This window comes from Harpia harpyja, chromosome 6 (assembly GCF_026419915.1).
Source record: "Harpia harpyja isolate bHarHar1 chromosome 6, bHarHar1 primary haplotype, whole genome shotgun sequence".
NCBI classification, from domain to species: domain Eukaryota; kingdom Metazoa; phylum Chordata; class Aves; order Accipitriformes; family Accipitridae; genus Harpia; species Harpia harpyja.
The window spans coordinates 24,580,228-24,702,123 of NC_068945.1; the positions used below are offsets into that span (position 1 = coordinate 24,580,228).

The following is a 121,896-nucleotide window of genomic DNA, read 5'->3' on the forward strand; positions in this document are numbered from 1 at the left end:
ACAACAGCATCAAGAAGGCTGTCCCTCAGTTAGGTGTTTACTCTGGAGCTTAATGATGAGCGTTCGGCTGTCTATACTATTAATGTTTGCAATCTTTTGAACAGAAATAGCTAGTAAATATGCCCTGAGGCCCAGCCTGCTTCCCCAACACCATAAACCATATTTGTTTAAACCATAAACTGTACAAGCCAGTACTACCTCCTTTGATAATGTCCTTATGCTGCTGTGTCCAGACCCTGAGAAGGGGACTTCAAAAAGGAAAGGCTTGCTCAGTATGGGAAGATCTGTTAGCTATTAGGTATTCTGGTAAACAGCTCTGATGCACTCAAAAGAAAGGAGAGGCTTTTCTGGAGCTTTAGGTACTGGAAATCATTGCTGGGTATATTACACATTTTCTGTGTGGCTTTGGGCAAAGTGCTTTGGCCCTTGATTTTTGTACCAGGGAAGGAAAAGGGGATCAGGACCCTTGTCGCTCCATAATTTCTAAGTTTCCCATCTGGTTAGAAATTTTCTTTTAAGACCTGACTGTTTTCAATTTACAATTTGAACACTCCTCAGTGGTCGTCCAAGCGAGGCTTCCCAGGCTACACGGCTCGGAGGTAGCCTGCTGCCCTCCCCGGGTCTCTGGCTCCCAGGCAGACCACCTTGCAGGTTGGATCCTGCTCCCTTGTGCAGAGCACTTTGAGTTTCCAGGGCAGGGAAGTACCTGGCAGAAAGGTTTTTTAGCCTGAGTGACACCGAAGTGTGAACCACCCAAACACACTCTGGGAACTGCAATGTTTTGGGTTTACCTGCCACTAACAACAATGTCAACTCATTTGTTTAGATCCTGTCTCTTGCAGTGCTCTCTCTAAAGAAGTGGCTCTGCAGTGGCTGTCATCTCAAGCCCTGTTTTTGTTTGTGTCTTCAAATTATTACTGTAAAGCAAATAATATTTAAGCATCATATTCTGCATCCCCCTGACATGCAGATATTGATGGGAAATTTGGTAAAAAGGAACAAAGGAGGGGAAAAGAAAACATTATCAGAACTTTGTTCGCAAGTCAGAGCACTAAAAAAAATTGAAAGTTTCAAGGTAACCCTGATTCTTTCTCCACTTGTTGTTTTCCATCCTCACTCATAACTCTAGGAGTCCATCCCAACCTAAAGCAGTATTGACAGGAAAGGATTATCTGCAGGAATTTGACGTATTTACATCTAGAAAGGAATGCCAAAGGAAAATCTTTCTGAGTGAAACAAAGCCGGCCTTATTTGAACTAGCTTCCCCCCTCTAGAAATGTGGATGGACACCAGGGTGGGGCACAGGAGTTAACTGCGTAATAAGTATTTCATCGAAATTATTTTTCTCTAAACAGGACATGTAGTAAAATGAGAAAGTGCTTCTTTGGCTTTTATTCCTCTCACAGTGAAATTGGAATTGCCTGAGACAAGAATTGTGCCCCAATGCTAAGCTGAGCATCTAGATAGCATTGTCTTGGAAAAGATTTTGAGATGTATTATTTGTATATCTGTAGCAGCCAAAGGAACACCTGCTCTGTAAGCTCCGATATTAAAAAAAACAGAGTTCTGGGATCTCTTTGTCTGAGGTCTAGCAGGCTACAACTGTGATGCTGCATTAACTCTGAATAGCTGTGGGGTTTAGTATTTGCATTATAAATGCAGGAATCATCAAGCTCTGCTCTCATAGATTTCTGAGTTCCCTTTCTCAGTGCATGAGCAAGCATTGACTGCTGAGAAGATACTTTATACTGGGAGCTTGCAACATATGGTGTCCTAGAGATTCTGAGAGGTTTTGTTATGTGAGCAAGCAGAAAATACACTTTTTGGTTTGGTGTCCAAGGCAGAATTGGTCTTTGAGCATCCTTGGTCAGTGTTAGACCAAATGGCTTCTTGGGAAAAGGAATTGCTTTGTATGCTGTTTGACCATCTCGTGCCAGGGTTTACAAGCAAGTGTCGATAAAGTTCCGCGTGTAAATATTCTGACTCTGCATCTCTGACACCGGTGAGTATCTGCTCGTGGTTGGCGGAGGATGGCGATGACTAAAACGCACGCAGGAGGGGCAGGGTAGCAGCAATGTACGAGCCCTCAGAGGACCAACAGGGATGAGCATCTCACGGTGCTAAATATTGGATACAGCTGATAATAAAACCAAAACAGCCGCAGCTTCCCCCTCCCTAAACGTCTATGAAAACTAAGCAGATGATGACACAACAAATGGGCCAGGGACCAGTTATTAGCAAAATGGCAGAATAAGTAGCAGCTGCTTCTCGAATCAGCCCAGCGCTGGATGAAGGGTTTTTTCGGGGGGGGGGGGGGGGGGGAATGATACCACAGGTGAAGAGTCCTAAATGGGGCACATGAGCGAGAGCCGAAGTGAGATGGGGCGGAGGGGGGGGGGAAGCTGGCGCCCGACCTTTGCGAGCAGGCGGCGCCGAGCCGGGCACCTTCCCGGCCCGTGCCCCGGGAAGGAATTCCAGTGGGTCGGGCAGACGGACCGACGGACCGACGGACGAGCGGGCGCCCAGCCCTTCCCCGCCGCCGCCACCGGGGGGCGCCCGCTGCCGCCGCCGCCACCCTGCGCCGCTACCGGCGGGCGCAGCGCGCCTCGCGCCCCTGCCCTTCTCCTCAGAGGAATTCCCGCCCTGCGCGGCGGCCGGAGCGGCGGGCCCTTCTGTCTGTGGGACCCGCTCAGCCCCGCCGCCGCCATCACGCCATCCTCGCCGCTCACCTGTAACGAGCGAATGGGTTCGTCCTCTTCACCCAGCAGCCTCCGAGGTAGTTGAAGGCTGCTTGTTATTTCTTTCATTCCTCTTTTCCCTTCCATCCTCCCTCCAATTCTTTTAAGTCTGAACAGGCCCTATTGTTCAATCTCTTCTTCCTAGAACGTTTCACCTCTGACCATCACCATTTTCCTCTTCAAGAGTCTCTCCGGCTCAGCCACGCCTTTCCTGAAGTGCCCCAAACTGCAGAGACTGCCCTTGGCAGTGCCGAGTAGAACGGAGGGCCCGCGCTGGGCATTTTTAGGCTATCATGCTGTTTGTACATCCCAGAAAGCCTTTTTCCTGTAGTCATTTAACTTCTCTGCAGCTTTCTTTACACTACCAGCCGAGTTATGTCAAATAAGATGGTAAAAAGACTAAATCACTAATCCATGTTTTAATAAAACCTCTAACATATGCATTTAGGCCACCAGAAACTCTTCTTGCTGTTCCAGGTTATTTCACTTGAGGCAGCGGTTGAAGCCTTACTGGGAGAAGTCCCTGCAGCAGCGCAAGATTTATCTCCATCACAGTTACCAGCGTAGCTATTTGGGCAAGCCCTTTCAAGAGTGAACAAGCCCACAGTGCCTCAGCCTAATGGCTTCTCCATTTATAAGATGAGAGCTGAAAATGATGTAAGTGAACTGGCTCGATCAATACCTCATCAATCAGGTGGACAGTTTCAGTTGAAATTTGTTACTGTAACAGCGCGTTATTGATCTACTACTAATAATGTAAAAGAACATTGGCAACAGACTAGGTCTGGTTTGAGACCTCCTTAATTGCAAAGTGTAAGAACAATGGTAAAGAGCAGCACTAGGACTGGATGTGCTCTGTGAGCGTTTATGACGGAATTAGGAAGTGTTTGTGTTTGATGAAACTGGCAAGCCAAATGTAAAAGCTGAACCTCCAGCCCACCAAGGGATCCTTGCCGCTGTGCAAGATCTGTATTACTTATGGAGAATTATTATTATTATTTAGTGAAATAGATCATTTCAATAGTTTGCCATAGAATTTAAGTTACTAGAAGTGTAACTAGTAATTTTTCATTTAATCTTTGAGATCCAATTTGGCCCAGCTGCACTGCTGGCTTTACAGCAGCTTTAAGTTCCCTCATCATGCTGCTACTGCTCTTTAAAGCTACCGTGTGCTCATCGCCAGCTTCAGGTCAACCTGGTCAACAGGTTATGTCAAATCTCTTTTAGATGGAAGGGCTTGTGCGCTCACCTGTTTTGTTGAACGTACAGGTAATCTAGTAACAGATATTACCTATCTCTATGAATTTGGCCTCGGGAACTGCCAGGACATGATGATGCCCACGCTCCTTTATGAACACTAAAAGCAGTACAGGGGAAACAAGATTTGGTTCTCACCATTCCAAAGCTGCTTATATGGCAAGCTTGGGGTCATCTTTGCGGGCAATCAAAATGAAATCACCCTTTCCCGAAGTTTTGAAAGCCCAGCATCCTTCATGAAGATGATATCAGTATATGGGCCTTGTAATCCAGCATCCAAAGCTATACAAAAGGAGCAGCCACTTTGGAAAGATTATGTAGGTCCTTTCTGTATGTTATTTCTGTTCTACATGCTTCAGGCATTCAGAAAGTCTTACCAAGGCATTGCTGGCGGTGTCTGACATGGCGGTCATTCATTGCATAAATCACCTATTTCAAACCTCACATCTCAGACCTCTGTGCACTCTGGTCAATGCCACTGCATTGAACTGGCTCAAATCCTGTTTAAGAGTTCCTCTGTAACCACAACAGATAGGACTGCCTCCAGGTTCACCTATGAAAGCTGAGAACAAGTATAGAGCTACATCACATATGGCGCTTCCCCCAAGCCCTTTCCTGTACCCCACTGGAAGCATCCTGGGACACGCAACATTAAGTAAGCAGCAACCAAAAAAAGGTGCAAAGAATATTCCAAATGTTTATTATGTATTAAAAATACCGCAAATAAGCCATACAGTTCATTTCACAGTAACCTAAACATTGTTCAAGAACTTGAGAAGTCAACAAAGAACAGTGCAGTTCCAACAGTGACAAGTTACCTTAATGCCGTGGGTCCCTCCTTCTTTGACAGCAATTCTTTCCCATTTACAGTGGGAACACCACCAGGTATGGTTCAGTATCTTATTTACCAAGGAGAACTCCTTTTCACCTGTGCTGTTCCCACAAGCACACCACTTCTGGGAGCTGCTGTTTCTAGGAATTCTTCTAATGTAGCCACGGATCTGGCTAGTGGAGGCTGCGGTGGGCATGATGCGCACGACCTATTTCCAAAGTATCAGTGTGCAGAGCCCTTTACCAAGTATCAGTGTGCAGAGCCCTTTACCAAATCTTTGGATAAAGTTCAAAAGTAAACTTGAAAAGGAGAGATATTAGAAATCCTTTCCAAAAAGACAGAAAACCAAGCAAGTTCCATGAAGAAGTAATTTTTAAATGAACATCTAGAGAATTATGACACTTTTTTCTCACTCTCAACCAGTTCCTAGAAGGATCCTTTGCTACCAATGCCCCAGGCAGGCACCCGGTGACAACAATGGTGACAAGAGTCAGGCACCAAGTCCTGAATACGTAACAAGAGTTCAGGTCACTGTCAGCTGTGTGAAAACTTGAAATGTATACGCCTTAGAAGCAATTCTGCTGATTTCATGGTGATTTTCCCCCTTGTGTGTTTTGGAGTGTACTATTATCATGAGCATGCTTGCTATACATGGAATAAAAGAGGTGCAATCTTAGTCTTCTTTCCTTATTCAAATTCATGATCATTTTTACAGAAAATCCTTTATCACAGACAAACTGGGTCTTTCCAGGAAAGACACAGCCTCATCATGTAAATAGACCCCAAAATGATAAAAATATTACTGTACCCTCTTGAAACTAATCACATCCTTCAGATGTCCCTTCCGAGCACTGGTCCTTTACACCAGCAGCTGAAGATACTGGGAAGGAAGCCTATGATCACGAAGAACAAATCTCTCCAGCCACATGGTGGAACACCTCTCTTAGGTCTTAGCCCCAAGCAATGCCACTTACCTCAAACCTTCCCTTCGGGGGGTTCAGCTAACCCTTTGTTAGCTCCCTGGCACAGATTAAGGACTCACAGAAATACACTACAGCTCAGCTGACACCTGGTAAACTGACCACATGGCTGAGTCCCAAACTGCAGAAACAGATGAGTTGCTTCAAACCTGGTCCACACTTAAGTTTACCGGTCTAAACAGTTTAAGATAGGGATGTAGTTTTGTTCATTTGTTTCTTAAACCAAAACATACCAGTAAAATTATCAGTGTGTACAGCAGTATGCTTTTCATACCAGAACAGCTGTAGCCCTTCTGTGTGGGATATCTAGTGTCATAGTGTGAAACACCTTCATGCCATTAAATATGTGCCCATGCTAACGAGGCTATAGTGCCTTAGTTACACCACTACAGTTACAGCGGTACAACTTGATAGAGAAGATGAGCCCTTCGAAACTCAACCCCCAACTAAACTCATGTTTTCTTAAAACAAAATTTAACAAAAAAGAAAACCAAACCAAAAACACTATACAAAAGAGAAATAAAGGAAATAAGCAGAACTGTCTCTATTATTATTCTTATTCTCTTTGGAGGTATCAAATTGCTTTTAAAAAGAGTAAAAAACTGGGCATACAAAAGCTATTCTCCTTAATCCATTATTTGCACAAGGAGCACCGCTGCCTAAACTTTTTCATGTATTTTTTCAACTTTGACAAACAACCTTTCCAGATCGTTCCTCAGGTCATCTATTGAGCTCTTCACAGACTCCAAGTTGTTCTCATTATTTTCAATTTTCACTGAGTAGGAGACTAAACTATCCACTGCAGTTCTTATCATTTTCAAATCAGAATCAACCTGGCTGACAGAAGATCTCAGTTCATCTACAGAACCTTCCACAGAAGAAAATTTTTCAAGATAGCCTTGAGAATGTGCTTGACCCATCTGAAGATTTCCTTGATCCAACAAAGTACTAATTTGCTTCTGGACATCCTGAAGAGCACCAGAGGATGGCAGGTCACTGATGCTTCTCCTCAAGTCTTCCACGTCATTGTACAGTGAGGTCTGTGATTCACCAAGATTTTTCAGAATGTCTGTGACTGAAGTTACGTCCATATCTGAGATTCCCTGAAGAGCAGTAATGCTTTGTTCCAGGGTACTGAGCTTATTCTCGTATTCTGTCTCCTTAGAAAGGAAAGATTGCAACTTTTCACTGTTTTGAGCAGCAACGGAAGTTAGAGACTCCAGGCTGTCTTCTATGTGCCTCAGTCGAGACTCCAGTCCTTCACTGTTCTTCCCAAAAGTTTCTAGTGCTTTTCTGAAGAGTTCATTTTCTTCCCATTTGTTAAGGTCAGCTTTAACTTGCAGTAAATCTTCATCGAGTCTTTTAATGTCACCAGGGAGCTGCCTAATAGAATCCTCAGCACTCAGGACTTTCTCTTGTAAAGCTTTTAATGAAAGGTGTTCAGTGTCTGCAGCCTCTTTGAATTTCTCATGTTGTTGTTTGAGGTTGACTAGCTCTTTCACTTCAGTATACACATCAGACTCCATGGAGTCTATTGTACTCTTCAAGGTCTCTATGTCCTTTTCTTTGGTTTTCATGGATGCTTGCATCTCATCAAAAGCATCTTTTAGCACCTTAATTTCATGTTTATACACATCTGCTTCTTCTAGTGAATCAACCTTTGCTTTCATATTGTTGATTTCATCTTGGCTCCTTTGCTGGACTTCAGTGAATACAGCAATGTTATCATTTATAGACTTGGTTAGCTCTGTTAGTCTCTCTTCCACTGTGTTCTCCAGAGATGTGAAGTCTCTTTCCCTTGCATCCTTCACCATGTGGATGCCGTCAGACAAGTCTTTCAAAATTTCATTTTGCAGCTTCTGAAGCACTTCACTGATCCGGTTTATTTCACTCTCCCCTTGTTTAACAGCCTTCTCGGTAACCTCCTGCTTCTGCTGAGCAATTTTCATCATAGATTCAAATTCTCCAAATGTGGCTTGAAGGGAATGCACCTAAAACAGAAATCAACATGGTTAATATTTACAATTTCATCCTTACCTACATCCTTACCCTTTGTGTCTAAGACCTTTATGGCCCTTGTTACTATATGAAATGATCACCTTGCAATCCTTCATGCTCCCTACCTGAGGTGACCCTATGGCATACAGATATGGGAAGCACAAAAAGCCCAGCATCTAGACCCTTACAGCTCTATAGATACATACAGCTCCTGCTGAGGCTCCTTGGCCTCACTGACCTGCCACAGATGATCCAGGGAATCTGTGGCAGCGCAAATCAAACTCAAGTCTCCAGAGTTTGCATCTGGACCAATTCCTGAACATGAAATTTCAAAGCAGGCAAGAAAAGAGTAACAGGAAAAATTAGGGTGAAAGGGGAACTGGGAATGGCTGGGGAATGGGAATAGTACTTATGATATTTTGCTGCTCCTAGACACCAATGGAGACACAGATTTTTCTTGTTAACTATTTTTTAAGATAAGAAACATAGAAAGGCTTTAATGTTCTAAATACTTAGTACCTCATTATTCGCACACATGCATACACCCACATGCTCTTAGTGAACAGGGGCACATGTATGTACACAGGCAGAGAACAAAGCCATAGCAGCTGCCAAGGGGACTGACTTGCACCTATCTCAGGTTAATATTCACAGAAAGTTGTTACCACTGGATCAGGTATGCTATTAAGCTTCCTAATTACAAAAACTACAGTTGGTTTTAGTAGCAGCAACAAGGAAAAGGTCAAGGGGTGAGTGGCCTCCACATTCATTTACTCTCACATTTGAAGGTAAGATCCAGGCACACCAACGGGGAAGCACGTTACTTAATTTTGAGGCCAAGCACAGTATCGGTCTCAAGATGTGGAGAAATCTTCTTGTGCATGTGTGGGTTGTATTTTTTTAAACTTTGTAAAGCAGTGTAAGAACTCCCACTGGCTGCAACAGGAATCCATCACATAGCAAATACCTCAAGGCTTTGGCAGGATGGCAAGTGCTGAGTAATGTGTGTTGCCTTGCCTCATACTACTCCCTATGTCTGAGGGGTATATTAATCAGTCATGCCACATGGGCTGCCATGTTTACTGATTAGATACACAGCTGGAGGGGTAGTTTTATTTTACAAATAAAAGGAAGTATATTTTATATGTTCTTAGACAGAAATATACAGAGCTGCTATTTTTTTTCTTTTTAACTGAAGGAGGCTCCAGCAGTTCCCAGTCAAACTCTGAACCTAGAAATTATTGTCAAAATACCTAACAGATTTACTAATTAAGTTATTCATATGTATTTTTGCAAGACTAAATCCCTGGCCAAATCCTCCTTGGTTTTCATGAAAGTCTACACTGTGTAAGGATTGTACAGTTTGGCCATGAGACTTGTCCTTGCTCCAGAAGATCCCTGCAGTTTGAAGAAGACCCATAAAGATGAGTTCTTTTTTTCCCTTCTTCTGTAAAAAGGTTTGTAATGACTTTACATTCCCTACTTGTATTCTCTAGTGCTCAATACGAAACTAGAAATGAGCTAAGGAGTGGGGTGGGGGGATGGGAGGGAAGCAGGTTATACTGCCGTACGTATTGCAGCAGGGCACCAGCCATTACACTGACTTACCAACCTCATTTTCATTACATCTTAGCTGTCATTCATTCTGATTTTTTCCACATAGAGAGCTTTTTCTGTATCACTATAAATGGATTTCAGAAATCTAAAAGGAGGGCACAGGAAAGTTCTCCTCGCCCTCTTATGACAGAATTTATTTTCTTTGACACATTCCAAGCAAATCACCTAATTTGTATTTGCAATTAACTATCTTCAATTGTTAGTCTAAGAAAAGGCATCAGAAATGGCCAGAACTCTCCAGAGGGCCACGAGGTCTCTGCTGCCATACGTTTGACAGAGATGGATCCCACCCCTCTGCAGCGGAAGGATTTTATACCTGCTCCTCCACTGCATTCGGGCAATGCTCCTCGTGTAACTTGAAGCTGTTCTCCTATACTTACAGCTGGGTCAGCCACTTGAAGATCAGACAGCTCTGACATAATAAAATGGACTGGGGTCTTCAAATTAGACCAGCTTCTAATCTATCTGTCCTAACCAAGAGCCAACAGGGCCCAAAGCAAACCCCTTGCATGACACGGGTAAAACTCACAACTTCGAAGTAGTAGTTCATATTCACTATACAGTTGGTTTGTGTGTGCACCTATGTGCGAGTTTGCCTGTTTGGTGTTCATGGCTGGTAAGGTTTGAAACCATAGCCCTTGAAAGGTTTAACATCATAAATAGCACATAAAAATGCATCTATAGCTAACAACTATGTCTTCTCTAACTGCTCATACTATCTTGTGTTTAAACACCAAAAGACCTTGGCCTCTGAAAATTGTGCTACATTAAAGACTAAACTTCCACATGATTTCCTTTCTCCTCCTACTGCCGATGTGTAAAGCAGATGAGTTTATATAACGCTTACTCCTGACAGGAGCTCTCTGCAGTAAAAGACTCAAGGGCAAAGCCAGTTCCACACAGCAGCCTGCGCTGACAGCACTGGGCAAGTACAATGCAGGACCCTGCACTTTTGTAAAGCGATGAAATACAGCCCGGTCTCCTCTCCCTCAAGTACATTCTTCTATAAAGACAACACCAAACCAAACCACAGCAAGCAAAGCTTTCGAGGGTTACATCGAAACTGTGTGACCTCTTTCCCCCGTCTTTTATTCTTGCCCTACTGTATGTATGTCTAACATCAGCCATCTGCTATACAGAGGCAACTAAAGTTTCAGTTCTCTCTGAAACCAACTATTTATAAACTTCTCTCTCCTAGAATATGTAACATACACCTAGGATCTTCTGCAACAATGTGGAGATGGAGGCAGCAAACTGTACCCATTCTTACGCTTGAAAGGGCTTATATATTGCACATACATCTGGGTTCTATACTCATGTATTGTAATTTTACGTCCTGCATGCCCTGCCATTGCAATGTCTTCCTTCCTACAAAGAGTCTGTAAAAATGCCTTAAAAACTAGGAAAAAACAACAACCCTTCCTAGTTCAAATAACAGCCCAGTCATCAGCGAGTAAAAAGCGCAAGATTTTCAATTAGATTCAGAAACGACGCTATAGCCCTGTGTTTTACAACCCTTTTCCCCCCTCATATGAGTTTTCCTCTTCCTCCTTCTTGTAAGGGAGAGGAGACACCAAGACTGACCCTACAAACTCCACGTGTGCAGGCCACTGCACTTCTGGGAGTGCCACGGAACGGCCAGAGGATCTCTCCCAGCGCCCGTCCTACCACCATGTCCCCCCACTGCCGGCGCAGGCCCAAGCTCACAGGGAATACAGGGAATCTGCACGGCTCGCTGTGCAGAAGGCAGTCAAGCTGAGACAAGAATTTCCTTTTCTTTGATCTGACTCGGTCATAACTTTACATACTGCCTTCCAACCAATTTACCTACTCCCTAGACAGGAGCTTGATTGTATGTTGATGATATGCCTTCACAGATGCCATTTTTCAAAGGTTTTAGGCACCCTAAGACATATCCAGATGGACAGTGCCACTTGTGAAACTCTGGCTCAGGGGCTAATAAGGCGTGAGTGAAAAAAATGAGGAGGTAAATGAGCATTTCTTTCGCTTCGCTTGAGCCACACCCTTTGCCAACAACTTCACAGCTCTTCCGCAGCCCTGGACTGCCACAGACACAGCGAGTCTCGCTCCCTCGGCCGGAGGTGGCGGCAGGAACGTGGAAGGCTGGGAACAGCGGCGTTTCTGGCACGGCCTCTGCTCTTCGGTGAAGCTGGCACAGGTTTTGTTTTCTGGAATGTGCGGGGACGTCGAGGCAGGACCCTGCCACGTCCGACCGCGCTGCCACACTGTCTCCCTTGGCACGCACACCTGCCAGCTCGACGCATCGATGAAGAGCAGCCCACCTGCCACGCTCGGTTTTAAATGATTTGCCAGAGTCGAAGATATAAAATTACCGCCAGCAGGCTCTCCAAACTGCACGTCCCCGCTTCTGCCAACACGTAAGCGTGCTGACTGCATTACATAAAATGGCTTCACGCCCCAGCCCTGGAAGAGCAAGCTGGGGGAAGAGCCGGCTGCGGCCGCCGCTCCGGGCTGTCCCGGGGGCCGCCCACCCGCCCGCCGCGGGCTCCCGCCCCGCCCCGGTCCCGCCCCGCTCTGCGCTGCCTGCCAGGGATTCCTCGCTTTACCGAGGCCACGTTTGCAGGCGCGGGGAAAAACTCGGCCCAGACTCGATTTGTCCCTCAAATGCCATGAAAGCATCTTTACGGAGGGAGCACGGAAGGGGAGAGGCGCGGGGCGGGGGTGTGAATGGGACACGTTTGCTTTCCCGCAAGCCGGGCTATCCGAGAGCTGCGCGGCTGCTTATTTAAGGGGTGACCCCCCCCGTCCCCCCGCCTGCAGGGGCGGCTGCCGTCCCCCTCCCCGCCGAGCAATGCCGAGGGCCCCGGCGGTCCCCCGGCCCGCCCTCCCGCCTCCGCCACCGCGGAGCGTCCCCGCGGGGCATCCCGCCCGCCCCGTCGTTCCCCCCCCCCCCCCCGCCGGCTCCCGGCGCCGCGCTACCTTCAGCACCACCGCGTCCAGGGTGGCGGCCAGCTCCTGCCGCTGCCGGCCGGAGGCCTCCCTCTCCCGCGCGCTCCGCCCGACCTCCTCCCGCAGCTGCCGCACGTACCAGCCGGCGGGCAGCGCGGCGCTCAGGACCACCGCGGCGCCCAGCAGCAGCGCCCAGCCGCGGCGGGGGACAGCGCCGGAGCGGCCCCCTCCGGCCCCCGCGGCGGCCCTGCCGCCCCGGCCGTGCGCCGCCGCCGGCGGCTTCTTCGCCGCCGCCTCCTCGGCGCCGCCGGGCTGCGAGCCCCGTTCGTTGGCGGCGGCGGCGGCGGCGGGCGGGCTGCTCCCCTTAGGGCCCCGGTGCTTGGCGGCCGACATGGCGGGACGCCGCCGCCGTCGTCGTGCGCGGAGCGGGAGCAGCGGGAGCGGGCGAGGGAGGGATGGAGGGAGGGCGGGGGCGCCGGCCCGGGCAGCGCCGCGCTCCGCTCCCCGCCCCGCCCCGGCCCCCGCCCCGGGGAGCCGCCACGCACACGGGGACGGCCCCGGTCCCTGCCGGGGGGGAGCCGCCACGCACACGGGCTCGGCCCCGTACCGAGGGAGGCAACGGGACGGGGGAGCGGCGGGCAGGGCGGAGGGACAGCCCCCGCCCAGCCCCGGGGGCGGCGGACCGGGGCTCCCGGAGACCCTCTCGGCCACGCCTGCCCGCGGGACCCGGCCCGAGGGTGTCAGAGCGGGGTGCGCCGGGCCTCCCCGCCCTGTAGCCCCCGGCCCCCTGGTGTCCCCAAGCCCAGCCCGGTCCCGCTGCCGGTTTTGAGTCTTGCGTGTGGTTTTGGTGGCAGAGCGCGGCGGGCTCCCGCCCCATGCAACTTCTCTTTTGCTCGGTTGTGATTTCGGCTGAAACCACTGCAGCAAGCTCCGAGAGCAAGGCGTGGAGAAAAAGTTGTTTTCTCCGTAGGCAACACCCCCCCCCCCCCCCCCCCCCCCGTTCTAGTGCCTCTAGGCTGGTCCTTCGGGCCCACGACAGCTGCCTTGACTGGTAGGGGTGCTGCTGGCCCGCCGCAAGCTCCCATCGGTTTCACGCACTGCTTGCTTTGAGCGCACTCGGTAGAGGCCGGGAGCTCCGCGGAAATTCCCCGCGGAGCCTTTGCATTCCGAGCATGCTCTTTTGCCTCACCACGTCGGCATGAGCCCGCTGCGTTCATCTTCCCAACAGAGCATGTCCCGGCACAGGACAGGAAAGGCTGAGCAGGCCTTCCCCTGCACCGCTGGCTCCAGCTAGGGCCTGCCAGGGTGCAGAGCGCAGACCCGCCATTAGATCTTCTTCCTGCTCCCAGTTTTTCTCCTGCTAGTGAGGAATCAGAGTAGATGGAGGTGTGAGCTGACTGATTTGGATGTGCCAGCAAGAAAAGGAGAGCGGGGAAGGAGAGAGCCAGGCAGAGCAGAGGGATAAGGCGCTGGTGGAGGAAGCAGCCTGCTGTGCATCGAATTAATTAGCAGTTGGGGGAAAAAAATTGCATCTGATTGTGTGTTAGAGGATCCTTATGCAAGGGAACTGGGTGGGCTTGACGCTGCAATTTTAGGGCACTGGTAACAGGGCTGGGGGGTGGGTACTCTTTTACGTGGTGGGTACTCTTTTACGTGGTGGAAAGGGGAGGAGAACGTGCTCTATACCTGTGTTTGGGTGGAAGGGAGATATCATATGGGAATAACTCTAGAACTTCTTTTGAAAATTCCTCAAATTTTCCAGCATCACAAAGAGCTGCTTAAACCCTTTTCAGAAAACGAGTAGTTATATCTTAAGTTGTTATCATATACTTGCTTGATTGTAGGAACTTGGAAAAAATACAACATAAGTCCCCTTCTGCTGTCTGCCTACTGCTTTGGGCCAGACTATGGGACAGATGATAGCACAGAAAAACCTAACTGTTTAAAAAACACACCTTGAATTCATCAGTATTGTACCTCTTTTTATGTCCTTTAGCCCTAACTGAACAGGTTAACATAGTGACTGTTACCTGATAGACATCAAACTGTTCTGCCAGGTCACTAAATTTTACGATGTTTTGGGTCTAGACCCTTAATAACTGATGGCTTACAGGGATGGATTTTTTGTGACCTTTTATGTAAAGCTGTTGCCACATGCACAGTGCAAGGCCAAGGTGTGTTACTGCATCTGATTTTTGTGACTATGGGTTACAATTCTGGAAGCGAGTCCTAATTTTGACAAGAAAGGACTGGGGCATATTTTCTTTTAATCTCAACAGGCACATTGCAGGCAACACCAATACCGACTTTTTCATATACTAGCTGATGGAGTACATTGCACTTGTATTTGCTTGGCCTTCTTCAGTTCTTGAGGCCCCTGTGCTGATGTCCTGCTCACTGCTCCCTTTCAAATTGGAAGCAAGGCTTGCTCTCCTGTCCAGAAACTCTGTTTCATGAGTTGCCTGGAGATTCAAAGCCAGATGCAGATTGGAAGATGCTATTTCAGAGTTAGTAGAAGAGAGCTTGCAGTCAGATGCAGTCTGCATGTTGCTGGCAGCTTCCATGAGGCACTTGGACCCAGGATTCTGGACCTAGGACAGCATTGTAACAAGTCCAATGTGACAGAGCCTGTACTGGAGAATCCTGAAAATAAAAACATGCTAAAAAATCTTCTCCACTGCTTCGTCCCCACACTTACCCCATTTCAGACAGAAATAGAATAGAATAGAATAGAACAGAACAGAACAGTTCCAGTTGGAAAGGACCTACAATGATCATCTAGTCCAACTGCCTGACCAATGAGGCTACTCAGTTTCTAACACCTCCATCCTCCTATCCGATAGACATGCTGAGTAGCTAGGGTATCAGGATGGACTTTCAAGTATTTTTGAAAACTAGGATCATGCAAAGCAATAATGGATTTAGACCTGGGCTAAAAGCAAACAACTGCTAGACAACCAGTAGTAACGGTGGTAGTTTCAAAATGATTTGTTGTTTGGTTTTTGAAGAACAACACAATGAAAAGTTCTTGGCAGTTGGTTTCTCCCTCAGACATGTTACTACTCTTCTGTATTTTAATGTGTATCTTTCTATCTAAAGCTAACTTTTAAAAAGTCTGTATTCATGTTTGTATCTGTTAATATTTGCCTGTATTAAAGATCTGTGTGGGATGAAAGAAAATTCTGTTCAAGACACAGAGTCAATGAATGAAAATAATGCTTTAAAGCTCTACTGGGGCTTATGGGCAAAGATCTTACACATGTAGCTTCAGTGTCTCTAAGACAAAAAAATGTTAGTAGCAACAAGCTCTTTCCAGTTCTACACCTAGGCTGCTGAACTGCCAGTGCAAATTTGATGTATTTCCTTCTTGTGCTTTTATGTTATACTGAAATGCATTGCTTGCCAAAAGTCATTCCATGAGTGGAAGTTCATTATATTAATGTGTAAGCCATAACTCATTGCAAGATAAAATCTTGACGTGGTAATATATCTGTTTCTCTATTTGATTACAGCAAGAAATCCGATCCAGTTTTGTCTTGGAAGACATTTTCTATTCTTGGTCTTTACTTTGATTCCTAGTAGATTCTTTTTCTTTTTTTTTTTAAATAAATTTTAGGTTGAGTATTCTTCAGAGGCAGTGACTCCTAAACCTAGGCAGGATCACAGGCCCTGATTTCAGCCCAGCAAATCCAGTTCCATTCAATACTTCTGCCAAGTTTTAGGATAAACTGAACTGTTTGGTCTGTACATGGTGTTCTAGTCAGTAACTACTAGCATGGGTGATAGAAGGAGAATTTATAGTTGATTGTCTCAGGCATTTTGTCAGCACAATTCTGTCAAATGCACAGACTTGAGGCCAAAAGTCACTAGCTGGAGAGGATGCTGGAGTGACTGCAGGTTATGGACACCACGACAGAACTTGGTTGCCCTGACCCTAACAAGTAGTGGAGAGCTTGCACGGAGTCAGGAGGTTGTCTTTAATACATCCTAGAGGTGGCTGGAGCTGATACGGGGTGGGGCTTGCACTGAAATGGATGGGGAACCCTCAGAATACTCTGTCTTCCTCAATACTGTGGGAGTAGAAATCTTCAGCAGTAAACAAAGCACCCTGGGAAGGCCAGAATAGCAGAGTTTCCACAGTGAACACCTAGCCACAGCCTTAGCTGTCTTACTTTATGATAAGGGGGATCTCAGATTTGTATTTAGGAAGGGCCTAGAAAGGCCAGGATTTGTAGCAGTACCCTAAGACGCAGCATAGGGGATGTAAGCATCAAGGGATGTAAATCTGTTTCAGGTAGTAAGGCAGCATAGGTAACTGTCATACCATTTCTCCTTCTCCAGCTTGGCAGTGACAAGGAAAATGTTAGTGATGTACTAGCTAAGGCTTTTTCTCACCAAGGAACCAATAGAAACTATTTCTGACCAAGAATACCACTCTATGAACAGCTTCTCATTGTATTTGACGCAGTGGGTCAAACTCTTTATTTCTTATGTACAGAAAGACCACAAGTGCTGAGGGGAGTGTGCATTAGGAATTTGCTGAGGTGGTAAAGTAGCTAGACACTGCGGACTAGTGTGGTTGGAGAGTTGACTGATGTACCATTTTCTCTGAGAAGTTTCAATATTCTGTTTTGCCTGCCTTGTAGACTTTTTGTCTCACCCTTGAGCCTATTATCAAATCTGGGCCTGATGGTCTCAGTCAACCCAGAGTCTTAACTTCCATCTGTTAGCGCTAAAGCCAGTCTGCCTGGCTCAGTTATTAGGATTAGGGCAAAATATCTTGTGACTTCAAGTTATGTTCTCAACTTAGTCGTCATGGGCCCTGGTGTAAACAGTAACATGCCTTGCCCTTTCCCTCTCCTCCCACTCTAACCGTCAGTTAGGCACATACTGGGATATTTCTGACCTGCGGGGCCAAATGCAGCTGCATGTCTTACCGACTTCGTAGCTGCGTTGCTGTTTGCTGGATAAAGCAGTGCATTAATTGTAGGCTTTATTGTCTTTGCCAGTTTTACTGGTAACAGTAAGGAAAGGTTATGAACTAACTTGCTGCAAAGGCTGAGCACAAACTAGTCCTTCATTTCAGTTAACAGTGCTGCACTATAGTGAAAGGCCAAGAATTAAGGCCAACTTAAGACACTAGTCAAAATTCCAAATTTGTACCTTGTTGTGGTTTAACCCCAGCCAGCAACTAAGCACCACACAGCCACTTGCTCACTCCCCACAGCAGGATGGGGGAGAGAATCAGAAGGGTAAAAGTGAGAAAACTTGTGGGTTGAGATAAAAACAGTTTAATAATTGAAATAAAATAATAATAAATTGTAATGAAAAGGAAAATAACAAAGAGAGAGAAATAAAACCCAAGACAGACAAGCAATGCAAATGAAAACAATTGCTCACCACCAACTGACCGATGCCCAGCCAGTCCCCAAGCCATGTCCCCCCCCTCTCCCTGCCAACCTCCCCCCTAGTTTTATTGCTGAGCACGATGTCATATGGTGTGGAATATCCCTTGGGTCAGTTGGGGTCAGCTGTCCCGGCTGTGTCCCCTCCCAACTCCTTGTGCCCCCCCAGCCTGCTCGCTGGTGGGGTGAGAAGCAGAAAAGCCCTTGGCTCTGTGTAAGCACTGCTCAGCAGAAACGAAAACATCCCTGTGTTATCAACACTATTTTCAGCACAAATCCAAAACATAGCCCCATACTAGCTACTATGAAGAAAATTAACTTGATCCTAGCCAAAACCAGCACATACCTGCATGTCCTATATAAGACACAAAGACATTGATCTTAATTGAGCAGAACAAATTTAAAGGCTGTACAATTATTTTCCTGGATGACATTGCGGAAGACACAGACAACAAGAAATGAGTGATGTCTCTCTGTGGAGAAAATCTCCACAGTAGGTAATCTACTTCAAGATCCAGATAATGGCCTATAGCTTCAGTGCCTCTGGATCAGGAAGGAATTGAAACCAAAAATGAGGTTAAGTGCTGAGTACTGCAGTGTCTAACTTATTCTTGACCTTTGGACTGGAATCTTGAAGCATGTCTTTGGTGCCTCAGCTATATGTACAGATGCACATTTGAGATTAAGACAGACAGGTAGAGCGAGCTAAATACTTACGAATGGGCTCCAAAACAGCTGGCATGCCATGGGAGAAGGGCACTGCTACAGCTGAAAAAAAAAAAAAAGTTGTTTTAAAGCCATCCCTTTCTGGAATTCCATCTCTTACTCTGTGATGTAGGGTGAGACCCCGAGATACTTTTCCCTTTAAAGTTGTTCTTTCATATAAATATTTAGAAGCTAGTTTATTTGGTGAGGCTGGGGCATCCCTTTCCCTCCCTGTGCAAGCTAGGCCACCGAACACCAGAGGTTTCCACAACTGCTGGTCCACACAGACAGCACACAAAGTGGACCCTGAGTCACTGGCCCTGATGTTTGCTGCAAGTACTCTTTGTGCAGTTTTAGATGATATAGCTGGTTAATTAATAAAAGGTGTCAGCAGCCATCACAGTGAAGACTGGAACTCGGGTTTCCCCCATCTTTCAGATGGCATTTAAGCCAATATGGGTGGAAAAAATAATAATGAATAATGTCCTTGGAAGTGAGAAGTCCTGTACAAGGCAGTCCATCTGTACACCATCAGTCAGTCTTCTCCAAAGCTCTTTTGAGCTTCTCTCAGACTGTCGTTGCCTTGTGACATGCACAAACTGGGGCAAAGTAGTGCAAACAGTTATTTAAAACATCGTCTTCTTTATGGAAGCTATCGGATTAGACTGTTGGACTTAATCCCATTTAATGTCTTTAAAGGCTGGGCTCAGAGCGGCAGGGCTGACAGGTGCCCTGCATCGCTGGGAGCAAGCACCCCCACTCGAGCAGGGCACTTGGCACTTGGTGTAGCCAAACTCCGTTCCCAGCTTTGAGCCCTTGATTTTATAGCAGACGCTATATTATAATAGGACCTACAGTGGGCATTAGTCTATGTGACTACAACATCTATCCCATATAGTTCATCATGCAAGCTAAAGATGACATAATGATTTGCAGGAAGGGGAGCTCTGTGTCTTCATGATGAGCGAGGCTTGGTTTAGTTACCTCCTGCCTCAGACATGACTGCCAGCGTTTTGCCCTCCGCGCTTCCTGGTGAGTGAGGCAATGGTGGCACGTAGCTCCTGTGACAGGAAGAGATGATGACCCTGACAGGTCCTGCTGGCCCACGGGGTGTGTGAAGCTGGCCAGTGCAATGAGGGCAGTACAGCAATAAGCAAAGCATTTATAATAATAGTGCTGTACTGCTTCACACTGCGTTCCTCAAGGGGCGCTCAGCAGGCCTCCTAACACCACAGCCACGAGCACGGCGGGTGACTAAACCCGCCACGGTCCCGAGTGGCTCCCCTGAGGCTAAGATGGCGGGGGAGTGGCAGTGGGGGGGCCAAGATGGCGGAGGGAAGGGAGGGCCTCACCCCTCCGTCGAGAGGCTAAGGAAACCAGGGCAGGAAGGCTCGTGGGGGCATATTTAAAGTTTCCCTGGCAGCGCAGTGAACAGAGACGGGCAAATACGCCCTGAGGTACCGCCACTTCCCCCAACGAGAACGGGCGCTCTCGCCGCTCCCCCCCGCCAGCTTCTGTGGGGCCGGTGTGTCGCCCCATCCCCTGAGGAGGCTCCGGGGCGGGGCTATGGCAGAGACCCCGCCCCTTCCCCAGGGCGGGGCGGGGTCGGTCCGGATCGACGCTACTCTTCCGTAAACACCACCCAGCCCTTCCCCCGGCCTTCCCCCGCGGGCAGGGCCCATTCAGCGCGGGGGAGTCCGCGGAACCGTCTTCCTTTGTCATTTCGTATTTCTCCCCGCTTAGAGCTGGGACCCGGGCAGAATGAGGAGACAAGAACGGTTTCTGCGGGGATAGGCGCAAGTTGACCCAAGACCCTCGGGCTACCTCGCCGTTGGCAGGCAGGAAAATGATGCGGGCTCCCCCGTCACCGGAAGAGATGGACGCGCCCAAGGAAGACACTAATAGTCCGGGCTGGGTCTATAAATCCGGAGGGGGGGCTGGTTAAAGCCCCGGCGAGCGTCGCGCTGGAGGGTGAACCGCTGCTGCCGGGCCGCGGTGAGTGACCGGGGTGAGCAGGGGCAGGGCTGCAACTGTGCCGTCCGACGGCGGTACCGTACGGCACGTACAGGCCATGAGCTGCGGGGTGAGGCCGGGTCAGAGCCGGCCCGGGGGCTGCTGCCTTCCCGGGGAGGAGTGGAAGAGTGGCGGGCTGGCGCTCCGCTCTGGTTTGCTGCCCCAGTGGGGCTCCCGCTGCAGCAGGAGGGTTTCGCAGCCACTGCTCTGGGTCTGTAGTACACCCCTTGTCCCGTGTCTCCTGGGCTGTCGCCGTCACTTAACGCCCGGTGTCCGCCAGGACGATCCGTCCCGACGGGCACAGCCGCGGCGGTCCGCCCACCCGCAGCCCCGCTGCGGCAGCGCAGAGCAAGGGCACCCCCGCTCCCTCCCCGGGGCATGCGGGGTCGGGACACTTGGAGGCTGGCAGCCTTCTCCGGGGTTGGCAGGGAGAGGGTTCCCCCTTCTCTTCTCCTCCTCCCTTCCTCCCCCCGGGCCTGTCCTTGGAAACGCTGTTTGTTTTGGTCGGCGAGTGCCAAGCTCCTGCCTCTGGTAACTGTTAAAAACATGGGGCCGGGGGAGGAGACAAGGCAGCGAAACAGATGGAGGAAGAGGAGGAGCGGCCGGCGGCGGTGCCGCTCCCCCCGCGCCCCGCTGAGGGGAGCCGCCGGGGGAGGAGGGCGGGAAAAGCGTCCCCGGCCTCCCCTCAGGGGGGTTGCGGCCCCTCATCACGGCCCGGGGCGGTCGCGTTGCCTCAGCGCCTGAGGTGAGGGTAGCTCCCGTCCGCGCACAGACCTTGGGGGACACGTACTCATCTCGCTCTTGCGTATTTTTAAGCCTTCGTCAAGAGAAGTCCGCGTGTAGAGGGAAGAGCTGCGGAACGAGGAAGCTAAAGGAGAGCCGTGTCGGCTATAAGTCACAGGGAACAGAGGCAGCGCGGGAGACGCGGGGCAAGGGGTGCGCGGCAGTCAGCTAAATGTCAAAAATGAGGCATGAGGGAATTCTGTAACTCTTAACAGAGGCTCTTTCCTGCTCCTGTGCCGCGAGTGCTGGCAAAGGTGGAGTCAGTGAAAGGGAAACTCGAGTCCAAACGAGATTCAGTCGGTGCCAGCTTGAAGGTAGTAAGAATGTAAGCCTAGGAGAATAAACGAAGTTAAGATATTCATAGTGGTAAAACTGGACAGAGCACTTAAAAGGTGTGCATGGATGGAGGGGCTTACTGGAACAAAGCAGGGCTGTGGAAAAACTTTTCTTGAAGATGGTATCTGAAGGAAAAAAAAAACCTTCCAAACCATCCTTTTTTTTTTTCCGCAGGTGCTTCATAAAATAACTTCTAAAGGAAGCCTTCAGGAATAAAAGGCATGTTTGTGTTCTCTAAAACTAATCTGATCTTGCAGTCTTGATCCGTTCTAAGTGAATGATCGGGTTGGGTGATGTGACCCTAGAAAAATAAGATGCCTGTAGGCATCTACAGTGTTGCATTCATTACATTGTTACTAAAAAGAATAATCCCAAACTGTCTAAATAGCAGAAACCATGGCAATGTGGTTCTTAAATTAACTGGAATCTTGGGGTTTGTATGTTTAGAAGATACTTTTTAGCTCGGTGTCCCATTTAGAGTTTATCCTTAAAAAAACTGCAGAATAGTACTGATCAGAAGAAAGCAAACAATGTAATGAAGCCTACTGTGAAGGTATCCAACCTAATATAAAAGTAGACATCAGATTTTTTTAATGCAGGAACAGTAAAGCGGGTTGTAACCACAGGCTGACCCTTTAATAGAATAGGTAGGATATTAACTGTGTATTAAGACAACAGCCTAATATGTAATACCTCATGAACAACTCAAAAAATGAGATGGTATTGTCTATTCAAGATGGTGAGTTACAAAGAGATCTTGAAAGGCTAAAGGGCTTCTGAAATATTTTTACTTCAGAATTATATTAATCTAAACTTACAATTACATGTGAACTTGGTCCTTAGTAATTTATGAGAAGCTCTACGCTGTCTACAAAAGCATAAGGAAAAGCAGCTCTTCCAGTCTATGCTACAAAGAAGGGACTAACTTGGTTGTTTATTGTTGTAACTAATTAGAAAAGCCTTTTTTTGGTTTGTGCTTCCCTTTGATATGCTCAGTGAATGTACTTTTCTCTAAGCCTTTTAGCTGTTGGGCAGCATATTTAAAAACTGTAGATAGCATGTCCAGATTCTGCTTGTGTATTCACGTATATTTACTTTGATGTGCTTGCTGCCTTGTTTATCTTCTAAACTTAGAATTTAGCAATAATGTTCTGAATCTGCAGAATACACCCATTCTTCCTTACCATTCCTTTTGAGGCATCCTACTAGGAAATACATATACTGTGGCAAAGATTGCAGTGTTTTTTCAGTGTATCATTTCCTGTTGTATTATTGAAAATTCTTATTTAAATTAAGCCTTCTGAAACACTCTACTGACAAGTCTGCTATCTGTACGTGTGCATGTATTGTAGGAATAGGCATGGTCTTGGTACATCAAAATGTCATGGGCCTCTTTGAAATGCAGGTATTTGTTGCTGAAAGATCCTGGGACTAGTATGTAAAGACTTAATGTATACAGAAATTAAAATTCTACCTTAAAGATTTGGTCTTGGGAATCAAGATTGGGGTACAAAATGGCAATGCTGACTTGTCTCCATGGCTGGTTTAGTACCTCTGTGAGGAGCACCTTGCAAATTTGAATATTTATTAGAATTATACTGACAGTTAAGAGGAGGTTATTGAAATGATGATGTGTAAATTGTGTGAGAATTTGGGGGGTTTTAATGTAATTTAATTTCTTCCATGTTCTTAACACCTAGACTCGAGCAGCAGACACATCTTGAAGCGCTCATACTAGGCGGGTGATTTACAAGATCTTTTGGGTCAGTGCACTGCTAACAACATTAATCAATTCTTTCAATGGACCACATGCAACATTAACCTTTCAGAGGTTAGTTATATATGAATAAAGGGGTTTTAGACATGATTAAAGCCTGGAAATACGGTGTTCTGATGCTGATCCAGAAACAATAGCGGGAGCATAATATAAGCTTTGCAGGCTCTGTAGGGTTACTGTATTTAAGTGAGCGGTTCCACATCAAGAACCTGGAGCACATTATACAGTTAGGTTACTCATCACAACTAGTTTCTAGTCAGTGCTAGCTTTGAGATCTGTAACACTGATCTTAATCAAAGAAATAGTTTTAGTCTCTTCTGTAACATTAACTAGTGACTCATTTCTAATTGTAACTTAAACAAATACAATTTCCAGGTAAAAAATATCTCAGCCTCCTGGTTTTCTAGGTTGTCTTGCAACTCTCAGTCTTGTTTAGTCAATACTATTTTAAATACCTGCTTCTTTTCAGTTGCTTGTTAGAAATTATAAAATTGCTGTTCTAATAAGAGTTACGATGTTAAGGATCACAACTAATGCTTTAAGTCTTGAACCTGTGACCTCTATGTCCTGATCAAAAGTCTCTCTTACTGGCTTCTCCAGTAAGGTAATAAACTGTCAGCTGTGCTCTTGCTGATGTGATTAATTCTTTTCACAAAACCCAGCATAAAACATTACATAAATAAGGACTCAAATACATTCTCTTTCCTCTTGGGAGAGGAGGAGGAGTAAACATACACTTAACAAATGTTAATCATCTCAGTTAACAGGGGAGTACTCATCAGTGTAATACCTCACCAAGTTATAAAGGCTTATTCAGGATGAGCTGGTACCCAAAAAATCAAATGCTCAAAGCTGTAACTAGGCGCTAGTATAAAGAAATCTTCATTCTTATTCCCTTTTGTCTATCTCTTGACCCCACGATATGTTGATTCACATAAGTACCCACAAAGATCATCCTTTTGCTGCCAAAAGTGGCTTTTTCAAAGTTCAACAGTTGCCAAGTGTAGTATTCCTTGCCTGCCGAAGTTGATGCAATTTAATCATAAATGAGGTTTTATTACTTAAATTTGCTGATGGAAAGCATTGTTGGCTATGTCTTTTCGTAAAGTCTACTACAGAATGCTTCGTGGCCATAATCAAAGATGGGCAGCTACTTTTGGTATTTGGGCCAAATTCCTTTGGTGGTAAATATGGCTGACTTCCAGTTTCTCATTTTAATATGATTATGAACATATTTTTCACTTCCTGTCATACAACTATTAATCATCTCTATCGCACTATGCAGCTGTCCAAATTCTCTGCAGTTGCAGATTATCTACCTGGGAGGCAGTTTCTTTATGTAGACAGAAGCACTGTGAAGCATGACACTTCTCAGTGTTATTTGTCCTGTATGCTGAATGTAATGTTAGAGGCTCCGAGTTACCATTTGACTTAAAACAGAAAACCCATCCACCCTCACCCCTAGGAGGAGTATTTTTTGGGTCTATGCCATTGTTGATCTGATTCCGAGTAAAGACCCACCTAAAGCAGCAGGCCAGACTTTCAGCTACACCCTGTCAGAAATGTAGTTTTCTGAATTATTTGCCTGTTCTCCCCCAGCACTTCTGTGTTTGCTTAAGAGTTGTTACACTCAGTGCAGTCTGTTTGTGGAAGGAAGCTAATTGCTAAACATCACTTGTTGGTGAAGTCAGGTGGGGGATGGTAACATCATGAGGTGCCTTTATGGATGTTGAGAGCTTCCAAAATTCTGACAACAAGCAACTTTAGGGGTTACTGTGGGTAGTCTTATTTTTAAATATAACCAATTTACAGACTGTCTCCAACATAACCATTAAGGAATGAAACAGCAGAAGGTACAAAACTTTCTTGCAGAACAGGTGTAGTTTGTTAATAACTATGATTTACATGTCAAGCTAGATCCTTTCTGTAACACCTTTTTAAGAAAGGCAACTATTGTTCTTCATTCACAATATAATGATTGGTATCTGACTTTTGAGAAACAAATGAGCAAGAAAATAGTAAGTGCTTGTTTTACAGGAAGTGTATTTGTCTTTCGAGGTTGTTTACTCTAGCAGCTGAAGTGAATCAGAATGCCTCTCAATGATGACCAGAACAGTGATTCAGATTCGTCACGCCTCTCTGAAAGCACAGCTTCTTCTAGCGACTCTGAATATTCAAGACAGAGCTTTAACAGTGATTCTTCAAGCAAACCCAGTTCCCCAGCATGTAAGCCTACTTCAACCTTACCTGCATTGTGCATAAACAGATAAGACTAACTTATCTTCTTTCTTTTTGCTGTCATGGGTAGAACCTGGGATTCTGAATCTCTGTTTAAGAGTATTAAGAGAAAGGCATGACTTTCTCTCTGTTGTGAAGCAGTGTGTCTCCTTGTGTGTGGAATGCCACCAGCAGCTGTATCCATGGGGGTCTCCCTGGGCACTCCTTCCCTTCAGAAACTGTAAGAAAAGTGTGCCACCGTGGACGTCCTAATCTTGAGCTAATCTTGATGTTGGTAGCAGTCTCCCACTCAACCAGATGCAGCTTTGTGCAAAGGGTGGGTTTCTTCTGTTTGCTCCATACACTTAAAAATTAAATCTGTAACTTACAGATTTATAGTATTTACATCAAGTTATGTGAAATTAATCTCAAATTCACATTTTCTCTTTCATAAATATTAGGATCAAACAGAAAACACACATTTGCACAAGGAAGGTATTTTGAGTAATGATAAATAAAACCTTGGTTAAGATGTGCTTCATGTTCACATCTGTAAGCATTCTCAGACCATGCATATTTTTTAGTGTCTATGTAAGTGAAGTCTTACATTAAAACAAGCTTGTTAGTGGAGCTGCAATTGGCAGCTGGCTCTTTGTCTTTCTTTCTTACCAGTCTTCAAAGGCTTAATTCCAAATACTAAATTAAATGACAGAATTTGGGTGTTTAGAAACCTTGGGAATTTACCCTTGCTTTCCAGTGTAGAGTTTCTGTTATGTTATTAATACTTATTTGTAAAAAGGGAGTGTAACTTATGGTGCATCTGCTATGGAATACAAGTGGGAGGTTCTCAAGTCAGTAACTTCAGAACCTTCTCTACAGGCAGTAAAACCACAATATAGCCATTGTGTGCTCAGAATTATAATGGACATCTGGTATCTGTTATTGCCCATGCTTTTGGTCTGGTGGATCTTGCAGAACAGTCAATAGGAAATCTGTGGAATGCAAGATCCTGTTTCAAAGGAAAAGAAGATACCTTAGTTATGATGCAGAAATATGAAATTGCTCCTCAAAATGTTATGAGGCTTGTGTGGTATTACCCCCCCACCCCTGATAATCTGGGAGTTCCCTGAGATGGTGTTTTAAGAAGATATAAAGACCTGGTAATCCTAGGTTGTTTCTTCTAGAGTACTAGAGTCCAATTAGCAAGCAGTAAAATTTCTAAATTTTAATATTTTCAATTGCACTTATCAACTATAGGTATTTGTCTTGAATTGATCTTGTTTGTTCCAGCAGCAAGCCCTCCCAAGACTGTTATTACATTTGATGAACTGATGGCAGCTGCAAGAAATCTGACAGACTTGACTCTAGCTCATGAAATTGCTGTAAATGCAAATTTTTGCATGAAACATGAAGACTTCCCACAGAACAGGTAAGAGCCTGAATTTTGCAAAAAGCAGCACTGGGGCTGGGAAGAGAGAAGTAAATGAAGCAGCAAATTAAACCAACCAAACAAAAAACCCCAACCCAAAACATCCTGGAAGGCTACAGATTTTTATCCTGCACCTCCAGGAGTCACTGTCAAAGCTGTCTTGCTTGGAACAAGGGTTGCAGTCCAGCTGAGCTGATACACTGTCCTGGAGTATATTGCTCTGTCTTGAATGTCATGTGGAAGATAGAAGGCTAATGTAATATGAATGCCCATAGTGAAGATGAGTATCAGTCTGTTCTGTGCAGTTCCAAGCCCTGTGGAAAAGATGAAATGGTGGCCACCTATGCAGTTGTATGTAGCAGTGCATTGGTACCATTAGTGCTAAAAAGACAGAGCTCATCATGAACATAACTCTAATATTAGGCCCAGAAGAGATGCAGAAATACCTGGAGATCCAGAGGAAGTGAGAAGTAACTTCCCTAATGTAGGTAGCTAAAATGTTCTTGCTTACAGACATGTCTATTTTAAAAATGACCCTGGTCTTTACTTTGAGAAAACTTAGGTTAAAAAAACCACAGGTTTTTAATTGCTTAAGTCCCTTAACTGATAATTGGTTATATGACAGAATAGTTTTTGGGAAAGCTTAGTACACAACATGCCAGGTTAGGACAATGAATATAAATTCAGTAAGGAAAAGGGAAAGGTAGTATCCCTTTACCTACATCTGAATTGCCAGCACCACTTTATAAAATACAGGTGTTTTAGGAAAGACTTGTCAGTCTAGACCACATTTTGGGAGCTGATGATCCACAGCCAAAGAAAGATACGGTTGCAGGGCACAATAGCTGGTGAGGTGCGTGTTTCCAACAAGCAATCGGCCTAATCTAAAACACTTCTACCGAGGATGAAAGCTAGCTGGGAGTCTTTTCTGTATCTAATTGACTTATTCCACAGCTTTGCAGGCACAGTGAAACAAATTGTACACAAGGCGTTTTGGGATCATTTGGAATCGGAACTGAATGAAGATCCTCCAGAATACGAACATGCTATCAAGCTCTTTGAGGAAATTAAGGAGGTAATGTTCCTCCTCCCCTAGGCCCCAGTATTTTTTTGTGTCAGCTTAGGTCTGAGTGTCTCTTACTTCACTGAAGGGTCTGCTAACTCAGTCAAGCCAACACCTTCAAGTTTGTTCTTTCAAGATGAAACTGTGATTATTCAGAACTGCAAATAGGTGTCTTATAGTATATTTATATTAACTGTGAATATGGCCACGAATGCACAGTGTCATGTCCACTCAGCTTTCATTGCATGACGGCTAGTTACAAGACCTCTCTCTTCTCAAAGCTGAACAGCTCTACTAGCATCTTTCTAGCAACATACTGTGAGCTTAGGGCATGAACAGGAGTATAAATGTGACTGCACCTGCCCATGTAGACTTTGATTGTCGCACAAGGGAGCGTACAGACCTTCAGTCCTGGCACAATACTAAGTCTTTCAAAAAAATTTAAGTTAGTAAATGTTTGTTTTACAGGGCAGCTTCCCAGTTTTTGGAAGAGTTTCATTGTTGACATGCTTTCTGGCTTGCTGGCTTTGAGCATTTTTGCAGAACTGTGCTGTGATCCTTTTAACAGTCCTTTTTTCCTGCTACCTTAGATAATGTTCAGTCTTAACATGTCTTGTTATAGCTGGTCAGCTAAATACACTTGACGTTAATACTAAAATCTTACTTCAGGGTGTTCGCTAAGTGGTTTGGTTTTTATTGATAAGCTTTTCCTTTTTTTTTTTTTTCCACATTCTATTTTAGATTCTTCTTTCCTTCCTGACTCCTGGAGCAAACAGGATTCACAATCAAATTTGTGAAGTTCTAGATACAGATCTTATAAGACAGCAGGCAGAACATAATGCTGTTGATATTCATGGGCTAGCTAACTATATCATCAACACTATGGGAAAGTTATGTGCTCCAGTAAGAGACAACGATATAAAACAGTTAAAAGCAACTGACAATATCGTAGAATTACTGAGGTTGGTATTTGGGTGTTTTTTAGAGGGAAAAACCTCTTTTCTGAAAGAGTACTAGGTAGTGGAAGAGGGAAGTAAAGTCTTGGAAGTCTTAAATTGTGTCAGTTTACATAACAGCTGTTTTCAAATTATAGGAAAACTTATTTTTATATAGAAGCACTAAAAGGGAGGAGCTATGACACACTGTGACCAGAATATTATGTGTATCTTTTGAATGAAATGGGTAAAATGCCTACATCAAGCACTGCCATCTGTGAATATCTAAGGCACTGAACAACAAAATAAAGCACTCTTGCAATAATCTGTGTTTCGGAGACTGCTTTTTCAGTCTTGTTCATCCTTACAAAATTTAAGCAGCACATTTGTACTGTTCCTTCTCGAACTGTTTATTGCATGCTTCCTCTAGGAGGCCAAACTTTGGATTTTAAATCTCTTTAGTTAAGGTCTTATTACTTGAACTTGAATAAAACATTTGCATAGAAGGGCAGAAACCAGTTTACTGCTCCTCAGGTGCACTGAAATAGTAAGAGTAAATGGTAGTTGTTCTGCTGTTGTATTGCAGTTTGGATCATATACAGGGACCAAAGCAACTGGGTCAGAAGAATTGTTTCTCTTGGTGCAATTGGAGTGACTAAAAAATTAAAATCTGTTCATTTAGGCTGAAATGTACCAATTGATATAGTTCTTGAAAACCCTTATCTTTCTGTTACGGGGTTGTAGCATTTAGTGATGCTACATATTTATCCTGTTCTCTGTAACTTACACTAAGCCTTATAAACAATACTCCTTCAGGTATCCTGGAAGACAGGTAATATACCTGTTACACTGAAATACCAATGAAGGAGTTTACTTCTCCTAGAATTGAAATTAAAGTGCTGATATAGGTGTGCCTCGCATGTGCTGGTTAAAATCAATGGACTATTGTAATTGTTGAATTTTAAACTCCTCCTTTCAGACAAATATTCCGTGTTTTGGACCTGATGAAAGTGGATATGGCTAATTACACAATTCAAAACCTTAGGCCATACCTTCAGCGTAATTTGGTGGACTATGAAAGAACAAAATTTCAGGAAATCCTTGAAGAAACACCAAGTAGGTATCATGCTATATTTAATTTAAACCTTTCTTTAGAAAGTGGACTATTTAAAGATGTGCTCTAAAATCTATCAGTGGCAGGTAATTTGGAGAAAAACTTCAATTTCTTGTCTGGATCTAATGCAAAAATTATTTGACAAACAAGCTACCAATGGGCAATTGCTTAACTTGCTATGAAGTATGTTTCTCTGTAATCTGGGGTGCTTTCAGACAAATCTGTATTTTCTAAATTGGTTGGTATCTGAAAAACAAACAAACAATGGCTCTTACCATCTCGAAGCAGAAGCCCTACATACTGAAAGATGAGACTTTATCTCTTTTGTACGCAGTGAGTCTGTTTTTAGTCTGAAGTAAACATGTAAAACCAGTTAGTGTGCCTGAAAGCTGGTAAGGGACAGGATTGATTTTTTTTTTTTTTTTTTTTAAATAAAGAAAAGGCAGGCTCTGAGGAGAACTTAGGTGATGCAAAGTCAACTTGATCCACTCTTACAGGTTTTGTATTATATGGCTAAACAGTGCTCAGGAGAGTATATTTTCCAAGAAGAAAAAGTAAACTTACTAACATCTGGAACAGGGGCTTCTAAAATGGGAATCCTGAGCCACTGATTTGGCCTGCAATGTTTATATATGCAGCCTGAGAAAGAACTCTTTAAAAGCATTTCATTTGCTGTCAATACAGTTTATCTCCCTTCACCTCCACTTTTCAGTCCTGTGCCCCAACTATTAAGTGGCCTCCCTGAAAAAGGGGAAAAAAATGCTTTGCAAACTTGGACTTTGAAGCTTTTTTTACCCCAAAATCTTGGCTGAAGTCTAACAATTTGTTGTTAGGTTTGTACAAGCTAGCTAGAATATTAAGGTGACCAATGGAAGATGCTCAGTGGAAAAAAGTGAGGGAGAGAATTTACGTGTGTGAAGACTCAGCTGTCCACTATGTTTGTTGAGTCTTCAGAAGTTCAATACTCTTGTTTGTGCACAAATCTTTCCCTCAAGCTAGTGCTCATTTTGATGGAAGCGTGCAGTAAATTTCTGCTGATTTGCAATGCTTAGGTGCCCTAGATCTCACAACAGAATGGATAAAGGAATCAATAGAAGATGAATTGTCATCTATTTCTGATGAATCTTCATCATCCCCTGGTGCTGATAGTAGTTCTAAACCAATTATTAGTCCTACACTGGTGCTAAACAACGGCTACTTGAAACTGTTACAATGGGATTATCGCAAAACAATTCCAGAGGTAAGAAGTGTATTTCAGTGTCTTCAGATCTCTAGCTATATAAAAACATTGGTGTAGTATAATAATCCTGCTACTGATGACAATAGGTGAAGTATTCTCTTGCACTGCTTAAACTTCTGAATAGCAAATTTGGAATTTGGAGAGTATATGCTAGTCTAGTTTCTGAAATATGAGATGGGCAAGCGAACAGCTAGAAAAGACCGACATAAAGGTTGTTTTCCCTCTATCCAATCATAGCTCACCAGCTCCACCCTAAGAGCAGTCTTGGCCATGGTCAAAGGCTGGGCCTTGTACTGACAGCACTTGGCTGTCTGTAACTTTGAGAGAACTGACTACAGCATCCTGTTTTCCTAAAAGCAGCAGGAATTGGTGGGATCACTCTTGTGTTAGGAAAGGATCAGTAAAAACTTGAAGCCGTCAAAGCAGATATTCACCCTTTCTCAGTGCATGTAAACTATTGCTTCAAGAATCAGTGTTCAGTTTTTTCCCTCCAACTCCTGATTACTGACCGCTGCAACTTTCCATAAAGCAAACTTGAAATTGGCTGTCAGTCAGCGCTAAAATTAGCATCCGCAGTGGGTGCCTTAGCTATACTTAGGGTGGCCTGGCAGAGAATTTGCTAAATACATGGGGATGCTTTAGTGCTCTTGGTCAGTGGATGGAAGGGAAACCACCTTATTCTTACCTTCCTTCAAACAGATTTGAATAGGAGTTACACACAGGTACCCTCTGGTGGATCTAGTTTGTCATGCTATGAAATTACTACCAAACAGCTGAATGTTAATGGCCCTGTGCTTCTTAGTGGAGGGATGTGGTTAGGATGAACTCTTTCTAACCTAAAATAAGTCACTCCAGCTACACCTTGCTGTGGGAATTACTTAGATTCTTGGTATGATCAACTGGCTTTTTGCCTGTAGCAGGTTACGTATCACTTGCAGAACCTGCTCTGGTGGTTGAACTGGTGGTTGTCAGGCACAGTTGTTCATCACTGTCCATCAGTTACAGATTATGGCATTTTTCAAAGGACAGCTGAATCCAGAAGACTATTCTGCCTGTAACCTTGATCACGACAATGTCCTCCAGATCCCCTGAGCGTTCCACATCACGGGCTGAATTGTTGGTTGCAGATTTGTCAGCAGTGATGAGGAATAAGGTGCAATGTCCTCAATTTCCTCTGCACTGAAGGCATTACCTTTCTTGCTGCCACAGGCTTCTGGTACTCATACATAGTGCCACTTTGTGCAATACTACATATTCAGGGTACTTCAGCTGCTGTCCCTTCTGACTTTGCATATTTGTGATTGAAATATTAATGCTTCATGACTACATCCCATATATGCCCTTTTACCTGCCTCTCTCCCTCCATATTCCTAAATTAGTATTATTGTTTCAATTCTAGACTCTAATAACAGATGAAGTTCGTCTTCAGGAGTTGAGAGAGAAGCTCAATCAATTAAAAATCATAGCTTGTGTTTGTCTCATAACAAACAATATGGTGGGTGCAGCAATTGTAGATGTGCCTGATTTTGCTGACCAACTGAAAAGGATCTCTGTTCCTCTTCTTGAAGGCATGAACAAGAAGTAAGGCCTTGTTTTTATCACTTTTCGTAATTTTTTTTTAACAGGGAGTACCAGATGGATCTGAAAACCCTTGGAAACAATTCAAATATCATAGCCAGTGCTTGTTAATAGTAGGAAGATAACAAATTTTAATAATCTATATTCCCTTTACAGTATAAGTCTACTGTATGTTAGGCACATGTTTTCAAAGTTATATTTTAATGAAATCTTAATCTTGATGTTAGTCTACAGAATTTGGGGCCTAGTACTAAAGTTCATTCATACACTCCTAATATTGGAGAGCCTGTGGCAATACATTCACTAAATTGTCTTGCCAGTTGCTTCAAACTTGTGATAGGTAGGTTCTGCTGCCACTTGTACTACAAGCAAGTCTGATGGGATCCGACAGGTGTCTCATAAAATAGTTTTCCACTCTGCTTTTTCTAATGAAATGCTATGCATGTGGCCCAGGAAAACACCTAAGTATATGAGCAAAATGAACTGGTGTCACTACTGCACTCTTGAAATGATTTTTCCTGTTTGAATCACAATTGGGTCGTTATTTTATCTTCCATGTGGAGATTTGTCCTGTATCTGGAGATGTACATGAATCTCCAAAAGCAAAAGATAACTTTTCTGAACTCTCTCATTACAGAGAGCAGGTTGAAAATAAAAGGGAAAGGAGACAAGTGAGGTCGCCTTACAACCTATGCTACAGAAACTGCAAAAGTTAATGCTTTTCTATTTCTTTCTTCCAGAACTTTTGATTTGAAGGAGGCTCTGAATGCTATTGGTGTCCAGATTTGCAGCAAAGTGAACAGGTCTCTAACTGAAAGAGGTCTTCCCACTCTTAATGAAGAAATGCAGAGTAATTTAATGGGTCAAATCGCTCATATTGTTGAGGAGAATAACCCTGTCAGTTCCTTGATTGGTTAGTAAGATAATATATGATTATCTTATTGTATGTGTCTGTATATAAACTTAACCCCAGCAAGCTTAATCAGCTGACTAAATTATTTTTAAACACTTCCTTACTGCAGTAAAACACTGGGTCAGCTAAGAGTAAGGAAATGTTTTTTACCTATAGATGGTGTTCTTGGTATGCTGCAGAGCATGGTTAGTCATAGCTAGAAATAATTTTAAAAGTGTCTGTACAAACAAGCCTAGATGTGCTAGTATTTTGGAGAAGAATTTGGAAAAATGAGTACTATTCAGTCTCCCTTCTGTCAGTTCTGTGTTTAAACCTAGTGGTTTTTATTTTTCTTTGAGTCTTACTTCATATTAGGTAATGTAACTTGTTGCAGCAGGCTTATGCTGTGTCCATCTTGCAGGAACCAACTTTAAGAAGCTTTCAGTATTGTTTCCCACTGTAACATGGGATTGGGAAAGAGTAGTTACCTGCATTGTTGGATTTTTTTTTTTTTTTTTTTTGCTGTGCTGATGTGCAGGGTGCTTACAAAGCAAGTATGGCTTCATCCTGGGTTTACATTTGTTCTGACCATACTTCATATTCCATTTCAGACAAACGAATCCAGTTCTTCATGAGAAGTTTGCTTGCTCTTCCAAGTTTTCAGAAGTGTATGCCTACTATGCCAGGAGGCCTCTCTGTGATTCAGACGGAGATGGAGTTCATTGGATCTCAGTATGCAAGCATTGTAAACTTTAACAAACAGGTGTATGGACCATTCTATGCAAACATACTTAGAAAACTACTTTTTCCTGAGGCACCAATGGGGAAAGCAGAAACAGAAACACCTACCACTTAAAAACTATGACCTATTTCTGTACCCCTTTTTTACCTTCCAAGACAGTGATCTGACTTCCCCACTAAGAACAGCCCACTCCAGTGACTATTAATGAGAGAGATTTTGTAAAATGTATGCAGATACCTTCTGCAATTCACTGGAAAGAAATTAATTTCAAGGACATATATATTTTAATAGACTAAATTTGTTTAATGGATTATGTCACTTGTAATAGCCAGTGAATTATTAGTTTTCAAGGCAAGCATCTATGATTTGCACTGGGAAAGAGCTGGCAAAGTACTTACTGTTTTACCACCATTAAAACTTAATGTTATTTTTCAACTTAAATATATTTACATATAGCAATGCAATTATGAAATGACAAAACAATTGTAGATAAAATGTACTATGCTTACATTGTATTTTTGTAGAGCAACATGTAATAAAAGTTATGTTTCTGAAAAGACGTTGAAGGAAAAAAAGTATAGCATAACTGCTTTTGTAACCAAAACCAGGTTCATACTAGGCCAAGTTCTGGTACTCTTGCTATTACTGGAACCAGAACTTAGCCTTTGCTATGTTAAGGAATGCCAGTATTAGAAGCTGTTGGGAGTATAGCAGTTACAGAAAAAGCATTCACCACTTAAAGTAGGAATCATTCAGAACTTCTCAACTGTAATTGAGATTAATGAGAAACACCTAAGAAACATGATGTTGGCAGGGGAGTGGAGTAAATTTCTGTATATAATGTTTATAAACATTTTGTTTATCTAGTGAAGGTCATACAGATCTTAAATCTAATCCCTAATATGTGTATGTATTGATCTTTGATCTTAATGGGTATTAAGTATTTTTAAGTTAGGTCTTTCTGACCTTTATTCCCAAAAGCACTTGAGAGTGACCTTACAGAGTACCACAGAGCAACTTCCCCTTTTATATTATGTTGGATGAGGGCATAAGCTTTTCAAAACATATTCTTGGGTCTGAAAGAAAGAACCCAAATGATTAGTCATTCTTGAAAATGTGATTAGATTCACTTTTGCTGAATCTGTGAGAAATACTGCAGTTTCCTTCAAATTCCTTTGGAATAGGCCCCAATACTTAATTCCCACTTAAGGCAACAGGAATCTTGCATACAGAAAACGAATAGGCTTGAAATTGAGAAATGTGGAAGTAAATTTCTGTAAGTCTACACAGGCTTTATTTTGCATATTTCAGATTGCTAGGAATAGATACTGCTGGAATACATATTATAGACATGTTCTTGTCTTTGAAATTGAATCATAATTTACTTGAAAATGATCTTTTAATATATTACCATATAATAGTCCTTTAAAAATGTCATATATATAAAAACTTCATGTGGTACAAGTTATATAGCTTGTTTTTAATATTTTATATTACAAACTATTTTTATGAAGAGACAAAGAATTGCCCGTAAAAGCTTAATGTGCTACATAAACTGTATGTACATTACTATGTCTATCATAAAGGTCTAAAAACCTGGGCATTATTAGCACTGTGGTTTTGTAGTCCATTTTTACAGAATTGTGTACTCTTTTTAGTAAGGGAAATGACTTCAAGTCAGTTGTTCCTCAGTGTCCAAGGACTTTGGTCACATGTACATGATAAGAAAAACTTTCTTCAAAATGCCTTTTAGAAAATAAATTTCTCTAGTGCACTTCTGCTTTATCCCTTGTAAAAACATTGCACAACAGAAAGGTGAGTATGTATTTTAAAGGGAACTGTTTCCTGAAGCCTGAAAAACCTGAGGGAAAGGAACTCTTAGAATATAGTAATTGTGCCACTAGGTAAAACAGGCTTTCTCAGATGAATAGGAAATTTTGATCTGCAATTCAAAATCGTCAAGAGAATGCATTTCAAAAGCAATTACGGGGAATTAAATCTTAGTGATTTGCTACATCTTTAGAAATACCTAAACTATTTTGAGCTTCAGCGAAAAGAGGATTTTATGAACATTTGAACATGATTTATAACATGATTATGAACTTTTTATCATAATACTTTATATGCATTCTATTGTAAAAAGTATCAAACTATAGATCTTTAATGTACTGGGGAAACTGTCATACTAGTTTTTACCAGTAAATACTCAAAAAATAAGGATTCCTTGGGGTTTTTTGGTGATTTTTAAGGTGACTTGCAAAGGGCATTTTATAGCATGGCCTATGTTTCAAGTGATTGTTTAATGTATCTTAATTTTTATTTAATGTTTCAAACATGGACACTGCATCTGTTTAATGTCATGTGTTGCATGCTGTTTATGCTACCGTGGCTGAAATGTACTTGCCTCTACTCTGAAGTTGTCCTTGCCATTCTGTAGCAGCTTTCTGTGTTGAAATACAAATATTTGAGGTTTTGTATGCATTAAATTTTGTTTGTGATACCACTGGTGGTGAAAAGTCATTTATGCAAACTTGCTTAAATGTAATGGATTGTTAAATGCTGAAGATAAATGACTGCACTAATAATATGTTGTGACTCTCTTCTTTTTCTGTAACTTCCCAGTTGCAGCTGGAGTGTAGAGTAGTGACTTTAATCCAGCTGCACAAATAACATGCAAAACAGTCACTTGCTGAAATTGGACTCCTTGGAAGAAGGTTGTACTGGGTTTGCATGGCAAGGTTTTGGTATGAAGCTGCTAGAACCTTCTCCTATGTCTGATAGAGCCAATGCCAGCTGGCCCCAACATGGACCTGCTGCTGGCCAAGGCTGAGCCCATCAGCAATAGTGGTAGCACCTCTGGGATAACAGATTTAAGAAGGGGGAAAAAAAACCTGCGCAACTGCAGCCAGAGAGAGGAGTGAGAATATGTGAGAGAAAGAACCCTGCAGACCCCCAGGTCAGTGAAGGAGGGGGAGGAGGTGCTCCACGCACCAGAGCAGAGATTCCCCTGCAGCCCGTGGTGAAGACCATGGTGAGGCAGGCTGTGCCCCTGCAGGCCATGGAGGTCCACGGTGGAGCAGATAGCCACCTGCAGCCTGGGGAGGACCCCACACCGGAGCACGTGGATGCCCGAAGGAGGCTGTGACCATGTGGGAACCCCGCGCTGGAGCAGGCTCCTGGCAGGACCTGTGGACCCGTGGAGAGAGGAGCCCACGCTGGAGCAGGTTTTCTGGCAGGACTTGTGACCCCGCGGGGGACCCACGCTGGTGCAGGCTGTGCCTGAGGGACTGCACCCCGTAGAAGGGACCCATGCTGGAGCAGTTCGTGAAGAATTACAGCCTGTGGGAAGGACCCATGTTGGAGAAGTTGGTGGAGAACTGTCTCCTGGGGGAGGGACCACGTGCTGGAGCAGGGCAAGAGTGAGGAGTCCTGCCTCTGAGGAGGAAGGAGTGGTAGAGACAACCAACCCCCACTCCCTGTCCCCCTGTGCTGCTGGTGGCGAGGGGGGGTGAGACAGAGAAAATCAGGAGTGAAGCTGTGCTTGGGAAGAAGGGAGGGGTGGAGGGAAGGTATTTTTAAGATTTGGTTTTATTTCTCATTACCTTACTCTAATTAGCCTAATTACGTTACTACCTAATGTAGTAGGAACAAACATTTTGGAGTAGCTGACTTTGGAGTAAACTTATGTCTGAAAGCTTGTGCTGTCTGACAGAGCTTAGGTTTCCTGTAAGTGATAATAATAAAAAAAATGAACAAAGAACTTAACCAACTCTAACAGGTGCTTGGTTTAGAAAGGTAAGAAGGAACTCTTAATCCTCTAACTCCCACTTTTAATTTATGATAGTTTTCTATTGTGGAAGTAATCATGATTTCCGATTACATACTAACTGCAGCTAACAGACCAGGTTGCAGGGTAGTGGGTCATCGGACTGAAATAGTTGCTTGGTGTGCATGTAGTTAGTTAGATGGAAGGCCATGTAGGACGTTGTAAGATTGCCATGTATTAAACGAACTCTCCAGGCTGACTGTCCGCTTTAGGCAGCAAACTGAATGGAAGTGGTCTGAAATGTTGCTACTCTCATGTTTAACCTGGGCCTTTGTGTCCAGGATGTGTGGAGCCCAGAGCAAACTCAGTGAACTTTATTGATGCAGAATCTGAGCCAGAGCAGATGTGTGTCCAAGTACTGTTTTCACACTCTGCTTTTAAAATGTACTTAGCAATTACGATATGTGAACTGGCAAAAATTTACTGCCACAGGAATGTGCAAAGATCACTAATGTTTAATCTTCAACTGGAGTAGATGAGTAGTCCCCTATTTGACTGAGATTTTGGTGTCTCTATAGCACTGACACAAAGAAAAAAAAAAGTCAGTTTGTAGGTGATCCAGCTACAGCATTCAACACTAAGATCGGAAAAAGACAATAGTAATGCTAAAAGCTTATCCTCCACGCTCCTTTGCGTGCTAAAAATTGTAAAAAAAACAGTTTGTACCCTAATTGCTCTGCGCCCTCCTCTCTCACCCCCGCCTGCCTGCTGCCGGCGGTGGGGAGGGGTGGGTTATGGCGGCAGGGGCGGTTACCACCTCAAGGATTCAGGGGGGAAACCCCCAAACGCAGAAAGGTATTAAAGTCCCCTACGAGGAGGCAGGGCGTTGGGAGGGGGCGGTCTGGAGAGCCCGGCCGGGCAGGGAGAGGCCTGACCGCCCTTAGCAAAGCCCCCGGCCTCCGCCCCGTTCTCGTCTGTGTCTGTGTGTGTGGGGGGGTGCCTGCACTCACCCCCACCAAGGCTCCGTGGGCCCGGAACCTTTGGGCGCCGGGCCGGTGCGGCGGGAGGACGCGTTTAGCTAATACACCGCAGGTCCCTCGCCGTCAGTCTCCCTTGCGGCTTCTCTGCCGGGCTGGTGATGGAGGCGCTGGCCACGGAGCTGGGGGCTCTGACTCCGGAGCAAGCGGCGGCTCCTGTGAACACGGTGGAGGTTAGCGGCGGGCGGCAGCGGGGACCGACCGGCCGTTGCGGGAAGGGGCGATGGGCCCTCCCGGAGGGGAGCGGGGCTGGGGGGAGCTGAGGTGAGGTGAGGTGGAAGGAGACCACCTCTCTCCGCGCATGCGCGGAGCCCCCCACCTGCCTGCGCAGGTGGGCGCGGGGGGGTCTACGGCGCATGCGCGGCGCCTCTCGGCGGGGCGAGGGGGGTCTGTACCTCACGGAGCTGAGCTCGCCCTTCTGAGGGGCGGTCGCCGTCCCCTGTGTTTGCCCGGCCTGTATCCTGCAAACACGAGCGAAGAGGTGTTTGTCCTCGGCGGCAGTTCCTTTAGAGTTTGCTAATTGCCTCGCGTGGGGAGAGGGAGGAGACGAAGGCCGTGTTTCAGGTCTCTTTGGCTGGACTGGGCTTTTTGTGTAGAAAGAGCGTGTCAGAAATGGAGCCCAAGAGCCCCATGCTGTGCTTTGCCATGAATTCCTCTACGTGCTCCTGCTTTGCCATGAATTCCTCTACGTGCTCCTGCACTGTGAGGGGCAACGTTACACCACAACTACAGCATTGCCTTGTACTTCTAAATGCTGAGTGTCAAACTAAGACAATGAGGTGCTGATGCTCTGTGACTATTACAGTGTACTCTCTTCTGGATATAGGTGATGCAGCCTCATTCTGTGCTGTCTGGTCCTCCTCACCTTTGCCTTCCGCCTGCATCTCTCATCCCAAATGTGGGGTGGGCTCCCCATGCCATGGGGGGAGAAGGTGGGGCTGATACAGGGTCATGTTCCCTGTGATCATCAAAGAATAGAAATGGGGAAAAGTTTGTAGGAACTTTGATATGCTTACACTTGTCAGTACTTTGTTTAGATAGTTTTGCTAATATTTGTAGGAGTTAGGGTATTGGTAGGTTTTACAGAGACTCACATCTGCAAGTGCTGCTCCCAGGACTGAGATTCTTGCATGTATTTTGAGAAGTAAAAGTCGTAGCAAGTCTTCCCTTGCTAAGAATATAACTTACAGTGTTAACAGGACAAAAAAAAAAGTTATTTGTACTTAAACAAGGACATGGTAGTAGGGAATTTTCTAAGAAATATGTATTCTCACATAAGTTGCTTTTAGAAAAGACAACGTCCCATTGCGTCCTGAGTAAATACGGCATAGTACGTATGGCTTACCAAGATGATGCAATTCATCTCCCTGTTTAGTTTCTACTCATCTAGGTTGGCTTTACACAGTCTTTTTTTTTTTAAACGGATCTGATTTTAAATAATGTCACTGTCTAATAATTAAAAAAAACCAACCAAACAAAAAAGCTCAAGCATCTTAGATGTTTGGTCACTCTTTGGAAAGATATTTCAAACTGTTTTTTGTTTTCAGGAAAAATGGAGACTTCTTCCAGCATTTCTAAAGGTTAGTGTTATGCACTCATTTCATGGTGTGAATACTTAGTCTCCTTTCTAACTTTACATTACCCTCTTCTAACTTTTGCTGTTTCCCAGAATACCTGTCCTCACCTTCTGTGTGGTTTTTGCAGGGGTTTTTTGGTTTTGGTTTTTTTTTTTAAGTTCCATGCAGTTATGGGTAAACTTGTTACATGGATTGGTTTCTTGGTTAATTTACAGATTAATTTGTGGAGACATTGTTTCAGAGGTCTGCATTTTTGTATGGCTGTTCTCAAGGAATAGAGTATATATGTAATGTTTCTAGATTATTTTACTGTTGTAGTGGCACTCAGACCATATTCATTGTCTTTATATAAGACTGTGGTGTTAGGTTTGTAGTTGTCTTTGTCATAGGAAGCATATAACCACAGATCTGGGTTCTGCAAAGGCTTGAATATATATATAGCTTCCCTCGTGAAGTCAGATCTTGACTGAACTCAAAGATTACTAGTGTTTTAATTTCAGTGCTATTCATGTAATCTGGTATTAGTTGAAGGCACAGTTCTATATAAAATGCCATTGGATGTAATAACAGGACTAGTTGGAACTGAGGAAGGAGAAAGGCAGTAATGACATTTGTATCATAAAGGCGACAGGTAAAGTTTGTGATGTACATAGGTACCTTCAGGGAATTGCAGCCACCTCTGCACCCGTCGTCAGTCTTCAGAAATGTTCGCCACTTCAGCAAGGTTTTTTTCTGCCTCACTTTGTTAATTCCTTTTTTAATTCCTTTGTTAATTCCTTTTTTTCTTTAATCCCAGTTCATTTTACTTAGTATAATCTCCCTTCTTTTGATTGCTCTAGACACCTTAAACTCAAATCCTTGAAATGTACCGTATCAATTCATTACCTGGGGGAACGGGGTACTGTTTATTCTGTGTGATATTACCCCTGGGCATGTTCTCTCTCTCCCTGCCTACAAATCAAACTCAGATTTCTTATGAGTGTCCTGCCCTCCTGTGACTGTTTCCTTGCTTATTGACTTCTCTCTTTCACATCCCACTTCTGTTCCGTCTCCCCTGTCTCATTAGCCCTCCCTCTCATTCTTCTTTATGCCAGCTGCTCTTGTTAGGGTGCAGACAACTTCTTTCTCAAGTAGCACATGTAGTTAATTATACTATAAATGATTAAAATTATTTCAAAATAATGGCAAACTGATAAAATATTTTGACTTGCAATGGCTCTTGTTTGTTTATATGAATTTCAAAGTCTATTGGGTGTTTACTTTGTACAGTTACTGAATTACTTTTCTGACTCAAAGAACAATGATAGCTGTGGTGTAAACCTGGAAATGTACAGTGTAGAACCTGACCAATCATCCAGGCAGTTCTCAGAAGTTTGCCAACTGAAAGAATTTAGCACAGAACCAAAAGCACTTATAAATGCTTGTATCTTAATTTCTGCCTTGTGTGATTAATGTTATTGAACCTAATTTTATTTGCTGCATGCATGTATTTTCCAGGTGAAAGGACTTGTGAAGCAGCACATAGACTCATTCAACTATTTCATCAATGTAGAGGTATGCTTTCTTGGTGGGAAGAGAGTGGCTCTTACTACTCAGAAAAGGCACATGATTCTATTTTTTTTTTTTTTTCCCTCCAGATAAAGAAAATCATGAAGGCCAATGAAAAAGTTACAAGTGATGCTGACCCAATGTGGTACTTGAAGTAAGCATGAAATGATTTCCATATCAGTAGTAGCATGTGTACTATCTCTTGGGTTTGTTATTGGCTATAAAATAGCCAATGGCTGTGTAGGTATAAATCAAGAGAGTATTTTCCATGACTTATCTCTTATTTGGAGCATTGAAAGATGGGAAGATTTAAAGAATAATCATGTGAAGCAGACTTAATAGCCAGCTGTTAACAATAGCTTATGTTACCGTTTTTCTGTAATTTAGTAATCTCAGATGAAAGATGGGAATTTCTTTTTGTCTATTTGCAAAGGTAACTTGGGGTTTATTGCATGCACAGTTTAAATTTTAAATAACTAGAACACAGCTCAAATATACTGAGTTACTTTGGGAAGAATCACTGCTCACTATTAATCAACTTAAGTTCGTCAAAGTAACTTCATTTTTCAGTATATGTAGAATTCTGCTTCCTTCAGGTCACCTGAAAAATATTTGGCTCATTGCTCATTTTGGAACTGTTTGTATTACAGGTACCTCAATATCTATGTGGGTACTCCAGATGTGGAAGAAAGCTTCAATGTGACACGACCTGTATCGCCTCATGAGGTATTAGTGTTTGCATCTGTCTTTGATCTTGGGAATGTCTCGGGTAGTAGCTGCATGTAACTTTATTTTGAGTATGTGCCTGCTGCATTAGGTGATGCAATGCATTCGACCATCACTGTATAAAGAAGCCTCAGAGATTTAAACGTGATGTAATAAATGTGACATTTTTTTTCTTTTACTTTTTTCTGATGTGCGAATGGCTGTATTCAGTGTTTCATGGTAGCTGTATTTGAGTGGGTTTCCATGAAAGTAGTGAAAAGTACTTCTCTTGCTTAATCTTGTTGCTCTGCTTGTGACAGAGCTGAAGTCCTCACACTACAATGAAGTGTTCTTTGATGTTTTTATTAACTTCTTTTTAATATTAGTCCAGCTACTGTCTGCACCATAGGTCACTTCAGTCTCCCTTTCCCTCCCAGTCTTCTTTGGGGATGCATCTCTCATTTTTTGCTCACAGTTTTTAAGTCTGAGTCATAGAGCAATCATGAAAACTGTGAGCAGAAATGGATGGAAGTTGATAAAATAATAAGAAACTGCAGAAGAGCGTTAACCTTATGGGGAGCATATTTAACTTCTTTGCACTGCTGTAACCATGTAGGTTAACAAATGGATTGTATACTTCTGGAATAAAGATGCATGTTGGAGAACAAATGCTGCTGTGACTGACATCAGAGTCTGTTGCTTTTGGCAGGGTATAAGGTAGATTCTGTACATATAAGAAAGCAATAAACTAAGATAAGGTTTGGACCTTGCAGGATTGCTTCCAGATATCTAAAGCCATTCACTTCCCTTCAGAGATTGGTCAGGAACAAAGTATTCCTCTCCTGCTGCTATGCTTTGAGATTTATACCACTGCAACAGAGGTACTGACAACCTCTTTTTGGCCTCAGAATGGGAACTGAGCTTGAAACTTGCACCTTTTTTCCCCCATTTACCTACATACAGCCTGTTGTCAACCTAATAAATCAGTTCACATATCAGACACTTTTTTCCTTGCTATATAGAGTTGATACTTGGAAGTTGCATTGTTGGGTTTTTTTTTCATGTAGTGTACGTGGCACACTTTAGATTCTGTCACAAAACACATTCAGTGCTTTGGAGAAATTCTGTTTAAAAAGCCATCTAGTGGCTGCCTCTTGTGCATAGCCACGTTTTCTGTCTCCAGTGACCTGACTCAAATCTCATTTAACTCGATGGAAAGATTTTAAGTAAGGCCAGTAACTCAGCCATCAACAGTGCAATTAGATGTAATACAGGACAGTTCATGGATCTCACAAATGTGTAGCTAACGTTAAATCACTAGATACAAACGTGCACAAAATGCAGTGGGAAGTATTTTCTATATATGAATGAAATTGCATGCAAAAAATTGTTTGTAGCTAACAACTCGTATCCAAGAGTGCAGGTATTAAAATGCTTGCTTACTGTATAATTTTAAAGTATACAAGCAGAAGAGGGCAAAATAAATGCTTCATAGAGCATATTGACCTTTAATTTAGAATAAACTACTCTTGCATCTCAGGTATATCCTCATTGATGCTTAATGCTAGTGCATCATTTCCTCTTTTTTTTTTTTTCAGTGTGTTATATGCACATGAAGGCCACAGTTATTTTCTTAAATAGGATGCTGGTCAGGTCAAACCAGGGGTGCAATTTAAAAAACAAAAAATACCAAACAAAACAAAGAGATTGGATACTTATGAGTATGTCATTACATTTCTCTGTTAGAGGCTTCCCAAAGACACCTAAAATGATCAGATTTTCATAAGGGTCTTGAGTATTTTACCTATTTTCAATCAAATTTGGGAGTTGTTATATCCTTGGTTTCCTTGAAGATCAAGTTATGCCTGTCTTTGATCTCTAAGTGTCTAATGTAAGGAGAAGTTACATTAAAGAAGGTGATACAAAAATACAAATGCTGGAATATTACAGTATGTAATTCTGATTTTATATCTCTGTCTTGTGTGGACAAAGCACGCACAAAGAATCCCAAAGCCTTTTTTCCCCTAAGTAATAGTAATGAAGCTGTCTAACTCTCCTTCTTATGCAGTCCTTATGGGAGTTTCATCAACTGTTCATACAGATGAATTTAAAGTAATTAGAATGAAATATTCTCAGTTACTTTTAAATTCAATGAAATTGCTGGGAGCATAATGGGACCTAGTTTCTTACAAGTCACAGCTTGAAAACTGCTGGTGCACATCAGTATTTTATTACTAGGGAAGTGGTTTACTTTTTAATGTGGAGAGAAGGAGCATACAGTTTGCAATGATTCTTGAGGCATATTTTTCCATACAGTTGCATCTTCAATGCATGGTACAATCTTAACTGCCTTTTATTAATGCATAATCAATACACTGAAAGACTATAGAACCATAAATGTACAAGTCTGAATACTGATAAATCTGTAATCCTGGAGCTCAGAGGTATAAAATGCTCAGTGAGGTCACAAATGACCTGCTGTGAGTTGCTCAGTTTTATTCAGCAAACGCAGTAAACCTTGTCTTGCATGAAGATACGCAATACCTTAAGGGCTAGCAACAGAGTCATAGAGTGAGGTTGAGGAGAGCAGATCAGAAAGATTGGATTAGAAATGATTGAGCCTTGAGCTATATAATGTCCTATATATGTATATCCTGCTTCTCTTGCTATCTGAGGAATTTGCAAACAAATTCTGGGAATCCTTACAGGAGGTGATGCTGTAGTGAGGCTTCTGTAAGTCATCTTTAGAAACAGTACCATACAGTGAGATTTTCTCATTCTATTAATAAGGTAGCGCAGTGTCTCTTTTACTCTTGTGTGTTTACCTTCTATCAAACTTCATATGACAGCACAACTCTTCAGCTGTTGAGAGTCTTCTTATAGAAAAGTCCCTGAGCTGAGCACTGCTCTCAGAGCCTGTGGCATAGTATGGTCTTCGTGTCAGCTCTGCTGATTAGGCCTGTTTGTTTAGTTAAACAGTTTAGAAGTTATGCTCTGCAGTGCTGTCATCTGAAGACACAGATCCACTGGCTGCTTTTGAAACATCGCAAGAATTTTATTTGTTTTTTTTGTTTTGTTCTGTTTTAAACTGGAGACTCTGTCAAACATAGTCCAGGTACCATGAAGAGCTTGGTCAAGCTTCGCTTTGCTTGATTTCTTTGTGAGGACTTACAGGAGGCAGGGCAAACATGGGATGTTTTAAGAGAGACTCTTCAGTTTGTAAGCTAACATCTAACCACATGACTGTTCTCCTTTTAGTGCCGCTTGAGAGACATGACTTATTCTGCCCCGATTACAGTGGACATTGAATATACACGAGGTAGCCAGAGGATCATACGCAATGCATTACCCATTGGCAGGTAAGATACTGTATGTTGAGCTTCTGGTATTAGTTTTCATTTGCTCCTGTGTTGGGAAGAGTTTTTACTGCAAAATAAACGTGGGCTAACCTTGCTTCCTTGTTAAAAGCAAGCATGCATGTTAAAAGTGAGCATGCAAATCTTGATGAACAGCTCTACAGGATGTGATTGTTAGGTTCTGTTACAAGATTTCGTTTTGCAAAAGCTTTTGGAAATCTGTCTCCTTCCAAAAGATGGATGTTGTCTATGTTTGTATTGATACAAAACCAAAGAGGGAAATATATGAAAGAATACTGGATCTGCAAGTTGCATTATTGCAAAATGAAAATAATCATGTTTGCTTTGTAGCCAAATTACTCAGTCTTTCATACATAATATGTAGAGATGCATCTGTGGAAGGTGGATGGTAAAACCAGCAAAGCAAGCTTTAGTTCTTCTGTACGAGGTTAAGCTCTCTTTTAAAATTGGTTTGGTTTAGAGCCAAGGCTGAGCTTCGTGGAGAAATGTTGAGGATTTTTTTCTGGTTTTGGTTTTCTAAAGGCTGTCAAATGACTTGAGGTTATTAGTATTGTGAAGGATATGTAATTTCTTAAAGAAAAAGTAGTGTGCCTTAGGGAGAAAAACAAGCTCTTAACCATACCAAAAAGGCAAAATACCTGGCAGTTCTAGAATTTATTGAAGGCAAAATTCCATTTTAAAGGCAATAAAGATGTCTGTCTTTTACAGACAAGGTTTCTTAAAGACTGACCCTGCTGGCTTTAAAGGTCAGTGTCTTACAGAGACTGTTTACTGTGTGACTGTGCGTCTTACCAAAGGTGGAATACTGGCAGGAAAGAGAAGATAGATACCTAAGGAGCTACACTTCTTGTAGCGAAGTTTTAAGCTAGTATATAAAAAAATATATACTTTAACTCTGTCAACAGAACATGATACACAGCAATGCATTTACAAAACCAAGCTTCTGTAGCTGTAGTAACAGTTTATTGTTCTAAGTCATTTCTTAAGAAAAGAAAAGTTTTTAAAAGACCATCTAAATTTGGGTCCTTTGAATTATTTCATGGTGTGTGCTGTAGGCAAAGAAAAAAGTTCAATTAAATGTGCGTTTTCACCAAAATACATTATGAATTTGTATACAAAAGACAGTACTTTAAAGGATAAGTTATAGCTAAAAGCAGCGCAACAAAAACTAGTCTAGACATTTGTCTACCTCTCTCTTTTAAAAAAAAATAATAATGGGGTGAAGAAGACTTGTAAAGCATCCGTAATATACTGGAAAAGACTAAATTACTGCACAGCACTAGTAGGTTGCATCTTACATTAAGGCTTGTTCCTGTAAATTCTTCTCTTTCTCCTGTGAAGTAAGGTGACAGCAAAAGAAGTAAATATTCTCCATTAAAAAATAAAGTTACGTCATCCAACTGGTTTTCAGGGCATACATGCAAAAAGTCTTTTTGCTGTTAAAAACTGCTAATATCCAGTTATTGTTTCCATGGGAAGTAATTTTTGTCATCTATCCCTGGTATTATGCTGGTGTCCTTTTGCAAGGTGAGTATATACAATGCTCTTGTTTGACATGCTGTTCAGACTGGGACAGGAAAGCTGTACGTTCCTTCCTCTCATTTCTGTTGTTTGGCAGAGTCACTGATAACCTGAAAGGGGGTTGTAGTGAGGTGGGTGTTGGTCTCTTCTGTCAGGTGTCTGGAGATAGGACAAGAGGAAATGGCCTCAAATTGAGGCAAGGGAGATTTAGGTTAGATATTAGGAAAAATTTTTTTACTGAGAGGGTTGTCAAACATTGGAATGGGCTGCCCAGGGAAGTGGTTGATTCACCATCCCTGGAGGTATTCAAAAAGCGAGTGGACAGGGTACTCCAGGGCATGGTTTAGGGGGCATGGTTAATGGTTGGACTTGATGATCTTGAAGGTCTTTTCCAACCGAAATGATTCTATGATTCTATGATTCTATGAACCTATGTGTGTTAGAAAAAAAAAACCAAACCCAGGGCAGTATCTTTGTGTCTTTAAAAAGGAAAATTTCCTTTGAATGCTTAATAGCATTCCAAATTAGGGTACCCATTTTCTGTGTCTTTATGCACAGAAATTCAATAAATTTATTTTCCCTTTTTATTTTTTTTATTTTCTTCCTGTTTTTCCTGATAACTTCAGGTATTTAAAAAATTAGATTCTGTCCTCAAAAGGAGAATGACTTACTGTACTGTCTTATGTTAGCTGCAAAATATTTTATTGTTTGCAGGTGAAATAAAGAATAGATACTTGGTGACATCTGTTTCACTGGAGTTTCAGTGATGGTGTTGCCGAAATCCAGAATAAAACTCCTTAACAGCAATGAGAAGTTAAGAAGCAGGCACTCCTTTATTGCAGCGCTGGGCACACGGGGGATCGCTCCACCTATCGTGTGCACCTGTCTTGTCTAACGATACAGTTAAATACACACCTGTTATACATATTCATTAAGTTTCTGGGAAATGTTATACATAATCATCAACTTTCCAGTAAATCATTAGCATATGTATATGTCTCTTCACGCAGGCGCAGCAAAGGTCTCTGGTGGTCTTCAGAAGCCCTCTGGTGGTCTTTCATAGTCTTCCTCACTTGTCTGCTTCTTGACCTCCTTTAGCTGAATCTGCGCAGTATGATTCTCATCACTATCTATATTAGTTTGCATAAAAATGTATGCTATGTTCTCTTTTGAAATCCAACCTTTTCAATGATTGGTCTTTCAGTTTGTTATCAAGATGGGAAAGGTAGGGAGTTTCCAAGAAGCAAATCTTCTTGGCTTCTTAAAAGAAAATATAAGCCAACGATAATCAGCTAAAAGTACAGTACTGCACATTCTTTAAGTTCTTTATCTACTATAGTCACACACCACAACTCTATATTCCTAATATTTCAGCTGTAATCAGATTTGATTTCTTTTAAAATGTAACAATGGCATTTATGTACTCCATTTTGAGTTTCCTTATGCCAGCTGGTTACTGTTTCTGTTATAAATAGCCAATGCATTAGGCTTATCATGTGTGTGATACAAGATTGTGATTCTCATATGGAGATTCTTATCTCTAGGAAACACTTTCTCAGTGAAATAACTGAAGCAAATAGGTTATCTATATAGAGCACTGTAGTGACAAGATAGCTTTTTATCCTCTTCAAAAATATAGAACTTTGAGTTCATCAATTTTCTTTTAAGATAAAAGAATATGAAAATGGCCAAGAAATTCAAATAATTGATAAGATTTGAATAAAAGAAATATAACTTCATTAGCAAGAGCTGCCTAATCTTAACTTTTGTTGGAGTGATTTTGAATGAAATATCTCTGAGATTGCAAGTAGTTGCATGGCAGAACTCATGGATAAATTTTGTCAAAATGTGTCTTAGCAAATATCTGGAACATAGGTCTTACAAAGGCTGTCCACCAAGGAGTGAAATTCTGTAAGCTGGATCGAAAGTCCACTTTTTTGTAGAAGAGACTAAAGGGCATGGCGGTCTTTTGGTAGATGTAGTGATAAGCTGTTTTTGTCTTCTGCAAAATGCAGCTTTTTCTTTGGAAGTAAAATATGCTCTTTCAAAAATTTTAATGAAAAATCTGAGAGTGGAAAGGTATGTTATGAAGCTGCCTATAAAAGTACTCTTTTTAATAATAACTGCAAAATCATTGCCAGTTCATTGTTGAATAAGCCAAATTCCTAGTAAGACTGCAGTGTAAACACACAAACCAAATGAACGTGAACATTCCCTGACTTCATCGCAGGGTGATAGAATAATTCATGCTGGAAGAGACCTCAGGAAGTCTACAAACCTCCTGCTCAAAATGGGGTCAGCTCTGTGATCAGATCAGGTTGCTCAGTGCTTTATCCTGTGAGATATTGAAGGCCTTCATGCATGCAGACTGCCCAGCTTCCCTGTGCAGCTTGTTCCACTTTAATTTCTCTTTTTTTAACTCCCTAAGCATGGAATTTGTTTTTAATTTCTTGGAATACTTTTCCACCACTTCATGTTGCTTCACAAAATGCTTGCTGCAGGCTTCTGTACGAAGATACCAGAGAAATCAGAGCTACTACTGGGGAAACTTCATACCTAGGTTATGCATTAGAGGCACTATCTGTCTGCAGCCATAATGTGTGATTGCTATGTGGGAAATCAGATCTGAACTAGCTTTTTTTTCTAATTAAAATTGGTAACAGTGGATCCGCAGTGGCATGTTCTTCAGTGCAGACTGTACTGGTTTTGGGGACCAGGAGTCTTTGTACTAGTAATCATTGGCCTTCGTGACAGTGCTTGTCATGGATGCCTGTAGTAGCTGCATAAAAATTAAATAGGAAGTCTTCAGTCTCTGCCAGTAGATGTCCATTTTCAGGTCTCTCTTTTCAAACTACATGTTCAATGAAATAAGGTGGGATTAAAGGAAAAACCTGTTGTTCATAGCTTGAATGTATTCTAATTACCTTACACGTGTTTTCTTCAGTTTGTTCAGCATGGTTTTTGTTCTGAATTTGACTATTTATGTTTTTCTATCTGAATCTAAAGTAAAAGTGTGCCTGGTTTTCTTGCAGAATGCCTATAATGCTGCGTAGCTCCAATTGTGTTCTTACTGGGAAAACTCCAGCAGAATTTGCCAAACTTAATGAATGTCCTTTAGATCCAGGTACATTTGCATTCATGTTCTTTTTTCCCATCTGTGCTTTTAGTTTTAAATCTTTTTCAGCAAAGAAATACCCCATTGGTATGTTTCCTGCCACTGTGAATTCATTGTGGGAACTTCTCAAGTGTATACTTGTAACCAAATCGGCAGGCTTTTGAAAATAGTAAGAAATGGTTGACAGCATGGAATGTTTGTATTTGAAGGTGGAGTTTTCAACCACAAAAACAACACACCAAAATTTTGAAAAGGTTGAGAAGTGTATATAGTATTGTACTGTGATGTGTTATATGGGAACAGAGATGGAGTTTGTTCATGAAAATGAAGAGGTTCAGGGGAGAGTGGAGTATAATGGTGTCCTCCAGAGCAGGCACACTCATTTGCTGCCTTTTGTAAAGCAAGAATAAAGTATTACATGATAATATTTGAAATGTAGAGAGGAGATGAAGGGTTATAACAAGCAACTTCTTTGGTTTTTATCTGCGGCCTTTGAAGCATGCACTCGACATGTGCTGTGTTTGCATGTGATGGCAAGATACAGTGACACGATGTGCTGTGCTGGAGAAGCATTAATAGACAGCTACAATTTAAGAGAGGAATCTATCATGGCTCGTGCAGATTCCTTATATTGTCTTAGATACAGCAAGGGCATTAAAATAATTTTTTAAAGGTAATACAAAAGAAATTTCTCCTGGAGTGCTGGAGAGATCAAGTTGGTAGTTACAGGAGACTTACTCCCTTTATTTGATATGAAGCATCTGAAATGGCCAGTTCTTTATTGATGTCCTTATGATACACTCTTCTGACAGGCAATATTTTTACCTAATTTGTAGAACTAACAATTCTGTAACATCTTTTAATAAGTATGGTTACCTTAAGGTTTGGGTTTTTTTACAGCTTTGCAGTTTTTGGTCTGCCTGTCCGAGTACTTCCCAAATAAAGTTTTAGAGCCCAGATACTATGTGTGAGCCTAGCAAAAGTTCTGTTTAATCCAGTGGAACATTTTCATAGTTACCATTGGTTCCACACAGAGTTTGTTCTTTCCTCTTTTAAGGGAGAATTTACTCTCCTGTTTTGTCCTTTGTGTACTTACTGTTTACTTTCTAATAATTTATATTCAAAGGCATATTGAAGGAGGTGAGTAAGGTGCAAGGGTACTGACATGCAAACCCTTTCTTTTCTATTGAATAGGTGGCTATTTCATTGTTAAAGGTGTAGAAAAAGTCATCCTTATTCAAGAGCAGTTATCCAAAAACAGAATCATTGTGGAAGCTGATAGAAAAGGCACAGTTGGCGCTTCTGTTACCAGGTAAGTGCCTGCAATTACATACGGGAGATAAAACCAAAGCTTTAAATGTTCATTGTTGTAGTTGAAGTAGCCACGTAGTTTTCTTCCTAGTACAGTTTAACAGGAAAAAACTAGACATTCAATGCCCCTCTCTTGCTACTGTCATTTTGTACACTAAAACATCAGTCCCAAAATCAGTTAGTACAGTATTCCCACAAAAATCAGTGGGAGTTACTCATACGCTTCAGGATTCATCCCAGACTAGAAAAAGCAAGTTCTAATTTTTAACATAACAAAGTGCACTTCCTAATTGATGGTGTTTGGTCTCATTTTGCAGCAAGTAACATGGACATTACTGCAGTGGAAAATGGATGTAACCTTTTGTCTGACTCTCTAAATCAAATTGGTGTAAAAGTTTTTAAAGGCAATTGAGAAGGAAACAAAAATCAAATATTTTTGTACTACACAATTTATTGAAAATGGCACGGTAGTCTAAATTTGGCCTTTTTGTTGGAGTTTTATTTACATTTTGTTTGCCTTTTGGTTTTGTTTTTAAGCTGCATGCTGGTATAATACGGTGCTTGTCACTGTTCGGTGTGAGGGCTGTTTTTTAATTCTCCATAGGCCTCTCACATCTCTCCTAGCTCCTTTACTGTTCCACAGTAAGCATAGATGAGGCTAAATGTACAACACAAAGTACTATTATTTCATTACTGCTGTTGCCACAGTACCTGTGCACAGTTTGACCTTGCTGGTTATATCCAAGTCGATGATAAAAGCATGCGAAGATGATTTTGAAAAGTACAGGCTTCTACTTGCTTAAGTCGAATATTGACCTTCCCCATCACAGGTCATAATACCCTATTACCTTGGAGTTACAGGGTGATGTCTGGCTGTTTTAATGTAATTTTAAAAAGAGGTGAAAGTGGGATTAATTCAGCTGAAAGATTGCTCAAGCTTGATAAGATTTATACAGAAGATTCTAGGAATGTCAGTGCAAACTTTCTGTTGGACATAATATATTTTTTTTTTAACTTCAGTTCCACGCATGAGAAGAAGAGCAGAACAAATATGGTTGTGAAACAAGGAAGATTTTACCTCAGGCACAACACTCTGTCAGAAGATATTCCCATTGCTATCATATTTAAGGTAATACAACTGTTGGTTTGGGAAAAAAAAAAAGCAAAAAAAAAAAAGGCAAAAAAAAAAAAAGCTGTGCTATAGCTCAAGAATGAAGATTGGTGGCAGCTCTCAGAAGTTAGTATGTACAGAAGGACTTGGCAGGGCTTAGAGAATGCAAGGTTTTTTCCCCGGGGAAGTCATCCTTATTGTACAGCAAAAAGGAGAAAAAGTGCTGCATTTTTCTGCAAGGAGAGCATTGCTGTGGCAAGACAAATGCCTGCTACCCCCTTACTGTTTTGTAAGGTCCCTCTGCACTGCTGCCTGTGCTCCTGTTGCTACAGAAAGTCAGAAGGCTTTTGGTTTCTTTTGTTATGACCTATGTTGCAAACTTGTGTTAAGGGTCTTTGTTTCTGGTTTTGGTCCTCCCCACCTCCAACTTGTGGACTGCTGAGTAGCTCAACACCCTTTGTTTCAGATCCGGGGACATGACATAGCCAGGAGCTTGTTATACGTGACTTCCAGTCATAACCATAAACAAAACCGGTAGCCTTTGGGGAAGTCTTGCAATTCTTAGACCTATTCTTAAATCCTTTAAGATTACTAGTGACTTGCGTTTCTTGGCAGTTTTCTTGCTTCCCCTGTGAATGAGCTCTGCCTCAGTCAGAATACTTCAGAATCCCTGCCTGGTTTAGGAGCACTCACCAGTATCTTCAGTGCAGTGAACATATGGACAGGCATCATAGCTTTGAAGCGATCTCCGGTGGAACTGATAAAGGGCTGTGAGAGGCATCCACCCTTGATTCTGGGCAAGAACTGGGGAGTATTTGCCCTGCCATCTGAGCTGGTGACAGTGTCATGCCTTGGCCGTCATTGCCTGTGAAACTGCCAGAACTGCTTTCTTTCGCCCTCTGCTTCTCTCTTTCATTTTAATTCACTCAAGGGTGCACACAACTGAAGGCGTAAAACGATGACTGCTCCCTTTGTGCCCTACAGGACTGGAAGCAGGCTGGTAGCCCATCTGTGTGTGGTATTGAACGTGTTGGGCTACAGCCCGTTAAGGTGGGTGGACATGCACTGTCCGGCTGCTGGAGAAGACAGCAGGGCCTGACCGTGCCGTAGGCTAGGACCTGTCCTCCCAACAGCTGGTAGCTCCTTCCTGTCCTGTAGGCTTCGCTGCTGCCTGTAGGTTTGCAGCCTGGCGCAGTGCATGTGCAGAAGGAAACTGGGCAGCGGTCGTGGAGGCACTGTTCACAGGGAAGGTGGCTTAGGGCACAAAAATGCCTCTGACTGGATCTAGCAACCAATAGAAGTAAATCCTATAGCTCCCCTTTGGTCTTCACTATAATGGTTTACAGCTCGGAAGGTTTGGGGAGCGGATGGTCGCTCAAGGAAATAAATTGCCAGGAGAGGGCAGCACTTGCTCACAGCATCCAAACAGTTTCTGCCACCAGTGCTGATTTGTTTGTGTTGGCAACTACAGACTTTCCTGTGTTACCACAGCTCTTTGGCTGATTGAGAGTTGTAAGAATCGGTTTTCTTGTAGGAAGTGCTTTGGGTTTGGTACAAGAAAATAGTTTAATAATTGGATTTAGACTTGAGAAACAAATGTCTGTTATCTCCGATGAACCTAATCTCTTCAAGTAGTTGGAGGAGATCATCTGGTTTTAGTGACCAATGTTAAAGGAAGTTGAGAAATTATTTGTGGACAGAAATGCACATAGAAGTGTCAGAATTAAGTTCACAACTTTTCTGTTGCAGGAAAGTGTTAATGTGGCTCTTAATCCATTTGCTCAAGTACCGAACAGCTGGATTCCACCTTCACTTACAGACTTTTATTACATTTTGTCACCCCCTGCTGGTATAGATAAATACCTGCTCACAGAAGAGTAACTGCTCTGGGTTATTAAGCCTGAGGAGGTGGTTGTTGGGGTTTTTATTAAGCAGCATTGTACTGACTATTTGATCATTTTCTGACAATGCTTGCTGTAATTATCCCCCTGCCTATATGTATCTTTTATATTCTAGATAACATTGCATAATTTTTCCTTTATTTATCGAATAAGGGGTTACAGTTGTTAGAAGCTCTTGGCCGTAGTGCTTTTCAAAGTTTTATATTGATTTAATCCAGTAGCAAATTAGCTGCACCCGCTTCAACTATTCTGAATGTTCCATTCTTGACTGGCACTTAACTGTACTCATGAGTGATCATTTTCCTTACCTTTCCTTTAATGACATGTGAACTTCAGGGATCTTCTGTCCACTTTTGTCGAGGATCCAGCTGGAAACTAAAAAACCCAGACAGTCTTTTCAATGGATTCTTAGGCAGGCACCAGCCTCCGATCTTTCTTTCTTGGGCATTGCTGTAATGCAGTATTACTTTGTTGTATTTAACTACTAGAAGCAAGCTTACAAACACTATAGCCCTGCAACTGGACAATCCCTAACTTAGGGATCCCCCTGTAGCCTCAGCTCTCTCACATGGCAGCAGTATACATAGGAGATTTGTTGGAAAAGCAAGGAGAATAATTCCTTTCTGCTGAGACCCAAGCCGTGGGCATGGAGCATGGGTCTTCCTCATTACTCGTAGGTGTTTTGCTTCTTGTATAGATACACATCTGCAAGGGACAAAGTTAAGCTGTACAGACAATCTAAGGCCTGAAGTTTTGGTTGCTTCTGCCCCCTTAACTTCTACTGTAGCAACTCTTTGTATAATTTCCAGTTAAAAAATAAACTGAGAAAGCAATGACAAAAATTTATTGCTCTGCATTTCTTCCCAGACCAGCATCCAGGCTGCAACCAAGTTCGACAGACCTCTGTGTTTTGACTAAGAAAATAACTAGTAATTGGTAGAGGGCTGCTCTCCAGTGCATGGGCCAGCTAGAGGGGACAGTTTTGTCAGGGACTATCTGAGAGTCAGTGGGAGAAGGTTGGGCAATTTTGGATTGTCTTTCTAGTTCCAATAGCTTTAAATGGCCCGGTGTTCCTGCAAATGACTTAAGGTGTAGATCAGGTACAGAAAATAATTGTAACTTTACAGAAAAGAAAGCAAGTATTGGAGATCTATGATGTGATGTGGATTTAAAGCTACCGCAACTGTGAAGTGGAGGTGTACTACTATGCCTTAGACATCTTTGTCAAAAGCAAGGGCTGTGGAGTAGAGAGTATTACAAACACTACCCCCTGACAGAGCTGAGGCCTAAAATTCATAAAGAGCTCCCTAGACTAGAATCTAAGAGCACTTTTATGTTTCAGGCATGAGTCATGGACACTTCTTAGCTGCCTGCTAGGATGAGACCTGAACATACAGTGTTCCCCATCATTTTTTTTCTTTCATGGTGAGGAAGGAAACCCAGGTGCATGGGCTGTGAGGAGGGGTGGAAATAGTGTGGATCTAAAGGTCTCTTGATCTGGATAGGTGGGGGGACTGGACTGTGTAGGGTCACCCTAAAGGTGGCATCTGCCTTGCAGTTCATCCTTATCCATAGTCTCTTCTGAACTGCAAGCCTGAATGACCTTGTTCTGCAGCTTTGCTTTTCTGCCAACCAGACCTGTAAGGATCTTTGTGATTGGCATATTCCGTGATTTAACAGCTAGTTGTGCCGAGCACATGTAAGTTGTAGTTCTGTGAAGTTTAGCCCACTGACAACAGATAACTGAAATTTGATAGGCTACAAAAGGCATGGTCCTGGCACTATTCTGGGACAGACTTGAAGAGTCTGCCCTTCAGATGTGGGCGAGTTAGTGCTTTGTTGCTGTGCTAGCTTAAACACTTTTTCTCTAACCTTTCTTCTTGAAAGGGACAGAAGCATTTGTGCAGCCCATATATATGTAAATGCAGGTTTGGGTTTGAAGCAGTGATATAAATTGGACAATTTTGCCCCCAAAGTATGTATTTGTTGAGGTTTTTAAAGGGCTGTCAACTACCTTGTAATGGGAAACAGACACAACTAATTTGCTTCCTGCTTACTGTGTAACATTGCTTCATTAGTTAATATACACATGCAACCAGAATGGTATTTAGGATGTCCTGAGTTGACCTGCAACCCCAAGAGACCTTTGTTTTAGCTGTGTGTCAGTTGGGCACAGATCATAGGACTGTGTGAACTGTGTGGATGGGTTTTTTGAATATGTCAGGCTATGAGCTATGCACGTTTTATCTGGGGGGCTCGGACAGTTTTAGGTAGCAATGAGCATTAGAGGAGGTGTGGAATATTTGTGTAGTACTTCAGGGTGTTTCTATCCTGAAAAACATCAGGGTTACAGGTGAGGTAGAGCTGCTGCTTTTGCAGGGAGCTTCCTACATTGCAGGGAGTTAGAGCTGTTTTAAGGTAAGGGCTATTTTTCTTTTGGGTTTGTAATCTTGATTTGGTAGACTTGAGTGAGTCCTGGGAGCTGAAGTAAATGAAGGTTGCATGCTGCACCAAAACTGGCTGGGGAAGGAAGAGAATTATAAGTAACCTAGGGGGACTTAAAAGTTGAATTTTACAACCTGATTGCTAGGTGAAGTATCTTTAGTTTATGTGGGAGCTATAAGGAGCTGCTCTAGGACCTGAGGCAAAAGATTTGAACAGCAGGTCAAGTTTCATTTTTACAAACCTGTGTTAGTCTTGGAGCTGTTAAGATGCAGCTCTAGAGGAACAGCTGAATGGTGGTCTTACTGGATCTGCAGAATTACAGGTTCCCATGGCTGCAGTTTCATAGCCCGTATCTTCTGAATTATGAAAGCTTCAGACTAATTCTGTCTGTGATGTCAACCTCGAACTTCCTTGACATCTTTTTAATCCAGTCATCTGCCTGTCTCCATTCTGTAATTTAGCCTGATGGACTGCAGAACTACATTCTAGGGAAGTGCCATGGAAACGCCTAGACATCATCATTAAGACATGAGCTGGGGGAGGAAGAGCTGGGCTCACACTCTCTCATGCACACTCTCTTATATGTACATGTGTGTGTGCACACACAGGCGCATGCACACACACACGTTTTGGGCAGCAGGAACCTCCCCAGTCCTAGGAAGTGGCTTACCCCAGTTGGACCACTTTCTCCTACTCAGGATGATCTGAATAGTCTGAATGTTCACTTTGACTTGTCTGCCTTATGTCCATTGACTACTAGCCTTCCAACCATGCTCTTCAATGGCCTGCTACTGTCTCCTTCCTCATCCTTTCACTGCTACTGTTAAGTTATCCCTTTGCAATGTCTCCTTCCCCTCCACTGCCCCCTAAAATTATCCCTTTGCGACATCGCCTTCCAATCAAAAATAAACAAGACATCTTGTCTCCTGCTATGCTTTTATGTTAATTCCTTTTCCCTTGGCTTTGTCCTGGGATCATGAGCACTTTAAGCATAGGACCCATTCCTACTTTGCATGTCCTCGATGTTTCTGTAACACAAGCAACAAGCCAGGAATATTTTATTACTATCCTAGTGATGTTACAGGCTAATTCTAGAGTACTTTTTGGGTTTTGGTTTTTTTTTTTGTAGAAGTGCAACATCAGGGCCAAATTTACTAAAAAAGAAAGTGTTAAGATTACAAATCTATCTGATACCAGCATGGGCCTGTTGCTTGCCCTGTTAGTGTTGCATGTAGGTGGATTTGCATGTGCAGCTTTGCCCATGATTGTTGAGAGTACAGAGGAGAACAGATGGGTTTACTTTTAGGCTATTGTATCAGCGCATCTTTTTCAGTCATTTGCCTAGGTTTATAGTTATGACTTATAAATTAATTTCCCCCAATTTGCACTTATCTAACAATATAACATATATTTAGTGGCAGATCCCAGCTTTTCCCACACACAAATTCAGAATGCTCAAGTGAGTTTGCTGCTACAAACTTCAACTAGAAGATCTACATGGGCATAATGATATGTCCTATTCTCATCTTGTCAGACTTTTGATCAGAGAATTCATCAAGTTAGAAGAAATCATCAACCCTCTTTAATTTACCAGGGCTTTCTGTTTTTTAATGGATGAAAGAGCATAGTAAAACTGCAGCTTGACTTTTTTTTTCCCACTTGTTTTGTTCACTTTTTATGTGTCTCTTACGATCTGGTTGCCATCCTAAAATTAACCTGGTGGGCAGAAATAGGGTTATATCTTATCACCTTGCATTTGATGTGCTTTAGATAAATGTATTCCTGGTATACATGCCTAGAGTGGCACAAAGATTCCCTTAATAACATTTTGTTCTTCTGTAGGCTAAGCGCAATAATTGTATGAATCCAGTTGTGGTTCTTAAACTGGTTTGCTGGTTAGCTATTTAAAGTTCTAGACACATGGAAAATTACTGTTGTGAAGCTTTCATGCTTTTGTAGAGTTTCTTATGGGTCTGGCTCTCAGGTCATGAGGGATTTTGTTAACTTCTCTGCTGAGGTTTTTAAACTACTGTGTGACCTTATTTGAAAGGGTGAGAAAGCATAATAATATTTGAAAAATGGAGATCTGAACTACAGTAATATCACTTGGGCAAATCCTGGTTCTGAAAAGAGCCTTGAGATCAGAGGGGTGACTACTTAGTGGCAGCAAACTATGATGAAACACTCTGGTGAAGTAACTGTGTCTTGATTTGGAATTCAAGTCTGTCCGAGATGGTGAAATTGTCATCTGTGCTTTGCGCTAAAACGGGAATGTTCTCACACTGTTATAGGTGTCTGCTACTTTTGCACTGCTTTTAATTTCTAGTAAACCACAAGGTGAAGAGAGAGAATTTTAAGTTAAAGGAACTTCAACCAACCACTTCTTTGTTGAAAAAGAAAGAAGAAATGAAAGAAAAAAAGGAAAAAAAAAAAAAAGGCTGGATACTTCACAATTATAGCAACAGTTTTGCAAGGGGATAGCGTTAGCTAGGTGTTAAGCAAAGTGACACCCAATGAAGGCAATAAGAAGGGAAGGTATTTGTGCATTTTTGAGGAAAATGTGACTTTTTGGGACGCTGCCAGTTTTTAATGAGAACCAGAGTACTAGGGTCTACATAGGCCATTATTTACAATGGTCTTTGTGGCAGGCAGTTTGAAGAACAATATGAATGCAAACGTAACTTCCTCACAAAGTTCTGAGAAACATATTATAACTCAGCCAGAAGAGGTTTAGTGAGATTATTCCATTTCTTGATATGGCAGAGCTCCAGGCAAATGTGTGAAGGGGGGAGCTTTAGCACCATCTGGAATCCACAAAGGGCTTCACTGCTGGCTGCCACCTTGAAACACTTACTGATAGAGAGATTTTTCTAAACCTGTTAAGCGCTTTCTTAGTTTATTAAGCTTTTTCCGCAGTATAAAGTCTAACAAGGTGTCCAAGGATCAGTGAAATAATAGAATGGCTTTCAAGTGGAATTCTGTAGTGAAGTCATCTTCTAAATGCGGAGAGCTGCAAAGGAGGTAAATTGTAAACGTTCCTCAAGTAGGACGTGCTGCATCACAGTCTACTGAGTTTGCAAAATTGCTTGTGGTAAGAGACCATGTGTAATCTTTTAAGAAATTTCACCTTCCTTTATTTATTGTAGATTCTGACTTGGTTTTCATTGTTAGACAGGTAGGGTTGTTATTACCTGGTATTTATTTTTTTTCTTAAGAAAAAACATAGAATTTAACTCCTGTCAGTGAAGAAAAAAAGGCTCTCCAAAAAGTGTGTGTGTGTTCCTGCTGCTTATCAAGATTTCCATTTAATGTTCTTCCATAGCTAGAATATGTGCTGCCAGTGCCAGATGGCACAGTTTCTTAGAGAAGAGCTAGCTCTTGCTTAGTAGTAACGCAGACAAACAATACCAAATTAGCATAAGCAAATGTCAGTGAGTTAACATAAAGCCTGTGCTATTTCTGTCTTTTCTTCTTTTCCTAGGCCATGGGTGTTGAGAGTGACCAAGAGATTGTACAAATGATTGGCACAGAGGAACATGTGATGGCTGCATTTGCTCCTAGTCTGGAAGAATGCCAAAAAGCTCAGATTTTTACACAGATGCAGGTGTGTCTTTTCACATGGCCAGAGGCCATAAAAATCTGAAGACTGTGGGTATTGACCACTTTGCTGTGTCAGCAATCAACATACACTTCGTGTTTTGAGGTTTGTTTTTTAGGGGTTATTTTAAGCTGAGGGTTTTTAAGTGAGACTTTGCTCTCATTGCCTAACTGAAAAAAAAACTAACGTCAAGAAATGCTTTGTTTTCAGAAGTCCAGGGTTATGTTTTAGTGTATGTGATGAGTAGTGATGTCCATAAGATTAGGATTTTTTGTCAAGGACAATTCCCATTTTTCAAAAAGGAATTGCATGCCCCGTTTCGCAGAAGCCCCATTGGTGTGGACATGACCATTTCATCATGAGTAGATGTTCTCCTCCAATTCTAACCTCCTGTGTAAAGCCCAGAATAATAGCCACCCTCCATCCTGCTGAAGACTCATCAGAATTCTCTTCAGCTCATACACTTTTTAATTAGCCAGAACACAGGCCATTTTGCTGGCAGCATTTCCATCATGTACACATTAATCTGCTAGAAGAATCTTTGAAGATTAGTCTTACTTCTGCTATTTCATTCTAAACTGTATTGAACCTTTCTGTGTGTGGTGTTGAGTGTTGTAAATTGAATGTCTTTCTAGTTTGCATCTTTTGGGGCTTTTCAGGGTTAGAGGTAGCATGAAGGCCTCCTAATTCAGAGTCAGAAGAGTAAAATGGTGATGCTGGAGGAACATAGAGAAATGTGAAGCATCCAGGAAAGTAGAAAAACAGAAATACAGAAGTTAGTCTGTGCAAGAAGTGTCAAATGAAATGAAAAAAAAGTGAGCTATTTGGGGAAGAAGGTAACAGATGGAAAGGATAACCTGACATCTAGTGGAGAGGGTAATTCTTTGGCATAGGGGGCATGGCTTCATTTCCAGGCAAGAACTTCCTGTGTGGACCTGGGTAGTTTCTTTGACTCATCTGACCCTGAACTCTGCAGCTTGATTCCATTTCTTGGACACCTGGTAAGAAAGTAAGAATCCGTTAATTATTGCAAGGTACTCTTGGAGACACATGTAGATGCCACACAGTAGCATTTGTGCCTATTAAACAGTGAGTGCCACCTCATGGTTTACTATCTGAATGAAACTTAGCAAATACACAAAAGAGCTGGAGATGAAAAGTCAAATTAAATGAACTAGATATCTTTGGAATTTATATAATCCTTTTTCCTATATCTCTGCAATCCTGTTTCTTTTAATATTGCAGTAATCACGTTCTTTCACCAATTCCCATTCCAAATGTTATCAACATATGATAAACATGTTGTATATTTAATTATAATCAATTGTGTCAATTTTCAAGTTTGTTTTTTTTTTTTATTAGCATCACTTATGTGTTTGGTATTTTTCACTTTGCTTGGAGTTTGTATCATCTGTGGCTAGTGGGATTGCACTGACTGAGGAATACATACAGATATCCGTGTGTGTGTATATTTGTATAGGTTACAATTCTGATATTAACTTAATTGCCCCCCCTTGACAGGCATTGAAGTACATTGGAAACAAAGTACGAAGGCAAAGGATGTGGGGAGGCCCAAAGAAAACAAAGATGGAAGAAGCACGAGAGCTGCTAGCATCAACTATTCTGACCCACGTTCTTGTATGTAATGCTTTTTTTTTTTTTTTTTAAACTGGAGTAAATTTGTGTGGTTATTTATGGTGTGAGCTTTGTTGGCAGGGAAAAATGATTGCTTTGTAGCTGAGATAAAGTAAATCATCCTCAAAATAAAGGGGAAGATTTGGATTGAGTCAAAAGTAATCTTTATGTTTATGAAATGCTGTACCATTGAACTACTTACCATACTATGCATTTTTTCTGCATAGTCAGGCGGTATCAGCTATTAGTTCAGGACCTTATTCTCATGACCTATACCTTTATTCTGACTTGTTTTCATTTACTATCTGTTTCAATGTCACTAATGTATATTACTTTTTAGCATTTTTTAAGAAGGTAAAGTGCACAAATCCCTTTTGTAACTCCTCAGTCAGCCCAGATAACCCATTGATTTAAATGGATGTGTTTGAATAAGAACTAAGGACCTGATCCTGAAACATCAGTATGTTTTTCTTTTTTGTTGTTTTGTTTACAGGTAAAGGAATTCAACTTTCGTGCCAAGTGCATATACACAGCAGTGATGGTGCGCAGAGTAATTTTGGCTCAAGGAGAAAATAAAGTAGATGACAGAGACTACTATGGAAATAAACGTTTGGAGTTGGCAGGGCAGGTGAGTCTTTACTTCAGAATGAAGTGCTCTTTTGGGATTTTGTTACTATCTGCTTTTAAAAGTTGCAGAATAAGGAGCATTCCTGTCTTCTTGATTGAAGTGTTTTTCCTCTCATTTTATTTTTATTGTCTTTTCTGTGTTGACTCATAGATATGCTTCCCTGATTGAGACTAATTATATCCTCACTTCTGTATTGCCTCTTTATACCAGAAAAAAGGACAGAGCAGTGTAAATACGGCATCAGTTCTAGTTCCATTATAACACTGTTAGTGCCAAGAAGGCAGCAGTAAGATCCATCTTCTGGTGTCCCCCTCTAAGCAGCTGGGTAAGGGAATAAACTGGGACTAAGTAGGTGCTTGCATCTCAAGTCCAGACTGTCCCGCTATGGAGAACCCAGCTTGTGTAGCAACTCACAGAACAGCGACTCAAGCCTTCTGTAATTTGGAGAAGCGTGTAAGATTGCTTATTTGTTGTCAACTGGCTTTCTAGTCTCTAGAGTAGCATGAATTAACAAAGTAAGTGGTTTAACGTTAACTTGAGCAACTAATGAAAGTGGATTGCGTAGACTTCTCTGCTTGCAGAATTTTGGCACTGGAGGTAGAAGCGGTAACAAAGGGCTGTGAAGGAGGGAATGGTTTGAGGTGTCTGACTGGCACCATTCTTTTGCAGAGAGGGTGGCAGTTCACAGCTGTTGGCCAAACTACATTCTCCTAATTGGGAATTTGCCTATCAAGTGAAGGAACTTCTTGGTTACCATGGCATGGATTTTTCCTTGCCATGTGTGGTTATTTGATTAACCAGTTTAGATTAGCATTGGACTTCTTTGTTGTGCTCTGTATTAACTTAAGTTGGAGTTCTGGCAGTCAGTATCATCTCTGGTTATTGATCATGCTTCAGAAATTCAGGCAAGTATAGATAACTCACCAGGTTGGAGAAACTATGCATCTCTGCTCCCCCCATAATTTGGACTGGGATTTCTGTTGCAGCGCAAGTAACAATATCCATTCCTTTTTCTTCATATCCAGTGGGAATTCTGATGTTATTGTACTTTTTAAGATGTGTGCTTGCCTATTGTCTCATACTCCTGTTCTTCTTCCCACCCTGCCCTGTCCTCCGTGCACACGCGTGAACACACACATGGGGTGCGCAATCATTTCAGGGTAAAAACGTGTGCTTTGCTTCCTAGTTTTCTGAAGAAACTAAGATGACACTCTTGAACACAATCCAAGCACAAATACAAAGGAAAAAAAGCTTTTAACCTGTTAGGAAAAAAAAAAATCCTTTCTTCAAACTAATATGTTAACTGTTCATCAAACTTTTACTCTTGTACTGAAGCAGAACATATTTCTAAAGTGTAAGGAGTAGTAAGAAGACATTAGCGCAATACTCTAATGCGGCAAATATTTTAAGCTGTAATGGATTTATTTGGTTTCTGCCATAATGTTGTTGCTGTAGTTAAGTGTGACTGTAATCAGTAAAATCAGTTGTTGCTTTGTCATCGTATTGTTCTTATTTAACTGGATTGAAGGAGTAGTTTGTTATTTCCTAATATTTTTAGAGGCAGAAAGTAGAGCAGGTAAAATGTTTTCTACAAGCTGTAAGAGAAAGGCCTCTGCTCACACTGATGTTAACAACCAAAGTCGTTTTAAATTAACTGGGAAGAGGTTTTAAATGTAGAGGATCATCATAACAAAGCCAATGCGTATTTTTTCTACATCGAGAACTATGCGGGGGGGGGGGAGGGGGGTAGCACTTGATTAAGAGTAGTTCTGGCTCCCTTGTGATATATTAAAAGCTCATTTCAAGCTGAACACTTGAATTCCTCTCTGCCATGTTATCAGTGTAATATTAATTTGATTGGATTACAGACTAAAAAGTGTAGAGATTTTGTTGACAGTTTCTAAATGTTTGTGTTTAGCTAAAGTTTGTGTGGATAAAATGGTTGGTGGTTTGTTGGTTTTTTTTTTTCATGCCAGCATGTTCCTGGAATAAAAATCCTGTTGATTTAAAATTTGAATAAAGAAAAAGAAAAAAAAAAAAAGAGAAGATTCCCATGGGAGGAGAAAAACATAGCGGTCTAAACAATGTAAAGACATAAAAGGCATTGTGTTTATAAAAATGTGTGAAAACAATAGCTGCTAATTTCACACCCCATGGGACAAGAGAGTACGAAATGTGCTTTAGCTTTAGATAACAGAGTTGTATCCACTAGCCAAGCTGGTTTACAGAGCTTTCTCTTAGTCTTTCTGCCACTAGAGGCTCGGTAGGCCAGGTGCCAGCTGAGGTGTTAGCAAAACCTACCGATTTCAGGCTTAATCTTTTCACCTACCTTTTCTCTTTCCTTAATGTGTTCATTATTTGCTAAGCATTACTCTGTTCTTTGTCCTCATTTTTTTTTTGTTTCTAATGCAGCTTGCTTTGTATGGGTGAGATATGGAACAGCACCAAAATCCGGCACCCTGGAAAGCAAGGGATTTCTACCCTGTGACAAAAGAATACCGCCTTGACTTCAGAGATTGCCTAATCCCAGCTGTTCTGATAATATAATTAAGGCTGCCTAATGTCTTTAATTTTGCAACCAGTTTGTGTGAAAGGGAGAATTTGGCACTCTAAAGGCTTAAATGCTAAATAGCAATCTCAAGGCGCCTAATTAGAATTCTCTGACATTAAGCTAATTGGTGAAACTGTATTTCAGCAGCTTAACTTCTTTATTAATTTTTCTTAGGATTTTCAATGAAAATCAATTGATGAGCTGTCAGTATGGTTTTTTTTCTTAAATATAATTTGCTCTTTAGTGCTCCTGTCTGAAGCGGTCTGAAAGGCCCTGGTCTAACTATGAAATCCATTGAATATTATCATTGGCATTCCATCCTTTTTCTTTAATCTCTTGCTCTTGACCTAAATAATGTGGTTATTGTGAGATTCTGCTTTGCCAGATAGTCAGAGGTCTTGCAGACCGAGTGTCTGTGAGTGAAATTAGCAAAGTACAATGCTTTTCAGACTGGCACATAGTAGCAAGTTGGTGTACTTGGTGTGTAACTTACTTTATTAGTTCAAAGAAGAGGAAGGATGGTGTGGCTTTATAATCCCTATGGCATGTGGAATTAGGAGATTTTTTGCAATTTTATGGTCAAGAAATCAAATATGAAAACATTTTCTGAGTTAATTTTTTTAAATGTTCTGTTAAATGTTTAAGACCTGCTCAAAGCTGTTGAGATCAAATGTATTCCATGATTGATTTCAAAAGACTCTAGTTCTTATTTGACAAGACTGTCAGACATCTTAAAACTGCACATTCCTTTCTTTTACTTTTTCCCTGCTTTTGAAATATATCCCTCATAATCTAGTTTTTGGAGACTCCAGTGGGTTCTCCTTCCTAATATGATGCTTCCTAAAAGATGCTTTTATTTCTGATGGAAATCTGATTTAAATGAGCTGTGACATCGCAGGTGAGTTGCAGGGGACTGGATTTCTTTTGACCACGGTGAGAGGGTATCACCTTGTAAATATTAATGGTACTGCAAGGATCAGGAAAGGAAAGAGGGTCTGCAACACCTTCCTTTCATGCCAAGGCCAGGTCTAAAAAAAAAAAAAAACCACTTAAGCAGTTTTCAACAAAAACTCTTACATCCAGAGTGGAAATAGGATTCCATTTTTGTCAAGGGTTAGCATACAGTGTGTGTTATCGCTGGTTTTACAATTTGGTGACTGAACACTAAGTGTTCCATATGTCTTGTAGAGTAGACTGTCAAAAATAATCCAGTCTTGCTCTCCATGAAGGCCAGTGGGAGCATTTTATTGCAAATCAGATGTCTGTCTTGAGTTTCCAGGTGTTATTTTTTTATTCCTAAATGAATTTGTGATGCCAGTGAAAAGGGTAGCTTATAATTTAGTTAGCTGCTTTACATTTGTCATTTGCCAAATGCTTTGGTCAGCCCAGCTGGGACATGTAGGTAGAAGCAAACAAATGAAAGCTAGTGGCCCATCCCAGTGATAGAGAAATGAGTGGTCTGCCGCCTTGTTTCCAGAAGGTGTGGAAAAGCTGGGACTATGTCTGTTGGAGACAGTTAAAATTCAGTTTAATTCTGCACATACAGAAATTAAATTGTACAGCTGACTCCAGAATGTCTTGGCTTGTGATGGCTGAATACCTAGCTTGTTCAGCCCTACAATGCTTTGTACACTGGGAACTACCATTTCTGGCATTGGTAGCTGCCACATTTTCAGTTCTGCTGACACTTGGAGCTGCTGTAAAATAGAGTCCCAGGACAGGACTGCCAGGCTTTAGAATTTACACTGCTTGCTTGCAAAAGTAATCATTGTGAACACTTAAAATGTATCATGTAATGCAGATTTAAATGTTTTGGGAAGCTATTAGTGTCTGCAAGGAGAGGTTGAGCAAACTGCAGAAGCAAAGCAGATTGGAGAGTAAAAAAAGTCAGATCACAAACTTTGGTAGCCTTTTCCTTGTATGACTATTTTAAGAACTAGAAGTAATTAGTATCCATATACAGAAAATAATTGGCTTAAATTGCAGCACTTTTGAAGAGTAGTATTGCTGGTATTTTTTTTAAGTTCAGCTCTGTTACGTAGCTTCTTTGCTTAAGCTGTAGACTTTTTTTTTTTTTTTTTTTTTTTAAGGGAGAAATATGGAAAAGCATTGCACTTCCCAGATAGTAGCACTTCTAGATAAGGATGGCAGGTGTTGAACCAGGTGGACTCTCTCTGGGTGTAATTGGTTTTCCGTAGATTGTGATTGGCAGAAAGTAGCAGGATAAAAGTGTATCTGAGTGAGGAAGCTGCGTATGTAACCTGAGATACATCTCGCCAGCTGTCAAGAGCAGAGGTTGCTTCTGGGCCCCTAAAAAAGTCTCTTCTAGTTCTGCTTGTCCAGAAGCAATGGTAACTGTGCACCTTTTGTGCTTAGTCTGGTCTTGCAAACTGTGCACGGCTTCCAAACTCTGTGCTGCTGAGTTGCTTCCCCTGAGGGCCCCTTACAGTCAGTTGGGTGTCTTGTCCATTTTAAGTAGCTCCTGGAAAGGGGCACTTTAAACAGCCTTTTTTCACTTTTAATAATAGAATATCTCAAAGTGACTCTTCACTTACTGCTTTGCTGCAGTTATTCCATCCAGTATTAGAATAGAAGCTGGTCTTGTCTCCAACTCTTATGTGTGATTCAGGGTTGTACATTTAGGGTATTAAATCTTTAAAAGAGTTTGTGACTCTAGGAAGGAAGTAGATCAGCTGGATTATAATGTAGTAGATTAGGGAAAACAGTAAATGGATAGCGTAGAGATGGATGGGTATGCTAGGATATTGTGAAGGAAGGATTAAAGCAAACCAAAAAGGGATAAATGCATAGGCTTAGACCATTCTTCTACTTAATTTGCTTTCCATTATGAAATAATTTCTCTAATATTGCACTTTAACAAGACAAAAAACTTGTGAGAAAAATATCATTTGAGAAACAGAGAGGATATTTTTTAACTGACAAGAAGTATAAAAGGTAGAAATACTAAAACGTGTGTTTCCCCCCTGCCCCATTTCCCAGACCTGAAGAAGTATAATTTTTCCCTTAATCCAATTGGTTTGTATTTCCAGCTTCTATCTCTTCTATTTGAAGATTTGTTCAAAAAATTTAACTCTGAACTGAAAAAGATTGCTGACCAGGTAATCCCCAAGCAACGTGCAGCTCAGTTTGATGTAGTGAAGCACATGCGTCAAGACCAAATCACCAATGGCATGGTCAATGCCATCTCCACAGTAAGTATTTTTTTCATTCTAGTATGTAAAGTTTTTCCACCATAGTGAATGATGGAAATGTATAAATTTTGTTCTGATGACTTTACTATCTTTGATCGTAAAAGCAAATGTATTTAACAGTCTTTATAGATTAAAATTGCAAAACTCTGTCATGGGCAGGGCTTTTGGAATTCACTGAAGAATCATTGATTATCAAACCGCTTTTTATTTCACCATTTATTTCAAAGTGATGATTTAGTGTTTGTGAAGGAATGGTAGAAACAAGCAGATTGAAAATAGTGGTCATGTTTGTGTTTATCCAACTTGCTGTCTTCTAGGTTCTACTTGACTGTGTGGTTGATGGTATTTTTTATTACCTGGATTTAGCTAGGGTCAGGATACATCATACGTCCAAAAGGTGGTTGAAAAACAGCAGGAAAACATCATGAGCAGAAGATAACTGGGGGGCGGGGGAGGGCAGGTAGGCCAAAAAAAAAAAAAAAGCTGAATTTTGAGCTCTTCACAGGCAGTGCCTTTTTATTCATATGAAGTTGCTAGTATGAGCAAATTTGCAGCACAGCACAGAAATTAGTATTTCTCTGCTAATGATACTGAACTATTTAGCAGGGAAGACTGCTACATGCCGTATTATTGCAACCCCCCCCCATAATTAAGCCTTGAAATATTTGTCTTGGTTAGATTTTAGTCTGTGTCTGCCTTCTGCTAGAATGGATATTTTCATTTGTGGACAAGAACAAAAATACAGTTACTAACTTTGTCTCTTACCTCACGCATCTGCAAGAGCAATTTGTGAGATGATTCCTGAAATCTAGCTACTAGCTTGTAAATGACTTTGAAATCCATGATTTTTTAAGAAATTAGATTAGTCTAAGTATTTTAGTAGCTGGTAAAAATTGTGCAACTTAATTTTTAATGTTTGGAACTCTTGAGAGGGCTTTTCTGCCTAGCATGAAACTGAGGTTTTTCTTCAGTTCTTGTAAACAGAATTAACTCCACAAATGGCATCCAAAACAACCAACAGTCTGTTACTTACAAATCCCAGTGTTAAAGCTTATCACTATTTAATTTTATGAGTGCCCCAAATGTAGTTAAATCTCTACAGTGCACGTAACCAAAACAATTGACAGATTTGTTTCTCTAAATGCTAGTGCTTTCTTCTAGCTGGTGCCAGTTTTTCCATTTGGACTGACAGAGATAAATCTGCAAACTATTCAGTACATATTGTAAAGTCTTCCTTCTTCCACTATCTTTGGACTTTTTTTTACTGCCACATAAGCAGTTAAACACCATCTGCTCTTAAGCATTGAAAATAATTTCTCAGGAACAATGCCCAGTGCATACTATTCAAGAGATTAAGCAAATACCATAAAAATCATTCTTGGAAACGACAATCTCCAATCTCACCAGAATGCTTCAATGATAGTCTCAAAGAGCATGAAATAACTCAGTGGATTCATAATTACACCAGTAGCATGCAAAAGAATTCGTAGCACTACTGCATCAACAGTACAGTGCTGTTCAGTGATATTTGCTATAGGTCTTCTTTTTACCCTGGAAAATACCAGAAGAGAGAGTAGGTCAGGCAGTAATGCCACAGACCTAATAGACATTTCAGCATCTGCAGAATCATCCGATGCTGCTGAGGGAGCAACTTTCAGTTCACAGGAGTTTTCAGTAGGAAATTCTCCACTGGGGATGGTCTCACAACAGCCCTGGCCCCATTTGGGGTTTTTTGGACAACTTTTGAAGGAGTCAGTCTGTCACTTCCAACGCACAAAGAATTTTTCATATTATTATTTCTTCAGGCAGTGTTTTTACCTCCCCTTTCCTCCAATCTTTGAGATTTCACAGTCTTCTGGGCAGTGAAGAAGAAACCACATGCTAGTCTAGACTGCAGATGCAATCATTTCTAGCATGAGGAAAAACTACTCATTTATTGTATTCTTCCACTTTTATTCTGATAACTCCCAGTCCTTAAAGAATGAAATGGTTAGTGAGTGAACCCTTCCCGAGAAGGTTGACCAAGTGGACAGGTTTCTTTTGACTGACTTAGTGTTGGGCATTATGTCTTCCCACTTTCTGTAACAAGGAAAAAGGAGAAGTTCTGTAGACTATTTGATAGTCTTTCCAGTGGAAGCAAATAGCAGAATCATTCGGATGGGTGGTGGTTTCTTGCTGTTCATCACAAAATGGGGTTGTGCTGTTAATGTATAAATAAAGAAGCCAAGCAAATCACCCTCTAAAAGGATTTCAGTATAGTACAGCAAGCGAGCTTCAAATTATTTGTTAGCATTGGTGAGCTGAGTTTATCAAAAAGGCTACAGGAATTAGCAGAAGGCAATCCTTGGAAAGCGTTACCTTTGAGATGTTCATTGCATTTGGACTGACCAGTAACATGGTGGCTGGGGTAAATATTAGTAATTGGGACAGAAACTTGCTGTATCCACTGACTCAGGTGCTGGGAACTGTACCTGGAGTAGATGTCATGAAGTCAAAAACGGCAGCACCAAATTTCAAGATCTTACAGTAGAGATTATTAAGTCTGCTTGGCATGGAGACATAATTGTGTCCTAGAACATTCTCAGAACTCCTCTGGTCTCCTAATTAAAACAAGTGATACTGCCTGTGACAGTCCTGAAACAGGAAACCTCTGACATGTGCATGGATCTTGCATTTCATATTTGGTGTAATCCTACCAAAGAAGTTGGATAGACCTAACCCCCCACACTCTTCTTCTGTGAGAAGACATATCAGTGAGTCTTCTTCATCTGGATTCTAAAAACAAAAGGCTTCAAGAAGGTACAGATGGCTTTGATGTCAGACTTCTCCAGCATAAGTGTTTTTTTCCTACAAAATTTTCTTACAAAAATAACAAATCACAAAAAAGGCAGAACTGAAAGTTTGTCAGATCTATTGTAAAAGTGTATTTCACTCAAAATACCTTTTTTTTTTTTTTAAATACTCAAAAAAATCTCTAAAGGGAGAACAGAAAATAATTTAATTTAGCTAAATTTGAGTATTGATTTACCTGTGAGGGACAGATGATGAAGAATCTTTGTGTGATTGAATATATAATAGCAAAAGTATCCTCTCATTTGAAAGAGCAGTTCTTTTGTTTCAACTTTTTTTTAATACTTAGTACAAGTATGTTATAACTAATAGTTTATATGCAGATAGGTAATTAGAAAGTTGTTTAATATAAATGGGCAACATTTGCTGTGCTCCTCAGATATCATCCTGTCTAGATACTGAAGAAAGACATGTAGTGTTGAGACAGGGATAAACTGCAATAACTTTTTTTAAATGTTCATTTTATTCTACAGGGAAATTGGTCTCTGAAGAGATTCAAAATGGACCGCCAAGGCGTGACACAAGTATTGTCCCGCTTGTCTTACATATCTGCTCTGGGAATGATGACTAGAATCTCTTCCCAGTTTGAAAAGACAAGGAAAGTGAGTGGTCCTCGGTCACTACAACCATCTCAGTGGGGGATGCTCTGCCCATCTGACACTCCTGAAGGAGAGGTGAGGAACTTCTGTTTTGCTTTCAGTATTTCTTCTCCTGAGGAATGGAGACACTGTTTATTTTTGAAGCAGGTGATCCTCCATCAGAGGAAGAATACTGATGAGGAGGTTTCTGGAGAGATAAATTATCCTCAGCCTGATAACACAACTTGTGTGTCTTCTCACATCCCAGCTATTTACATCCTATATTGCCTGTATTTACCTATTATATTGCCCTTTGTCTCCTGCCTGAATGGACTGGCTGAAAACTGTTCAGAAATCATTTCGCTGTATGAGAATGACATGAGGCCTCCCATTTTTGCAGCAGAGCTACTTGCTCTCTTTTGATCAGAGCAGAGAGGAGTCCTAAACTTTTATCCCTTTGTTCTGTAATAAATGTCCTGTTTTGAAGTTGCAGCATCAACCTGCAATTTTTCTAGAAACATACATCATCATCATCATCATTATTATTATTATTATTATTACAGAAACAGCTTTAGCGTTTAGCTTGAGGAGGAAAAACACCTTTGTATGTTTTACTTTAAACACATCATCCAGCTATTTCAACCAAATGATTGATGCTGACGGTCTTTTTTTTGTTTTCCTTTTTTCTTTTTTTTTCCTAAATACAAAGTACTGGGGTAATTCTGAACTTTCTAGCATAAATATGTAGTCAATATGAGCGAGTCTCATTAAGCAGCTGAAATAAAATTGCTCCGTATAAGATACTTGGATATTTTTCGTTTTAAAATGTTAAAGTTTGTGTTAGAACATATAGGATACCTGGCAAATTGATAAATAGACTGATTTCATATTTCCATTATGTTTCTAAGTAGCTATTGCTTTGAAGAGAGAAATACAGGGTTATACATGGTTGGATAACTTAAGAACTACAACTTCATCGCCTATATTTTTTATTAGTTTATAAATGCTAAAACATTACATTTCAGTGTGATATAGAAAATTCTTCCTTTCTCCCTCCTAATTTTCAGTGTAGTTAATTTGTTTCATTTCTTTGACTTTGTTGTTGTTGTTCATAAGCATGGTTTTGGAAGAAAAATGTATGTATATTATTAATACTTTGGAATGAAATGGATAAAAGATGTATTTTTTTATTTTAGGCTTGTGGTTTGGTTAAAAACCTTGCCCTCATGACTCACATTACTACAGATATGGAAGATGGCCCAATTATTAAATTAGCCAGTAATCTTGGAGTTGAAGATGTCAACTTGCTCTGTGGTGAAGAACTTTCATACCCAAATGTGTTCCTTGTTTTCCTTAATGGTATGTAACTTTTCAGCAGTCTTGACTCTGATTTGTTGCTGATGGAGAGTTAGGCTTCGGAAACCCTCCAACAATTTTTGGAGCACAGTCAACCACAGATTCCGTTTTCCACGTGTAGATAATTTCATCTATAAATATTTTGGTAGCGCTAGGCAGTGTAGACAGGCCAGATGATGGCACTTAGTTGTCTGAAGTTGTGTCCTCAGAACTCTGACTGCAGATGTGTGTAGCTGGGAAATTGAAGCTTTTTCAAATTTCAGTACTGTTTTTAAGCACATTTGCATAAATAGGCACAAAAATATGTATATTCTGTTACAGATTTGTTTGTTTTTCAGGCATTCACCAAATGAGGTGCTGTTCATAAAGTACTTTTAAGAGACTAACACTGCTAAATTTGTAATAACTTTCATTTACAAATTCAGAGCTTCATTCACAGGAAGTATTTAATTTTACAGTAATCTTTATGTATTTTTATATATATATTCATGCAAGTGCCTTTAAACACAGAAAGCAAACATCAATTGTTTGCAAAGTTTAGCAATGCTATTCTCTTTAAAACTACCTTTTAAAGGGCAACTTGCTTTGTGAGTGATTAGAAAAAATTAGACTTTGGAAAACAGGCCTCTTTTCTTTGTTAAAGGGATGATTCAGCATATGTGCTTTGCATCCACATGCTTATGTTCCTTTTACAACTGATCTTTTAGCGTTTCTAAATCAACAGGTACTATGATACCAGATTTCAAAATACTGACTTTTAAAAACTACAGCGGTGATTTAAAAATAGCCTTTTGTCAACAGCATCCACTTCCAGGGACTAGTATTTAATGTCTGTCACTATGAATAGTTCTCCATTTACCTTTGAATTAAACAGCAGTTGTTCTTCAATCCTGCCTTTTCCCAGTAATATAAAAACAGCACTTGACCAAACTGCATTCCTTTGCTCTGCTTTTCTGTAGCAGTATGTTAAAGATAAGGTTCAGTGAAACTACATGCACTCTTTTTTCTGTCTTTTTATGGCCCAAAGGGGAGTGCAGAGCAGAAATATTGGACTCTTCCTTCACAAGCTCAGTCGGTGGTATGGAACAAGATAGTTATGTTCCCAAATGTAGATGATCCAGTACTAAGTGAGGCAAAACAATTTACTGTTCGATCTACTAGTTTGTGGGTTTAATCCATTAAAAAAATTGAGGCTTGGGGATGGCTGACTTGATTCTGATTTAAACTTGTGACCTAAAAGGGCAGCTAATCTGTTAAGTACAAATCCTTTAAGCTAGGAAGACCTTTGTATTGTCTTATAAGCTCCCTAAACTATCATGCTTTGTCTCATCCTTTAAAGTTTTGTTTAAAATGACACCATACTTATTTTATATATTAAGATGACTTTGGTCAGGCGACTCTTTAAATGAATTTTACTCTCTTGTTTGTTCATCATGCATCAGAATACTTCAGTATGTGCTGAAGTGCCCTGCTAAGATAGCAATAGCTCGTTGAGCTAAGTTCCTGGAGGAATTCGGGTGCTGTTGTGAGTGATCACATGTATCAAAAATATCAGGTCTTTATAAACTTTCTGACAGGGCAGCAGGACAGTTCCTTGGTCTGTTCTTGGAAACCTTGGATCCATTTCAGTACAGGTGAAATTGCAGGCTTCAGAAATGTTTTTTGCTTGTACACTAATTGGTGAATGGGCACCTGAGCAGAAACATACTTGAAGAAAGCTGGATGAAGCATGCCATTTGGTTTCTGAAGCTATTTGGAGGCAAACAGATAGATGACCTGTAAAATTCTGACAGGTTTTTTTGTTTACTAAGAGAAAAAGAGCCAATTCTTATTCATGTCAGAAGAAGGAAATTTTATGACAACTCTTATTATTTGCAAGAGTAGGAAGTATTTCTGTGCATGCTAGACATGATCAGAATTTGTAAGTCGAGTTTTGGATATGCAAAGAATGCACTTTCTGAAGTGAAAATGCAAGAATGCACTTTCTGAACTCTTTCTGAATAGGTAATATCCTCGGTGTCATACGTGATCATCAGAAATTAGTGAACACATTTCGGATAATGCGTCGAGCGGGTTATATCAATGAATTTGTTTCCATCTCTACAAATCTTTCTGACAGATGTGTCTACATTTCTTCTGATGGAGGGAGATTGTGCAGGTAAACATCTCATCAGAATTATCTCACTAGTGAACTTAGTATAAACACTGTTTTATGCACTGTAAGTGCACTGGGCTAAGACTTTAATGAGGACAGATTTAAGCAAATTCAGTAGGACCTGAGCATCTCTTTTCTTCTTAAATAGCCCTCATTCAGAACAGACAGATCAAAATCAACCTGACTGGCAACTCTAGCAATGTCCAATGTCCTTGGAGGAGTGTTTTACTTCCTGTGAAGCGAGAAAGCAGCAGACACTTACCTGATATCCCATGGGTGTGTTATCACATTTTAGAATAAGAAGCTACATTTTGTCTTCAAGGGCCTTTATTTCTGGTGCAAAACTTCCTCAGGCATGTATACCTGTTTACTATAGTACCAAAAAGTATGTCTCACAATTTTGGTTTATTTCATTGCTTACCCTTAAGTAGGTAGGGAATTCAAGAAACATATAAGGTAGGTCTCCACCTTCAGGTGCTTATGCTCTTTGTTAGACAGAAAGAGTGCCTGAATAACAGTTATATCACAAAGGAAAGCAAAAAGGAATTGGGTGGCTAAAATGAGAATGGGTGGAACATAACAGTATTTTGAGACAGAAAATCAGGTTGATTTATAGTAGAGGCTAGAGACTCCAGTAAGATTATGGCAGCACTGTGCTAGGTTATTTACAAGTAAAACATCTCTGGGCCCAAGTGATTAGGCTAAAGAACAAGGCATAAAGGATGAACAAAGCAGAGAGTGGGAGAGGCAGAATGAGTTAATAAATATATGCATTTTTTAGCATTGACTAGCTGTGTGTGTATTTTGTGTGTAATTTAAAGAAGCAGCAGTCATAACTACAGTTGGCATTCCACCTGATTCATTAATTGAATCTCAGAGCATGTGGAATGCAGTTTGAGGCATGCTAGAGGCTCCAAAATAGTACATGTACAAACCATCAGTTAATCATACCTGGTCAAGAGATCCAGGGTAGGGGCATATTCAGTGGCAGAGAAATCACTTTTGCAGTCAGGGCTAGTATCGGCCATTCTGCAAGTTTGGAGGTGCAGCAAGACTTCCGATTTGTAAAATGAAGACAAGTGAAATCATGGATTTCCAGGAGTTTACCAAGTTTGCTTTGTGGCACCCCCCACCCTGCAATTGTTCAGATACCCCTATTAACCATTTAAAAGTGCTCATTAGTCTTCAAACAGTTATTTAGACTTCAGAGTGGACCCCACAAGTATCTTGTAGCTATTTGCTGCTCTTTATAAGAGCAACTTGTCCAAATAGCAACAGCCCTTGACGTTTCATTCTTGCATGCCATCCTTTGTGTCAGTGTTTTCTTGCGGTAAGGAAGCCTTCAGAGATCCATGTGCTGTTGAAATTTATGGATTCATCTGAGGTCACCCATAGTAAATGCCTGTACTGTACACCATGTAAGTAACAGTAAAATACATTCTTGCATGTGGACACTTGAGCACAAACTGTTCACTCAGTGTTGTATGAAGTCCCTGCAATATGCATAGAACTTAATGCTGTCCTTAGCTTTGTAGATTGGGAAAGCTTAAATCTTTTAAAGCCATCAACAAAATGTGTATGTAAAACTTATAAAATGTTAGTTTAAAGATTTGGGGGGCATGGGGGGAAGGCTTTCTCCTAAAAATTGAAATCTTAATTTTTCTTGTACGCTTTTTGGGTACTTCATAGACAATATGTCAGTTCAGGATATCTGTGTTATCACACCAAGGTCTGAATAATTACTGATTATATTTATGTGGCTGTATCAGTTAAAGGTGGACAAATTTTAAAAGTGGTTTATAGAATAGGTTGTGCATAGGCAGGGTTCTTATTGTAAGCATAAATTAAGTTACCTGCCTAAGCATTTGCTATGATAATCCTTTTTTTTTTTTTTTTTTTTTTTTTTTAAATTGTAGACCCTACATAATTGTCAAGAAGCAAAAACCTGCGGTTACAAACAAGCATATGGAAGAACTGGCTCAGGGATACAGGTACACAATTCAAGTAGACCATATTCATCCTCACTAAGTAAATACTGTGTGGAAGTACTTCAGTCAGTCAGTATTTCACAATCTTGGGGTTAGCTATGTCGAGGGGAAGTCTACTCTCCTATATAAATTAATAATCGGTGTATTGGAGGTTTTCTGTTTAAAGCCAAATTAAGTCTGGTGGTCTTAATTTGTTACTGCTGTGAAATTTGATGATTATACAGAATAAATACATCTCACAGCCTCATCTTTCTGCAAATGGAAGGCTTGAGGCAGTATCATCCTTCTCCTGATCAAAAAATCAAACACTTCAAAGGAATATCAACTTTACCGCCCTAAACTAGGCACACTCAGAATTAGTTTTGAAACTTCTTGCAAATTCTTAGTTTGGGTGTTTAAAAAAACACACACAAAAGCATTTAAAAGCATTTAAATTTAGCTTTAACTAAATTTTGCAAAACCATCACAAAGACTTACTAGATGACCCTTATATTTGCCTACATTTTTAGGGATGATGAGTACATACAGGAAGATTTTATTTAGTTGTTCAAATAAGTAACATTGGTCAGTCAGACTGTGTGAAGCAGTGAATGGGCAAGGGGATTAATTTAAAAAAAAATACAGTTTTCTTTAAATATGTAAAATACACAGAACTTTTCATGTAAAAGTATTTCTCTAGCTTAACTTCTACACATTACATTCCTTCAATATACGTATTATGTAGTTTTATTTTTGCAGAAATATAAGAAAAGACAGTACTTCTAGTGTAATTTTTTTAACTTAACTGTAGGAATTTTGAAGACTTCTTGCATGAAGGTCTTGTTGAGTATTTGGATGTGAATGAAGAAAATGACTGTAACATTGCACTATATGAACACACAATTAATAAGTAAGTATGCATTCAGACTAAACACTGGTACAGTGGGTGACTCTCTGAAATGCAAGCATATTAATAACGTTACTGTTTTCACACATACACACTGCTCCTTTGCTAATGGTTGAAACAACTCCAGATGAAAGCTAAAGAAATAAATCTGTTTACATACATCCTAAATTATCTATGGGATAGTTAAAAAAATGGTTTAGCTTTTGGGTTTTGGGAGATCTGTTCCTGCTTCTAGCCCTCAAAAATGTGAAATATTTAAAGGTATATCCTTTGTTTCTCTGGATATGGCTTTTTTTTGTTCTAATCATTGGGCTGCTCATCGTAAGTAATTTTATACAATAGGAATCCAGAAGGCAAATGGTTCCACACGTTAAATGATGATCTTAGCATGCCATGATTGTCATTTGGAAAAATATCTCTCTCTTATGGCTGTAGAGGGACTCTAGACAGCCAGCTTGCATTAAATGCCTGATAGGCCCTGATAAAAATGTCTGTATCATTCTGTTTATTCTTTACCACATATGTTAAACCCATTCCTGGTATGTGATTTTCATTTAGAAAGATTTCCAGATTTGTTGTGTTTTCTACATATAGGAAGGACCTGGTGCTTTGTTTTTTTCCCTTTCTCTTGTGGCTTTGATTAAAGAGCCCACATTAAGGAAGGATTCTTTTAAATTTTTACGTCCTCCTATCTTTTTACCTTTTTTTAATGTTTCTCTGACAATATCCTGTCAACTGAAGACTTCGTTTAAGATGTTAGAAGTTACCTCCATGAAATGTTTGATCAGTAGATTTATGCAGAAAATGCATTTTCTAAATGTTCTGTCCTGGTGAGGTACTCGTGGAAGCCAATAGAAATAAATCATTGATTTCAGTGGAGCTGGATGAGACCTTCAGTTATCTTTTACCTTTGCCAGATGAAATGCATTAACTCTGCTAATTAAATTGTATTGCTCCTGCCCAGGCTTTTGAAGACTTTATCACTTTAAGAAATTACTCTTGCATGCTCTTGGCTGGCTTCTGTATACATGAGCAAAGACGAGCACACACAATTGCTGTCATTTGAGCCAAAATTAAATAACTTCCACAAAGCAAAGCTGAAAAGTTTGAGTTACAGGACACCTGACTCAGCTAGGAAGATGAATGGGGGCATATCATGTGATATCACTGTTTAGTCAAAAATTGGAGGAGACAGTGCACTTCCGATAGACTAGTGCAAGGAAATGACTCCACAATAACCGCCAAAAAGTTTGGGAGATTTTTGTGTTGTCCATCAACTTGTTTTGAGTTTAGCTTCAATGCTTGTAGCTAATAGTGCCGTAGGTATCTGAGCTTGCACTGTATGAGCACATTGCTCCTTGTGTTTAGTAATGATACTCCCTACATCCTGAACTGTGTACCCCCTTCCCCCAGCTGATCACCTTGCATTTTAAATGGTGCGACCATGTTGGTACAACTTGTTCTGGTAATACAACTGATACAATCCACTATTGTGAAGCATCCCATTAACATTCCTGCTTTTGTAATGTAGGCTTCTTTTAGCTACAGTATTCTCTCTTTACCTTTCCAATCCAATTAGGGTTTTTTTCTTTGGAGGATTTGACTCTATTTAATGCGTTCAGTTTCCTCCTTACCCATTTGTAACTCTGATTTTCAAACTCAAGAGGTTGCCTTCCTTTCTTGGGCCCATTTCTGCCAGCGGCATTTTGACTTGCAGAAATTGAACTGGTCTGTAAAGTGTGAAGGTCTCTCATTAGCACTGTGGAATACTTCATAAGATACTAGGATCCACATATGTTGCATCTTCTTTGGTTGAAATAGGATTCATCTCAATGGAAAAATACTTTTGTTAAATACCCTATCTGAAAATGTATATGTAGTTCCATGCACTAGTACCTTCTGAAGAAATTCGCTAACTTCACTATCAGTAAGTCTTAAGTCTCTTGTGTTATTGTTTGAGAAGGATCAGCAGTTCTGTGAAGTTCTACAGAATGGGGGAGCAGTCTGTGCTTTAAGTTTGCTACTGGGTCTTGAGACTATTTTGCATTTACTTGACTGCAATTGGGATTCTACCATTTGTATTTTCTTAGGACAGGCTTCAATTAACATAGCTGCTTTTTATCAAGTGGAGAAAAATAGTGGCTATCCTCCTCTGGCCAGCAGGTAATTTTTAGGTTGCTCAGGCATATTTGTGATTTATAAAGATTTCTGGGACTGATAGATAATTTCATTAGGCTTGCTTCTCAGGGTTTCCAGATTTTTTTCAGATTTCATTTTTTCCAGTAGTACATACATTGTTTATGTAAGTTCCTGCTGGTCCTTGTCTTCAGTCTGTATGTACTTGTGGGTAATTGTTCAGCCTTTTTGAGCTTGTGAGGCTTTGCTGTCTTTTGAGTGTTGTCATAATAAAGATTTTTCCAGTCATTTCCTTTGCAAGGTCTTAAAGTTTAGTAATCACATTAATTTGTTTAACTAATTAAAAAAGTCTTCCAAAAGACTTCCAAGAGAAGTCAAACATTAAAGATGGGATTTTCAGAATGCAGTGGGTTTAGTTGTGTGTGGGAGAAGCAATGTGTGCCTAAACCCAGGCCCTGTGTAATAACTCCAGAACATTATGAAAGATATGCTTTGGATAGGTTTAGTTATAATTATCTTCATTTCAAAATTCCCCATTTCCTAGTTACTTATCTTGATTTTTAAAAGCAGCTCGGCTCCAGCCAAGCTTTATTGTACACTCCATCCTTAGTTATTAGTCACTCCACTTGCATCCCAATGCACGCTATGATTTAATTGTCTTTATTGAGCATGGACTTTCTCCTCTGAAGCTCATGCCAGGTAGAACAAATTTTGTTATCTCTCAATCTTTACTCCTTGTCCCTGTCTTTTTACTTCTCATCAGTATTGCCTTTTAACAACATAATCACTTTCAACATATTTGCAGAGCTTTTCGAATAGTGTTTCATTATGCCGTATCATCCATGGCACTGGATCTGGTTAGGACACAGATGTTTTCCCTCTAACTAATACTATATAACTGACCTTGGAAAACTAAAATTATGCTTTTATTTTTTTCAATACCTGAATCTGTCTTGCTCTTCCTTCCTCCACCTACCCAGTGGATTTCTAGATCTCTGAGATTGGTAATTTGATGTGGAAGACTCTCTCTACATGAGAAGACATTCCTTAAGGCATTTTGCGTCTTACTATATAAACTGATGTTTTATTGTCTTGCTGAGCTTCCTCAGGTTGTTGTTATCTGGAGGCTTTTTCTCCATGATGGAAATTCATAAACTCTCATTTATTTCTCCTTCATTTCTTTTCATGTGGAAACACTTAAAGCCAAAAGAAAGTTGTGTGGTTTTTTTTTTTTAAATAAAAAATAAAAATCCCATAGTGAATCCATATTTTGAGGTCCTACTGACTTACATTTTCCTGAACAGAATTGAATTGAAGTATTATGAGATACTACTAATCTAAGTAAATGCTAGTTAAGAAGTTTGTTCACAAGGCTGTTATAATTGGTACTCTTTCTTTTAAGAGATACAACGCATTTGGAGATTGAGCCTTTCACGCTTCTTGGTGTCTGTGCTGGGCTGATTCCATATCCTCACCACAACCAGTCCCCAAGAAACACTTATCAGTGTGCCATGGGGAAACAAGCAATGGGTAAGACTTTTTTTATTCCTTTTTGGAGTGTTACGTAGTTTTTGAAGCTATGTAGAGAAGTGACAAAACAGAGAAATTCTTTCTTTCCTAGTTCATGTAAAAGCTTTGCTAGGAAGAGGAAATGAGCACTTCTTTAGCTTTGAGGAAGAAAGAATTTACCTCTGCAAGTTGGAAAAATTAAAAGGAAAAAAATACCAGTCAGTTTCACTTAATGGAGACCATATCTGCAGGTCTTAATACTTAAAAGAAAAATTGGAGAAACTGGGGCACTATTGCTTTTTTGTTGGGTTTTTTTGATAATCGTCATGACTTTCAAGTTTCCAGTGTAGCTGCAGGATTGGCAGAGTGGTTTTTTTTTTTTTTCTCTTTATGCTACAATGTGCTGTGGGTTTCCAGACAAAAAGAGTTAGAAAGAATTCTCACAAAGAGAGACAGAGCACAGAGAGAGGAGAATTTCCCTGAATAGTTGAGTAGGTCTCCTAAAAATAAATAAATAAATAGTTACATTGACATTAGAGAATAAGAGGAATCAAAATGTGAAACAGAGTGCTTAGTTACTTGAACACTTCCCGCAGCCATAGTTTAGATTTTGGGCTTTTTCTCTTTTGGATGAAGAAGGCAAGTAATGGGCTCTCAGCAAAACGACTGAAATAAAATTAATTTCCTGAGCACTTAATAATTCTTTTTACAAATGTGATAGGTGGTCATTAAAAACCAACCATTTTGTAAATTTGCTGTTGTGGGTAATTGACACTAGGTAAGTTCTAATCCTTCCTTTAATACACAGCTAAACTAGCATTAAAGCATCCAAGTCATATGGCCCGTGATAAAGCCAGAGTAAGTCCCAAGAAGAACCTGACCAGTAGTACATCAATTCAGACAGCTGTATTCAGACTTGTGCTGTATGTGCCAGTTTTATGTCTTGTATTGATGGCTCGCTTGCAAGTTGAGAGCTACAGTAGAACAACTCTGCGTCATAAAAAACTACCACTTCTGTTAGGTTTACTAAACCATTTGTTTTGTGCTGTGTGTTCAGAACTGAAACACTGCACCTTTTGTGAGACTTCTCCAGCAGAATTGATAGCAAAGTAACTGCCTTGCGCTGAACTGTCATGTTCAGTGCACCAAAACAGCAGAAAATAGCAACAGATGCATGTCCTCCCTTTAAATTAAAAAAAAAAAAAAAAAAAAAAAAAGGAGCGATGCAATCTTTTCCTTACAGTTCTCCTCCATCCCATTATCTTTCCCCCACCCCTGAGTCTCTATTTTATGACTATTAGTCTCAGAAGGTTTGGTTAGTTACCACACACAGTTAAGCAGGATCAGTGTGTACAGAAAGCCAATTCAGTATCTGTGGAGTTCTTTTGTAGTTTTCTGTGTGAAGGTTTTTTTCTCGTTTTGTTTTGAGTGTCATTTGCAATTCATTGTCTGTGTTTTCTGAGGTTGGTGTATTCAGCTGCTTTGACCCTAGGTCTTGCACATTTAGCTCCTTGGATACAATCCTCTGACGTTCCTGCTGACGCTAGGAACACAAAAGCCATTGAATATCTTGAGCAATAAAAAAAGCCTTTGTTTCGGTTTGTTATGACAAAACACCTGACTCAAAGAATAAGCAGCTAGATAAAAGTACATTTTAAAAGTTGGCACATGATCTGAGCTATATTTTGCCCTGGCTGAAGTATCTGCAAACACCTGAAGCTTTTTGTAATAACTGCTTTAAAAAAAGCCACCATAAGTGGCAATATGTAGGGGCAGAAAAGATTTTTCTCTGCACGTATTGACCAAATGAGGCCTAGAGGATATTCCTGAAACATTACACATACTTTTTTCTGTTTGTATTTATGAAGAGATGTGATATGTAGTGCTTCAAACCCCCACATTTAACTAACCATCCACCCTTCTTGCTTTCTTTCCCCATCCTGAAATTGCAGAGCAGCTCCTGGTCCAACATTGCCATGTGGAAAGTCTCATGTCCAAGTCCACTGTGTCACTCCCTCCGCTGTCAAGACCTGGGGGCAAGGAGGGAGCCCCAGGGCTCAGACTGGGAAAGGAGAGCCTTGTGCTACTCCCCATTGACCCCCTCTGACCATGTCACAGGGCTGTGCCGGCAGCTTTGGACAGTCTTTGCTCTTTTTTGAGCAATATCAAGCTAGGGAAAGGTGTGAAAGCACAAGTAAATGGAGGGTGGACATCAGAGCTTGCAATGGGGTCTGTAATCCAGTATCCCTGACAAGTGTTAGGTATTAAAATATTAATGTTTCTGCAGGATAACATTAAATGTCCTGAAAAATACCTCCCTTTCATGGGCAGAATGAGACATCTTGTTGGAGGACTAGGGCTGCGCTTAGTGAGCAAACTGGATTTCAGTGAAATTAAATTGAAATGAAGTCCCTCTGTTTTGGCATAGATAATTTACCATATGCTGCAGGTTGAACTGTAACACTGTGGGGAAGTTATGATTAGATGGCAAATACAACAGCAGCTACAAGGACCTCAGTTGAACGTTGACATTTCAGTGCAAAGTTAACAGTTGTAGCTTAAAATCTGAGAAGTATTTAAGATTAAAATACAAGAGTCTGTACTGCTTGCATTCCATGTATTGCTAAATTAACGTTTAAGAGGATCAAAGGCTCCTACAATAAGAGAAATAATTTTAAATGGAGCTTTTCAGTTCCATTAAGACATAGAGAATCAGTTTTACACACCGTACCTCTGACTGTGAAGCGTTGTATAAAAGCCTAATGTAAGAAATGAAAACATACACATTTTCCTGCCAGTAATCCACCATATTGCATGTGTACATGCGCATCTGTGAAAGTGGCAGTGTGGGTACACAAAGCAAGCTGTACGCTCTCACAGCCCAACTGCGCAATGCAGTTTCAACCCAAATGTCATAACGCAAGTCTTGAAGTAAGGAAAGGAGGGTTTGGGTGTTAATTATTACTTTAACCTGTGAAGAGCAGAAAGTGTTTGAGGGCGGGGTGGTAGGTGGGTGAGAGTTTTGTTGCAGAGGTTTATGTTGAAGCAACTTCTTTGATATTACAAAAAAAACCCTCTTACTGCATCACGGACATTCTGCTTTGTTTCTGTGAAATAGCAAAACCCTTTATATACTGCTTTGCCTTGTGCTATAACCAGTTGAATGTGTTAAAATTGAGTTGAGAAGACAAATGTGCTTCAAGGAACTAAATGCTGGGGGTTGTTGGTTTTTGACAGTTGTGAAAGGCTTGGTGGTGGGCTGAGAGCTAAAAGTGCTCCCAAATTTTGTATGGCTAGCCTATTGGCAGAGAATCAAAACAAACGTCAAAGCAAAAGCGGCTATTGCTGGTCATCACAGCTGGACCTGGGTGCTTTGTGGCCCGGGCTCAGTTCTGCCACTGCTCTTGGTGGAGCAGCGTTTGTGCTCTGTGACATGGTCTCTTTTAGCCAGCTCTTCTCTCCCTGGTAGCAGGCACAGAAGTGCTGAGGCAGAAATGAGCCAGACTGCTTCCCCCAGTTTACCCGTATCTTTTAACTGACTTATTAATCTTTCTACAGTGAAAAGAACATTTCATATGCTGAACATCCGGATCACTTAATACATGTACTGTGGCAATCTCTCTGAGCTGAGTTGGAGCCCCCTCCACAAGGTTCAGTGCAGTGTTTAAAAACTGTACTCCCTTCTCTGTTGGTTTGTGCTGATATGAAAGGATAGAATAGTAGAAAATCCATGGTGAAATCAGGAGAAATACAGAAGTACAGCAATTCTTTTCTTGGCATGTGCAATAATAGCCCTTTTGGCTCATATCTTCAGTAGATTAATTTTGATTGTACAGTTTAATGTTGCTGTAAGTAATATACCAGAGAATTGGATAAACACTTCTTTTAGCTGGCTGTTTGTTCTGTTGAGTTCTCAAAACTTTCTGCATCAGAATAACAATATCCCATTTATGCTAAATATCAATAGATAGCATTTTTATAGTGATTACTTCACCCTGAAGAATGATCAAATGATACTTTAAAAGAAAAAAGAACTTGTCAGGAAATGGAAAAAAGGAAAGAATGCACACGTGCACTGAGAAAAGCAAGAAAATGATCTTTGTTGTATCCAGGTCAACCTTGTGTGTTTTGCTTTAAACAGGGCTAATTACCAATGAAAAAAATTGGTTCTTGCTGGTGGGATAATTATAAATGTGGGTCATTGTGAGCAGGGTTTGTTATGGTGAACTTTAATTATACTTTACTTTTGCTTGGCTGTTTGGCTGAAGCAAACAAGGGCTCTGTTCTTTCAGAGAGAAAACAGAAATAAAGTTAGTGACTTCCTTCATTTCAACGCCCACACAGAGGTCTCGTCCCAACACAACAGTCCTCAGAAGAAGAGAGCTGCTTCTTAATTTTAATAAGCAGATTGTGGTTTAAGGCTGTGGTTTATTAGACCAGTCTAAAGAAGACATTATTTGTATAACCATTAAATCGTAGCAATTAGGATAAATATTGCTGATATATGATATGCTTTTTGGCTAATTTATTTCACTTGTGCTCTTGAATTGTTCTCTAACCAGTTTCTTGCCTGCTAGGATATCCATTGTTGATATATCTGTATAAGTTTTCCACTTGTTATGATACAGTATTCAAGCTGTATCATATTCTTCACCATTCCTGAAGAGTTGCCTGAATACAGTTTATTACTGAGGCTCAAAATCTCAGTAATGTCAGTTGCTGATGGCTCCTGGTCTGATACAAACAGTAACAGTTCCGTTAGGCTCATCTGAACCTCTGATAAAAATGCCAACTTTGAAATATGTGAAGCATCTGAGAGAGAAATAATTTGCATTACCTGAAATATGTAAAAGTGTCGTCTGTAATCCTTGATACATAGGGGACCTAAACAGATTGTTACTGGGCTATAAAGGACAAGTTTAGCTATGATCAGGTGCTCCAGACTTCATCCCATTTTAGCATCCCCAACCAGTGAACTGTAGCAGGTACAGCATATAAGCATCTCGGAGGAGAAGAAAATTGCAAGCATTTCAAAAGTGAAAGTTGGTGTGGCTTACTCAGGAGAAGATTTCTCTCAACGACAGGAAAATGTACTTATCCGTGAAACTTTAAAGATGAGCTCTACAGCAGACAACCTATCCTGAAAGCACACAGATTATTCATTCTAGGTGCAGAGGGAAAAAATGGTCTAAAACTCTTAAGTTTTTTATTTGGAAGCCTAATACTTAGGCTAAGAAAATATCAGAAGTAACAGGGCCTTCAGATGCTTGGCCTTACGGGGGGAGGAAGGTCTTCAGTGTTGATGAATCCACGCCCTACCAGCTTGCTACTTACTGGAGACAGAAGATAGTGCTCAGGGATGAATAATTTCCTTCTCCAAGAAACAGACAGAAAAGCAACTGTTCAAAAGCAAGAGACAAGTAAAGCCTGTTAACTCTACCAAATCTTCCTCAACGTTTGAAAATGCTGTGCCCTTTGCTTCAAATCCACTTTCTAGAACCAAGGAAAGTCCAGGCGTGTAAGAGCCAGCTTTATTTTCAGATAGTATCTGTTGAACTGTCTCCCTGTTCTCGTCCTTGGGAAGGGTAGACCTGTGGTGGTTTAGGAGAGAGAGCTTAGTGCCAAGGACAGGATAGGTCTTTGGAAATGCCCATGATGCTGCCTGGTTTTAGATGTTTCATTTTCTAGACATTTTATTTAAATGCAGGCATTTGGAAATTGCAAGTAGATGCATCTAAAACGTGAAGCTGGCCTCCTCTAAGGGCAGATTTGTGTTCAGCTTTACTATATTCTAGCTGTGTGAAGTCTTCATTATACACTGGCTATTTTGACCTTTCCTTGAAAGCAGCCAGCCTCCGAAATTGCAGGAGAAAATGGAAAGTTTTTGAAAGACTTACCTCCTAAGCACAAGTACTGCAGAATATTTAGCGCTTAAAACTTTAAAACTTTAACTTTTCAGACTATAATTTCTTAATTGCTTAGAGACATAGCATAGTCCTGGTGCAGCAAACTCTAATAACATACGATTGCCTTAACTTTTGTTCTGCTACACAACAGTTTATGTTTCCCTGCTGGGTGTTAATTAGTTTTTCCTCAGATTTCAGAAGACACTTTGGCAGTCTGATGGGACAGGGCCAAAAATTTCAGTCTCAAGCTGGGAGGTCTATACAAAGGATTGAATTCTGAACCGTAAATTTAAAATTAATTTCATGTAAAAAGACAAATATATTGTGAGTGAACTTCTACTGTAGTCTTTCTAGCAATGACGCCTCTAATTTCAGAAAGTAAATCAGTCTTGGCTGCTGCTAACTGTATGCTTTGTTCATGCTTTGTGACATTCTAACACAGGCTGCTGTTGAACTAATTATTGCCCAGAAAAGGAAGGAAATATGATGTGGAAGACACAGAGCTTGATCCGCAGTTCCTCTTGAACTCAATGGGAGTCTTTCTATTGATCCTCATGAAATTTTGGATTAGGTCTATGGAACACAAGTTCAGCTTTCCAGAAAAAACCCCTATGGCTATTAGAACAATAAAAGCAAACTTCATACTTACAGTTTTATTCAGTGTCATGATTAAAAAGAAATCTTTTTTGCAGACCAGACTTGGATTTCTTTTGTTGTTGTTCTTTTTGTCTTGATGCTTAGGTTTTCTGTGTTTAAGAAAAAATAAATAATTCTTTCTGGAAGCTTAAATTAAGAAGCCACTTACATCTTTATTTAAATATAATAATGTGAAATTGTTTTGGTTCGGTCTCTTATAAGATTTTTTTTCCCCCCCTTCTTTTCTTGAAGAGTTTCTATTATTAGAAGAAATTCCTCAGTTTGTGGTTTTAGTTAATTTGCATTTTGGTAATTTTTTAGCCAAAACATTCTAGGAAACTCACTAATGTTCACACACTTTTGTTTTTCTTTTACATACAGGTACTATTGGATACAATCAAAGAAACAGGATAGATACTCTTATGTATCTTCTAGCCTATCCACAAAAGCCAATGGTAAAAACAAAAACAATTGAACTGATAGATTTTGAGAAACTGCCTGCTGGACAGAATGCCACAGTTGCTGTGATGAGCTACAGTGGTTACGATATTGAAGATGCTCTTGTCTTAAACAAGGCCTCTTTGGATAGAGGTAAGAACCATCAATTCTTTCCCACTTCTCTAGTGTGTGTTCTAATAAATGTTTTAATAAACTTACTGTGTCGTGGTGTTGTCCTATAATAACTCTTAATGCAGTTATGAACAGTACATCTCTAATTAAGAAATCGAATTCCAAAACTGCTTTGAATGCTTTTGTTTGTTTTCTGTATGAATAGTGATTGTAATTCCATGCTTCCAATAGTGTGGTGAAGTTGCCAACATGTAAATAAACTTCTGTGTATGGATATTATAAGAAAAAATGGCTAACTTTTGACCTCAAATAAAAAAGTGTAAATGGTCCCTTTTTGAAAACTTTTAATTTACAAAAAGCGTAATGTATTAGATAATCTGTTCCATTGGGCTTGCTTTTGAGATGGTCACCTGAACCTTTGTTTATTACTGATAGAGGGGTCTCATTATTTTCACCAGTAACAAAAGCAATAGATGAAATTAGACTTCTGAATGTATTTGGGAAAGGAATGGAACGTGTGGCAATTTGTGTCATTGTGAACTTTTTATGCCCTGAGGGAGCAATAGCAGTATTGCCTACTTTCTGAGAGAAAATAATAGTATTGTCTAGAGCAAAATAATTTAGTGTTTATTCAGAGGTAAACTAATGACCTACCTCCTTAAAAAAAAAAAAAAAATCTGCGCAGTACTTTTAAGGAAAAGTATATAAGTACCAAATAGAAGGTAACCAAGTGAAACCTATGTTTGTGCCAGTCTAGCCTGTCTCGCTCTCTCCATAATTCTTCAGCGCTTTATGTTAATGCTGCTGGAGGTTGGAGGAGAGTTGCCTGAAAACTTAGTCTCTCTTCTTTCTCTTTTCTAAATAAGTTCCCTTGAGAGAAGACATAGTGCAGTGTGATCAAATTGGTTTTAGTTTCGGGTGGCCAAAATCAGATTCTTCCATCACTTTATTCCCGCCCCCCCCCACTCCCTTCCTCCTAGTTGCTAGGCAGCAATGATAGTATTCCTAGACATGTATCTTTGGCATTAATGTCTGCCGCATTTAATTTATGCCTCCTTTTCTAAAACAACAACAGGCATGATTTAAAACTGAATGTTTTCTTTTCTGGTAGACTGGTAACATTTACCAGGAGAGCCGTGGTGCTTGTCAGGACTTACTTGACATAATCTAAAGATATAGATGTACTGTATGTGGCTGCACCCATCTTTCAAATGAACTAAAATAACGTAGGATTATTAGAAAGCCTTGCTCTTGGCTGTCTCTAATTCTAAATGTGACAAAAGAGTTTAGTATTGTGGCTAGTTGTTGTGCTTGGAGAGAAATTCCGGAGATGCTACTTTTCTCATCTAAAACCCAAACCAAACCTGTTTTATAATAATATATGCAATTCAGAATTCTTTCAGCTGGGAAAAAAGTGAGTAATGGGGTGATTATATGAAACAGTCAGTACTTTCCTGGTAGGCTAGCTTGTGTCAACCACAAACATGCGTAAAAGTTCAGGTTTCTTAGAACTTCCGAAAGGAAGAGGTGCTGTGCTCATCCTGTTACAGTCTCTTCTCCTATGTTGTATCTCCCTGTGGACCGCCAAAGGTAAGAGAAATGATGCGTGCGCGTGTGTGCAGAGGTATAGAAGGAGATTAGCACAACTTCAGAATTGGACCATAGTCCAATGTCTAAAAAAAGTAGCATGCATGATCTGATTTTTTAAATTGTGAGTTACTAGGTATCCATGTACAATGTTATGCATATTCAAGATAATGAATAATGTAACTAATAAAATGTAGCTCAGGAGGTGGATCAGCATTCTTGTTTTATTCTGATAATGTGTTATAAAGAATCTTTGAACTCCTAGGCAGATGAGTTTGTGTTACATTTTAGGTTTTGGAAGGTGTCTTGTATACAAGAACGCCAAGTGTACACTGAAGCGTTACACAAACCAGACATTTGATAAAGTTATGGGTCCTATGTTGGATGCAGCTACCCGTAAACCAATCTGGCGCCATGAAATTTTAGATGCTGATGGTATCTGCTCTCCAGGTATGTCAAACTACATGTTCAGTCATGGCATGTTCATAATCTGAGGTAGGAATTAATGTTCTGTTAATATTTCTTGTGCACCTTGTTTTATACTTAGTGTAATTATATTTTTTTCCTTGAAGGTGGTAGTATTGTATGGAAAATTAAAAAATGTTAGTTTCTGAAAGCAGTGTGGTACCAGTCGTTGAGGATTTTTTTGTGCATGAGAAAAGGGAGCTTTATATTTAAGTAGAAGAGTGAGTCTTTAACAGTGTGTATCTATTGAAGTATTAGAACTTGTATTCTTATATCGCCAAACTGGCAAACTTTTAATACTGTGGTTTTTTACTGTTTGTGTCTCATATGTTCTGTCGTCGTTGTTGTTTAAGGATAGATTCCTCACTATTTTGATTTTGTGTCAAAACCTCCTAGCATGCTGTCAGTTAATGCAGTTTTTTGAGGAAGTAAAACCTTGTGTTTTTAACACTTTAGAAATATGTTTGGAGAGCTGTAAGAAGATAAACACAACTACATTTAGTTATGAGGACAGGTGTGTAACTTTGCAATGGAAATAAGTTTGAGAAAGAATCCTTCCATACTGTCATCCTTCAATTAGGAAACAGCTTAATAGATCTGCTGAGATCTAATAAGAAAGGTGCTTTAGAAGGCACTAAACTTAATTCCATTAGAGCAACACAGTTGGGTCACTTTTGCTCTTTAACACATCACAATGGAGCTTTCAAAGTTAATTAAAAAAAAGGGTAAGAATCTTCTGAAGTATTAGGATAGATAGATAGCACTATCCTATCTGACAGATGAGGGCTGTTCTCAGCGTGTAGGTAAATACTCTCTGAAATAGTTCATGTGGACAGAAGAGACATAGGGTGAAGTTCAGTGTAATTTTGTGGAGGAGGTGGGAGGCAGGTACTTGATGCGCACTAGTATTATTGGGCATGCTACTGCTCTGGTTTTCTGTATGAAGAGCAGGATAAGAAAATGGGGAGGAAAATAGCTGATGTGTGAGACCAGAAGCAATAGGAAAAAGTAATTGCAAAGAGAGGCTGAAAGTAGTCTTGCACAACTCATTGTGGAAATAATGCGATGTCCCGAATTTAGGTGTGCATTTCTAAAATTTGTCAGTTACGGTGTTGCTTGTTAATTTTCTCCATACTTACAGCAGATGACTTCAGACACTTTTGTGTATTCTTTAGACCCAGGGTGTGTTGAACAGCTATTCCCATAGTGCACCCAGCATGCAAGCTGTTCTGTTTTGGTTTACCAAAAAAAGCTAATTTAATGATTCCCTTACCATGCAATATTTAATAAAATAACACGGCATACTTCCTGGACATGTTCCTTCTGGTTTGTCTTCCAGCTTACCTTTTTTTAAAGCTTAAAATGTATTTCTAACATAGGTAGCCAGATAAGTTTTCATGGTGCTTTTTTTTCTTGTTCTTTGTAGGTGAAAAAGTAGAAAATAAGCAAGTCCTTGTGAACAAATCTATGCCAACTGTGACCCAGACACCTCTGGAAGGAAGTAGTGTGCCTCAGCAGCCACAGTACAAAGATGTGCCAGTAACGTATGTTGCATCATAACTTTATAGTTGGGGAAGGTACATGGAGGAAAGGTATCTGAGAAATTATTCAATTCTAGAAAAGTCAAAGGCATAAACTTCCCTCTGCAAAATAGACCTAGTTCCCTAGGTCTTGATTTTTCACAGGATTTTTCGGAGCCTAGGTTATTTTCAGAAGTGCCTAGCCAGTTAATCACTGATAAGTTAGATTCTGACACCTAGATTCTGAAAGGCTGGAATTGCAAAGAGAGGGAGGAACCCTCCTGAAGATGTACGTATAGAGAGGAATCACTGAGTAGATTCCCAGGAGAAACTGAGGAGAGAGCTAAGACAGTGGTAGAGGGGAGAGGAGTCGCTCATGGATGAAGGGATGGAGAAACAGGAGAAAAGCAGGATGAGTGAGAGGGCAGAGAACACGTGTGTACTTAGTGAGGGGGCACATCTCCTCCATACCAGCTCCCACAGAAAATGGCCAATGCTGACTGGTGCTCAGCCTTCACTTTGCCAGGCACAAGGTCAGGAAATGGAGACCTTCGTGTCTCAGAGGCTGACAGTCAGCTCATTCTGGCCGCTCTAGTTAGACGTCCTTTACCAAGGCACCAGTGAATGGGAAAGGACAGTCAATAAGAGTTTTTCTGAACTCTTGTCCTTGTCCTGAAAGAACAGGAGAGGGCTTCTGAGGTGTGAGGTGAAAATTTTGCATTAAATGTAAAAATAAAGAAAGAGGGAAAGAAAGAATAAAGGGTTTTTCACTGTTTTGTCAGGAATAGCCTTGACAGTTTGGTAAATTAGAGAGCAAGGCAAGCAATTGGTACCCAGATCAGAAAGGTAGAATTAGCTTTGCTGCACTTCTGTGTGTTGCATAACCAACAGAAAGCTCTAGGTTTACTCCTACGAGATATTAATAGAGAAGTGAGGCAACAGTGTAATTATCAAGAGCAAAGAAGTAATTCTGCCAGATAAAGACATGGATCCAGGGCTCCCAGTTTAGGTGTCATAGTTTGACCATCTCAGCTACCTGAAGAACGAGACAAAATAATCTCCTACATAAGGTATTAAAATCTCCTCTATCCTTATTCTGCAATACATATGAAAAAGCTGATACCAGAATAATTTCCTTCCTGCTCTGTCATGCCTACCTTTTTCCTCTCCTTCCATAATCCCTGCATCTTGGACTCTAGAGTTCATCTCTGTCTGTACCTCATACTATGTTCTGCCCTTGGTTCATTTCCACACCTGCACCTGATGCATAGTTTCAGTCAGGATATTATGCCTTAATTTTGTTCTTAAGTACTCATGGTATATGCCTTAAACTCCCTTCTTCAACTATAACTCTCTATTTGGCTTTTGTTTGTTTAACTGAAGATCCAGAAATTTGCAATATACTAGGAAGCTTTTTTCCATGAAGAAGAGCCCACGTGACAAAAAAAATACACCTTGTTCTTTAAAAGTTCAGCTTAATTCTCCCTTTGTTTCTATTGTATCTCTTAAGCCTTTTCTTTTCCAGAAACATACCGTACTTTGGAACTTTTTATATATATAATCTTTGCTCCATTGGCCTCCCATATATAAGTTCCGTGAAGACTATAGTTTGGCCAGAAGCTTACCAATACACAGATACTTGTTTGTAACTTGTGTTTGGTTCATAGATGTAAAACTCATGTTTTGTCTTCTTGTACTAGCTACAAAGGTGCGACTGATTCTTATATTGAAAAAGTAATGATTTCATCAAATGCAGAGGATGCTTTCTTGATAAAAATGTTGTTGAGGCAAACTAGACGTCCAGAAATTGGTGATAAATTTAGCAGTCGTCATGGGCAGAAAGGTAAGCCACACATTTGATAAAAATAAACACAGGCTGGGTATGCCTACTATACATACTTAGTATCATCATGCATGTTTCCATTGATTGGTTCAGATCTTTTATGAATGCAGTGGTAGAAGACCATATCTCTTTTTTTGGTTAAGTTCACCTAATTTAGCAATGATGTTTCTGGAACTGAGGAGAGGAACTGGCAAACACAACTCTCTGTTGACTTATGAATCTGGAGAATACTGTAGTTGCCCATTTTAAACAAGAACAGGGTTTTGAGATTTGGTTGGGATTTTTTTCCAAATGTGAATTTGGTTTTAGGTGACAGGTTTGTCAGTGGGTTATCAAGAGAGAGATTGGAGGAAAGAGTGAAAGGGCCTATTCTGAATGGACAGAAAAGACCAGGGATGGAATGGGATGTCTGCAAGTCATCTCTGCAGACATAATTGCTCTAAAGACAAGACTGCAGATAGACAGCTCAAAGCCATGGTGTAAAAGGGAGGCAAATAGGAATGCAACTAGGAGTGCACCAGCAGAGTCCGGAAAGAAGGGGAAAATGTTTTTGAGAATACACCTGGGACATGATCTGGGGCTCCTCTAGATCTTCAAATCGAGAATTGAAAATGGGTACCTACTAGGAAGCTGTGTGGTGGCAAGTAGCTCTCTAGTGTTAATGTTAATAGTAAGATGAAAATCGGGAGCCTGTTTCTATATCTGTTGAAAAAAGCAGTGGACTCCCTTTGACCTTAATGGCAAAAAAACGTGACTCAGACCATCCTCTCTGAATCTCAAAGGGCTGGGAGGTGTGGGAGGGGTGTTAAGAAAGAAGTGACCGAAAACAGTCTGACTGTAACTGACTTAAAATCATGTTTTGATTCCATTGGTCTCAATGTGGGACAAGTTTTGACACGTTTTCATCTGTCTGTACACTTGGAAAATCTAGATTTTTAGTACTTTCAGCATGACCTCCTGCCTTACTGTATGTGCTGTGCTAAACCTACTACCTGAATGTTGTAATCTTGTTGTATTTTTACATCTTATTTTGGTTTGAGAACATTGCTCGGTCTCTTGTCAGATGTGGTGGGGAGGCAAAGAAGTTGCTGTTATCAAATCCTTTCCATTGCAGCACATACACTCCTTTCCTGTTACTGGGCAAATGTGATACATCTTAGTAACTACTGGAACAAAAAAATTCTTACTCCATTGCTTTGATTTCTGAGGAACTGGAACCAGAGCATCGAGTGTAAAGCGCACCAGCCTCTTACATCTGTAACACAAGTATCAGCTAGGTCTGTGTGGAGGGCAGAGGGAGGGAACTGAGGAAATAACAGAGGATGCTGTTTAGATTTGAAACACTAATACTTAAAACTAGTTGTAGTCAGTGAACTTTGCAGCAATACATCAAATTACGATACTAGCTAAGGGATGTCTTGCAAACAAACTGGCCTTTTGTGAGCAGTGTTCTCTTTGTCAGAAGACACATGGAAGAGAGAGTGCTTTTTGTTAGGAGGAGCTCCCTGAAAGCGTCCATTTCAACATTTTGTGACGTGATCCCACTCTACTTGCAGTATAATGTTGGGTTTGACCTTGGAGAAGAACCAGAGAACTGTGGGCAGATATGCCCTGGAGTCAGTCAGCAGAGAGCTAGTACTTACACAGCATCCACATGTAGATCTGAGCCAGTGAAAAGAGATGAAACTGCAACAAATGTCACCAGTACACATCAGTATCCAGCTCTAGAGCTCTCTTAAATGAAGTTTAAACAGAATCATCTCCAGTGTATTCAGTGCCGTTGTGATTGGAAGAGGTATGAAGAGCAGTTGCTTACAGGTGGACCCCAGGTACAAGTAAGAAGTCATTTTTATAATGCTCCATACCACTGTTTACTTCTTTACTGACATGTGTAGCCTGAAGTCAAACTGGAGGTCCTTTATGACCTTCTGGGGCTATGGAAGTACATAAGCATCAGTGGCAATGAGGTGGCCGTGCGTAACTGAAGTAAAAGACTGCATCCCTGTTGTGAGATGCAGAGCTAACCACAGTAATCCTCATTTCTGTAGCCTCCAGGTTTGGTGATCAGGACATCTACCTAGAGCAAACCTATCAATCAATAGAGGTGAAATGGGTGCAAGAGGCAGTACTTGATCATAATGTCAGCTGTTACCAGATGTTGCCTCAAGTTCCTGTGTGTTTTCTGTGGAGTACAGTCAATGCAGGCTTTCTCAGTACATCCAGCTCTCTCCAAGATCACCCTTATTTCCACAGTGTCTTTCCATAGACCCATAAAACTGGTTCTTGAAACTCTGTATTCTAAAGAAATCCTTCCATTGTTTCTGCTGTCATTAAGAAATAGAAACTCTTCTGATAAGCATTGAAATATTTTTCCTGATTGTATTTTCAAGATGGTTTTTGATCTAAAAATAGAAAGCAATTCTCACCGAGTCCCCAGGTAATTTGGAAACCAGTACCTGTTGAAGGCTTCAAAAAAGTAAAGAAGCAGCAGTACATTCCTGACTTTTCTTTTAAAATCCAGTCTAGTTCTTGCACTACAGCCATAGGATAGTTTTGGTAAGTGAGGGGAAAGATCTTTAGCTTCAGGGGCAAAGAGAAAGAGTTGAGCAGTTGGAACGGTTCAACTGCCCTATTCCTTCCTTTGCTCCAGGAAGATTCTCCTTCAGGAAGATTTTGTGTAGAGTCTCTTTCAAATAATTTTTGAATCTCATACACAATGAAGATGTGCAGTATTTTTAAGCCTATGACCACTTTTAGAGCAAAGTCCATTTCTTAATGTATTTTGAGTTTAGACTAAGTAGTCCTTTCTCCTTAAAAGTGGCATGCGGCACTTTAGCTGCAAATTACTATGTAACAATACAATCAGTACTGTGCAGGACAAATTTTCTTACCAGAATTAAAAAAAAAAATAGCCTACAAGTTATATTAAAGAAGATGCTCAGGCATTTGCATGAAAAATTTAAGCAGGTAAGATTTTTCTCCTAGTTTGGGCTATTGATGTGCACCTGTTGAAATAGTTAGTTGAACAGGATTTAAATGGAACTGATTTTTCATACCTCTCCAAAAATCAAGAAAAGGGTGCTCCACAGATCTTGAACCATCATAGGAGAAAAGGTGGAAGTGGAAGAATGACAGAAGGAAACAGGATTGTGTCAGGCAGGCTGCAGTATGGCTTTAGGGAGCAGAGGGCCTTCAAGACCACTAAATGCACATAAGGCATCTCAGAGTCTAGAGCAAGCTCATTTAAGAGGTCTTGAAGGACGGACATCTCATGAGTACTTTTGCTAGTCATCACACCCTGATGTTCATGGTCAAATGCAGAAACAGCTAATATGCACTGTTTTGGAATCCAGTGGTATTTTCTTTAATATCCCAAAAGCCATAGAAAGCTAGTAACATTTTTTTTTCCAAAGTAAAATACCTGTGGAAATCCCATGGTAATGAAAAACAACATCCTAAATGCTGTAGGGAACTTTGAGGGTATCCGTAATTATGCCTGGCATTGCATCAGGTTAGAATGACTGATCCGCCATGTATCTGTGCTTTGGAGCTATAATAATAATAAGCTGAAACCATCAATTATTCAGAATAGCAAATGTCCCCTTCAGCTTGGTTTTGGAGATAGGAGTGGGAATGTCGCAACAGTTGTGTTACAGAGTTTGCAGGCATGTGCTTGTTAGCTGTCCAGTACATCAGTCTGTAGTCATCTCTTGTGATCAGGGGAGTGATCATATTCTAAATTGTTACATTCTACTAGGATACATAGCCTTCCTGGTAGTAAACCTCTCAGTTCACTGGCTTGTAGTACATTATGGGAAAAGATGTTACAATAAATGGGAGAAAGGAGAAATGTGCTTAGTGGAGAGGATATATGTATTGGATACCAAGAAAAAAAATACTGAGAAGAACAGTAGAGTTCACTGTTTTGCAACTTCAGTATACAGCAAAGAACCAGATACTGACAGTAATGTTAGATTACAGGCAATGATAGCACTGGAGAAAAGGCATGAAAAGGAAAGGGAAAGTCTCCTTTGCTAGCTTGTTTAAAAATACAGCTAGTGTCATCCTTCTCTGACATCAAATTGGGGGAGGATCAGTCGTAACAGAGGAATATAGACAATTGTGAAACAGAAATCATAATACTAACAGTTTAGTGTTTTCCGTTGAGAGAATTTTTAATTAGCCCTGAATTTGTTCTCTTATCTTCGTCTGAATGCAGGCAATTGCCACTTCAAGTTTAATTTGTGAATGTTAGCTTTAAGCCCATCATAGGGCCATTTAAACCTATGATGAGCTTAAACTAAGAAGTACCTTAATTCAGTGAGACGGAGAGAAAGCATATTTCTCTCTGTATTATCAATCTTTTCTGTGAAATATTTTTATTTTCTAGAAGGAGTGCATGAAGATGAGATTTGATTTTGCGGAATTGTAGTAGTTGTTTTAAAGTAATTAAATACGTGCAAAGTAAGAGATTGCACAAACACATTTCTCCAGTTTTTTTCATGGGCTTTTTCCTATATTCCAAATTTATTTGTATTTCAAAGCTATACTTTGTCACTGGAGCAGAAGGAGGCAGAGTAAGAGAATTGGAAGGTGTCTGGGATACAACAGATTAAATGTCACAAACCAGCTGGAGCCTTTTGTTACAGAAGAGCCTTTCGGTAAATATGTAGGTAGATTTTGTAGGCCTCTGTAATAATATAGATCTATGCCACTGCCTCTGTATTTGCTACCATCTTTGTGTCCTCTCACATGTCAACACGGTATTGGCAAGGGTCACCACTTCTGGCCTGTCCACCACACCCTCTTTTCATGCAAGTCCGTGTTTTAAGTACACTTCTTCCAAACTGCCTGTAAAAGCTAGCCTTTCCTTCAAGACGTGTCAACAAAGAAGTATATGGGGAGAAGAAAAAAAACAAATGAGGCCCTTGTGTTCTGAAATGCAAATATTTTGCTCTATTTCAATATGCATCTTCAAACTGGTCATTGCAGTAATATCTTTGGGAATGGGACTGTCCCTTTCGTCTATAAAGCCCTTAAGCTTCTGTTTACAAATAAACATCTACCTTCCAGGGAGGATTTATGCTGAGCTACAGGACTTTGTTTTAACTATATTGCATCATATATTTTCCAGAAGGATAAAGAAACTTTTTTGGTTAATTATTTTGCTTTTTTAATCTTGCATTCTTCAAGCAAAGTCACTTTTCAAAGTACAGAAGGCTAAAGGATTGTTAAGCTAAAGAAGCCTCATCTGAGTTCCATACAAACTAAATTATTATATTTCCAGATTTCCTCTTGCTTTGCTACAAGTCACAATGAGGAAAAAGTTGGGCTCCTTTGATGTGAAAAAAAGCAATATATCACTTCTCTGAAAGAACATTTCTCAGTCTCTCATGTGAAAAAGGATTAACACCTCCAACAAAGGTCCTGTAGATCACAGAACTAAGCAGCAATACTGAACAGTATTCCTGAGGAGTGGAAAAACTGTATTTAAGCAAGAGATTGTTTGAACTGGCAAACAGAAGCTTTTTAATAGCTGAAGATCTAAGATAAAGGATTAAACCTTTCTGAAGTATCTGCACTTAAACAACTCCAAAGACAAGGAAGCGAGTTTAAATTCATGAAAGATGGTCTTTGTTTTCCTAAATGAACCATGTTCTTTAGTGTCAAAACAAAATCCATTGACAGCATTGTCAGCTACATAAACTTCATGACAATACCGCCTATCTACCAAAGTCTGACCTTGCTTACTTCTAAAAATTTTTACTAGTTCGAGCATCTGCCTTCTGCTTGCCTAACTTCATAGTTGAGAACAACTTCTCTTTCTCCTTTTAATGGGCACTTGTACAGTATGTATAAGCAGAACATGTAAAGTAAGACGTTAATTTTCAATGGCTACTTGTGTCATTTTCCCCATGTTACAAGTCAGACTTAGTACTTTATCTGTAATAAAACATCAGTGGGTTTATAGGAATTAAATGGTTGAAGTGGCATTAAAAAGAATTTGCTGTTATCGACTGCAGGAATGTGGGCTGATAGTAGTTATTAGGGATCAGGAAAGGTAGGAATTTCTTACTTTATTTTTATCTTCAGAAGTTGAATATAAGAGAGTGAGATGTCAGAATGCCATTAAAACTTCTCATATCATTTTTTTTCTATTTATTTTTAACAAAACCGCTGCTTAGCTTGCTGTCTAAAGAAGAAAATTACAGCATTTTTTTATCTCAAGCAGCAAACAGGTAACCTTCTGACCTTTTCAGTAAATCCTCAACTGAACCTCTGAAATTAGGGTGATTTAGCATTTTATGGCACAGAATAAAAATCTCTAATTCTGTTTCCAAATAGTGTATCCTGAACACACATTTTATTAAGCTCTTGACTCATTCAGCCGTGTGTATTTTGTAAAGTTCCTATGGTTATTGTTTTACAATAGCTGCTTCCAGAAGCATTGTAAGGGTTTCAATTAATCAGCTCTTTGTGTGCTTCAGACTATGCAAATTTATCACATCAGACCATTCAGCAGCTCATGGGAAAGCAGTGTACAAACTGTATTGTCTTCTAGCACCTCCTCTCATTTAGAGTGATGTTTTTAATAAGAAAACTAATCAAGTTTACTTATGCATTATTTATCTGTTAATTTTAATTCTGTTCTTTACCTCTTATGTCAAATGGGATGTAGCAAGTGATATGATAGATCAGTGAATGATTCAATATTGAACAAAGCTTATGTGATGCAGCACTTTTTTTCTTCTGGACTTGTTTTATGCTTAGTTAGCCAACACAGTATGTAATTAGAGAGTTTTGAAGCAGATGTACATTTTTGTTTAACCTTACTAATTTTTGCACATCTCTTTGTCACTTGTCCACAATATACAGCACTGCGTTACAGCTACAACTCCTCTTAATTATGTGACATAGTCTTATGTCTCAGGAGTATTTCCAAATTCTGGCAAATCTGGTAAATCTAAAACAGACACCTTTCAAGTTAGTTTTAGCTCTTTTACCACCATATCATTAGAATAAGTAAACAAGCACGTTTAGTAATGCGCTTCTTTTTATCTTGCTGATAGAAACTGGTATTACTGCTGCTTCTATTCACTTAGTCTCCTTTGCTCTCTAATGTCCCTCCTGCTGGTAGTAATTAGTTTTCTATATTAGGTTGTTTTGACTTATTTGATGATTTTTTTTCATTTGGCGTGTGTGTGTATAGAAGGCATCTTATCGTAGCTGGTGAAAAACTTTCCCATACTGTTGTGTTTTGTCCCTGCCCCCTCCCTGCTGCCCCCCTTCCCCCTCTCTGCTGAACTGCTGTTTTACCAAGTCTGCGTATGTTCATGTTTGTCAGCAAACTGTAAAAGCAACCACATAAAAGGTATCAAATCTGGAAACCTGAATTTCTCCTGATTAGAAAAAGCAGCTCTTTAAGGACAAAAGTACGGGGGTGAGGGGATCTTTATGCTCTGTCAGGGCCTCGTGGAGGTACATGGGTGTTGAGATGCTGTTGGGATTGATGCAGATAGCGTGTGTGAGGATGGGGGCTATCATGCATAGTCAGAGGGCTGTCATTTATTGGCTGGCATACAATAGCATTGAAAAACACTGCCTATGGCTGTTTTATACTTGCATGTTAAACCACTGTAGATGTCTGATTTAAGTTTATTCAAATTTAAACTGTTATCCTTGCAGTAAACTGCCATGCTTAGTAATCTACTTTTTTTTTTTTTTTTGAGAGGGATATCTTAGAAGAATTTGCTAGCATTTTCACTAATTTTCATCTAAGCTGATATGAAATTGATATACAAAGTTTTTTTCTAGAATTCAATTTGGTTTTCAATTGAAAAGAAATTAGGTATAGCAAGCTGCTGGATCCTTTTTTGCTCAAATGTACAAACCTCTTGTTAGTCCACACATTAAAAAAAAAATTATTTTTTTTTTTGGTCTGGAAAAATAATTGCAGCCTTTTCTGGTGGTTAATGTTTGATTCTGGTCCTAGCTGAGAACTTCAGAGTGTATAGGTGAGAGCAGATTCAGCCCCATCGCAGTGTAGCATTTAGTCTGAAATTGTACCGCTAAATTTCAGATGCAGCATATTAAAATTGTGAGGGGAAGAGAAATGAATGAAACCAAATTATTTTGTATGTCCTGTGTGAATGTTAGCGAACAATTTTCATGTTATGTCTAAATCAGCAACAATTAGGAAATCTTAATAACCTGTAGTAAGAGCCACAGAGCAAAGTTACCTACTAGTTTGACTCTGTCCTATTTATGAATATTGGATGGGGAGTAGTTGAGCAGCTCAGTTGTGAAATGCAGTTTATACTTGGACAGGGCAATGTTTGGAACTTGAGGCTGTCTTAAATCCAGCCTCTTCTTTTCTCCTTTACTGTTTTATTAACCAGTTGAAAGTGATAATTGCACTTATATGGATTAATTCACTTGATCACTTTTTCGCAGCTGCTCGGGAATGCAGAAGTGCTAGGCTTGCCTTTTACTGCCCTGCTGCAAACCCTGGCTCAGCAATCAGGGCTGAAAAAGAGTAGCAAATTCAGGAGCTTACAGTGCAGACCTGCAAGGATTAGTCTCTGAAGAGCTTCTGAAGGCAAGTGACTGCAAAATGAAATAATTTACATTTTTACATGAATTGCAGTTACTTGCTTTTAGAAGTAGCATGGTCCATAGGAAAGATTTCTTTCAGCTTTTTAAACAGCTTTTTATGAGAAGGAGTGAACTTCCATAAAACATAGGGGAGGAATAAGCTTCTCTGTCCTGTTCTCTAAATACACATGGGCATGCTATAGATCTGTTATAAACTCAGTGACTTCTTAAAATACAGAAGCTTAGAATTGAGGTTTTATAGCTTTCTTTTTTCTTTTCTATTTTTCTTTTTCCCTTCTGTAAAATAGAAACTTTATAAATGGCCTAGTCAGCTTCACATTGCTGGATTCTGTCTAAATATTTTGTTTTTAACTTCTAAGCTCATTATGCTGTCTTTGTGTTAACTTGTATTAAAATCTGTCAGCTATGACTGGTCTCATAACCACAGTCAGCGGACCAGAATAAGTTAATTATTTACTTGTGTCACTAGTGCTCTTCATCTAATGAAATGCACAGCTGTGTTAGATCTGCAGTTGGGTGTGTAGGTCCCATTGTTATACAAGTCAGCGGAGGGTAGAAGCCGCTATGATGGAGAGCCCTCAGTTCTTTCTGCTGTTCTGCCTTTCTGTGTCGATTTCATGGATCTTTTATCATTCACTTTCACACAAAACAAACAACACAGTGGCTGTCTGCTATGGGAACCAGCTTGGCATATAAAAGGTTTTCAGAGCCTAAAGTAATTTTAAGTTAGCTAAGATTTAATTTTTGGCTTACAGGTGCCATGAAGTCCAGATGCAGCCTAATACTTTCTTAGAAGTAAATGCGAACAAGGCAAAATGTATGTGTCATAATGCATATATAATAAAGTATTTATGTATGCAATTTTAGGATAAAAAAAGCTGTGCGCACAAGAGTTAGCGGGTTGGGTTTTTTTAATTTTCAGCAAATGATTGCTGCTTGGCGGGGAGGGGTAGGAGGATGTTATTGATTTATCATAATAAAACAATGAAAATTAGTTTCAATAGGTTTAAAAACTATATACAACAACCCCCCCGCCCCTTGCCCCAGACACTCCAATCCTTTTTTTTTTTTTTTTTTTTCTGCTCCCTTCCCCCATACTTTCCATCCTCATTCTGTTAGCTACTGTCCCATACACCTATCCCTGTCTTGCTTGGACAGTGGAAGAGGAGCTCCCTCCTGAGCAGACGCCAATATCCCCCTGTGAACTGGCTGGTCGGGAGATGCCTTTTTAGGGATGTAACCAGCACCCTCAGTCTTCCAGGAGCCCCCTCCGCTCCAGGACTGTTCCCAAAGCATGCTCTGGCAGTTGCAGCAGGCTGATCGCAAATAGCTTGCAGACTTTTTCAGCTCTAAGGGCTTCTGGAAGAAATTGTCCAACTGAAACAGTAGCTTTGGTTCAAAGGAGTATGGGCTTAAGCAGCTGCATTTTAGCACCTGAATTTTAATGTTAGATCTCGTGGTCACTTATAGCTGCAGTATTTTGATCTGCAGAATTCACTGTAGAAACAGTTGTAAGGGTTGGAAGGAAAATTTTGGGATGTATGATAGACTATTTTAAATGAGTTATCATGTTTCTGTTTAATCTTTCCTAAATAGTTTTAGAGTTTGGCGGTTTAGTTTGTTTTACATCCAATACTGATGGATACTGAAAAAAACTTCCAAAACTTTTAAAGGTACCGTTTGTGTTCATGGACTGACAAAATATAAGGAGTCTGGGGAGTGGATTATACTTTGTAATTCATTGAAAGCAGTCTTTGCTCAGCAAATGAATGCTACCTGAAAAAATCTTTGGTTTTGGTTCTTCTTTTTTATTTTGCCCGACTTACCTCCTCTCAGTCCCTGTCAAAGTCCTGACTTGATTTGTTTTCATTCACAGTATTTAGCAAAGATACATATGATAAACAAATTTTGCATCGATAATAATTTTGCATGTCCAAAGAGATACTGTAAGAGGCCTGATTTCTTCATTTTTTTGCAGGAAATTATAGCATCAGCTTTAAAAACTAGGTCTCCCTTGAGATGTTCTGGTCTGACTGGTCAGAAGTTTTTGGTTGCCTCTGAAAACTGTATCTAAAGCTTTCTTCCCTAATTTGCTAACTCACAAATCACTGGGAACATTATGTAAGGGTATGCTAATTTTGCCAGTCCTGTCACAAGGGCTGTCTTCTAGGCTGCAGGTTGTGAGCACTGGTCATGGTAATGAATCTGGGTAAAAAGTGATCCATGAGAAAGAGAGGAGGAGAAAAACACTAAAGAAAATCTGGTGTTGAGCGTCAGCCCTGCTGGTGGTTTGCTGTTTCTGAATTGAAATGTTTTCTCTTCTGCAGGGGTGTGTGGACTGATTGTTCCTCAGGAAGACATGCCATTTTGCGATACAGGAATCTGTCCAGATATCATAATGAACCCTCATGGCTTCCCATCGCGTATGACGGTTAGTGGTTGTGTTACGATTAAAGACGCAGTGTCCCCCAATAGGGAAAGTGAAGTAGATTAGCCGGAAGAAACAAAAAAAAGTTTGAAACATGGTTTCACTGAGAATATTCTCCAGTCATCATGCCACACGCTTGCTCTCCTTTAAGTATTCAGCCCTCTGTTTTGCATGTTTTGAAACATCCTCCTGTAAAAGGAGTAGGGATGCGGGCTGTTTGTGCATCATTTTCATTTTGTTCTGTATCAAGCTAATAGGAAAGCAGCTGAATACCTCACTTGCACCCTTTCTCTTTGAAAATTTCTCACTCTCCCTCTTCCTTCCCTATTGCCTATGCCCACTAAGCTGGCTGCAGCAGACTGTGAGGTGAAGGTTGGAGTGGAGTTTCAATAATAGTTCTAGACCTATATAACTTCCTACATGACACATGCCTCCCTGGATCTGATGCAAGTCTTGCACCTGTGCTGCAGGGTCACACTAAATACCTCACAGCCTGGCCTTTATATGGGACCTCCACTGATTACTTCGTTCAGCCTCTGATGTTTTTTTCTTTGTTAGCTTCTTCCCTTCTGTTCCCCCTGCTGCACTGTAGCGTGTCAATCTCTGAGGCTGTTTCTTAGAGCAGAAGGCCACACTGGATCCTGCTCATTTTCCAGACAACTGGAAAAAATGGAGCTGCCTGACTGGACCTTAAAGGTGTTCCCAGATCCTGCCATGAGTCTGGTTTTCCCCTTTCACACAGGATTACTCCCTCTTCTTGGGCTTCTTTCACTCCTCCCATTGCATGCAATAACCCAGGCCACCATCTCGGACACTTTGCCTAGCTAACTTATGCTGTGACCAATCCAGCAACGCGCCCATACTAGTGAGCAGGCTGTTAACTCTACTTCTCTTTGCACAGGTAGGAAAGTTAATTGAACTCCTGGCTGGAAAGGCTGGGGTCCTCGATGGCAGGTTTCACTATGGAACAGCTTTTGGAGGCAGTAAAGTTAAGGATGTGTGCGAAGATCTTATTCGCCATGGTTATAACTACCTAGGGAAGGACTACGTAACGTCTGGTATCACTGGGTAAGAATCTGCTGTATAGATTTAGATGTTTCAGGGGAGTGGGGAAATCCTGTTGAGACACATCCGAAAAATCTTCTCATGTCCAGAGCTCAGGAACTTTCTGTTATTTGCAAACTGCTCTGTGAGATGGAGGGAAGGGGCTTGAAGAATGGTGCAACTTTTTTTTTTTTTTTCCTCCTTCTTAGAAGTATTTTGTGGTTCCACATTTTAAGAATTACTAGTATTTGCATGGCTGTAATGTGAATGGCCCTTGTAGTACATATGAAAATTTCCCAACTTCTACTGCATGACAAAAAAAGGTAAAATCAAGGTTTTCTTTCTCAGAGATTGTAAGAAATTTCAAGTTTCTGTTGGCAGCAAATCTTATATATGCTTGGAATCTGATAAGCATTTTCATGTTGACTTTTATAGTACTGTAAAATATGGATTTGGAGGCAGGTGTCTGTTCCTTGGGAATATTTTGTGTGCACTCTTTTCTTTTTTTTTTTCTTCTTTCAATTACACAATGATTCAGTCTGGCATAATACTCTAATCTGCAAACTTCCTGCTGTGTTGATCGGACTGGCTTCTGAGACACAGAGTTCAAAGAACATAAGATAGTTTAGGAACAGGAAAAGGCCATACGGCTTCACATGCCTGCCCTTCCAAAATGTATCTTAATCCTACCTTCCTGCTATTTTTATGATCCTCCCAGTTCCCTTCTTCTCAAGGAACAAGTTTAGGTCTCTTTTGCAAGTTGTTTTTTTTTTTAATACTTTTTATTTTAATTGCTTTTCCTACCAACTTATTCTGTATGTTGTTTCTCTTTTTGTTTCAGAGAGATGATTTTGTTTTCCTTACCTACTCCATATTCCGTAAATTGTATATCAAGTATCCTGGTGTTTGAAACACTTTCTGTTGATACATCATGGTGACTTTTAACAAATCTGACTAATCTTGTTTCCTAGGGAGAATAAAATCATCTAGCTCTAAAAATCCCCCGTCCTCAAACTTCAACTTTGTAGTACCCTATTTAGAGACTTTGCTTTAGGATACTGATATTCTTCCAAGCAAATTTCACATGCTTAATCTGTTTGTTAGGAAATTTGAAGGCAGATTTCATAACAATGTGGAAGTTTGCAAATTCCAAATGTCTAGTTAAGTTTTATTGTTTTCTTCAATAGGCAGCTTTTGGAATAACATTGCATCATGTCAGTAATGACTCTGAATGGGAGGTGCAATACTGTTGTCTCCCGCTTGTTTTTACGTTGCACATACATTTTTTAAAAATAAATCAGTGGAAGTGCTGAGTTTGTGTTAAATCCGGTCATTCTTAGTGCTGAAGGTGGTGGCTGGGAAATAACTGAGTGCTTTCAACTGTTGCTTTCTGATCTTTAAGCGCATATGCTGTTCTTACAGTTGGGGGTGTTTTAAACACAGAATCTTTAGCCATTACTCCGGCTTGTAGAATGGAGTAACACCCTCTGTACTGCTTATACATGTTCCCAAGTTGATGCCAGTGCCTAAACACAGTTCTCAAGAGCCCTTTTACCCAGCTCGCCTGAGCCCCCAGTGCCAGCCAGGGCAGTGATTTTTGTCCTATGGATACAGCTGCTGAGCAGTGTTGCAGGGGCAGCTGTGCTGTTGCACAGCCGCTCAGAGAGGGCTTTCACCCATCTGGCTCTTGGGTTGTGCTCCAAAGTGGTGTGCAGGGAGAATTAGCAGATGGGAAGACTGTCAAGCTCATAGTGTGCCAGTGCTAAGTTATCCTTGCAAATGCAAATTCATAAAGTACTCCTATAGAAATGGTATTTTGAGCATTTATGCTGCATATATTTGTTTACATATATGCTTACCTTTGTTTTTTGTGTGAATGATGTAAAGTGAAGGAATGTAAATAGAAATAACTTAAGTCACTCTTCAGGGTCTGACACATTCAGTCTTTATTGCTTACTGATGACATTGTTGAAACACTCCTGCACAGACTGAGGAGGGACTTAACATGATATAGCTGAAACAGGTATCTGCAGCTATACCAGCGTGTCTGCGCAGCGTATGGCCAGAGTTCAGGAGCTTGTTCCTTGCTAGCGTGGATACAGCAGTGTGTGGTGCTGGAAGTGTACTGCTCTTGTGTTCAGAGGTGTTCCCTGTGGGGTTTTCAGACTGATTGCCCTGAAAGCCTAAACACATTTTTGTAGGACTCATGATTCCCAAATTGTTTCAAATTCCTCCTGTACATGACCCGCTTGTCTCTCTTAAGGTATGTGCTAACTGTGAATATTGGTTTTGTTTTCTTTGTTTGTTTTTATTCCTTCAGGGAACCTTTGGAAGCATATATCTATTTTGGCCCTGTGTATTACCAGAAACTAAAGCACATGGTGTTGGATAAAATGCATGCAAGAGCTCGAGGACCCAGAGCAGTGCTCACCAGGTATTGTGACAGGCTAAGCACAAAATTCTTGTGTGCATTCAGAAGTGTACCCAGCTGACTGACGGGTATAAAACAAAGTTTGTTTACCTTTTGATACTTGACACAAAATGCTGTTACCTGTTAATACGCTGTTACAGACTAAAAGCTCTCACAGTAGACTGTGGCAGGAGGTTCTTCTGAGTGTCCGGGTGTGCTCTGTGTGGTCCAAAACTGAGTATGCTTCTCAGACTTCTGTTAGCAGTTGGTAAAAATACCATCTGCTGTTTCACAGTGCACACTGTGGCCCTTTCCTGTCAGATTGCTCATATCATAGGTATTTTAGGAGGAATTTTTTTTTTTTTTTTAACATTTGTACTTTTACAAAATCGGGTATGAGTAGAAGGAAGAACCTTCTTTTAATATTTCAGCATCCTTTGGTATTCAGCAGCTTAATATTGATGCGGCCCATGTCTTCACCTGTCAAGGCAAAGCAAATGCATTGGCCCTAGCGTAGTGCAAACAAGCATTAGAATAATGTGCAGCCCTGGTATACTGCACTTTGCCTTGCAGACTCTTCCATTCAACTTCAACTCTAAAACAGAATTTAGGGTTGTATGTGCTGGTCCACAGTTATCATTCAATACCATGCAGGAGAATAGCACTTTCACACAAATAAGTTGCAAAAGTTACAGAGATGCCAACAGTAAATCTCCATTTTTATTTGCCCAGTTAAAGATACATGCTCAGTTGCTTTGGAGTCATGATCATTGCACTAAGCCTGAAGTTGGTTTTCTCTCCAACAAAAAGGTTGATTACCATGTTGGTATCTTCTGGTGTCAAATTTTGAAATCAAGCAGAGGTACTCTTGGTAATAGGTAATATAAGCCCCTGAAGGTGGGCTTATATTATCTGGACCTTTGGGGAATTTGAAGCATCCTGCTTTCACTGATGTTACTTACTTTTTCTCCTTAAAGCCAAGCTCTATGGCTGCTTGCACTCGTGTTCTAAATTGCTGATATTCCTGCCTCACAAGCAACAGTTTAGTGGCACAGACTTTGCTTTGAGGAGGCTTCTAGTGGATTGTTTAGTTCGCCTCTCTCCATCACAGTAGGATTATTTGCTAAATCTTGCCAGAAAGTTAATTGCCAGCTAGTCCTGAATATTCTAGCAAAGATTCTTCCAAATGTCTTTTGCCAATGCTTCTGGACTATCACGTACGCCATTTATACATCACCTGCTGCATGGTGGTACTCTTCTTTTTGACCAGTCCCTTTTGTTCTGGTTTTGGGATGTAAGCACAAAGTCATGTCTATCCTGCCCTTACTCTTCCCTATAACAAGCATGATTCATATTCTTTGATTCTTAATTTATTTTTATGCCTCTTACCATGTGCTGATCCAATTCTCTTGCATTGTCTGACTGCACAACAAGTTAGCAAGTCTGTCCACTTAATAGGTGCACCTTCTACCTGTTGATGTGCCATTAGAGAATAGAGGGGCAGGTATCTGCTTTACCTGATACAGAAGTATCTTTCTCTTTTGCTTTTCATTGCGTATTTCCTATGCCTTTTGGCTTTCCAACCTCATGCTGTCTCTAGGACAAACTAAAGTTGTCTCACACTTTCCATGGAAGTAAATACCAGTGGTTGAACTGGGAGAGAAATCGTGAGAAGTTTTTATAATTGTTGGCTTAACTTTTCCACCAACCACATTAAGAAGAGCAAGTGTAGCACAACCATTATTTCCTACTACAGCTGCTTACCTATATGAACATATGTGATATTCCCAAATAATGGGCTGTCTGCCCTGTTTTCTGTTCTTCAGTGTGTTAGTCATGGTATTGGTGCTTCACATGAAAATGGAAACTTGCTGTTTTAGCTAACAGTGCATGCAGTTGGTTTACTGGAGCTCCTAGCTTACCCAAATCCCTTGATCTGCTTTTGTATTGTGTCCCCAACTTCTCAACTGTTTAGAGATATTGAATTTAAATGAAACCTAAATCCCAAGTCGAGGTAATGTTTACACGTAAAGATGAAGGTGGTGTGATTTCCCCCACCCCTTACTTTCTTTGGATTCTTTGTTCCAGTCAGTAGCATCATATTATGTAGCTAGCACTCTTTATTTGACTTTCAGGAAAGCTAGTGGATGTTCAATTTATGCTGCCTCTTGACTAGTCTTTTAGGAATTTTCTTCTTTCCTCTCAACTAATTAAACTTTTGTTATTGCCATCGCCTCTGCTGAGAGAGTCTGCTTTGCCAGCTTTCATACTCACTATTGTTTTATCATCCATTGCACTTCCTGGAGAGTAGATTGCCTCTAACATTGTTTTTTGCTTTTAAAAGTAATCCTGTAACAGCTTCCAACATGGAATTTTGCTGTTGTCGTCTTGAAATGTGTTTTATTATATATCAAATGTACCTTAACTGACAGAGCAAAGCTGTATTTCCATCTGGAATAAGGCAGAAGACTCGAGTTTCTTGAACATCACTGTTGCTTGATACTGTTCTGATTGAAACAAGACTTTGTAGAATTGCAAAGCAGCACTCTTTGTCAACACAGTCAAAAACCACCAGGATGTTGCCCTCTGAATTGGTATTTGTTAAATGAAATACAATAATTAATTTATTTTGCCGTGAGTAGTTGACAATTAGTTTAAAACACAGTTCTATATATGGTGTTGCCTAGATACCCAGTCCTGCTAAATCTTTTTAATAGATAAACTTCTTTTAGTTTTCCTTACAAGAGATCAATATAAGCTTTCTGCATGCATAGTTGTTTTGATGGACATTGTCAGAGCTGCCACCTGCATGTCTTTTGAACTTATCAGATATGCCAGTTCCTGTTATACTGCAAGTGAGTAATGTGATGACACTGGTCAGGGCTCCTCTCGGCGCTCTGGGAGCACAGTACGCCCTCCTCCTTCAGGCAGTGTTTTTTTGGGTAATACTCCATTTCTTGGAGACCAGCGTTTCAGCTGACGACTCCATTTCGAGTTAGCCACTGGTTTTCCATAACAGGCACAAGGGAGATCTGCTGAGACCTACAAGGCCTGCTCTTATTCATGGGGATAGGCTTATTTCCCCCCACTGGCCAATGAAACAAGGAACAGGGCCATAAAGCTGAACCCACTGTTCTTCCAGAAAATGCAGAATTAGTGCCAATAAATTCTTAATGTCCTTAAAAACACTAAAGTTAATTGGGTTTTGCTTTTTTCTAAATGCAGCGGTTAAATAGTATGAAGACCACTTGGCCTTATTTTTTTATTTAAAGAATCACTATATTTTATTTAAAGAATCACTATATTTTATTTAATATTTAAGAATTTTAAGAACTTACTTTTTTTTTAAATATGAAAAATATCTCTTTTTAATGATATTTCCAATCTTATTTTCAAGAGTCTGCTTTGTTTTCAGAATGTTGTATTTAGAATAAAGAATGGAAGTAAGTTGCTCAGGGCAACAGCTGCAGTGTACATGTGTATAGCAGCAAAGGGGAAGCACAGATGCTTTATAAATACTGTTATAACATTTTAAACAACCTTTGGTGTGAGGAATTTTCAAACTCATGTGAGCCAGAAGAAGAATCTGATAGACTTCGGGAGCATAAGATAGACTCTTTTCAAAGGCCCAATTTCACTATTGAAATTTTTGGTACTTTAGAAAACTACTTTTTAGGGAAGGAGGATTTTGTTTGGTTTGTTTTTTTTAAATTAGGTCATTTTGACAGTGGGAGTGAAACACTTAAGAGCTTAAGACTCAAGTTAGGGATTTTTGGTTTGGAGGGCTTTTTGTGGTTTGGTTTTTTTTAATGGGTTTTCAGCTGCCTTAGAAATCTTCATCCTGTATCTGTTGGAAGACCCATGGCATATCAACTCTTAAAGGGTGGAGTTGAGACCCCATCAGGAGGTTTTATCCTCCCTTAATTGGACTGAGATTTTATTGGGGCTGACATTTATAAAGCTATTTTGTCATTTTATCCTGCAGAACAGCACCTGGTGAAACTTTTGAAAGGAGACTTGTGCATTAACTAATATTATAGAAGTCAGTTGGTAGAAGGAACTCAGGCACTGTTAGCATTGCAGCAAATGCCTCTGTCTTTGGAGGCCCCAACTGCTTTCAAAATCTGCCTCTTGGGACTTCAGAAGAGAAACTGCATTCACCACAGGTTTAGTCCTTTAAAACAGCATCTAAACAGTGATGGTGCCATCATCTAGGGAGGGGGCCCTAGGGAGTTTAATCAGGATGTAAACAACTTCTATCCATTCTCCCAACAGTGGGAAAAATAGAAGGTTATATGAATGAAAAGGACCATTTGAATTACAAGCAGATTAGTTTTAAGGTTCCAGTGTGGTCAGAGTAAGGGAGACTACTTCCCCCTAAAAACAAATACAACTTGCATCTTTAGAAGTTACTTTGGTCTTGTAATTAGGTGTATTTTTTTTTTACACTTGTTACAAAAGATTATTAGATGTTAAAGGCTTTTATAAATCCTTTTCTCTGAGTTGCAATAAGTTGGCAAAAACTTAATATATTTAGTATGCTTAACAAATTCGGTTGTTTGAAATAATATAAACAAAATATACTCCAAAAGTTATGGGCCAGATCTGTCATTGGATATTCTAGGTGGATTACACTGCTGCAGGTATCAGAAACGCACATAAACATGGGGTTTCACTGAGCAGTGAAGCCTCTTATGATTGCCGATAACATTTTTTTAATTCCTTCTCTTTGCTGTCATGTTTCAGGGAATATACTAAGATGGAAATATTTAATAAAATGCATGCAATATATTAGTGCTTCAGGAATTTAAGATTGTTTTTGCTTCATAGTTCACTCTAATATTTGCAACCTAAGTACTACAGCATTGTGCTAGTACATGAGAGTAGAACTGATACTGTATGAAATTGCAGTATGACGAACAAGAGGTTAAAAGTTTCGACGGTGTCCAACAAAAAAAATTGGCTTAAACAGTCATAATGTTAAATAATATATTGTACCTTGCCTTTTTACCTCAAAATCTTTAGCGTATACTTACATTGCTTTTTGAAACTTTCCTCTAGCACCATGAGGACAGGAAGTCTTTCCAGACAGAAAAGGAGAGTTTGATTTGTGCTGAGTAACTAGAAAACCAGGAACCTATACAATACAAAAATTAGTCTATTAACAGTCAGGTATGAAAAAAAATAAAAATGTTAAATAAAAAAATAAAATAAAAAGAAACTAGACAAACGGAAAAAAAGAAGTAGGATTTCAATGAGTTAGTAATGTGCGTGCTATTTGTTTGCTGCTTTGTTTTGGTGTTCTCTCCCAGATCAAAAATGATTTTATTTTAAGAATTTAGTCTTAGCTGTCGTTCAGCTGAAACCTCAGCTTGATGATTAATTCATTAGCTGCTGAATATTGTTTCGTTTAGTTAGCTACAAACTATACTGAATGTCTCATCAAAAAAGAGTACCAAATCTGTGTCCAGATTGTCTTGGATACTGTTCAGTCTCTTTTTGTTTTCACTTATTCAGCTACATTCCATGAGGTAAAGAGTTGTGGCCTGACGCTGCAGTTGCCTCTCACAGAACTACATCATATTGCTAGTGCAGGAGCAAAGATTAATTGCTTCAACTTGAATAACACATTTGCGAGATCAGCAACTCTGGTTTGTAGAACACTGTTGTCCATTGATCCTGTACTGTTCCTACATTTTGAAGACAGGCATTCCTAGAGTTGTAGAATGTGTGTTCTGGAATACTTACTACATTTTTTCAAATATTTATTTCAAAGGCAACCCACCGAAGGTCGATCCCGTGATGGTGGTTTACGTCTTGGAGAGATGGAACGGGATTGTTTGATAGGTTATGGAGCCAGCATGCTTTTACTGGAGAGACTGATGATTTCAAGTGATGCCTTTGAAGTGGATGTTTGTGGGCAGTGTGGCTTGCTGGGGTACTCTGGCTGGTAAGTTTTCTAACTAATGCTTTTTGTAAATCATGGTGTCCCCTCCTCACTTTATGCATGTGACATGTTTCATATTTTCAAAAAACCCCTTGACCTCAGGTGCATAAAGCAAAGTGGTACAGAATAGATGCACCTCTGTAACAGAACCTTGCCCTTGGTTATAGTGTTTCTCAGTTTAAAAGTGCTCACAGACACTGATTAACAGTCTCATGCACCTTAATCAAAACCAGTGTCAATGTTCAAAATTGGTATTTGGAAAATTGGTGACAGGGGATGGTTCTTCGTTGCGGTCCGATTGAAGTTAGGACCAAAGTGAGTGTGTAGTCAATGGGCCATGGGTCACTCCTGTTGTGGGAGCACAGGTATTGTCTTCCACAGCCAGCTGTGCTTGTGGGAAAGGTTACCTTCACTCTGCCTGCTGCCTTCCTTCCCACCCTTGCAGGGGATTAGCAAACGCCCAATTGTGTATATCATCTATTTTTTGAAAAGGGGAAAATAGCTGTGTCGAGGTACTTGACTCTTCTGACATCAGAATTGAGATTACTAGCTAGGCTAGTCACAGATCTTCCTGGTACAGTCACATGTTGAACCTCACAAGGCTGAAGAGAGAGAGTGGGCACAGAAGAATGGGAGAAGAAAGCAACATCTCCTGCCTTCTTGTTCTCTAGCTATGGAGTTCATAATCACATGCATACTGCTTTCTTTGACTGTGCCCCTCCCAAATGTCTTTGCTTTGTAGTCTTGTAAAACAAGGAGCTCCTCTTTGAAGCATCAGACAAATGCATCAATCCCATTTTGGAGCATGAGAGAAGCAGCTGTCTGGTTGGAAATTCAGCTGGCTTTTGCCCAACTGCCTTGTCCCTAGGAAATTTATCTCTAGACTAGCTAATGGTCTTGCCATCTTACTCTGGGTCCTAAGCCAATGCTGATTTTATCTCCTGCAAACAAACTGGTTTTCCATGTAGGGGAAGCATAAAACTGGATGTCAAAACTATGTGGAGCTCACCATGTATAGCACTATGGGCTTTGCTCTAACCATCTTTTCTCTACAGTAATTTTGAGATGCTAGATTTAAAGTTGCCCTGTAACATGCTGGAAATATACCGCTATTATCAGAAGTTAGGGAAACTTCTTTTTATGTTCTTTAGAGGTGAGGGAAGTGTTTTGCTTTAGCTTGGTCTTGTTTTAGCCAGGCAGAAAGAGAGACTTGTGAGACCAATAGGAATTTGAGATACAACATTCTTGCAAGCTTTCTGAAAACAGGTGACCTGGAATCCCATGACTAAGGGAGGAAAAAATAAACTGTGTGAGTTCAAGTTACGAGATACTCTAATATTTATGTCGGGGGAAGATGGGGAGTTGGAAGGAGGAGGAGAAAGATTCATTTCTAAATACCTCAAAAGAACGTTGTTGGAAACTTGCCACATCTTGGATATCAATATCAAATCTATTGGGAGAGGCAGGAAATTGGACTTTATTCACTTCAGTGCTTCGAGAGTGATTTTTCTGTGATATAATGAAGTAGGAAAGTAAGGTGTGTTCTCAGTTTGTAGATCTGTAAAAGTGACAGCTACCGTTTCTGCCCTTGATCAGACCTTTCTTCTGAAGCATATGGCCTTTGGCCAGAAACAAAGCACCATGTTTGTCTGCTAACAGAGCAGCAGTTCTGCTCCTTGTGGAGCAGAAGTTCAGACAGAGGTAGGTAAACACGTGTGAAATCCAGAGGAGAGACAAGGCCTATTCTGTGCATCCTGTTGTGGTTGGTGATTTTTAGTTGGACATTGTCCTGCTGGCTTTTGTGCGGTAAATATTTTTGAGTGTCCTGTTTTTCTTGAGTGTGTGTGCACTGTATGTAACAAGTGAAGCCTTTTTCTGATCCAGGTCTCTTAAAACTACTGCAATGCAAATAACAGTTGAAGGAAGTTGTCTGAAAGGAAGGGCATGCCATAAGTCAACCAACCAACCACTTCTAACTGTGTAAAGCACTGCCTTAAAAAAAACTCACATGCAGATGTAGCTCAATTTTTTTTTTTTATAAGACCTTGGCTTTCAGAGCAGTCCTTGAAGATTTTCAGAGACCACAGGAAGTGAGGGCGCCTTGAAGAAAATTAGGAATTTCAACTTTAGAAATAGTACTACATTTTATTCTTAAAGTCCTGGTAATATATTTCATATTTTGAACTTTGTAACAAAGTTTAGTAACTCTTTTTAAATAACTGTGAAAGAAACTACTCTCTCAGACAGAGCCAGACATTCTTGCAATCTGATTCTGTGAAAACCTGTCTGATGTGTGAGAGTAATCAATAAGAGGTAGTTTCTGCTAAATTATATGCTGTGTCTACTAGTAGCTGAAGCAAGTGGCCCTATAATGATCATCACAGTAGAGACCAAGTCATTAAGAGAAACTTCCAAACGGGCCTTTTCAGTGGTTCTGGCATTAATAAGACATTGCTACAAGAAACCTTTTGGAAACATATTGTTTGGTGGCTAGCATTAAGGGCACTTGTCTTAAGAAGATGAGCCCTTCCTCCCAGGCAAAGACTAGCCACTGGGTAATGTTATTCTGCAAGATAGTAACAGCAGATCAGTGCTGGGGCCTGAACTGGTACTTTCGGAGGGGAAGGGGACTGTTGTGGCAGTGACAGAATTTGTCCCCATAAAAAATACAGTAGAAACTTACTGTGACGTACCAGTTTTATGCAAATTTTCCAACTTTGCTCTTGTACAGGTGCTCAGGGGCAGGACGCTGCTGAATGCAATGAGCAGAATTTGGTCCTTTTTTGATTATGAGAATTTATTCTGATCCCTAGAGTCTGAGCATTTTAAAATATACATGAAGAAAAATTTTGTTTCTGATCCAGATTCGGCCTTGGCACAGTTGCCTTCTCCTGTCCAGTTTAGTACCAATTCTAGTACCAAATGGTCTTTCAAGTACTTCAGTTTTTGTGATCTCTGTTTGACAGAGCTTTGTGCTTACTGCACCTCAACCTTTCTGGGTCATCCCCATCCAAGTACAAAGCAGGCCCAGAATGGTGTAGCTTTGAACCTGGGTGTAGTGAGTAGTCGCTGCTCCTCAGTCCCTAGTAGCTGTAATCAGATGCCAGACTTTTGGTCATAGCAGAAAAGTTGTGCCTCATTAGGCTTCCAGGCCTTGCAAGGCTTCTTCTGTTGAGAACAATTACTTGCAATGTTATCACTGGAAAATGGCTTCTGTTTAGGTCACTTCCTTTCACCATAAAAATATACCTATCCCTATAAATTTGGACTAGGGGAGTAGTTATAAACCTGCAGTTGAGGTCTATTCTGTTTTAAAGGCATGCTAGCTGTAACTTTTCCCCTGTGTAACAGAGTCTACAGGAGAAACCTGTTTCAGGGAAACATCTAGTTCAGTCTATTACCTTCTTACTGCCTATAGTCAGATTTAGGCAAAGCCAAAGCAATTACTGGGAATAAGTGAAGCTTCATTCCTCATCATGAACTGCAGAAATGTAATTAAGGCTTCTGTACCATTGGTTGAAAGCTTTCTTGGTTTTTAAAAAATAAATAAATGCCGCAAGTATGGAGCATGTCGAGGTCAAGGCAACCACAGTTTTCTTGGAAAATAACCAGCTCTTCAACGTGCTCTCTAAGTATGTCTGTAAAAGAGAAGTAGTAGAGTCTGAAGAAGTAACTGGAAGACTAACACCAACTCTCAGAACGAAGAACCTTATTAACACTAACCAACTCTATTGGACCTGTCCCCATTGACTTCCACGTGCTCTAGGTCAAGTTCACTGGTAACAGAAACAAGTGACTAAGCATTGGCTTTACTGTAAATGTTGACTCTCAGCCTCATTCTGTACCACAGAAGCATGTAGGAATTTTGCTAATTCTTCCTTTACTGGATCTTCAGACTGTTACGACTTTATGCCAGAAATATAAATTTGAAATACAGAAACAGAAAAAGAGCTTTGTTATACTGTTAGGAAGTGCTGAGTCACTCTGTGTTCCCAAAGGCCTGGCTTTCTGAACTTTACAAAACCAGAAGATGGAATATACAGGAGAATGAGGAAATAGAGAGGTTGGAAACTGATATTTGTAAGAAAGATTTTTAATTTCCTTTGTGTGTGCACAGAGTATGAAGTTAAATAATTTAAACAGTTGCTACCACCACTGAATTTGAGTCCCAATACTGGGAAGATGGCTGAGTGACCAGGCTATATATGCCTTATATGGACAAGGTTATATCTATATGTCAAAAAAATCCCTTTCCCCCAGAATTTTAAGATCATTATTTGAGTAAAGAATGCAAAGAATATGTGTTAAAGCAGTTTTACTGGTTTCCCATCTTGACTAAAGCTCTGGCTATTCACACAGAGAGATGTAAGACAAGAGATGCCTCTTTTCTGAAATACAAACTGATTTGAGACGTTATAGGGTGAAACTGCATATAAGGAAAAAAACCTAAGCGTGAACCTTCTTTCTTCCTGCCTCTTTTGAGTGACATATGTAAGACAGAAACTGGACCATTAACCATGTTTTCAGAAATATTTAGCTTTGTTCACCTCCTTTCTCTCATTATGCAATGCTGAATTTGTGTTGGCAGTTATGTCAGTGGTGAAGAAGTAGAAGTCAGTCCTGTTAACTACTGAGCACTGTGATTCTCCTCCAAGAAAAGTGCAGGTTTAACATTAAGGTCCTATTGACTTCAGTCAGATTATTTAAGGGCTTAAGGTTATGACTTACTTAGGTGCTAAAATGTGTCTCAAGCACTTGGCTCTTTCTAGGACTGAGCCCAGTGTTTAAATGCAAGTGGACAAAGAAACCAGTGGATAGTGGCAACTGTTTTTTTCTGCAGAGCTTCATTTATGCACCAACTCTGACTTTCTTTTTGTTTGTTTCCCTAGGTGCCACTACTGCAAATCATCATGTCATGTGTCTTCTCTGCGCATACCTTATGCCTGTAAACTCTTATTCCAAGAACTGCAGTCAATGAACATCATACCTAGGTTAAAACTAGCTAAGTACAATGAATGAAAAAGATGGAAGAAAGTACTTGACAGAAATTGAAATCCAGCATATATAACTGGAAGACTTTTTTGGTGAACAGGTATAACTCTAAAACCTGAGTGGGTAGATGGGAGGTGCAAGACAGTGTAATAAGTCTTTCTTACATATCCTATCTGTTTTTAAGTTGAGAGGGCAGACTCTGTTAGTAGAATATGCTAGGAGAAGTTCTGAAAGCCTTGATTAGTCTGAGTGAACAGGACATGTGGGAATTGTGGATTAAGGCCATGATCCAGCAAACTACTTGTATCACTTCAAACAACCCCATGCTTGGTTTTGAAAAGTGCTTTGCTAGACTAGGGCTTGAGCCAAGCTAAATGCACATCTTATTCATAGAGGCTAAAAACGTTTTCCAGACCAGTGTAATATGAAAGACTAATAAATGTTTTAAAAAATACTGCCTGAATATGTGTTGATGGTTGTGTAAGGATGGTAAAGCCTTCTTATAATGTCTAAACCATTTTCCTATTCCTAAAGCATTTTGTTAAAGTGTTAAAATTTTGTTAAGTAGCATCAGACTTAGAGAAATTAAACTACTTTCTCGAGAACTTGAACTCACATGTTTTGAGTGGGATTTCAATACGCAGGTGCATTTGTGGGCGAGCAATGGTGCGATTATACAGTCAATCTGCTTTCAGCTAAACATGCGCAGTTTCCATGAAGTTCAAGGGAGGTGACTGCATATGCATAGTGCATGATACAGCTTACAGATAGCCATTCAATTCCTACTGAGTATAGCAGATTTAATAATACACTGGCCCAAAGCCCTGAAAAGACAGGCTGCAAACACTAGGTAC

At 40.4% G+C, this 121,896-nt stretch overlaps 3 protein-coding genes across 15 annotated transcripts; 2 read left to right on the top strand and 1 right to left on the bottom strand.

The window, feature by feature from the left end:
- Positions 1-5,069: 5,069 nt before the first annotated feature.
- Positions 5,070-12,825, bottom strand: CKAP4 (cytoskeleton associated protein 4). Its single transcript, XM_052790186.1, has 2 exons — positions 12,384-12,825; positions 5,070-7,798 (listed from the first exon to the last, which is right to left on the bottom strand). The coding sequence occupies exons 1-2, from the start codon at positions 12,744-12,746 to the stop codon at positions 6,467-6,469; spliced, it is 1,695 nt and encodes a 564-aa protein (XP_052646146.1). The 5' UTR covers positions 12,747-12,825; the 3' UTR covers positions 5,070-6,466.
- Positions 12,826-20,122: 7,297 nt separating this feature from the next.
- On the top strand, positions 20,123-37,169 carry TCP11L2 (t-complex 11 like 2). Of its 11 annotated transcripts, XM_052789609.1 has the most exons (13): positions 20,123-20,458; positions 22,057-22,148; positions 23,296-23,426; positions 25,431-25,598; positions 25,752-25,830; positions 26,880-27,018; positions 27,973-28,093; positions 28,823-29,043; positions 29,996-30,132; positions 31,183-31,370; positions 32,770-32,951; positions 33,689-33,861; positions 34,452-37,169. In XM_052789609.1, the coding sequence occupies exons 4-13, from the start codon at positions 25,473-25,475 to the stop codon at positions 34,694-34,696; spliced, it is 1,611 nt and encodes a 536-aa protein (XP_052645569.1). In that variant the 5' UTR covers positions 20,123-20,458; positions 22,057-22,148; positions 23,296-23,426; positions 25,431-25,472; the 3' UTR covers positions 34,697-37,169. The 11 variants fall into 11 exon arrangements, with proteins under 11 accessions (XP_052645569.1, XP_052645567.1, XP_052645568.1 ...); XM_052789607.1 differs by lacking the exon at positions 22,057-22,148; XM_052789610.1 differs by lacking the exon at positions 22,057-22,148 and having other exon boundaries at positions 20,124-20,458; positions 26,883-27,018.
- A 2,245-nt stretch (positions 37,170-39,414) lies between these two features.
- Positions 39,415-121,496, top strand: POLR3B (RNA polymerase III subunit B). Of its 3 annotated transcripts, XM_052789679.1 has the most exons (28): positions 39,415-39,558; positions 40,933-40,965; positions 42,460-42,516; positions 42,600-42,664; positions 43,161-43,236; positions 46,474-46,574; positions 51,146-51,237; positions 52,423-52,540; positions 53,560-53,668; positions 61,478-61,600; positions 63,116-63,232; positions 63,723-63,857; positions 69,459-69,620; positions 72,944-73,144; positions 74,245-74,407; positions 76,409-76,562; positions 78,476-78,550; positions 79,338-79,436; positions 82,972-83,099; positions 90,002-90,211; positions 92,069-92,227; positions 93,669-93,786; positions 95,463-95,605; positions 106,549-106,652; positions 107,551-107,717; positions 110,014-110,127; positions 115,880-116,053; positions 120,940-121,496. In XM_052789679.1, exons 1-28 carry the CDS (start codon positions 39,487-39,489, stop codon positions 121,067-121,069), a joined length of 3,399 nt encoding a protein of 1,132 aa, XP_052645639.1. In that variant the 5' UTR covers positions 39,415-39,486; the 3' UTR covers positions 121,070-121,496. The 3 variants fall into 3 exon arrangements, 2 of the variants coding, with proteins under 2 accessions (XP_052645639.1, XP_052645640.1); XM_052789680.1 differs by lacking the exons at positions 107,551-107,717; positions 120,940-121,496 and having other exon boundaries at positions 39,441-39,558; XR_008235572.1 differs by lacking the exons at positions 95,463-95,605; positions 107,551-107,717; positions 120,940-121,496 and having other exon boundaries at positions 39,441-39,558; positions 115,880-116,028.
- Positions 121,497-121,896: the final 400 nt, after the last annotated feature.

Coding starts and splice junctions, on each gene's coding strand:
- CKAP4 (XM_052790186.1), bottom strand. CDS start 12,746: ATGTCGGCCGCCAAGCACCGGGGCCCTAAGGGGAGCAGCCCGCCCGCC. Junction 7,799..12,383: donor TGGACGCGGTGGTGCTGAAG/GTAGCGCGGCGC, acceptor TTTCTGTTTTAG/GTGCATTCCCTTCAAGCCAC.
- TCP11L2 (XM_052789609.1), top strand. CDS start 25,473: ATGATGACCAGAACAGTGATTCAGATTCGTCACGCCTCTCTGAAAGCA. Junction 28,094..28,822: donor TCTTTGAGGAAATTAAGGAG/GTAATGTTCCTC, acceptor ATTCTATTTTAG/ATTCTTCTTTCCTTCCTGAC. Junction 33,862..34,451: donor CCCTGTCAGTTCCTTGATTG/GTTAGTAAGATA, acceptor ATTCCATTTCAG/ACAAACGAATCCAGTTCTTC.
- POLR3B (XM_052789679.1), top strand. CDS start 39,487: ATGGAGGCGCTGGCCACGGAGCTGGGGGCTCTGACTCCGGAGCAAGCG. Junction 51,238..52,422: donor TGAATGTCCTTTAGATCCAG/GTACATTTGCAT, acceptor TCTATTGAATAG/GTGGCTATTTCATTGTTAAA. Junction 79,437..82,971: donor TATGAACACACAATTAATAA/GTAAGTATGCAT, acceptor CTTTCTTTTAAG/AGATACAACGCATTTGGAGA.